This window comes from Rhinolophus hipposideros (genome assembly GCF_964194185.1).
Source record: "Rhinolophus hipposideros genome assembly, chromosome: 16".
NCBI classification, from domain to species: domain Eukaryota; kingdom Metazoa; phylum Chordata; class Mammalia; order Chiroptera; family Rhinolophidae; genus Rhinolophus; species Rhinolophus hipposideros.
The window spans coordinates 15,159,837-15,281,732 of NC_138062.1; the positions used below are offsets into that span (position 1 = coordinate 15,159,837).

At 38.9% G+C, this 121,896-nt stretch overlaps 2 protein-coding genes across 18 annotated transcripts; one reads left to right on the forward strand and one right to left on the reverse strand.

Annotated features, from left to right (window-relative positions):
• Positions 1 to 5,925: 5,925 nt before the first annotated feature.
• NOCT (nocturnin) lies at positions 5,926 to 25,104 on the forward strand. Of its 8 annotated transcripts, none has more exons than XM_081077535.1 (5): positions 5,956 to 6,465; positions 19,144 to 19,181; positions 20,237 to 20,424; positions 21,758 to 22,027; positions 23,143 to 25,104. In XM_081077535.1, the coding sequence occupies exons 4-5, from the start codon at positions 21,766 to 21,768 to the stop codon at positions 23,976 to 23,978; spliced, it is 1,098 nt and encodes a 365-aa protein (XP_080933661.1). In that variant the 5' UTR covers positions 5,956 to 6,465; positions 19,144 to 19,181; positions 20,237 to 20,424; positions 21,758 to 21,765; the 3' UTR covers positions 23,979 to 25,104. The 8 variants fall into 8 exon arrangements, with proteins under 8 accessions (XP_080933660.1, XP_080933661.1, XP_080933666.1 ...); XM_081077540.1 differs by having other exon boundaries at positions 6,141 to 6,465; positions 20,312 to 20,424; XM_081077538.1 differs by having other exon boundaries at positions 6,141 to 6,465; positions 20,375 to 20,424.
• A 3,052-nt stretch (positions 25,105 to 28,156) lies between these two features.
• Positions 28,157 to 121,027, reverse strand: ELF2 (E74 like ETS transcription factor 2). Of its 10 annotated transcripts, none has more exons than XM_081077526.1 (10): positions 120,985 to 121,027; positions 95,293 to 95,377; positions 93,819 to 94,051; positions 79,156 to 79,321; positions 39,026 to 39,139; positions 36,769 to 36,942; positions 34,443 to 34,529; positions 31,518 to 31,710; positions 30,298 to 30,648; positions 28,157 to 29,888 (listed from the first exon to the last, which is right to left on the reverse strand). In XM_081077526.1, the coding sequence occupies exons 3-10, from the start codon at positions 93,888 to 93,890 to the stop codon at positions 29,264 to 29,266; spliced, it is 1,782 nt and encodes a 593-aa protein (XP_080933652.1). In that variant the 5' UTR covers positions 93,891 to 94,051; positions 95,293 to 95,377; positions 120,985 to 121,027; the 3' UTR covers positions 28,157 to 29,263. The 10 variants fall into 10 exon arrangements, with proteins under 10 accessions (XP_080933652.1, XP_080933653.1, XP_080933649.1 ...); XM_081077527.1 differs by lacking the exon at positions 120,985 to 121,027 and adding an exon at positions 120,281 to 120,577 and having other exon boundaries at positions 36,769 to 36,906; XM_081077523.1 differs by lacking the exon at positions 120,985 to 121,027 and adding an exon at positions 120,281 to 120,577.
• Between the last annotated feature and the right edge of the window lie 869 nt (positions 121,028 to 121,896).

Here is a 121,896-nt window from a genome sequence, read left to right on the forward strand (position 1 = left end):
ATATCACTTCAGTTATTAAAAACTGAAGAGTAAAGTGATGGCTAGTCTTCATAACTTTGACTACTTATCAACAGATCTACTTCCAGTCTTTGACAGTGCCATGGATTGAAATGTGTCTCCCCAAAATTCATATACTGAAGTCCTAAACCACAATAAGACTATATTTGGAGATGGGATCTTTAAGAAGGTAATTAATGCTAAATGAGGTTATAAGGTGTTAAAGGAAAAAACACAGGCCCAAAATGGCATCACTCATGCTAAAAGCCCATGATACCAAACTTAGATATACTATCTGATCTAACTGCAGTTTCAAGCTCTCCCAGAAACATAATCGTAATCAACCAGTCTGGAATTTTTTACTCAAGCACCAGTAAGGTAATAGTCACATAGGCCCTCTCCACCACCTCCCCCAATACAAGAAGACTCAATCTGCATGATAAAAACCCTTTCCTTTCTCTTTGCCCCCCCAAAAGTAATCCAGACCCAAAAAAATCCTTTCTTTTCTTTCCCTAGTAGTTCCCTTGCCCTACCTTTTCTCCTATTTAAAAAACAGACAAACAAAAAAAAAAGTTTCAATTTTGTACAACTCCTCAGAATGCCCTTTTAGTTGCTAGATGGGATGCTGCCTGATTCACGAATCGCTTGTGGACGGAAAAAAAAGGGGCCACTTCCTAAACCGATCAAGGGGGAGAGGGAGGCCTGCATGGTAGGCCCTACAGTCTCACAGACGGAAATTAACCACATAAGATGGTCTGCACAATAAAAAATTCCTAACTAAACGCGGGTTGAGGCTGCCAGTAGTCACATCTTTGGCCTGTAGCTTCCTTGACAAAGGTCAATCTTTACCGTGAGTCAGGAGTGTCCAAACTGCAGCCCGCGGGCCAACTGCGGCCCGCAATCCATTTTTAATTGGCCCACAGCAAATTCCAAAAACATATTTAGTTTACTTAAATAAACTAGGTGAGGCAATACGTACTTCACCTCGAGTGAGTGGCCCAGCTGTTTGTGTATTTTACCGCATATGGCCCTTGGTGAAAAACGTTGAAAAAAGTTTGGACACCCCTGCTGTAAGTGAACCTGTCTAATGTCTTTTTTGCATCTAACATAACATACCCTTGGAATGTCAGTAATCCCTTTTTCCAGACCCCTCTGGGCACAACCCCCACACCAGAGCAGGAAACGTCAAAATCCCTTATTGTTGTTGTCCCTTGATTACCATCTCTATGTGCTGTAAAATACTATTAACTATCCTGTACCCACCAATGTAAAAGAAGTACCTGTCTCTCCAATTTACTTTTTATCCAATCCCAGAGATTTCCCCGCTTTGCTTTCTCCCATCCCCTTAATCTACCACTAGTGGATTTCATGTAACCCTCTTCCTTTGATTCTAATGTATAAAATAAATTGCAGAACCGCCATTTTCAAAACACTTTCTCAATCCGTTGAGATTTTGCTTCCTGCCAATTGTCGTCAGTTTGGCTCAAATAAACTCTTATAAGCTTTCTCTTAGGCTGGATGTTTTTTTCGTCAACAGACAAATAAAGCCAATTAAATCTTCAAATGTACTCAGTTGAATTTTGTTTTTTAATAAAGGGTGGGGCCCTAATCCAGTAGTATTGGTAGCCTTATAAGCAGAGGAGGAGAGGAGAGAGATTTCCCTTCCCTCATGCTGCATGTTATCTTTACGTAGCTTCACTGCAGACAGCTGGTTAGATGTTAACAGGCCAAGGAACTAGTGAAACTGCTGGGCAAACAGTAATGCTAAACAGAAAGCCTCAACAGCAGAAAAACTACTTCTCCTATGTTGAGTGGCTCCTTCTCCTCAATTTAGGTATGTTGAGGTTGCGCCAATCATCAGCGGAAAAAGACAATTGCCCTGGTTCTTTATCCCCTTGTTCATTCATAGGTCTCCTGCCTTCCCACCCCATTAACCACTGCAATCTGGTTTCCACCACCACACCAGCCTATCTGCAACTATTCACACTGAGATAAGAGCCTCTTCCAACTGTCAACTCCAAGGGATTCAGCCCCACCTTGATCTCTTGGGAGTATTCATCACTGTTTTAGAAACTTTCTGTCCCCTAGTTTCTAAGACACCAGTCTCTCCTTGTTCTCCTTTGACCAGGTCTCAAGTCTCTTTCCCTTCCACCAATCCTGAAAGGTCTGCGGTACACAGGAATTTCATCCTCAGCACTTTTCTGGCCTCACTTACAAGACTTTTTGTGAGTGCCCTCATTCTCCATGACTTTAGCTACCGAACCCTCAAAAGTTTTTGGCCCTGACTGACCCTGCTACGAACTCCAGGGCCATGGTTTCATTTGTCTACAAAGTGACTCCACCTGGTGTTCCAAGAGCTTAACTCGGTGTACTCCTCTGAGAGGCGTCTCCACCAATTTTCCTTATTTGGCACGATTACCCACCAGTCACCAAGTCTTCCCTAGACTATGCTCCCCTCCCTCACAGCTGAAATTCAATCTCTCCACCCTGTGGTTTCTGTCTCTTTCATCATTCTTAAACCAACCTCTTTTCCACCTTCACTGCCCCCAGTTCATTTGTTCGGGAGGTAGCACTGAGGGAGTGTCGTGCAGGGGACCCTGCTCACTGCGCCATTTGTCGTGCACGGTCTCCGCTCCCGCTCCCCACATAAGAACGCAGGACATGGTGAGGCCAAAAAGGAACACCCACGGAGCCATAAGTAGGGAGTCAAACCAATATATTCTCGCTGGCGGTTGGGCTGGAGACACAGGAAGCAGGATCTACATAATCTGCCTAACAACAGTCCGCGTTTGCCAGCCACCACCTCCTTGCTAGCCCCCACTCTTCTCTCTGCTAGCGTAGCCACAGCCGTTATATTAGTGGCCAATGGCTTACTGGTTACAGCTGACGGCCAACTAGCCACAGCTGCTGGCCATCTGATCACAGTTGATGGCCATTTACTACCCGAGCCAGCACCTTTCTATGTGAGGCCGAGAGCCTGGAAACTGCTTTTTGGGGCTTTGTCCCCGCAGGGAGAAAGAGGAATGTGCATCAGAGCCAGGAGTATGGTTTTCTTTTCAAATGAACACGCATGCCCTGCCCTTCCCCCAGGGATTCGGACCCAGCATGTGGTCTGCCTACGTGTCAGGCTCTCATTCCACCTAGTCTCCAACCCACCTTCCACAATGCTGACAGAATGATCTTTGAAAAATGCAACCCTGATGGTGCAACCCATCTGCTTAGCCATTCAAAGGTGCCCCAGAACCTTCAGGATGAAGTCCAAACTCTTCTGGAAACCCTTCCTGTGTTCCTTCTTGCTCATAGCTTCCACCTCATCTCCTGATGCTCCCATGGGGACACAATGCACTCAAGTCTTTTCAACTGTGGTACCTACTGTTTCTGGAACCGCCCTCCTTTCCTTGCCTTGCTGTTACCTGATACCCTCCCTCACCTTTTCTGCATGTTAGTCACCTTGTTCAAAATGCCTCACCTGACTTCTCCAGGCAAGTAGGTTCCTCTTATGTTTCCACAGTACCTTGTTCATATCATGATTCTATATTTATTAACAGATATTATAAGCATTTGTGTTTATACACTGCCTCACCCACTAAACTGTGAACAGACTTTGTTCAAATCATTTTTGTATGCCCTCATGTAGAGCCTGGCACGCAATAGGTACTCCATTAATCCTTACTAAATAAGTTTTTTTTTAAAGATTTTATTGGGGAAGGGGAACAGGACTTTATTGGGAAACAGTGTGTACTTCCAGGATTTTTTTCCAAGTCAAGTTGTTGTCCTTTCAATCTTAGTTGTGGCGGTGCCATTCAGCTTCAAGTTGTTGTCCTTTCAGTCTTAGTTGCGGAGGGCGCAGCTCAGCTCCAGGTCCAGTTGCCGTCTCTAGTTGCAGGGGGCACAGCCCACCATTCCTTGTGGGAGTCAAACTGGCAACCTTGTGGTTGAGAGCCCACGCTCCAACCAGCTGAGCCATCTGGGAGGCAGCTCAGCTCAAAGTGCCCTGTTCAATCTTAGTTGCAGGGGGCAGAGCCCACCATCCCTTGCGAGACTCAAGGAGTTGAACCGGCAACCTTGTGGTTGAGAGCCCACTGGCCCATGTGGGACTCGAACCGGCAGCCTTCGGAGTTAGGAGCACGGAGCTCCAACCGCCTGAGCCACCAGGCCAGCCCCTAAATAAGTTTTTGAAGTGAAGAAGCATTTATATTTTTCTGATTGCTTAAAGTATACAGTGTTTAATATCTAACAAAAATAAAACTACCAACCCACTTTCAGGATAGCATGCTCTCTGAATCCCTTTTTTATATTTGAGAAGTACTTTTAATTTTTCAAAGCACTATTCCCCAAACACTTTATTATGAATGTTTCCGAACATGTGGGAACGAAAAAGATTTGTAACTGAACATTTATATACCCATCACTTAGATTCTAACCTAACCTTTTGCTATACAGGCATACTTTGGAGATATTGTAGGTTCAGTTTCGAACCATGGCAATAAGGGAAGTCCTAATCTTTTTGCTGGTGGACGGTCCCACGTTCAATTTGTGTAAACAAACAAGCAAACAAAAAGCAACACCTGTGAAGCGCAGTAAAATGAAGTATGCCTGTATTTGCAAAATACTTTTTATGGGCTAATTTAATTAGCAGCTTTTACTTCACTTAATGACTAAGGTATGATTTTACCTGTTTTATAGATACGGAAACTGAGACTAAGAGGGTTTAATGACTTGCTAACGAGCTTGTGTCCCAGGAATTATGATCAACTTGTGCCAGCTGACTCATCCATACCTGCTGGGTGTTAGATATATAACCTAGGTCTGAAAAATATTTTGAGTATCCTTGATAATGAAAAGCTTCCAATTCCACAAGATAGGAGAATCAGCAAAATTATGGGAAAATCCAACAAGAAAACATTTCTAGCTCATATTTCATTCAGGGAGGTTATCCATGCTTGGGTACCCTCCCCTTCACCCCCTTCCATTCACGTTTAGTCATTTCCTGCTGTGTCCGAGATGTTTCTTCCATCCATTCTTTTCCAGTACTAGAAGCAGGTCTAGAATATCTTTCATCTCAGCTGGTCTACTTTCTCCTTCCTTTTCGTGTTCCAGAGATACGTGACCTCCAATTAAACTGGGGGTCCTTGCCCATCTCACAAAAAGGCAGCAGCTTACCATTTCCTACCAAATTAAGTCTAGTGTAATCTGTGCTTTCCCCAATATAAAGTATCCAACCATGTCTTTTTACTCTATAGTTTCCATCCTACATCACGTAGAGTTGTTTTCCCAAATACACCCAAGGCTTTCTGCCTATTTCCCTTCTTCGTATATAAATCACCACCACTCCCCTCCAAAGTTCCTCACGTATAAATTCTAGACCTCCACCTCACGGCCCAACTCAAAAGCCAATTCTTCTCATAAAACTTGTAGACCCCCCGGGCCTGTTACAACCTCTACAGCCAAACTTGTGTTATCGTGTGTCACTGATGTTAATCTACGTTGTAGAGCTTTATGGTCTGATTTCTCTTGCCGCCTTCTGCCCCCTTTGCCCGAGGAACACGTCCTCGAGGACACGGACGCTGTCATGGTCACCATCGCCCTCGCCCACAGTCGGCGCTTTACCTGCTCAGTTTCGTTTAACACATCGTATCGCGGCGAAAGGGTCAGGGGCGGACGCCCTTTGCTGTATTCACACACACACACACACACACACACACACACGCACACACACACACACACACGCTGTCTTCCCCTCGGCCACACACGTGTCCCCAGGGCCACACACACACACACACACACACACACACGCACGCACGCACACGCGCGGACGCTATCTTCCCCTCGGCCACACACGTGTCCCCAGGCCCCCGCCCTGAACCTGCCTCGGGACGCCCCGCCTAGAGGAGCTTCCATTCCAGCCAACGGCAGAGGAGGCGCCTTCCTTCACAACCGCTCCAGCGGAGACTTGTCACCGTAGACGCCCTGCAGCCTCCCATCCGTGATCCCCTTCCGATCGCCGCCCTTTCACGAGGGAATCAGCCCGGTTCTAGGAACCGCAGCCGCGCTGCGCCGGGGCCGGGCCGCACGGACCCCCCCCCCGGGTCCCACTTGGTAGCGCCCGCTTTGTCCGCGCGCCGCGCTCCGCGCTTCTCCCCAGGTCTCGCCCGCGCGCGGCGGACGGTGTCCCGGCGGCCGCCGCTCGCGCCTCCGCCCCGGGCCCGCCTGCCCAGGACGCCCCCCAGCCCGTGGGCAGGGCGAGAAGGACGGAGCCCGAGCGCCTCCGCTTGGACGGCCCGACGGTCTGCGCGACGCGCCCGCCCTGGCCCCGGCCGTGCTCCGCGGTGGTGGCCGCGGCGCCCGGCATGTATCGGAGCCCGCGGCGGCTCTGCTCCGCCCTGCTGCACAGGGACGCGCCCGGCCTGCGCCGCCCGTCGTCCCGGCCGGCAGCGTCGGGTGCGGCGAGGCTGTGCTCGCGGACAGGTCAGTGCGCGGCCGTCCCGGACCCCGCGCGGAATGAATGGGAGCCGGGCGGCGGGCGGCGGGGCCTCCTTCCCCCGCTCCCCTCCGTGCCGGCGTTTGCGCGCGTCTGCTGGAGCGGTGTTGGGATTCCCGTGACAGCCTCGGAGGCCCTGCGTTGCATTTCCCCCTTCCGAGCCCGCAAATGATTTGTGTTGTTTTTGCTTCTTATGGCCCTTATGATGGGAATTTTTAGGCAAAACAAAATCATTTGACCACTTACACTTGTATTTAACCATGGGGTTGGCATGGCCTAGAGGTTCCATGTTTTTCAGTCATGTGAACAGTGCATTTGAACCCACATTGACTTGTGTTACATTTTTTTGGAGCCTTCTAACTCTTAATACGGACGTCACTGTGTGTCCTCTATACCTGAGTTAAGATTTCGTAAAGATTTCGCCAAGAGCCAATTTTATACATTGCATACCTTGGACTTTCCCTTTCTTTGCCACCTCGGTTTCTGCTGGAGGACATACGGATTGCCGTGGCCACCAATTGCATACAAATTAATCACACTTTGAAAGATGAGAAATCAAGTTTCTCTTTCAAACTAGCAATTGCTTCATCACACTAAACCGTGTATTTTGCTTGTGCTTAAGTTAGCTTATTGCTGTTTAACACAATGTATGACCATCCTCGATTATACATAACTACATTTTGCTCTGAAAGTTTTGTACTAATTTAAGGACAGATCGAGCAGTAGAAAGAATACGTTCAATGTGGCTTTCTTTAATTAATGAAAGTGATAATCCAAAATGTGACTGAAGCCAAGATTTTAAACTTATTCAGATTATTGGCGTATGTTAGGCCGAGATACAGTTTTAAAAATTAGGATGTTAAACTGCTAACTGGAGACTCTAAACTCTAGATTGTGCTTTAGAAAGGCTGGACTTGACAGTCGTTCAGATTTTTTTCCCAGTTCTATAGGAATTTGGCACATTGTGAAATAACTGTTAGAATGGGTTCCGCCTTATAACTTAGTGTTTTTTCTTGCTAGAAATTTTCAAGGGGAACATTATGCTTGGGGTGGGAGAAGTAAAAGAAAACCAGTTGCCGTCTCCTTTACCAGCTCATATCTTAAATTACCTCAAAGCCCCTCGGAGGCAGAGTTGGTCCGTAGGTCCATCTTGGGAACACAGATGACGTGTGTAATACAGACACACATAGCTGTGCTGTTAACTGAGGAAAAGATGCTCAGGTCAGATAGAGCATTGGAATGTTAGGCTTTGGGCACGGAAAGCTGTTTAAAGAACTTTTTAAAAAGTCCTCTGAAATCCCCTACTTCTACAGATAAAGAAATTAAAGGACTTTATGGTCCTTAAACTATTGTAGACAGTTACTAAAATCTGGGCAATTTTCCTGTTTCGTGCACTTACAGCTTCAGCTACTTGTTAGAACATTCATTCACTCACTGCTTGATCGCGCATTCATTCCCAAAGTCTACCAAATGTCTCACACACTGTAGGTGCTTTACTATAGGAGGTAAAACAATGTGGGCCTTAGTCTTCCTTTAAGGAGTTCACTGCCCAGTAAGAGATGAGATTTACAAAAAGACTGTTTAATGACATCATCGCTTAAGAGTTAAAGGTTTGCAGATGGCACACCGGAGTGGAAGAAAAGGAAGTCCCTTTTAAAGAAGGTGATCTTTTTAGGCTCAAGAAGTAGGTGGGCCTTGAAGCATGGTTAGGATTGAAAGAGACTAAAACGTTTTGTTTGGGAAAAGGCAGGAGCAAAGAGGGGAAGAAGGCATGAGCCATGGATGCAGCTGGGTGAGAGAAGAGGCACCTTGCAAACTGTTCCCAAAGAGCCTCAGAACCAGCATCCGGTGCTTTTAAAAACAGTATCATGTTTCCCTGAAAATAAGACCTAACTGGAAAATAAGCCCTGGCATGATTTTTCAGGATGACATCCCCTGAACATAAGCCCTAATGCGGTTTTTGGAGCAAAAATTAATAGAAGACCTGGTCTAATTTTCGGGGAAACACGGTAAGTGCTTCTAAAAGCAGGTTTGTGGAGCCTACCGCAGACCTATTATACAGGATTGTTATTGGTGGGTCCAGATTCCACATTGCTTAGCAAAGTAACAATAATAATGAAACTCCAAGTTATCCTTAGATGCCACAAAGTTTAGACATCTGTCAAGAGAAGCCTTCAAGGAGCTTAGAGCTACTCTTCCCTCCAGAGAGTCTTTTTTGGGAAGTGGGGGATAAATAAGTCCCAATACTGGACCTCATTTAATAGTCAGTTTCTTCCTAACTGACGCCCCTTGGCTATGAGAGGTACTGGAAAGTCCCTTTGGAGTCAAATACTAGGTTATTAGAATTTAAAGGGGACCTGGGAGATGAGCTACCTTTTCTCACAAAGGACAGCAGCCCACGTGAAGCAGCAGCAGTCACGCAGCTACTCTCCCAGATGAAATGCAGTCAGGGGTCACTGTAGGTTTGTGAGTGCCATCCTCCAGATTCCTCCTCAGATAATGGACAGTTGGCTGAATTACTGTTCACCGCTGGAGCGTGTTGCTGTTTTTCTTAGTACAATTTTAAAAAGCAAATACCAGTTCATTTGAGGAGATGGCTTTATTTAGTATGTCCCTTAACTGTCAGTAAGCTGCTTAGGAGAGAGAAAAAAATGGTAAGGCTTGTAATTATCAAGCTTCTACAGAAATAAATTGCTTTCCTTGTAGGAGAACTAAGGTATTGTTTTCCCGTAGCATTCAATGGTAAGAGTTTAAATACAGTGACCTCTTGGGGCTTCTGAGTTAATAGCCATGGCTGCAGAGTCACATTCAACACACCCATACATGAATATTTGCAAATCCTGGAACCTTGCCTGCTGTCTCTTCACACTGGACTTTACCTAGGGAAAATAAGATACATTGATTTCAGTTGATCCCCAAGTTTTATTGAACACAGTACTCTTACATGGCCAAGTATTACATTGTGTCTCATGACTAATTGCGGCAAGAATTGAGAAGAAAATGTGGCTGGATTTGGGGAGGGGGGAGAAAACAACTTTACATTGTATAGGTGAAGGGAGGGTGACAGGCAGGGAGAAGAGACCACACAATGCCTGGAAGAAGGTGGCAGGTATGGATAGGAGCAGTAATGAGTGCTGTCAGAAAGAGGTGCTTCCAGAATCATCTGGGACGCTTGTTAAAATGCAGATTTACGCTCCACTCCTTTCCAAGGTACTTATTCCTGGTAAGTTTGAGAAAACTCAGAAAAGATTCTGGAAAAGTGTCTAAGATCTTTGAGCTTGGGGCCTTAGGCAATTCATGAGGCCCCCGAGCAAGAACAGTTAGCTGAACAAAAGCCAACTCTAAGAAAGGGAAAGAATTGGTGCAGTTATGAAAGTTCAGTGAGAAAAAACTTGAGACTGACGTTGTAATGGAAGGGTATCGGTATAGTTGTACAACTTAGTGAGTAGGTGGATAAATAGAAGACCGTGTAGGTTTTTGTGATGTCTACTAAGAGAGTGAGGGAATTACTGTTTCTTGGAAGGAGGAGGAGGGAAACTCAGCATCTGTATTTGAACTTCTGAGACCTTGATAACCACTTGAATAGCTTTCCCACATGAATAAATAGAGGTTCAAAGGATGATATGCATGGTGTTTAGCTCCATAGTAAACCCACTGGTAGTTTCATGGAAAGCAGTGTTTTGGATTCATCTTTATTTTTAGAATACAGGAAAAATCAGCCTTTCCACAAGGAGGAGCAAGCTCAACTATAACAGAAAATCTTAGCTGGCTGTCCTCTTCTATGTGAGCAACACGTGAAACATACTGATGACCATGAATTCAGCAACAGGGATGTGGGCAGCAGTGCCCAGGGGAAAGAGAGCTAAAGCAATTTATTACTATCAGACTTAAATGTTTCTAACAAGTATTTTTTTCTCTTTCCACTATCACTAAGAGGTCTGGGACCCACTCAGATCTTCTGAATTTCAGGATCTGCGAGTGGGGCCTGAGCACCTAGTGACGCTGATGGATAGCCCGGTGGACAGCCAGGGAGGACATTTGTTTAAGTACTTAGAAGCGTGCTAGAAGTTTCTTACTAATGGATTCTTATGTCCCCACAAATTAGGGACTGCTGTTGGCTTATGAGGGATTATGACAGATGGTTCGCCATTTGGATCTATCCTCTGTCTCTTCTCTCATTTTTTAATGTCTTTATCTCTTCTTTATTTTCTGTTTTGCAGTCATTTAAAATTTCTAGACATTTTCTAGTTCTCTGATTGCTCTTTTTTCATAGAAGCCTATTGTTTTGTGTTCATAATATTCTCCTGTAGTTTTACACTGATAAAGTATGTTATGCCTGTTTCTCTGTCTCCTCCTAAAGGGGAGACAGTTTGCAGGCTCGGCTAAGTGGGAAGGTTATGTGGAGGGTGGACAGCGAGGCTTCTAGAACACCCAAGAGGGGGCAGGCTGGAGACCTCCACCTTTGCCAAAGCAAGGAGGGCTTCTTTCTGTGTTCTCCCTCTGTTCAGCTTTCACCCCCGTTTCAGAAATATTCCTGCAGTCCAGAGTTAGCTCCTAATCCGGTCTGCTTCTCTTTCGCGTCCATCCTCCTTGGGGGTCTTTCCAAGGCATGCCGCCCACTCTCTCTCCAGCAGGCGGAAGCCACCCCTGCCAGCTTCTGTCTGTGTGAGACAGGTGGCATGATTCGCACAGCTGTTCCATATGCCATTCTTGAAAGAATTGCCCTAACAACTGCCCCTCCATCTCTCCTGCCCTTTGTTTCTGACTCAGCTTACAGCTTCTTCGAGCTTCCTTGGGGAAGAACCGTACCTAATTTACCTGCGGTAGGCAATCGATCTCTTAAAAAACTACTCACCTCTGCCACTGGACTGTGGAAGTGGCCATAGATAACACATCAACTTTAGTTATGGACACTGAAATTTGAACTTCATGAAATTTTCACACGTCACAAAACATTGTTCTTAGATATTTTTTCAACCATTTAAAAAGGAAAGCTCACAGGCAGCACAAATTACAGACAGGTGCTGGCCAGATGTGGCTCACAGACCATAGTTTACGGACCGTACTGGAGAGGGAAGAACTCTGTACTATCAGCAAAACCCTTGTAGCTTTCACAGTCCTCCTCATACCTGTCAAAACAAACCGTTTCCTTGAGCACCCCCAAAGTGTTCATGATGGGCCCGACGTAGTAACAGACGCGCTGTGTTAGTGGAGCGCAGCTGTCCCACGAGATTCCTGTAGTTTTTGCCTCCCCACATTTCACTTCAGCCTCATGCTAGAAAAGCTCAGCTAGCTGAAATGACTAACCAGCCAACTCACAACTGAGCACCCATTAAACATGTTAACCTCAGCGTTTATTGTGGGGGGCTTTCTTTTTCCTTAGTGATATTCTTTAGATGACTCTGGCAGGACTGAAGGTACAGCTCCGCCTGGTCTGCAGAACACTTTGGCGTTGTCTGTTCTTTGACGGCTGCCTAGCAAAGAAAGGTCAAGTGGATTGTCACCCTGTGTCTAGGTGCGTGTATTTTTAGACACATTAGGTTGACAGTCCTGACCTTCACTTGATATCTCCAGCAGTGCCACACGGGTCATTATCCTGCTTTGTACACTTTGTGCTGTGCCAGTATGTGTGCCGTGATGGCAGTGACGTCGACAGGGGGAGGCAGCATTCGAGCTGTTTATTCCTGTGTGCCCCTGGCAAGGCTCCATCGCACTTACTGACTCCGTGCTGTGGAGAAGCTACGGTGCAGGTAGCCGCTGCAGCGCCAGACCCTTCACTGGTTATGCGATCGTGAGACAACGGTAACCTCTACCCTCAGCAGCCGTGCCTGTCCAACGGCGAATACAGTACCGATTTTGCCCGTTGTTGGAAAGCACGATGCAAATGCATGGAAGTAGTATGGCACATGCTAGGTTCTCGGACGCTAAGAGTCTTCTTAAACCCAGCAAGTGGGCTTCACCGGATGTCACAGACTAGCTCACATTCAGCTGCCCACTTAGGATGTGCCGGCACAGCCAGCTTACCACAGTCCTCACAGGAACACGACGGAGGAGGCTACCCCCATCCCCACATGGGTGAATAAGTTGTTCACAATCCTCTTGGTAAAAGGAAGAGCGGGATTTGAAACCAGGCAGCCTAACTTGAGTGTTTTAAGCCTGTTCACCGCTAAAACCCCCGATCTTACTGAGAAATGTTAACACTGTACTCCACTGCCAAGTGCTCCAGGCATTCAGTCAGTGGTGCTCAGTAACAGACGTTTGAACACTGGCCATGCACTGAAGTATTTGATCCTCACCAGAAAATAGTACCTCCCGAAATCGGCCCTCGGACCCAGCCTCTAGGACCCAGGAATTACTGTCCTGCAGGTCCACACTCAAGAGAGCGCTGCGCTGGGTAAGCAAGGCGACACAGCCTGTCATGGAGCGTACAGTGTAACGAAGGAAGGACAGGGATTGTAGTTCAATATCAAGGGTGACTTACGTAAGAGGAGGCCCGGCGTGAAGGGGAGCGACTGGAGTTTGCTCCTTACAACTGGGCTGGCAGAGGGGCTAAGAGTCTGTATTTATTGATTTCTACAAGTTTTAACTAAATAGATCACCTATCCAATATCCCGGCTGTTTTATGTCAGTGGTTATCTTGTGAATATTTTCACTCGTCTTAAAAGTTGTCACGTTTAATTTGGGGAAGGTATTCTATAATGTTGTAAAGATTTTGTTGGGTATCCGATGGACATGCGTCCTATTTGGGAGACCACCTCAGGGATACTGTGGATACCTGATCATGGCATTGTACATCAGAAGCTAAACATTAATGAATGCCAACTATAATTTTATATATATAATGTGATGGTTCAGTGTGAGGTCGGAGGGATAGTGGATGGGGGGAGGGGGGTTCACAGTATGAGGGATATAAATGATGAACGTCTAAGTATTACCTTGTTTTGTACACCTGAAACTAATAAATTAATTAATTAATTAAAAAAAAAAAAAAAAAAAGTTGTCACGTTTACTTAAGAACCTGCTCTAAGGAGCCTAATGAAAACTAGCTGCTGAATTAGCCGTCTCCACTTGCTGAGGTTCAACACATGGGCAGTAGATGGCAGCATAGGATTGTTCTTTCAATGTCACAGCTTCTTGTGACATCTGTCGTTTAGTTTTTGTGTACTTTACTCAGCCAGGTATCCTTGGGCCGGAGGTTGATCAGCTCCTCAGTTTCCCAGGTGTGTACCCAGTTAATCTTGGCTTTTATTTGGGTTTTGGTGTTTAATGCGTGTTTTTGCCAAGCCACCATTTCAAGAGGCTAAGCTAATACTACTGGTAATTGTGAGAGAAATTATTCACAGACTGGATGGTTTGAGCAAATTCAAGAATAAGCAATTGCTGGGTAACTAGAGAAACATTGTGTGGAGAGATGTCTTTCTCTGTGATTTCTATGTGCTTTTAGCCTCTAAGTGCTTTAGCTCTTGGAATGGTAGGCCCAGTCAGTGTGGGTTTCAACTGTCAGTTCTCATCCAGCATTTTAATTACCGATGTGAAGGGGTTTCATTATCCCTGATCATTTCCCTCTGATTGGGCACTCCGGAGAGCTTGCACTGTCGTCTGCCTCTTGCTAGAAGGGGGCAGTAATTGGTAGTATGAAGAGTAAGCATGTACTCGGTATGTTAGCGAGTAGCCCACCTCTCTTCCGCTTTGTTATTTAGGAAAGTAAAGGGATGACTGAATGGGGGAAGTTTACATATTGCTACTGTACTGCAAGAATCAAAATAATCTGAATTCTCTGGCAAATCTTCAAAAGCTATTGTAAGGGTAAGAGTTTGTTTATTCCTATACAGTAGCAGTAAGATATTAATAATAATGCACAGAATGAAGGTATCCAGTTCTAAATGTATATGGAAATATGCTTATAGAATTAGGAAATGGCAAGGGATGGGAGTGGATTTGCTAAATGAATAGCTAGGCATAAGAAATACAACTATTTTGATCTGCCTATTGCCTATATAAATTACACAATGTGTATCACATTGGGAAAGGTGGCTGATACTTTTTCTCGTGAAATAGCTGGAAAAAAACAAAATTGGGGGAAAACTGAATACAATATGGGGCAAATTGAAAATATTCATATACAAACACACATAAAATTGGGCCTAGAAGCTAGTATAACTGCCAAATAAAGTTCAACAGATGTTTTATCAAGATTTTCTATTTTTCAATATCTTAATTACCACCCAGATGAATTATTTGTTCTATCTCGCCTCACGAAATTGGCTTTCAATGTTGAGTTATTCTGAACCTTTGACAACCTTTTTAAAGCCCTGCATAGCAACCCCCATTAAGGCATAAAACTTCAGCAGACTGGCTTGAAATACTGGAATTGGACTGAATTTATGTGTGAAAAGATTTTTTTTTAATGGTTGAAACTCTGAAAGAAAAACAGTGAGTGCTATTTTTTCAGAAAAAGTGAGAAACTATGAGAATTGTTACTAAGTTATTTCTTCATTGTAAAAAGGGCATAAAAAGAGTAGGTACGTCCTAGGATTGTGATGAGAATTGAAAATACACTCGAAGCAAGAAGAATCTGTGAATGGTGCATATACAAAGCATTCCGTCGTCATTAGCCATAGTGTCAACTGGCATCACACTTAGGATGGGCAGCCTTCCTTTGTTTCCAGTTCAAATACCTAGCCTTACTACATTGCAGTCCTTAAGTGGTCTAAGACTTGGTACTTTAACAAAGTGTAAAAAGTCATATGTGAAGTCTTCATAGTGTTCACTTTTAGTTACTAATTCCCTGGCCTGGGAAATAATTCATTGGTCAAATCTGCATTCCCTCTTGATGCCTCAAGTTCCTGGCTGATATCTCAAATAGGCGTACATTCAAGTTTACTCATTGCTGTGGACACTTCTATGGATTTTGGTGAAGGCTGTAGTCATGTGTCTGCCATCCTAGTACTGCACAGACTGGTGCTGTCAACCTGAAAATTACCCCCGTCAGCCACTGACAACCTCCAGCCTCCCCCTGACAACCACCAATCTGTACAGCTTTGCCTTTTCCAGAAAGTCACGTGAACAGAATCATACAATGTGTGGTTTTTAGGGCCTGGCTTCTTTCACTTACAAAATGCATCTGAGATTCACCCTGTTGCATGGATGAATATTGCAAATCAATAGTTCGTTCCTTGTTATCGCTGGGTTCATTGTATGGATGTTCCACAGCTGTTTATCTATTTGCATGGTGAAGGGCATCTTGTTGGCTTCCAATTTGGGTGATTATTAATCACACTGCTTACAAACATTTCGCATAGAATTGTACAGGAACCGAAGTTTTCAGGTCTCCTTGGTTAAGTACCTAGGGGCTGTATGGTAAGTCTATGTTAGATTATCAAAAATCTTGCCAAACTGTCTTCCAGAGAGCTGTACATGAGAAGCAATAAACAGTCTGTGAAGGATTGGTAGTATTTCTTATTTAAATAGTTGATAAACTCACCAGAGAAGCCATCACAACCTGGACTTTTCTTTCTGGGAAAAATTTACTTAATAATTCAATTTCTTTGCTGCCCAACTTAGTTGAACTACTGCCACAGAGCTGGGGGAGGAGGGAGTAAAGGCATAGAGTAACGTTGTTCTTACCTGAATTTCAGTAGCTTTCATGAGTAAAAGCCTCTTGGTTTGTTGCGTGCTTTTGGTCTGTGTCCAGAGTGCTGAAAGTTGTCTTTGACAGTTCTGTCCAGGCTTAGAGTTGCTTTGGGGGGATAGAGGGTCTGTGTGCTTGTTTCCTCATGCCATCATGCCAGAAGTCTCCTGCTTCCTTGGGTTTCCTCCCTGTATCACCCCAGTTAGCAAACAAACATGGCGTAGCAGCTTCCCTGAATATTCTTAACTCCATCTCCAGCTGCTACTCCATCTATCTCCTCCTTGGGGGCAAAATTTCCTCAAAATACTGAATCTACTCTCTGTCCTAGTTCCTGTTCTCCCCATAACTCCACCAAAACTGAGAAAGTGCTGTTAAAGTCACCCAAGTTTTCCACCTTGCTAAATCCAGATGTTTGCAGCCTTCATTTTCCTTAACTATCGTCAGTAGCATTTGACTCAGGAGGTAACTACCTCACTGATGAAACACTGTCTTTACTTTGTTTGCAGGAAGATCAGACTCTCACTTTTCTCCTACTTCTCTGGCCACGTCACCTTTGCACACTTTTATTACCTTGTCTTCCCCGATTTGCCCCCAAGCTCAATCCTTTGACCTGTGTTCTCTCCAGATTCACTTTAGTCTCTGTCCACTAACATTTCCCAAATGTTTATTTCCAGTTTGTACCTCCCTCCTGAACATCGGTCATACCTAACTGCCAAACTCCTATTTTCTGCAAACCCACCAAATCTTTCTAACGGGCATTGGCAACTTCATCCTTCACGTTTGGCCAGCAGCCCTGGGGGTCTTTTGACTCCTTCTCTCACAAGTCACCCACAGAACTTGTTGGCTCCTATTTTAGATTTATTTCAAGTCCAACCACTGTGACTGCTACCGCTAGTCCAAGCTACCACTGTCTTTTGTCCTTTGATGATTTCCTATGTCTGCCCTTATTTCCCAACAGTACAGTATACTTTTAATACATCAACCAGTGAGATTTTTATGGAAGTCAGATTCTCCTACCTGTTTAGAATTCTCCAGTGGCTTCAAGTCCGGAGGCCCTACTTAACCTGCTCCCAGAACTCACTGACCTCCCCTTTTAGTCATTCTGTAAGTCACTCTCATCCCCTTGCTAAAGGTTCTTCGACCTTGCCAAGCATGTTCCTTCCTCGGGGCTTTTGCATTTGCCATTCCTCTGCCCAGAATGACCTTCCACTGAGTCTCCAGAAGACTTACTGATTTCAAGTCTTGGCTCTAATTCTATCTTTTAGCGAGGCCTCATTGAGCGTCCTGTATAAATTAGCGACTCCGTACTCACTTGCAGTCAGTATCTGCCCTTTCTCCTTTATTTTTCTCCATAGCACATTTTTTTTTAAATCAATCATACTGGAAACTTGTTATTTTTTTCCAAGTCAAGTTGTTGACCCTTCAGTCGTAGTTGTGGAGGGTGCCATTCAGCTTCAAGTTGTTGTCCTTTCAGTCTTAGTTGTGGAGGGTGCAGCTCAGCTCCAGGTCCAGTTGCTGTTGTTAGTTGCAGGGGGCACAGCCGATCGTCCCTTGCGGGAGTCGAACCAGCAACCTTGTGGTTGAGAGGACATGCTCCAACCAACTGAGCCATCCGGGAGCTCAGCGGCAGCTCAGCTCAAGGTGCTGTGTTCAATCTTAGTTGCAGGGGGCGCTGCCCACCATCCCTTGCAGGACTCAAGGAATTGAACCTGCAACTTTGTGGTTGAGAGCCCACTGGCCCATGTGGGAATCAAACTGGCAGCCTTCGGAGTTAGGAGCTCCAACCTCCTGAGCCACCAGGCCGAGCCCTTTCATCTTTTTTGCTGCAGAGCTGTCTTTTGAAGGTAGATTTAATTTTTGAAAACCACCAAAAGTCTTTCAGAGGCCAAGTCACAAATAAGGTGGATGATCAGATTTTATAGTCTGTTGTTGGTCCAAAATGAACTGGCTTCAACAAGAATGTTTTCTTTGAGTATTGTAGCTAATAGCCTAGAAATATATTTCCAAATCTGAAGAAAGGCCAACAGGGAATGATGGAATGAGGACATCCAATTTGCTTCATGTCACATCCACACAACAGTCTCGAATAACAACACTAATACCACTAATCATGATTAATGAAAACAGCTTAAAATTTTTAAATTGAATATGCATCTTATCATTCTGGTCTCTGCTACATGACCACCCCTCCTTTTATTGGTTGTACTAAATGTTCGTCTGCTCATTGTTGGATCACATAGCCATTATACCAGGGGTGCCAAAAAAATGTATACAAGTGGTCACTTTGGTCAGTGTTGCTCAAGCAGTAGTTCATCATAATCAGAAGTGTCTGGACACTGATGGTAACCACTTTGAGCACCTCTTGGTAATTGCAGAAGTCAAACGTGACTTGTGTTCATCTTTTGTTACGCTACATATTATTTCAATCTTAATAGTTTTCCTTTCTTACAATGTGTATCCATTTTTTGGGCACCCTCCGTATATTGTACTCTCTTTTATCCTTATTTAGACTTGGATTTTTAAGTAGCTGTATGTTTAAAGCTCTTATGTCAATGTCTCTGGTCATTTTGGTCTGACGCTTGTTCTCTAGTTCCAGGGGTAGCAAATTTTTTCTGTAAAGGCCTGGATAGTAACACTTAAGATTTTGAGGGCCAAAAATGATCCTGAGGTGTGTGTGTGTGTGTGTGTGTGTGTGTGTGTGTGTGTGTGTGCGTGCACCCTTTCAAAACATTCTTAGCTCAAGAACTGTGCAAAAATACTTCTGGTTGCAGTAGTCTCCTGCTCTAGTAGTTTCCTCAAGAAGGGCTCATGGAGTCAATACCCCAGTTTTGATGCATATAAAATCCTTGGCTCACATATAGATGAGCACATATATAAAGTTTGATTTATATATATTTCAAATATGTAACTTCATTTTCTTCTGGCAGAAAACACTGCAGTTGAAGTCTGGTGATGCTCTAATTTTGTTTTCCTTATAACTACTTGCTGTTTTTGCCTAGATGCCCAAGGGTTTTTTTTTTCTTTTTCTTTACAGTCCAGTTGGTGTTGGTCATTCTGAGTTGATATTCTCAGGTATGTGGTGTTTCTTCAATATGCAGTTTCAAGTATTGTTTTATTCTTAAAGTTTTGTTTTTTTTAAGAGTAACAAAGGCAAAGCTTTTGTATTGATGTTTGAAAATTTTCATGGTACTTTTTTTTCACCATGTATTTTTTTCTTTTAAACCATTTTTCCAGCTTTATTGAGTTATAATTAACAAAAATTGTGTATATTTAAGGTGTACACCACATTTTGATAAACATATACATTGTTAAATGATCACCTCAATCATCCTAATTAACGTCACCCCACATGGTGGGTGTGTGCAGATGTGTGTTTCAAGATAAAATGTTGTCTTCAAGATTTCAGCTATACAGTAGTTATTAACTATAGTCACCATGTTGTATATTAGATCTCTACAATTTAATTCATCCTGCATCATTGAAACTTTGCACTCTTCATTTCCATGCATTGGTTTGCCCACCACAAGAACTCCTATAATCCATATGTTGGATCTTCTTTGCTTAAAACGAGTATATATTTGCCACTCTCTTAAATGCTTCATCTCCTCATTTCTGAGTTTTCTAATTCTTAGGATATTTGTGCTTGTTTCAGCAGCACATATACTAATTCTTAGGACATTCTACCATTTTTCTTAACTTTCAGCTCATTTTACAATAGGATGCAGTTTTGATTTGCTTTCTGGGCGTCTTTCTGGCATGCTTTCATTGTCTGAACAGATGTTATTCTGTTCCATATTCTCTTTATTGGAAGGTTTTTCCAAGTTTTCAGAAGGAAGTATGATTCAGGGTAGTTTTTCTGGCTTCACATAACTCCTCAAACCTTGGGCTCCTATTGGACATTGTTGCCCTCTTTTTCAGTCATTTTGATATGGTACTTGTTTTTTATCACAGTAACCACCCCAAAACTCAGCTTGGCAAAGATCTGACATCATCAAAATGATGCAGAACAATCATGTTGAAATTGAGCAACATCAAGCTAGTAGTTTGTAGAGCCTGACAGATGTCAAATGTTGCTGTGTTTCAAATTTCAAACATCCCATGGTGTCACTGTGACATTTGGTCTACAGTTTGTGTGATGCTGATACTACTGATCTGGAGACCACACTTGGAGACCAGTAGTAACTGCTTTTTTAAAAAACTAGAAGTACAGAAGAGAGATTTTCAAAGTTGTAGTGCCAGCCAAGAAAATTTCTTCCTTTGGACAGGCAAGCAGACTGATAAAGGAATATATTCAAATCAAACAGTTTGGAAACAGGTGTGTATGTGCATCTGAGCATGTGCACGTGTGTGAGAAAAGTCTTGCTTGCTGATGCATGCGCACTTAAATATATGTTGGGAAAATGAGAATGTGTTTAGATTAAGTAAGAAAACTTAAATCTAGTTTTCTTACTGGAGGAATAAAAACTACCTTGAGTTGATAAAAAGGAACAATAGAGCATGCTTGCATGCTTATTGACCTTGATGTTTAAGACATTTGGTGATAAATGTTTGAATTCGTTTTTGTGATCTGCCATAGTGAATTTAATTCACTGCTAGTTTCAGATAGTCAATCACGCTGCCAAATACTGTATTTTACACTAAAAAACTTTGTGTCTTTGAAGAGAAGGCAAGGATAGGGGTGTGGTAGAGAAATCCAGATTCCTCCACACCAAGACTCATCATGTACAGAATCTTGGAGACTGTCCCAAGTAAAACTTGCCCCTAATTTATACCAGAAGGAAAACATGATTCATCTCCAAAAGAGCAATCAACTGCTCACAAGTGAAGTGACACGTACCACTTCCCTCATGCTAATTAGTTGAATACCGTACTCTGTTCTCATGTAATCTATTAGGATAGAAGGCAAAGCACTAGAAAATGCGCTGAAGATGGTGTGCTTCCTGCACCTCTCCTCTCCTCTCCTTCCAGGATCTCAGGAAATGTGGGCAACTGTTTCTTACCCGTCTGCCCCCAGTCCTTCCTTATTTTTTAAAAATCTGACAATTGATATTAGAGTATCAACTGTATTGCTCAGCGAGGTCCACAGAGCTCCACAGAAAGTCAGAGTCCTGATTTACAGTTCACATTGAAAAGAAATGGGATATGGGTTTCATACAGCCGTTTCTTTTCACACAAGAGGGACCTGGACAGGTGACATGGCTGGAGCAGCAGCCTGCTGTGACTTAATCTCTTCTCTAGGATTCACGTGTGCTTTCTAACATCTGGCTCTTTATAAATTGGTCTTATTAAAATATATAGAAAAAAGAATGTGTTTTTGTGTAGCCATGCTTTTCTAAGACTGGGTTTATAAATTATAAAAACAACTCCAGGTTAGAAAGGGCCATAAGGTGAAGGTATTTTTTCCCTTAAAAGAACTACCGTAATCAGAGACCAATTTTTACAGTTCACTTCCCTGTTCTAGTAGAAAGCTAGACCCTGGAAACTCCTTTAGTTCACCTTTGTGGGAATGGCATTATCTATGAACGTGGCAACATTGTCCTAAATTGAGCTCTTGGCTTCTATGGACAGTAAATGCTTTATCTTCTAGGTGAGCTGCGTAAAAACGGCAGGAGCTGAGTGTGTAACTTCTTTCTTTTCCTTTCCTATAGCGTGTTCCATGGGAAACGGTACGAGCAGACTCTATAGTGCTCTGGCCAAGACACTGAACAGCAGCGCTGCCTCCCAGCACCCAGAGTATTTGGTGTCACCTGACCCAGGACATCTGGAGCCCATTGATCCTAAAGAGCTCCTGGAGGAATGCAGGGCCGTCCTGCACACTCGACCTCCCCGATTCCAGAGGGATTTTGTGGATCTGAGGACAGATTGCCCCGGTAGCCACCCACCTATTAGGGTCATGCAGTGGAACATCCTCGCCCAAGGTACGTAGGCCTGATGCTTTCGTGCCCGAGCAGTCAGATGTGCGCTGCTGCCTGTCTGCTTCTGCATTTGCCCGGTGCACTGATGTCCTGTGGAGGGAAGAGGTGTGGGGAGATGGGGTGACAAGAGCAGCATGAGCTCCCACAAGGGGAGGTGGAGAAAGGGAGTCATCTGATTTCCACTAATAAATCCAGCAACTCAAGATTTATTCCTTACCTTCTGTTTGTCAGCTATCCCAGAACAGTGAAAGTCTGCTTCCCAACACATCAAAAATTAAAGGACCCTGTCTTTTATCAGCCTCCAAACTTTGTCTCCAGCTTTCAGTCCAGAGTGCTAAGATAGCATCTGCAAAGGGGAAACGGAATCTACTGAGTGGGGAACATGTAGGACTTTCTGCAGGGAATGGCAGCTGTGTGGGTGCTGGTGAGCCTGGGTATTCCTGTGGCCCGAGGCTCAGCCATACACATCTGTATGTCCTGAAGCCAAAGAGATGTTGCTTCTGTTCTCTCTTCATTCAGATGTGACTTTGTCACGGTAGAAAGGAATTCTTTCCTGGGTTTGCTGAATTAAAAAGCAGATGTGCCAGTCAGCTTTCCACAGCATTGCCTTTCATGTAGCAGGTGAAATTTTAAGAAAAAGGGCCCCTCTTTTTTTCCCCCTAGAAAAGAAGGGCATACTCTCTGACTTTACAATCTTGGGTTCATTTACTTTTTCCCAAGTGTTCATCCACAAGTAGGAAAAGCCGCCCATTCCTTCTGAACGGTGACTGTATCGGTTCCTAGGGCGTATTAGTGTTGAAATCAGTATATAGAGTTGACTATCTTTATGTCATCTGCCAGTTTAGATCCCTGGGATTGCAGAGAACACTGTTTCTTAAGCTAAAACTCAACACTGTGTGTCTGTGAAATAGTTTAATGTGAAAGAAAATCGGCTGCTTGTTTCATCTGGCGGTAAGAGGTGTAGTTTGGTAGGTCAATACAGGTGAGGCAGAGAAGCGCCCAAAGCTTCTGAGGCAGAGGCCGCGTTCCGAGGGGCTTGGATGGTATTGAAGGCACAGACTCGCAGGCACTTAGACGTCATGGCTCTGTCGTAGCTGACAAGCAACTTTTTATTTCAGCTCTTGGAGAAGGCAAAGACAACTTTGTACAATGCCCTGTGGAAGCGCTCAAGTGGGAAGAAAGGAAGTGTCTCATCCTGGAAGAAATCCTGGCCTACCAGCCCGATATCTTGTGCCTCCAGGAGGTGGACCACTATTTTGACACCTTCCAGCCACTCCTCAGTAGACTGGGCTACCAAGGCACGTTTTTCCCCAAACCCTGGTCACCTTGTCTAGATGTGGAACGTAACAATGGGCCCGATGGCTGCGCCTTGTTTTTTCTCCAGAACAGATTCCAGCTCGTCCACAGTGCCAGTATTAGGCTGACGGCCATGACCCTGAAAACCAACCAGGTGGCCATCGCACAGACCGTGGAGTGCAAGGCGTCGGGCCGGCAGCTGTGCATCGCCGTCACCCACCTGAAAGCGCGTGCCGGCTGGGAGCAGTTTCGGTCAGCTCAAGGCTGCGACCTTCTCCGGAACCTGCAGAGCATCACCCAGGGGGCCAAGCTCCCCCTTATCGTCTGTGGGGACTTCAACGCGGAGCCAACGGAGGACGTGTACAAACGCTTCGCCTCCTCCAGCCTCAACCTGGACAGCGCCTACAAGCTGCTGAGTGCAGACGGGCAGTCGGAGCCGCCCTACACCACCTGGAAGATCCGCACCTCAGGGGAGTGCCGCCACACCCTGGACTACATCTGGTATTCCAAACACGCCCTGAGCGTCACGTCCGCTCTGGACTTACTCACCGAAGAACAGATTGGACCCAACCGCCTACCATCTCTGAATTATCCGTCAGACCACCTGTCTCTAGTATGTGACTTCAGCTTTAATGAGGAACCTGATGGGCTTTTATAAACACTTATCTGTGTCTTTTTAATTACAAGAGTCTCAACCAGGGATGTTTTAGGAAACTGAAACAGGATACGTTGCCCAAGGAAGGCTTCCCAGTTTCTCACTTCACTTCCATGTTTCCAGCATGCCCAGGGGAAGGAATCCCCTTAGTTCACAAACCTTTTCCATTAAAACCTATCGTGAAAAAGGTGTTTGCACTCCAGTTTTGGCTTGTATTCTTTCCCTTAGCATTACACATTGATCATTTAAGGGCATTACATTAGGCTTGCTTTTTTGGTTTGATGCTGCTATATAAAAGTAGAATTGAGTCCTCCACAATAAACTATGTAAGTATGCAAGAGCAATTTCTCTAGACAGCATTTCAAGTTATTTATTTGTGAGTTTTCTAAATGTCAGCGAGATATGCATGGCAATATTTATTTTTTGTATCTTCCTGTAAAATTAATATAGTATGAACATTTGAAAACCATGCAAACATTAAGTTTGAGTAATTTATAGTAATTTCCTTCAAGCTTGAAGATGTTTTTATTTTGGGGTCTAACAAAACAGTAGCGTACTATTTAGTAGTGATCTATTTGGCCTGGAGGTGTTTTAAGTGGAAGTACCAGGTCTTCCTGGTATGTTCTTCATAAATAACTCTTGCTGTGCCTCCATCTTCCCCCATTATTGTGTTTTCAGAAGAGATTCCATGGCCCGTCAGTCTTCATTAATCACTGCTGACGCAGTTATAGTTTCCCGTTGGCATGTTCTTGGTAGACACTGGAGGTCACTCAGTGTCATTATCGATACTGGAATATGCTTTTCATATTAGGTTATTTAGGAGCTGTTTTGTGGCAATGGCTAAGAAAGTCAGTGGGACCTTCTTTTCAGAGATGGAAAACTAGAAAACCTATTCATGGGGCTCACACTGAAATTTCCTAAGATAGCCAGGGCTCTGGTTCAGAGCATCTAGAAAGAATGTAAAGAGTCAGACAACCTGGAATTCTCTTCCATCAGGGAAAAAAAAAAGTGGTAAAGGTAACAGGTGAAGCCCCTTCCAAACAAATAACCTGTCGATAATAAATTGATAAATATCTTAATCCAAGAGTTGTATATATTTAAGGCTAATAAATGGTCTTTTAAAACTAGACTTTTAATGTCTTGTCTTTTTAACCCAAAAAGAATCTGGGATAGATTTGATCTTTCAATACTGTTAAATGTGGTGCCCACACTATCCATTTACACAGAGGCCTTCAGTTTTAAAGTGGACTAAGATGGATCTACAGCTGCACATTTAAGGCATCTATGCTATGCTTGCATGGTATCCCTCGGCGCCAAAGTGAGAGTTCCCCAAAATGGTTCACCCGAGTACTCTGCATTGGAACCACTTTTGAAACAAATGAGGTTTTCAGTCCATTGTAGACATACGTACTACCTGGAAGGTACGTCAAGCAGAAAGAACAGCTGTACCGTTTGGTTCAAATCCTAGCATGACTAATGGTAAGCATGTTAAGAAACAATACTGATGAGAATACTTGTAAGTACAGGCATTAAGTATTGTTTACCTACCCCAAAGTACACCAACCTGAAAAGAGATCATCACAACAGCCTTAAGCAAGCATATCTGGATGAGAATGAAATGTTTGGATGTCCGATATTGTCCACCGATAGTCACGCACTGCTTAATGATAGGGACGCATTCTGAGAAATGCAGAAATAGGGGATTTCATCAGGTGACATCACACTTACACAAGCCGAGATGGTATAGCCTACTCACAGCTAGGCGCTACGGTGTATATATAGCCTATTGCTCTGTAGGGGAGGAAGAGTTTTCCCTCTATCCTTTTAGGTTCTTGGTTAAGACATCCCTGTAATAAAAGATTAACAGGAGAAAAACAAAAATTTAACATAACATGCATACTTCCTGTATACATGGGAAAGACACCAGAAAAAGTTCACTTGCCAAAATGGTTGAGGTCACCACCTTAAATACCATCTTCAGCTGAAGACAAGCTGTTGGGGGGAGTGAGTTCTGGGAGGCCACAGGGAAGAGCACAGTAAGTAAGGGGAAGGTGACGGAGGGGAAGGAGTAATGGGTTGATGGTAACATCATTTACTGAGCTAAGAGCTAAGGAACAGGTTTTAGACGGAGGAGAGTTCAGCTGGACAGTCAGGAGGAAGTAGCCAGTCGGCAATTAGATAAACCCATCGAAGACTTCAAGTCTATAACAATATAGTTGGTAGTAAAAACCACATGCATTAGGTGAGATAAACAATTTTGTTGAGGTGAAATCATAATAGTAAACATTTAATAGAGCGCTTGCTATATGCCAGACACTGGTTCTAAACCCTTAACATATTTAAATTAACTCATTTAATTCTTACAACTATTCATTCTATGAGGAAAGGAGCTCCATAGACCGAATCTTGGTAAGTACTAACATTAAATGGGAAAGCAAAGTCACCTAAAAAGAGTTGGTCAGGCAGGAGGTAAACCAGGAGGGGTGTCATGGAAAATCAAAGGAGAATTTTAAGGCTGAGCCACAAGATCATGGCTTGTGATCAGTGTATAGAGCACCTGTTTGATTTGATTATTGGGTTATTGGAGACCTCAATGAGAACTCCAAGCCAGAATTTATACTGCAAGCTACTAAAGAATGATGCGCTATTCTTGGAACAAGGAAACCAAGTAGGTGTGAAAGGGGGAGGAAATGCTGGTACAAGAAGGCGCCACACCTGCCTCCTTCTGGAGACTGGTGGTGAGGATAAATGATGAAATAAGTAGATGGTCTTATAGCAAGGGTTTCAGAAATGAAGGGAGTTTACAGCGCATGAGCTCCATGTTCTCTGTAAAGAGGTATACTGCTCATTTGGTAAACGGGGTGGTGACGGCTGGAATTGTTGCTGGAAGATGACCTAAGGAATAAGTGGACAGTCTGCTGATCATTGTTCAAAAGCCTGGTGAGGCTGGAAAATGGAGTGGCATCAAACCATTGCCGGGTGGTTCTTCTCCAATATGCTGGACACAAAAAGGAAATAAAATTTATGGTTTAGAAGGGTTCAGGTTAAAAGCCATGCCTCTGATAATGTCAATCACCAGAATACTCCCATCAGTATACACTGTCAACATGTACGCTTCCATATCTAGACTATAGGCGTACTTATTCTGAAAGAGATACAGAAAAATGTTGAGGTAGAGTAGTGGAGATAAGCTAGGTAGCCTTGGCTTGGAACCTGATTAGAACCAATTAATACAGCATGAGGTAAGAATTACTTAAAATTCAAGTTTCTTTAGCTATTCTCCATAGAATGTGACTTATGTTCTTAGCAAATGTTACCAAAATCAATACATGTCTGTGTGTCTAATACACTCAGCACTTGGGGAGGGGTGTAGGTAATCTATAATCGCGGCCCGAAAAAAGTACTATGGAAGACGTGACTCAACAAATGAAACTACAGTGCACAAAAGACAATACAATTAAGTGCCAAAGCACACAGTACAATTCTGAAAGCTGAAATATTTAGGAAATGTTTTGGGAGGAAGTAGAATTTGAGATTAACTCTCAAATGGGGTAAGAATCAGGTGAGTTTTTCCTTGAGCTTTTTTATTAAAAAGTCCCATCAGGTATATTTATGGAAAAGAAAAGATTAACAAAGGAAGTTGTTATAAAAATCTGTCGACCTAAGTAGCATCTGATGAAATGCACAATTAAAGGCCACAAAATATTAAGTATCAGTTTATTTAAATTTCTAAAAGATGTAAAAATAGACAACTTTTCTTTGTAGTAAATAGAAAGAGCATTAAGATGTGGAGTCTCAGGACCTAGTTTGGTGCGAAATTAGAAAAGTCATCTAATCCCTCTGGTACCTCCACTTCCTAATTTGTAAAAGGGCGAGAATGTTACTCATTCTTTCTAACCCTCAAAAAGTCTGGCTGTGAAACAAATGGTCTGATTTCAAATAGAAATTCTTTAAATGTGGCCAACATTAAAATAGTAAAATCGTTATGGTAAGTAGTAATTAGAAAGGAAGTGGTAACATGCAGATATTTGCCAAATATTAATATAATGTAACAAAACAAGTCGAATTTCTTATGCAGCAGTTGGGAAGGAGAAATAGGACTTCATTACTTAACTAAAATAATGCCTCTATACTAGCTTTTGAATATTGTCATAAATATCACCAGAGGACAAAACACAAGATAAATTTCATTTCTATATTTCAGAAAACCTACTTGAATACACTTTGAAACAAGAGTACAACAAAATAGAATATACTTCAAATGTTGAATATACAAACTATTATAGTTCAAATCTGAACACTGGTACTTTCCCTCTTAAACTTCAACTAAAAAAAAAGAAAAAGAAAAGAAAAAGAAAGAAAGAAAACTCCAGGTATTAGAGTTACCTGACAAAAATTCATGCTGAACCTTAACTTCCAAGTGACAGTAGAACTGAGACTGACATGTCTGCACAGATGCCAGGGCTAAGTGAGTGACACAGGCGTGTTACAGCAAAAGGCCAGAGCCAACTGTTAATTTGTCCACAATTAAGAAACTGACAGACTTAAACTACCATATAAAATGTTACATGTAAATTCTATAACAATACTGTGCTAGGTACAAGATTTTTAAAATTTTTTCTTTTAATAAAAAAAGCTTTACACAAACAAGCCATTAGCTTATTTCAATAAAGAAAACCAAAAATTAGTCTAAGGCCTTTGTTTTAAATCAGCTTAAGCTATATGATATAAAAAAAAAAAATCGCACTAGATCTTTTTTTGCTCTCCTCTTTCTGAAGCTTTTGGATCCATTCTTCAATTCACATTCTAAAATACCTATGTTAGCAGAGTCTTCACATAGCACCAGTTAAGTGAGTTCTGTGTGAACACAGTAATAATTGCTGGTATGCATATAAAATGCATCAAAAATTGCTATATGTAACAATGAGATCACCCATCCCAACCCCTCCCCACTGAAAACTATAGAACCTCTTACAGAATGTTAGTGTTCCAAGTCTTAGTGTAACTTGATATTGTAGTGAGTTGCTTGGTCCCTTTCAATCCTTTTATGTTATTGACGGGTTCAGTTGTTTTCGACTGTAAGAGGCAGTTTTCTGTCAGCATCTCAATATGTAGTTCATTTCCCACTGAAACATGGGCTAGGTAATTTATTTCCAGTAAATCTGATTGTTTTCTTAGAAGCATTAAAAATGTTTTAAAGTCTTCTTTTGACTTTTCTTGACACCCCTTGCAAATACTCAGGTTAGTACTATCACTAACAGTCTATAGTCCACGGCAGAGCTGCTAGCTTACTTCTCACACGTCACCAGTCCTTCTGTTTTCATAGTCACAGGAAGGGCAATGGCTGAAGGCGCACTGACGACCACTACGTGGGTCACTGTCTTATTTCCATCGGCTGGTTTTTCTTCTTGTACCAGCTGCAAAGTTTTCACATCATGTTCCTGCTTCTTTGCCACTGCTTCTGATTTGACCTCTGGCCCTTTTATGACCGCACTGATAACTCGGGGAGGAGTCTGGCCAGACGCCTGCTGAGTAGGCACCGATAGTCTCATTACAGGGGTACCGTGGGCTATGGAAACAGGGGTAAGTGCTCTCACAGCCAGTGGGGTTCCAACAATGTTAATGCTTCCTGACCCAGTCAGATTTGACTTTGTCTGCAGCTGACACTGTGCAAGCTGTGCAGCTGGGATGGTAATAATTTTGGCAGGCTGCATGGTGATTTTGTCTCCATTTTCAGCAGAGGCTGGCATCACAGTAGGGATTGTCTGAATAACTACCTTTGGAGAGCTTGCTGTCGTTGGACTACTGGTGAGTAACGGTGCACCTGTGTTCACTGACTGGACCGCCACAGTTGAAATTTTCTGACCCAACGATGTCATTACAACAGGTACTTGCATTGCCACACGCACTGTCCTGTAAATTAGAAAAGGAAGTTGACTATATTTAATGCTAAATTAGAAAGTAGGTTTCTTCAGCAAAAAGATTAGCACAAATCCAAAATGTACAAAGTAGTGCTCCCAAATTTTACAGAGGTACAGACAATCTCTGACATTTAAAATACGAAATACCACGAATATCTTTTAGTTTTAAAAAACTAAAGCACATTAAGTTCCATCTATAGAACTACAAAAACCATTAAAAACTATTAAAAGGGACATCACCTACTTTAACAACACAATATATCTAAAATATCAAGTACTTTTCAAAGTCCTAACCAACGGTGGCATCTTAGGATGCTAATATTAATAAAAAGAACACATCAGTTTGCCATGGAGCTTTCTAAAAAGCAAATACATTACAACTGACAGTTTCCCTCACTTACCTTGGAGCTGCTGTTGCTGATACAGACGCAGTCGTCGGAGGAGACCTGGATGGAGCATCACGACCAGGGGAAGTGATATTCACAACTCGAGCTACACCCTTCTCTGCTCTGGAGCAGTTTAGAGGAGATGAGTTTTTCCCACCACGAACAGAGGTTGCTGCTTTCAGGAGACTTTCTGCAGACAGCGACACGCGTTCTAATGATTTTTCATCAGCGGCTGCTGCTAAATCTTCATTACAGGTTTCACTTTTGTCATCATCTATGACCACTATGTTTTTGGGCATATCCTTAAACTGATATACAAGCCTCTGTCCTTCAACCTTTGCGAGAATACCCCTTTGGTAATAATATCTGGAAGGGAAAAAGTACTAAATGAATCACATGTATTACACTTATTTCATGAAAAAAACACACAAAAAAACACTGTGGAATGGACACTAACAGAAACATTCACTTAATGCTGTAAGATAAGAAGGAGCTCTTCCTGCCTGGGCTGTTCAAAAGGCTGAGAATTTGAAGAAGGAATGAAGTTTGAACTTGGTGCCATAGGTCCTCTAACTTTGAGTAGCTAAAAGTTCATTCTTGAAGTAATTTTACCTAATTTTACAGAATATTTTACTGTATTTTACAAACACTGGTAAAAATTCAACTCTGATTTAAACAGGTTATAAAAAATTTGATGTCGTGTGAAAAAATCACCTAAGCTGTGCTTGGTACAGATGAAATCTATGGAATATGTGAATACTGTTGCATAAACTATGTGTTCACTTATAAACACCTTTAATTAGAAGGCTTGTACATTAAAGTATTGTGGGGTTCTCAAATTGACAAAACTTAAGAGAAATTTTCATATCAAGATATACCCATTATGACAAATTTGCAGGAACTGAAGTAAATTAACAATCTGGAAACCGTATTTCATTTGGTTTTCATTATCTTAAAAATCGACAACTTTCTATTAAGAAATGGTCCTAAGTGCAAAAGCACATTTTCTGCAAAAATGGATTTTCCAATGATGCTGAAATTTTTGACATCTAGACCAAACTCCTCTATCCTCATTTTATATCTCCAAATCCAAGAAGCTCCTCTAGAATATCCCCCAAAATTAAGTTATAATAAACAAGGGATTTTTTTTTTAAAGCTTGTATTTAAAACAGCAGATAGTCAATATAAGGACATATGTAAGTTTTGTTTGAAAACTCATTCTTTTGTGCTCTTACCTCAAAGCTCGTCCCATAGTTTCATAGTTCATGTCTGGCTTGTTCTTATGCTTTCCCCAAAGCTTAGAGACAGCCTTTGAATCCACGAGTTTGAAAATGCCTTTTTCTCTTTGAGTCCACTTAATATAACGGGGACAAGTATTTTTATCTTGAAGTAAATCTAAAAGAAACTCCCACAAGTAGGTTGTGTTTCCTTTGAAAACAATGATAGACATTGATTAAAAATTTATTGACGTAATTAAACACATAATTAAAAGCAAATATTGAATTATGCTGGATAACAATTCATTCACTACCGGTGAAACACAAACACACGAGGTGCGTCATTAAGTACTTGACTACAGTGACAATCATTTGCACAGTGTCAAATTGTGTTGTCTAGGAAATAACAAAATATCTTTTATAACAAAAATCATAACTATGTTTGGTTTTTAAAACTAACACTTGATGTATGTTTCCAGTAGTGATACTGACATAATACAGATCCTGGATTTTGTACTATCATGTATCACCTTATCCTTGATTTTGAGTTCAGTGAAGGCAAAAGCATAATGCAAAGCACTAAGTGAACCTAAACAGACTCACAATTCTTCATTAACACGGATTTAAACTCTGAATAAATGTATTTGAACCCTAAATTCCATGATCAAAATTCATCAAAAGGTATTTATTAATTTACTGAAAAGCCAAGCAATATTCAATGAAATCTGCAAAAGCTTTTAGGCATTAGGCTTACGGTCTTTTTGTAAGAAACATGTTTTTCTTTGATTCACTTATAGGCATGAACTCTGAGCTACATGTCTTATAAAGTGCACCCTACCCATGACCTGTTAAAACTTTCTCTTATAATTATTTTTAACAATGAAAACTACTGCCTCTAAAAACAGATATTTTAAAATTGCTATCCCTTGCTACTGATCATACCCAGTACAGTGAAGGTAAGTAATATATTAGGATTTCATTATATATGAACTGTTATTAAAGACATTTGTACTTCAGTCTTAAAATGAGCACCTTAAATAGAAACACTAAAAAGTTATCACGGCAATTACTTAGTCAAGTAGTCATCAAATCTTAACTACGTATTAACATCTAATCATGCTACTAGCAAAATCTGAAAATGAGAAAATATTAAAACATTTCTGCAAAATGAAATACTTATTCATCACATACTATGCTTGTAGTAGAGGATACAGAGAAGCATTTAAAACCTGGTCCCTGACTCAAGGAATTTACAGTTTAGTTAGAAAGGGAAAAAAAAAAAGATGACAAGTTAAGTAACACTACAAGAAGTAAGTAACAGTATGAAGGCACTTCACAAGGCAATACATAATTACATTTCAAATGAATGATAGAAAAGAACGTCTGGGATTTCAGGAATGAAAAGAAAGCGGACTGGAAAGACATCACAAGTCTTGAAGATGGCTAAGATTTGCATAGGAAAAAAGGAGGGAATCTGGGAAAGGTAAAGAACTAAGGAACTTAATCCCCAAAAGGAAAGCACCACTCTTTTTTCCTTTAGAAAGGGGGGGAAAGTAGTGAGCAGTGTTATGAAAAGACCAGGCTTTCGAGGCTGCTGTTCTTCTTTTATTGCCTTTGTAAGTCTCTAGGTGCAGAGATTCTTCAACTGATGAATGACCCGAAAAGAATCCTGACATTAGAACACATATGCCGCCACTGAGTCACCAGGTCACCTCGAGGCTACTACTCACGATCCCTTCACTAACCTCAAAGCCAGATCCAAGGTACAAGCTATGTGAGAAGAACAAGCCACTGCTACTCAATCTAAACGCTCATGTTCTTCCTCTAACACTGCACTTTCATTCGGGATTTCCCCCAAAATTCAACAAATCTATTAACCCATAGTTGAGCCCAGTGTGCATCTCTTGACCTAAAAAGACTAGTCTTCAATTTCACACAGTTACTTCGGTTATCTCTGAAGCCCTATTACATCAGCATCAATACCTAAAAACTCTTACTATAAATCATACATCACTTTCAACTACTATCCATCAAGATGCGTAGCTGGGAAATTTTTATGTTATGACCAGGAGACTATCAGGCCCAATGAGCAAACATAGTAAAAGTGAGCAGAGAACTTATTCTGGAAGAAACTTTATACAACACAGACGATTCGTTATACATAGTAGGGATCTGAATGCTTCCGGGTCCACTGAGTTAAGACTCATCTACATTCCTCAGGTAAGCTTTAAATGCTCCACCCCAGTTCCCACCCCCAAGTAAAATTAACAACCCTATTTCTGGTTTTAAGGAAAACGATTCAGAATGTGAAGCTCTCTTTACCAGACAACGTAGTTCACTAAGCCTATGCAGATATCATCATTTTGCAGAAGAGTAAACACTGACTCAATTGTTTTTTTAATTGATTGGGAAAGAAATTATAATTTTTCTTCTGTTCTTTTTTCTTTTTTAAGGAGGGCACAGCTCACAGTGGCCCATGTGGGGATCAAACCGGCAACCTTGGTGTTATTAGCACCACGCTCCAACCGAGCTAACCGGCCACCCCTGACGATTTTTAATCCAGGTGTGACTATAACTTAATTTTCACATTATAACATCCTGCCTCAATTTTAATAATACAAGACTGAAATTTGAATGTAGATGAACAATGACTCTTAAGAAGGGTGTTCCGCAGGCTGCACTTAGGACCTTTCACAAAACAAACACCTGCCCTCTTCCACTCCCTTGGTATCTCTATGACATAGGATCTCAGTGAAGTAGGGTCTGGGCACAGATAATAGGAAAAGCTCCCCCGTGATACTAACACACCCCCTATTAAAAACTACTACCAAAGACAGTACTCCCACATGTGCGTGTACTACAAATGATTTTCTTACAAATACAAAAATGTCACCTGACTGAAGAAAAAAATCATCAATTCCAAAATGGCCCTCCCCAAATTACCTTTTCCTTCTCTGGGTTTCTTCTTTATACCTAACTCAGGAGACCCATTGGAAATTGGTGATTGCTGGGTCTTTGGTTTACGGCCAACTGAAAAAATAAGATATTGAAACCATACATTGAAAACAGGAAAAATAATAGAAGCATGATTAGCAGACTCTTTGATAACAATTATTCATAAAACTGGACACTAATTTGTGGATTAATATACTCAGTGTATAGAAAAAGTTTCTTTTAAGAAGAGCATGAGAAGTACTACTGCAATTTTAGATTATAGCATTTTAGATATGGCAAATCTAAAGGTACTACTAACCTATTATTTACATGGTGGAAGCCTCAATTTGCTAACCTTTTCCAATTAACATGACAACAGAAACAATTTCTAGCACAAACTTTTTTTCTGGTCTACAGGACTGTTAGATGAAACTTTACCTACCTATGGCAGAGGATCTGACAATTGAGCTCAAATAAGGAAAAGTAAAACATATTAAATGTTCTACTGCTCTGAGCCAATCAATTCATCAGAATTTAAGCCTAAGTGTTTAAAATTCCTCACCTCAAACATGCAGGTACATTATAAGGGTAAGAAAATCTTCCAAGTAATTATTTCTTGTGTCTAATTAAGGTTTGTGCCCTTCCTTTTGTTTCTGCCAGAGGTTCTCTCAGACTCGCATCCACAATGAGTAGAAAAGCAAGACCTATACTTCTTTAAATTGAAGAAGACGTAAGTCTGAAATGCACTGCATTCAATCGTCAGCACTGATGGATGAATACAGGCAGAAAAAGGGAAGGGAAGACTCAACGAAGAGGTTGGGAACATTCAAGTATATTATGCAGCAGTTACCCTTATCCATCAGGGATACATTCCGAGACCGCCACGGAAAGCCTGAAACCGTGGATAGAGAACACTGTATGCTTTTTCTTCTTAGAGATTCACAACACACGTTAGTAATTATTAAGCTTGGGAAATAAAAAAGGAAGAAGGCCCTGCTATTAAAACGTAACTCACCTAACTGTATGTCCCAAATGGACTTAACCATAAATAAATAAATAATGGTGTTATGTTTCTAAATGGTCATTCATTAACACCACCTATTTTCAAATATATATAATTAGTATTAAGTTGGCTAATTATTTCCTGATTTATATCAAACCACACAAGCTAATACCACATATACCTGTTTATCTTGAGGACTTGGTTCCCTAAACGATCCAAGCTTTTCACGGTCTCTTCCATCTTCTTTTAAATCTAAATATTTCTTAAGTATTTTGTGAGAGCTCCCACTGGATACAACCAGCAGTGGACAATGGGTAAATAGGACTTTTAGTATGTATCTTTTTTTTTAAACATTTACAGCAGGAAGTGATTCTTTGTTCTAAAATCTCTCTCAATCTCTCTCAATGTTCATCTCTCTCTCTCAATCTATATATGTATTATCTGAAGGAAGACCTCTTATTCTTCAATTGTATCCCTCACAAAAATGAGCAGACGCATGAACATCAAAGCAACTTAATACGTCTAATGTGTAACAGAAAACACGATTATTTTTAACACGTCTTTTCCCTTATTTTTGCCTTTGATTCTTTTTCTGTTCTAAAACGTGATAAAAGAGGAATTAGATGAATATCCATTTACATAGGATTTCATTTCTTTCAAATTTTACTTTTGATTCAAACAGGAAAAGGATCCACTTGCTGCTCCCATTTTCTCAAGATGTTGGAGATATGCTGAAGCCCTGTGCCCCACCCACTGGGAGCAGGTGAGCAGAAGCCTCAGCAGGAGTCAAACAGGAAGTGGAAATACTCCTTACCCACTGGTGAGTTTATTTCACTTAGAAGTACCTGTTGGCAATTTTGGTATTTAAAAGAAGGTATGCAAAAGAACACTGACTGGGCTTTTATTTTAATACCCACAATAGAACAGGAAGTTTACAAACAATAGAGAAAACAAGAATAAAAGAATCTTTTTTTTTTTAAAGTAACTAAGTACATAAAAGGATCAAAAAGTAGATAAATGTGCAGTGAATCTCTTGATTTCCCTGTTGTGCGTCCAACACTTGTTATAATCTCATTTTCAGGCAACTACTTTTAGGGCTTAAATACGAACTCCTTTAAACAGTATCAAGATGTTACAACATAAAATTAAAATCGCAATTTGTTGATTCTTTGAGAATACCTAGTTAAGATAACATTGATTCTCTGAGAATATCTAGTTAAGATAACATCAATCATAAATTTACAGCGTATTATTTCCTACGTCCTATGATGGTAAAAACAATACCCGAAAAAATTTCACCCTCTTTTCCAGAAATTTATAAATATACTCTACCTTTTTTCTTTTTCATTGGTTCATGGCTATCCGGTGAAGTAGGAATAGGAGAGGTATCCATTGGTTCAGACTCTTCAGTTGACACCTCCACTACAGTTTCTGTAATGACATCTGGCCTCATAGCAGCATGGATAAATTCTGGAGTTGATACACAAGGAGGGACAAACACTTCCACTATAAAAAAAAGTTGAAAAATTATAATTTCCCACCCTTATTAACACTTCTTAATGTGGACAATTCAGTATTTAATAGAGGTGAGTTTATTAAGAATTCATCAAATTAGGATAAGAACTTAATTTGCTGAATATGCAACCTGATCCAAAGTATGAGGTGTGATCGAAAATACGATGAATGCTGCTGCCGAGTGTCATCCACCAGAAAGACAAGGATCTTCAATACGGGAAGCAGCATGCTGAACCTTAGTAACAGTGTTTGTGACAAGTTTCAACTTGTTCAGTACAGTCGGGAGTGAGGTACAGACGTTTGAGTGACGGTGTGTTTTAAAGTGTGCCGTGAATCATCTTCCATCATGACAATGATCCCTGTCACACATCGCTTCTGGTACACGGCAATTTCTGTCAAAAACCTTACGGTGTGTCCTTAATCCACCTTATTCACTGGATCTGGCACCATGTGACTTCTGGCTCTTCCCCAAAGTCAAAACGATTCAGGACATGGAGGCAGCCATGACAGCGCAACTAAAGACACTCACGAAAGAGGGCTTCCAGAACCGCTTCAGAAAGTGGCAAAAACTATGGGATAAGGGTATTCGAAGCGAGGGAGAGTATTTTGAGGGGGATTAATGCAATGTGTCTTACTATAATAAATTTTTTTTAATTTAAACATTCACTGTATTTTTTGATCACACCTTGTATGTAAGGAAATAAAATGCAAAGAAAATCTACTTGAAGGAAATGTTAATCTTCTGGGTAAGAGGGTGATCATGAGTAGCCACCCTCCATTCTTCACTTTTATATATTTTCAAGCTCGTTATAAAAGTATGAATTATTTTGACAATTAGGAAAACATTTGAAAATAAAATAGTGTAATTGTTGTAAATTCTTTAATAATGAATTTCCTTCCACATGCCCATCATTATTCTGTAACTGGGTAATACATACATAAAGTATAAAATTTAAAACATTTAATAAGTGTATTTTCAGTAAAAACTAAGCACTTACAGCTCATTTTAAAATATGAAGAAAAGGAAAATCTACTCATTATAGCCCAATGAGTATCATCTTTCAATATTTAAAATCCTGAATTTGGGGTCACAGAACAGTACGTATAGATTGCTATTTGGTATTCTATTATATACAATAATGTTGTCCCAGCTTCCTTCCAACGTGCATGAATAATCAGAATATGAGATCTTTATTTCAATTAAGAGACAGTTAACATTCATATACACTCATGAATTAACACATTGACCACTATGTCCTAATTTTCTTCTCTTATACACTCATGAATTAACACATTGACCACTATGTCCTAATTTTCTTCTCATATCCGTGAATACTATTTCTATTGTACTTGAAAAGCCTGGTAGCTCTGAGTATTTATTGTAAAACCCTGTAAAAATTAGGGCCAAACTTACTGCATCAAATAAAGTTAACATCTGAATGTTAAAATTACGACAAATTAAAATTAGGATAAAATGACTCTCAAAGGCAGTTCTTAAAGTGAAAAAGGGTCCAAAAGAAAAGGAAAACTCACAGCCTGATGGGAGTGTGCGGAAATGGTGGGAGCTATCTCCTCTCCACCATGGACGGTCCCCTGGAGTCACTGTCCATTAATCACTGAATAAAGGACTGAAAGTGGTCACAGGAGGCAACTGCCCCCATCTGCCATTCGTGTAACAACTACTGTACAAAGGTTTACCAACTTCCCAGAGTTAAGGAAACAAGACATGATAGTATAAACAGCAACTTAATAAACTAAGTTGGTGCAAAAGTAATTGCAGTTTTTACAATTATTTTTAACCTTTTAATCCACAATTACTTTTGCACCAACTTTATTTATTAAGTTGCTTTTATGCTATCATGTCTTGTCTGTCGGTCATTTTCTATATCATTGATTATGAAAATTAAGTATTTAAGATTTGGGAAACTTTGACAAATCAATTATTGCTATCACGGGTACTCATGTGTAATAGATCTTGATAACACCAACAATTCCCTTGTATTAAAAAAAAAATTTGTTCTAGAATCATGAAGTGATGTGACGTGTTTAATATAAAAAAGAACAGTTCACGTACCAGGACTTCTTGAATCCCTCAAGCAGGTAGGAGATTCCATATGAAGCAGGGCTTCGGCAGCTTCGATGGTTTTGTCTGTACAGTGTGCATTACTGCTGTGAACTGACGCTTCCACTGGGGGGAAAATAAGTTCTACTCAATTAAAAATGCACTGAACACATTACTAAATGAAAACACATTAATACAGCAGAAATGAATATAAATTAACTCTCATGTGACTAAGTCATTGATACATATTAGTCTGCATAAACTATTTACAGAAATAATTTAAATATCCAATCTAGTATCCATACTTTGCAAAATGTTGAATATTGAGACTGATTAGAAATTACTGAGAAATCTCTGAATGTTATCCAAAGGAAAACAAAGAAAAATCCTTGAAATTTTAACCCTGTATCAATTTCAAGCCAAAACCAACATGGGGGGGGGGGGGAGTGGGAGGGGAAGGATGACTGCAGATTAACAATCCATTACGTATGTTGATATACTGCTACTAAAATCGGGGGTGATACCTATCAGAACTGGTCAGAAACACCTACGTCTACGTTAATCTAATCAATTAGTTCAATTCCTATAGATCTTCCTGGGTGAGTACATTAGCTTTAGCACCAAAGCACCTGGAATTTTCTTCACAATAACCTTGCTCTCTTCTTCAGGACCTCACTGGACTTTTCTGGGTTTCACCCAGAAAGTATTTTTTTTTTATGTTTCTATGTTTGTTTGTTTGTTTAATAAAGTTTTTCTAATTTTATCACCTTCTGTAACTCTCTCCTAGCATTTACTTTATGCTTTGCTGACTGAATTATTGTGAAACAGTAAGGTGTACAGCAGTGGTTTGAGATTCCACATCCAACGCTTGGGTTCTAGTCTCTGCCACTTAAAAGTAATTTCCGTTACCTTAGGCCAACAACTGGATTTCTTGTAAGGCTCAGTTTCCTCACACAGTTGTGAGAATTAAGTGAGAGGTAATTCCCATAAAAAACATACACATAAACAAGAATTCAATAAATGGCGATAATTTATTATCACTCCTGTAAGATTCTAGCTCTGAGATCGGGGGGCCTATCTTAACCCACCTTTGTATGTTACAGTTCCTACCATAGACTGTTCATGTAGTACGCATGCAAGTATCTCTTTTATATACTTGGAGTTAAGAACAACCCACTGACCTTACAGACAAATTAGCAATTCAAGCACAAACTTACGTATTAATTTCACATTCTGACTTAAAATATTGAATATTTTACTTGGTAAGAGGTTCTCAAACATGAGTATGCTAAGTTTTCTAATTTGACAGATTTTCCTCAAGATGTCCTCTAAAGAAACTAAAAGGAAATATTATACAAATTACATAAAACCGATTACAAACTCACAAGTTCTACACACTAAAGCTACGAATCTTTTAAAACTGTTTCCAAGAAACTTGATTGAAAAAAAAAAAATTCACTTAGTCTCAAAATGCACCAAACGCTAAAGCCAAGGCTTAACCACCAGTCATCGGAGAGCATTTATAAAAAAATCCAGTGACTGTTTTACCACCTGTTGCACATCATCCACACTCTCCACCAAGGTACTGGGTCTCTCCAGTTGCTCTTTCCATTTATGGAAATCTGCTCAAAGCTAAACGGTTCCAGAGAGGCAGCCAAACCTCCAAGTAAATCTATCTTTAGGTGACCCTGCTTACTCTTATCTGCAGCTTCACTGAAGCAAAGGATTCAATCAGTCCTTCCAGCTCCACTTTAAGAAACTTAATGTTAGAGTAAGTATAAAATATATTACCATACTCAAGTATTTTTTTCAAAGTACCTCCCTACAATACTCATATAAACTAAAGAACCCTGGAAAGCAAATTTTCAGGTTTTGAAAATTTATTCTAGGAACTTCATTCTCTTTCAAGTCTGCTTGTGTTGCAATTTAGCTGTTGTCTTAAGTGCTATTAATAAACCATCCTGGGTAAACTCATTCCTTATGTAATTGTATTAAGACATACCCTAAAAACTCTACCATATTAAAATCAGAGCTACAAGTATTTGATAATAATACAGAAATAGAATTTTATCAGATGTTTAAGTTATAAACAAAATGAAATTTGCCTAAGAGTTATATATTACGCTGCCCTGAGTTCTTATGTGGTTTGAGCTACATTTTTAAAACCACGATTTCACGTTAGTTATGTCTGTGGAAATTATCTTCTTGCTCTTATTGCTAACCTCAACAGATTATTATTTCCCAGAAATATTTTATATTTAAAGAGTAAAACAAATACATACAAACTTAAGAAAATTTACTTATTCATCCTTTAATATTCTATGTACAAACCAATGGTTGTTAAGCATTTATCATGTGCCAGACCCTATGCTATTACATAAACCTGAGATACAAGTGTGAATATCTTTGGCTTCATGAAACTTATACTAATAGTTAATAGTGTATAGGGGGATCAAATATACGGTGATGGAAGGAGAACTGACTCTGGGTGGTGAACACACAATGGGATTTATAGATGATGTAATACAGAATTGTACACCTGAAATCTATGTAAATTTACTGACAATTGTCACCCCAATAAATTTAATAAAAAAGAAAAAGACTCAAAAAAAATAGTTAATAGTGTGTCAAAACATAAGCAGAAAAAAAATATTTCAAAACTAAATAAAGGTGCAAAATAACTTAAAGTAACTCTGTAAGCTAACAGCTGATTAGGAGAGCACTGATTTCTTTCTTTTTTTGATGATTACTAATTTTACTTTGTGTAATTTTTATTTACTGACTAAAATAACCCTAAGCACATTAAAGGCGAAAAAATGAACACCTAAGAACTTACACTTAGATCAATTTACAATAATGTCCCCATGATAGTTTCCAAGAATATTTCTGGCATTTGGTAAAAGTGAGCACAACCTCATTTTACTTTTGTTGACATAAGTCAACAGTAGTTTCTGATAACAGAAATTTAAATATTTCTCCTCTTTATGTTTCTGCAATTTTTAAAAAACGCTGTAGTACTATCTTGTTCTGATCAATAATTCAAATACAATTTAAACTAAAAACTTTGCACAATTCCTAAGGATAAACATGAATTTAACATTGTTGTGCAATCAAAGTAAGCAAACTATTAGCCAAGGCCTGAAAATTCCTTTTCTCTTACTTAAAACTTGATTTAGTGGTGTCTTTCTAGACCTGTGTATGAAAAATATGAGAGGAAATAGTAAGCAACTCTTTAAAAATAGAAATAACGAAGCTAAAATAAATCGGACAAATACTTTCTAGTTACGATTAGAAATGCTGCTGGTCAATACTCCTTGAAGAAATAAATGTATCAAATAAATTTCAAAACTATTTTAATCATAATGCCAAAAATTAAATTTGCTTATGCCCTTTCTTTACTATTAGTAAAGAGTCTTCTTGTTCCATTTCTAGCTTTCTAATCAACTGGTGTTTGTATGGTAGACTATTCCAGACTCACTCAACAGCTGTTCCTAAATACCAAACTTGGTAATTAAGTCTGACAAGAGACATACCTCTCAGCTTTGCAGAGGAGAATGCTGGCAATGGATCTAGTTCATAACAATGTTCTCAAAGTCAAAAATAAAAATTAACAGCAATTTAGTTTGAGAGCAATGGAAAAAAATTAGAAAACACTTCATCAGGTGATAGTGGTATTCCCCCACAAACAAGACCACAAACGAATATTATAAGGTCATCATTCAACTACCACACTTGACTTACCACAGCTTATCCTCTAATGCTCCACGGCTATAAACATAACAGGTGAGTGAAGAATTCAAATGAATGCCATGAAAAGGGAGAAAAGATAATGGTCTGGGACGCTCCATCTTTACCTGTTCCCTCTTAACTTTCTAATCAATATAGTTGTGTTACAAAATTTAAAAAAGATAATCAAATTTTCTTAAGTAGAGCGCTGTCCATTAAAAATATGACATGAGCTACATATAATTTTTAAATTTCCAGTAGCCACATTAAAAAAAGTTAAGAAGGTGAAATTAACCTTTTATTGAACCCAGTACATCTAAGATACTGTCATTTTAACATGTGATCGATATAAAGGAGTTTCTTACTATTTCAGTTTTCACATTCAAATTAATTAAAATTTTAAAAAATTAAAACATTAGTTTCTCAGCCACATTTCATGTACTCAATGGCCTTATGTGGCTAAGTGGCCACAGTATTGAAAAGTGTAGACTAAATAAAACTATTTCAGCTATTCTCAAACTTTTTTGGTAAAAGGACCCTTTTACATCCAAATTATTGAGGACCGCTGAGATTTTGCTTGTATAAATAGTCCTATGTACTGATATTTATCCTATTTGAAATTAAATCTAAGAAAACTTTGAAATATTTATTCATTTAAAATAATAAACCCAATACTTGGAAACGTATTTTTATGAAAAATCACCTTTCTAAAGCAAATTTAACGAGTAGCTTTGTTTTGCAAGGTTGTAGTAAATCTTTTTAATACATGGTAGAAAAAGTTGGACTGTCATATTTGCTTCTTCATTCGATGTGTGGCAATGCTAAGTCATGTAGCCTCCAGCAAACTCTGAACACTTGTGAAAGTCAAAAGGTAAATAATGTCTTAATATTATTATGAAAACAATTTTGACTTCACAGACTCCCTGAATCCCAATTAGAATTTTAGTTTTTAAGAACTACTGCTGTAATTTTTTATCAGATGTAATTAATAAACACTCAAATTCTATCCTCGTTTCTGTAAGTTTTAGCTTCTAAATACAAACATCAGTGTGTAGATGAAAAATTGTAATTCTATTTCCATAAGCACAACAGTACTTTGTCCACTTACATATGAAGGATTTTTTTAAAGCTTTTCATAAATATTTCTTTGCATCTTTTTGAACATTTAAGATATAAATAACATAAGGAGTTTAAATAATTATCACAAAACACTCTCCTGCCTGCCCTTCTCCACCAACCACATTTGTTTCCAAAGGAAACTGTTCTATGTTCAATTATCCTGATTGACCACGTACTGATATTAGTCTTTAACTCAGTTTTTATATGAATTTTAGTACTTAACTTATGCTGCAGTGAATTCTGAAGAGTAATTTCTTAAAACACATTTTCAAGCGAATTTTTAAAAAAATTAATGCCATCCTTCCAGTTATACTTCAACACATCTCTTCATAGCCTGCTAAACTTTTTTCAAATTAATGATCTTGTCAAGATTGACACTAGATACTCAAATATGTATTAAATTAGAAGACTTTCAAGTTCAAATTTCATGAACTTTGACAAACCAGATATTTGTTTTGTCAGTAAAAATACTTTGACTAAAGTTTCAGAGAAATATCCCCCTTCCATTTAATAACTACAATAAAATAGAACAAAACTTCCAGTGACCCTATTTCTCCATTCTAAAAAGGAGATAGAAAAAAGTCAAGGAAAGTATACTCGAGATTAAGAAGGCAGAATATTTTAAAAGGAAAATCTTTCAGAAAATCTAGACCATATGTACACAATATTTTTTATAAATATTAAGTAACATTAGTTTTTCCTATAAGCTACACACACACACACACACAAACACAAAATGATCCTAAATTATTAAATAAACTATATCATAGTCATATTCAACATCTAGACATGGCCTCAAGTTTCAATATGGCACAAAGGCTGGCTGAGAAAAATTAACCTCCCATTTTACGTAACAACAATCTTACAGACATATTCACTCACACTGTGTCAAGAAATACAAGAAAAAGAGAAGTCTTCACTTTCCATGAAGAATTTCTGAGCCACTCATAATTTTAGATCTTTGAAAGTTTAGAGGTCACCCAGCCAACCCTGAAGAAGTCTTGAAGAGGTTGAGCCACCAGGACAGAGCTGGTCTGGTGACAGCCACCTGTAGATCCTCAACTGCTGACCTCAGAGGGAAGGCTCTTCCTCAGGCACCATGTTGCCAATGAAAGTTTTTACCACAAAAATGTTTTGTATGCTAAAACAAAAGTGATTTTTAATAAATATGCTTATTTATCTCGTTCTTTACTCAAACTGAGAGCATAAATGGTGATAACTAAAACTAAAGCTGATAGCTAGTCCATTGTTATCAATTTTAAAGGAGGAAAACAAAAGCAAAAACATATCCTCCAGTACCTTAACATGTAACAATAGGAGTGGTAACTGTGCTTTATGCTTGCTTAGAAACAGTTATGCTAACAATAGTCGACTTAAGCTTACCTCCTCTATAAGTTTTCCTAAGTACCAGTCATTCTACACCAATCATCAGCCCATTATAGCAATCGTTGTAGTTACATTAACATTTACATATTTATGTATTACATAGATTTTCACCTGTCTCCTCAATCAGGCCGTAAAATCTCTGAGGAAGAAATTATGTCTAACACTTGATGATTTCCTTCAAGGGAGTAAAAAGGTATCATTCTGTCCGTTACACAAACACAAACATTACAAACTACTCTCCCAACATCACAGCAAATTGCCATCCATGAAAATTTAGATTCATCTGGGCCACGTTTCCCCCCAACTTTTACCTCACTGAATAAATCTTGGGTAAATCAGCAAAACTGTCTCAAGTTTCCCTCTAAAATAGGGCTTGTAAAGGAGCTTCACGTTACATGAACATGACTGAGGAAATAATTTGAAAACATTATGAGTAAAACATATTCTTTAAAGGACATCACAGCCATAAAGTAAACTCTGATTATAAGATTTGTATATACTAAAGAAATGCAGGATTGCAAATTAGCATCTAACTTATAGAAAACAAAAAACAAAACCCTTCACAAAGGGAGATGAAATTTTTGTACTTTAAAACTGTAGGCTGTCTATACTGTTATCTACTCCAAGCAAAATGTCTGCAGGTTACATAGTTTCGCTGATAGTTCCAAAAGCTTATGAAAAAATACCTTCCACCGCCAAAATTAAGCCTTCTACCTTTGCAGTATTTTTCAAAATTCTAACTGCAGGGGTTATTCTAAAGTTCCCTCCGTATGTTCACGACCACTGGAAACATTCCTTGCAATGCACATGTTTACACTGACCCAAACAATGTAAAGCCCAAAAACGCCTTCCTTTATTTCATATTATGTTATTAACGGACTGAACATACACAAAGGAACCAACGTCTCCGTGTACTCTCTCTCTCTTACGCACTAATACTTAAGTTCTTGCTCTGATCAGAAAATAACTGTCCAAACTGTTTTCATCACTACTCAGTAAAATTGTGGTTTTTCTTTAGGACCTTTGAAACGTTTAGCATTACACTTATATGATAAAGGTTGGTCACTCACGTGTTATACAATACATACGACTATAGTAGTCCAGATTTCATTTGAACTTAAAAGAGTTGTTAAATTTAGACCTACACACGTATTCATGATCCCCTCCAATCGAACGCAATCAGTTTCACCAACCAAACTACTGATTTCACGTTCCCTACCTAAAAACAATGGAGGGAAAACAGGGTAAGACCTTTTACAGCATTACTCTCTGGTGAATATTTCCCATCTTCTGATTCCCATCGATGGCGATAAGCAATACGGCCCGGGGAAAGGAATGTGTACGTTTATTATTACACCAAGCAAATAGGATTCAAGCACTGCTACATCGATTCTACGCCCTCCCTGCGCTGTATGCTATTAAGTAAAGCTGCTTTTTCTGTGTAACTTAAGTCCGTGCCCTTCCGCTGCAGCAGTGGCGCTGCACATCCCCCACCCCCGCGGCCACTTCCGTGTTTACACTCGTCTTCCCTCCAATTCCATGCGTACATTGTCAGCTTCACTCCCGCCCAATCTTCATTGGCCCAGCGCGGGGCCGAAGTCCCGCCCCCAGAAATCAACGTTCTCATTTGGAACATCTCAGCGAGCAGATTGGAACCAGAGGCCTGTCAATCCCGTCCGTTCTGTCCTCTCCGAGACGCTTCCGCTATGGTGGGAGGTTTGGGGGGGAGGGGAAAAGGGGGCAATTCCGTGCTGAGACTTCTCCGGGGCCGAGGCTCCCTCCCGCCGCCCCACTCCTTTACCTTCACCCACTGTTTACAAAAATAAACGTTCTTCTCTGACGCCCCAACGCTCCGGGTCAGGGGTACGACAGATATTCCGTGTCCTTCCCATTCTCCCCCTTAAAAAAACAACACACGAGGAAAGGGGCATAAACCTACTTCTTCACGGCCACCCATTAAACGAGGAGAGGGAGGCGGGCCGCCGAGAAAAACAGCCTCGCGGGCCACTCCACATTAAGTGACCCTTTCCAGAACCGTTACTCCTGAGAGCGCACAAGCTGGGGACGTGAGGGAGGCTCCGAGCGTTTTTTGGCGGGTAGCGTTCACCGGACGTGGCCCGGGGCTGCCTCGTCCACGCGGAAGTCGTGGGCGTGCGGCCCGAGTGTGGGCAGGGGTGGAGGCGGGGGCGGTGAGCGGTGGCCGGAGGAGCCCGCCGCCCCCACGGCGGGCAGGAGCGGCCTCGCCGGCCAGACAGCGTGGCAGGCGCAGCCGACAGACAACAGCCTCCCTCACTTCCTGGTTCCTCCACCGCTGGGGTGAAGCGCACGACTCGTGCGCCCCGAGTCCCCAACTTAACTGCGGCCCGGCTCTCAGCAGCCGCCGCCCGCGCTCCGCCCGCCGCCGCCGCCAAACCCGCCCGAAGCGACAGCGCCGGATTCGCGGCAGGTTACTCTCCAAGGTGATCACTTCCTGATTCGTCGCCTCCATTACTTCATTCACTACCCCCCTTCCCCCGGCCGCCCAGCGGCTGAGGTGGACGCTGTGCCCCCGGCACTGACCGCCGCGGGGGAGGCACCCGCTTTCCGTGCACCCCTGTCCTGCAGCCCCGACGCACGGGAGAAAAGTTCCCCTCTCCTTACCGGCCCGGATGAGCAGATCCAGCTGGTTCGTGGGTCCCTCATGCAGAGACGTCGCCATGTTTATCCCGGGGCTGGAGCTGCTGCTTCACATTGACTCACACCGCGGGCCGCGGCGGCAGGGGAGGAGGCGGAACCCGCGGCCGGAGACACGCCGCGCGGCCGACACACTCACGCACTCGCTCCCACCCCGACGCCCAGATCCTTGCGCGTCCTCCCACAGGAAGCCCAGGCCGGCCCGCCTCCCGCCGCCGGACTGAGAAACCCCCCCAGCTAACGGCAGGGGCGGCGGCGGCGGCCGCCTCCGCTGGCAACGCGATCCTTCCGCCCCGCGCCGACAGGAAGTCCCGGACGCCCGCCCGGCAGCGGCCCGGCCCGGCCCGCGGCGACGGACACCTGAGGCTGGAAGCCGCCCGAGCCGCGGCCGGGAGGCGGCCCCTCGGCAGGAAGACGCGCATTTCACGCTCTGCGGAGGAAAGTCTTCGGCTGTCCCCACTCTGGAAGAGAGCCATTAATCAAATTTTCTTCCTGGAAGACATCTAATACCTAGTCCCGCAGCTGTAAAGAAAGGTGACCGTTTCACTTGTTTGGGCCTTTTCAAAGCTTGTGAAACACGTAACCCGCTCCCTCGGAAGAGGTGCACTCGAAAACAGGCATACAACCAAACAAGTCGTTCCCACGAGACTAAACGCTGCGCCGGGAAAGGAGGGCTCCTCAGCTCCTTTCGGAGTCGGACCGCGTCCTCTGGCCGTGAACAGGCGTTCACGAGGGAACGACAGGACGTGCCACCTCTGGGAGACGACATTGTCCTTCACTGACTTGCTGGCCCTGAGATCCACGGGTCTTGTCACTGCTATTTGGTTCAACCGGGAGCAAGCGCACGTCCTCGTTTATACAGCATCATCTACTTTCAGAAATCTTTTAGCTAGAACCTAACCTTCTTACACATGAAGATACAATAGAAGAGGGACATATGCTGCCATTCAGTGACTATAAGTGTATTGACAACACAGGAAATCAAATCAATAAAATGACCCCGATGAGGCTTCATTAAAACAAAAAAATGCTTTCTTGGTTTCAGAATTTCATAATATAAAAAATGTTTGAAACAAAATCTGCCCTAAACTTGTTCCTACACAAAATTTATGTAAAACGGTGCCTCCTACACATGAAGTGCTCAATAACTACCACAAAAACACACAGAAAAATTTGGCAGTTAAAATTTAAAATAACTATAATTTTTATGATCTAAATTGAACAGTGCTGATAATCGAGACAAAAAAAAGTTATTCTCCTGTGGCATTATTAAGGCAATATCATTTTACAAACGTTTGCCCAATATGTCACCGCAACTTCAGAATAAATATACGTAGCCCATGACTATTTCCATTTCTTCTAAATACTCATTTATTCTCTTGGTCCTTCCCGCAAGCCCCTACCACCATGGTCCCCATCCTCCGAATAAAGAACCGATGGCTATTTCCAAAGTACGACTCCCCTTAAATAAGGATCTATTTCTTGCATTAGGTAAACTTGACAAAAGTTTATACCAGCTATATGACTGGTAGCTTTTATTTTTTATTTCTAGTCAGTTTAAAATAAGGATCATCCATTGATCGGCAGAATCTTAAACAGACAGCTTCCAGGTCAGGGATGATAAGGAACACCAAGGGGGCATGGCAGGCTTTGGGCAGGTCATTGAAATTACAACAAATCTGAATTTCCACTCCTATCAGTAAATTTTCATGTATTGTATTTAGAAGAGAGTATTTAGAAGGAAAGAGTAAGTCAAAGATTTCTTTCTGGAGGTGACAGGTAAACTTGGTTCAAGAAGGAGCACTCTCCTCAATGGGAGTCAGTGGAAGCCCGATATATAACTTTTTCCTTACTACCTTTATTTGCTTCTTGAGAGATATCTGAAGAAGTGAATAGTGTGTGTGTGTGTATTTTACTCTCTGTACATCATAATTACATGTATCCATGTCAGCCTTATATTTCACATTCCAAGAGAACAGAAGCTGTATCTATTCCTGTATAATACTTGTTACATATACACATATATAATATATATGCATGTGTATACAGTACCAGAAATTAATGCAGAAAGACTGGAAAATATTCCTATATATTTAAAGGTCTTGTAAAAACATAATTTTCCGGACTTTAATAAAATTCTGCCACACTATTGTAAATGGAATTCTGTCTTGCTACTCTAACTAGGCTTTCAAAAGCCACCTATACTTTTTAGAGACCAATAATACTATACTGGAAATAGCAAGTAAGGATAGGATGCTGCTGGAAACATAAATTGGAACAAACCTTCAGAAAAACAATGTGGCATTATATATCAATAGTGTGAAAGAGGTTCACATAGTCTGACCCAGAAAATTCATTTCCAGGGCCTCGCCTGAAGAAACAATCAACACATCCAATGGATTGTTCTAGTAAAAAAATGTTTGAAGAATTTTTAACAGCATAGTAAAATACTAAAAATGCAAATGTGGCAGGATTTAAATATATATGTGTTTCTCCCATACAATATAACTCAAACTATGAGTTATAATACACATAACATGTATATGTGTGTATATACACATATCATACACATTTGCATTTCTCAAGTCTTCAAGATTAAGCAGGTATTAATAAGCTGATACACCAAATTCATACTCTGCTAATAACATTATAGAAAGACATCCCCTATCAAAGTTATTGCTGTGTCCTAGCAGGGAAAAAAGGTAAATAGTAGCTAACTCTTATTGAAATAAAAACCACTATGCTAAATGCTTTACCTTCACTTTTTTCATTTATTCCTCTGTACCATCCTAAGAAATAGATATTACTATTGTGCTCATTGTATAGATAAGGAATCTAAGGTTTATTGATTGAGGTCAGAGTTAATGGGAAGCAGGGCCAGGATTTGAACCCAAGCACCTCTGATTCTATAGCCCTTACTCTCGAACACTTCCCCAACCACCAAAGTAACAAGGCCTGTTTACCTGCATTTAGTACCTATGGATTTTCTTGTCTGAAAATTCTTTATATTCCTCCCTTCAAGAGGTGAGCCTAATTCCCCTCTCCCTTTGAGTGTGAGCTGGACTTAATGGCTCACTTCCAACAAATAGAATAAAGCTGAAGTGATGGTGTGACTTCAGAAACTCTCTGCTTGATCTCTTCCTTTTGTATCTCTCTCTCAGAGGAAGCCAACTGCCATGTCCTGAATACACTCAAGTAACTGTAGAGAGGCCCATTAGGCAAGGAACAATGACATCCTGCTAAGAGTCACCTAACAGAGTTATCTAAGACAGAACCTCTAACCCTAATCAAGCCTTCAGATGACTGCTGCTTCTTGAAAAACCCTGAGCTAGAATCATGCAGGTAAGCCACTCCCCAATCTTTAACCTCAAAAACTGTACAATAAATATTTGTTGTCTTAACCTGCTAAATTTGGGGTAATTTGTTAATCAGCGAAAGAGAATACAGAAGGAAGGAGCAGTTTAAAATCCTAACTTGTCACATTTCACAGTTTAAATACACAAAGAAAAGGGTCAAGTTTGTGAATAACCTCTTTCAACTACTGCTTCAGAGTCCTGAGCAGTTCTTTCCATTTCTTTATTCTTTAAAGTCTGGGCATCAACTCTTTCATCCTCCAACCTCTCCATTTAAAAAATAAGTCTTCATAATATAATCATTATCATTAAAGTGTAATATAACCTAAACCAATTATATGCCCTTGCTATTTGAATGATTTTATTGTCCTGTATTAACCAAGATGGAAAAAGTTCTTGGAAGATATATAAATATACAATTGTTTCCAATACCATGGCAGTTGGTTTTCTTTTTAACTAGTCCTGGTGATTTTATTCATAGAATCATAAAATGTTATGGTTGGAAAGGAGCCTAGAGATAACCATCACCTAGAGGTGTTCAAATAATAAGGAACCTACACATCATGATCTCTCCTGACTATCATGAATGAAGTACAAGGTGGGATCAAAAAGTACAGCGAATGTTTAAATTTTAAAAAAATTTTTATAGTAAAAGACATTGCCATTAATCCCCTTTGCTTCGAACACACTTATCCCATCGTTTTTGTCACTTTCTGGAGCAGTTCTGAACTCCTCTTTCGTGTCTTCAGTTGCGCTATCGTGGCTGCCTCGATGTCCTGAATCGATTCAAAACATTTTCCTTTCATGGTCATTTCAACTTTGGGAAAGAGCTAGAAGTCACATGGTGCCAGATCCTCTGAATAAGGTGGATGAGGACACACAATAATGTTTTTATTTGACAGAAATTGCCATATACCAGAAGCGATGTGTGACACGGAGTCTTTCTGTTGTAATTACAAAATATGGTGAATGCTGCTGCCACATGCCAGGGATTTTCAATATGGGAAAACAGCATGTTGAACCTTAGTAACAGCGTGACAAGTTTTAGCTTGTTCAATGCAGTCAGTCAGGTGCAAGCTTCGGATGAGAGAAGGTTTGTTTTCAAGTGTGCCCAAATCATCCTTCACCATGACAATGCTCCATATCACATGTCACTTCTGGTATATGGAAATTTCTGTCAAATAAAAACATGGTGTCCTCAAGCACCTTATTTACTGGATCCGGCACCATGTGACTTCTGGCTCTTGCCAAAGTCAAAATGATTCAGGACATCGAGGCAGCCACAACAGCTCAACTAAAAACACTCACGAAAGAGGGCTTCCAGAACTGCTTTAGAAAGTGGCAAGAATGATGGGATAAGTGTGTTCGAAGTGAAGGGGAGTATTTTGAGATGGATAAATGGCAATGTGTCTTTTACTGTAATAAATTTTTTTATATTTAAACATTCACCATATTGTTTGACCATACCTCGTATATTACACTTTAAAAACCAAACAGAATTGTGTGCTCTATCACATACTAGTACAAAGCACAAAATAGGCTTTAAAGTTCTAAAAAAAAAAAATTATAGGTAGGAATCAAAGGCAGGAGAGAGTCTATCCATTAAGTTGGGAGAAGGATGCCAATTTCCTATTTTCGTAACAACAGCTCTTTACCAATGGTAGAGTTATTTCAGAACGCAGATTTAATGCCCTCATTTTACACATCAGGAATTTGAGGACCCAAGAAGTTAAATATATTGGCCGAAGTCACATAGTAATTATTATTTCAAGGTCAAAAATTCTACAAAACAATCTTTATCTATAAAACTTAGAAGTTATAAAACGGATGAAAGTTAAATCCATTTTACTATTATATTTATGAATTATAAATTGCAATGTGTTTGATGTTTTGCTTTTTTAATGTCAAAGCTAAAGCAATGGTTAAGTGTCTTTCTAAAATTTGAGCAGTGAATGGTGGGAGAACAATAAGAGTAGGCCAGATAGTCTAAGCTTTTCTGATACAACAGAACTAACAATGAAATTCAAAGCTGGGGTGTGGTGTGTTGGGCATGTTTAGGCGAAAAAAAGTATCAAGAAAACTAAGCTGTAAGAAAAATGTCCATCAAAGGACAACAAGCTGAAATCAAGTGATTTAGGACCATTAAGTAAAGTCTGGTTCACTAATATTGGAAGGTAGACAATACATATAGGAATGCAGTGTATAGATTTATTTTACAAAAAGAAAAAATGAATTATCTCATGTTTTATATTACTGTTTAATTCTGTATTTGTAGTTTTACACTACTGTTTTATTTAATGGTCAGGTTTTGTAAAATATTATTAAATATTAAAATGAAGATGTTTGAACCCATAGCACATATTCATTCATTTATTCAACAAATAATCATCCAGCACTTATTTTGAGTACATTTCTGTTGTAGGTGCCTATTTCTACACCTGGTAGCACAAGTAATGTGTCAAAAGAAAAAAAATTAAGTGTTTTCAATTCACACAGAACCCCGACTAAGAATGAGATTTTAGAGGCAGTATGATATACAAAACTGCTTATGCACGAAGCCAGAGAATAGTGAGTATATGCCACATTTTGGACTACTACCCAGGAAAGTTAAATTATTTATATGTATAAAAGCCTTTATAAGACATGGATTTTTAATAGGGGTCAGAAAAAGGTAAAATTTTGTTAGTGAAATGTACATTTTTCTGAGAAGGGCTATGACTATTTTAAGATTCTCAAAAGACGTTCATGACTCCCCAAAGTTATTTTATCCTAAGTTATCCTGCCATATGTATTTATGGACCATGAAAATCCTACAATGAGTAAGGATCTAGTATGCACCCTTTTTGAGACTTTTGATTTAGCTTAGGTTCATGTTTTCTGCATTTTATTTAAATTATCCCTGGGCCAGACTCTCCTTGAGTTTACTGCTTCTTCACATAATGGTTTATACTAGGCAGAACACTGCTTCCAATTCTTAGCAGCCACTCCTAGAAGACTGTCTTTCTTCCTAGGCAAGAAATCTGTGTTCTTAGTTTAGGAACTCAGCTCATACAATTTTTGAGAGGGATTTAAAACATACATGAAATTACAAAAAAATAATATAACAAATAGCTACATTCCCACTACACAGAACTGTTGTCATATTGTTATTTATGCTTGAAGGTGTGTATTTGTTGTTGTTTTTACCTAAGAAATAACATATTATAGGTGAACAGAACGTCTTTGACTACTACCTCCAGTCCTTCATTCACCATTCCATCTCCCCAAAGAAACGACTGACATGAGTTTTGTGTATATTCTTCCAGTCTATTTTTTAAACTTTTATGTTTTTGTGTGTGTATATATATTTATGCGTGTGTGCGTGTGTGTGTGCGCATGTGTATGTCCCAGAATGATACATAGCATTACTTTGCATGCTCTGGGTATACAAATGACATATTATATGTACCATTCTAAAATTTACTTTTTTCATTGAAGATTTGCATTCTACCTATGTTGGTATAAGTAAATATAGCGATGTTTTTTGCATGCTACAAAGTATTCCGGTGCATGAATTTACCCCATTTTATTTATCGAATTATCTACTAGTAGGAAAATAAAGTTGCTTCAATTTTTCACTTTTATAAACAATGCTGCTAAAAATTCTTGTCTATGTTTTCTTAAGCATGTATGCTAGAGTCTCTCCACAGTATACACCTACAAATAGAAACTTTAGATCACAGGATAAGTGCATTTTTTGTATGTTACTCTCTCCCAAGTAGCTGTGTTAGTCTAAAATCCTACTAGTGATATGTTCAAGTTCCCATTTTTCTCACATTCTTGTCAATAAAAGATAAAATTAGACTTTTAAAATTTTGCCATCTGTTAGGTGACAAGAAAATTTTCACTGCTGTATTAATTTGCATATATTTAATAATAGTGAGGACAAACATTTTTTCATATACTTATTAGCCATTAACATTTCCCCTATGACTTGTCTATTGATATCCTTTGTGATTTTCCTATGACACCGTTTGTCTTACTGGCCTGTAAAATGTTAACATATTCTAGATAATAATTCAGATATGTGCTGCAAATAATGTCTGCCAGCCTGCTATCTGACTTTTAATTTGGATGGTCTATAGTATCCTCTATCCTACAAAAATTTTAAATTTTGATATAGTCAAATTAATATGAGTTTTTCCCTTACAGTGTATGTTAAATAGTCCTTGAAATAAAAAGGAAGTCATAAATTAAGAAATATTTAGAAATGCATTACAATAAAAACACAACATGTCAAACTGTGTGACACACCTAAAATAGTACTTAGAGGTTAGGAAATGGAAAAGTTTAAAAATAAACAAGCAAAGCACATTAAATTCTTAAAGGTGGAAAAATTAACAGAACAAACACAATGAAACAAGAAGGAAGGAAATAATGAAGAGCAGGACAATTAATTTTAAAAAAATAGAGAAGATTCACAAAACCGAAAGATAATTTTGAAAAGATTAAAAAACAGATGGACCTCAGCAAGCGTTATCAAGAAAAGAAGGTGCAAATGTAACACAGAACAAAAGGAGAGAAATAACTATACATACAACAGATACAGAAATAATAAATCAGTATTATGAACAATTATATGCTAATAAAGTTGAAATCTGGATGAATTGTATAAAGAAAAAAAAGTGAATAGAATAGTAAGTAGTAAAGAAATTAAAATGTAGTCCAAAACCTTCCCTCTGCAAAATAAAATCCAGATTTTAAAATTAATTCTTACAGCAACTGTTGCAGAAAATAGAAGAGAATAATAAATGAAAGCAACCTGGGTTATTTACGAGCCTAGTGTAATCTTCATTCCAAAACCAGAAACAGATAACATAAGAAAATTATAGTTCTATATTACTTATGAAAGGTCCTTAACTTAAAGCAAACCAAAGCAAACCAAAGCAAAATGAGCAATATGTACTCTCAAACACAAGGAGAGTTCAATGTCTGAGAATCTGTCAATTAACTGACCACATTAATAAAGGAGAAAAATCATGACTTATCAAAGAATGCCGAAAAAGCATCTAATACTCCATACTTATACGTATAACTAACACAAAAACCAAGATAAAGGAATAGATGGGAATTCCTTAACTTGGCACATAGTATATACTAAACCCTACGACAAACAGATATACTCCCTTCAAGATGGGGAACAAAACAGGGATGCCAATTAGTATCACATGATATTCCTGTCCAACACCGTAAGAAATGTAAAGGAAATATGATGACCGGAAAGAAGAAAGAAGGAGGGCTGAGTTGTCCCAGCTGAGATCTTCCGAGACCAAGAAGCTCCCAGCTGATCCACAGATGACCAAAGACTTGAGTAAGATCGCCCATCTCAGTAAAACCATATAGCGAACCCATAGGCTGAGGAGAAACAATAACCGGTTCAGGTTTCAAGCCAATAAATTTTAGGGTGGTTTGTTACACAGCAGTAGTTGATACAAGAAAGGAGAGATGAGTATCCATTACTGGGCAAGTAGAAGTGTAAAATGTGGTGTATGTCTATCATGGAATATTGTGCAGCCATTAGAAACAACAGATTAGATATATACAAAGCAACATGTATGGATATTAAGAACTGTACTTACTAAAAATAAGTTCGAAACCAAGTGAGATACATAATACTATGTCTATAAGAGTAAATTTTAAATATATACAACAGAATATACACAACGAATAAAAAAATACCCATTAATCAAACTTGATTTTATGATTATGAGGAAGATAGGATTGTTGTATAAATAAAAAGAATAAAGAGGAATAAATCAATTGAAAAACTAAAACATGAGGGTGTGAAATAGGGATCCAATTCTACTTTTCTCTATATAAAAAGCCAACTATCCTAATACAATTTATTGAACAGTCCATCCTTTCCCACTGATTTATAAATCCATGTCTATTATACACTAGGTATAAATATATGAAGTCTGACAATTAAGTTCGCAAACTTGTTGCAGCGATGTTGCTAACCTTTTTTGGTATCAGAGGGATTACTCATTATGAACTTGTACAAACTGGACAAACAGTTAACCAAGTTTACTATCTGGAAGTGCTGAAAAGGCTACATGAAAAAGTTAGACGAAGATGACCTGAACTTTTGGCTAACAATTTATGGTTCTTGCATCACGACAATGCACCAGCTCACACAGCACTGTCTGTGAGGGAGTTTTTAGCCAGTAAACAAATAACTGTATTGGAACACCCTCCCTACTCACCTGACCTGGCCCCCAATGACTTCTTTCTTTACCTGAAGATAAAGCAGATATTGAAAGGAAGACATTTTGATGACATTCAGAACATCAAGGGTAATAAGATGACAGCTCTGATGGCAATTCCAGAAAGAGAGTTCCAAAATTGCTTTAAAGGGTGGACTAGGCGCTGGCATCCTTAGGTCCATAGCTTCCTAAGGAGAGTACTTCGAAGGTGACCATAGTGATATTCAGCTGTGAGGTATGTAGCACTTCTTCTAGGGTGAGTTCGTGAACTTAATTTTCGTATGTGTTACTGTTTCTGGGCTTTCTATTCTATCCTACTAAACCATCTCTATATGGGCCAATAACACATTTTAAAATTGTCTGTAGCTTTAGAATCATTCTTTATGGATCGGAGGGCAAGTACTCCACACTTTGTTCTTTTGCAATATTATCTAGACTATTTTTGGACCTTTATCTAACAGTTTGTCAAAACTGTTACACCAAAAACAAGTCCTCTTAGGATTTTGACAAGAATTGTACTGAATTTATAGAATTAAAGGCTTTCCCATGTCCAGTTTTCCATTTGTGTTTGTGGGTTAAAGATTAAAAGAACCAAATGGTTTTGGTCTGTTCAGGTTTTCTTTTTCTTAAATAAGCTATATGTCTATTTATATCCCTCAATAAAGTTAAATTCTTATTTTCATAATAGTCTTGCATATTATTGTTAGACCTATTCCTAAATACCTAATTAAGTTTTTTACTATTATAAATGGGATATTTTTTGTTTCGTTTCCTGATTATTGCTCTTGTATACAGCAAACCTGATGAACCTTTGGGTTTTAAAATCTATATACGCTCTTAAATTCTGTTAATTAAACCATCTGCAAACTATTTTCTTCTGATCTTTATGCCTTTTATTTCTTTTTTTTCCCTTGGTCTTATTTGCATTTGCTAGGAACACCAATAATAATGCTAATCACTAAAGATGAAAGCTGGCATTGTTTCCTCATTAATTATATTTGCTACAGATTTTTAATATATACCCCTTATCAAGTCCCAATCCAGATTAAGTATTTATCCCCAGAAGATGGTGAATTTTAACAAATGCTCTTTGGATCTACTGAGATGATTATATTGGTTTTCTCCTTTAATCTATTCATGTGGTGAATTATATTAATAGATTTTCTAATATTTAGTCTTCCTTGCCTTCCTAGTATGGATTTAGTCGTTATGTTTTTGTAAATCGGTGCTTGATTTGATTTGATGTGTTGTGTGTTTTTTTTAACTTTTATGTATGTAAATGTGTTCTTCCAGGACCCATCAGCTCCAAGTCAAGTAGTTGTTTCAATCTAGATGTGGAGGGCGCAGCTCAGCGGCCCATGTGGGGATCGAACCGGCAACTTTGTTGTTAAGAGCACCGGGCTCTAACCAACTGAGCTAACCGGCCACCCCTGATTTGATATTCTTTATTTAGAATATTTGTAGCCATGATCATACATAAATTCAGCAGGAAATTTTCTTTTTTCATACTGCATCAGTTTTAAGGCCAAGGTTATACTAGCATCATAAAATGAGTTGGAAAGCTCTTTTAATATTTTCTATTAGTTTAGTGCAAAAGTAACTGCGGTTTAAAAAGTTAAAAATAACTGCAAAAACCACAATTACTTTTGCACCAACCTAATATGATAGCTTGTATATGACAGGGATTATGCAGCCCTTGAAATTTTAGTACCAGATCTAGGTCTAGATTTTATTTGAATGAGGGGAGGCATATGTGAAGTTAAAGAATTTAAATGGTTATTGATCCGTTTAGGTTTTCTATTTCTTCTTGAGTTAGTTGTAATGTTTATTTATTTACTATTTATTTATTTGTCAAGTCCATAGTTTTTCAAATTCCTTGGAAATATGTTGGTCACAGTATTCTCTTATGGTTTTTAAACTCCATTCTGTTGGTCATGTTTTTGTTTTTCATAGCACTCATTTTTCCTTGATCTGTCTTTACAGAGGGTTATACATTTTTGTTAATTTTATGCTTTTATTAATCATGTATTGTTTTATTTTCTATTTCATTAATATTGACTTATTATCTTTATTATTTCCTTTCTTCTACTTACTCTGGATTTATTCTGTTGGTCCTTTATTAACACCTGGCATTGAACTTATGCTCATTGTATCAATCTTTCTTATTTTTCAAAAAACACATTTAGAGCTATTATATTTCCAGTGAGTTGTGCTCACATCATATCTCAAATCTTTATATGCAATGCTTTCATTGTTTTTAGCTGCAAATATTTTATAACTTGCATTTTTTCCTTCAGCCATTAGTGAGTTCTTACTTACCAATATTATAAAGTATTTTTATTATTTTTTCATTGTTAATTTCTACTTTTACTGCATTATGATGAAATAATGTATTTTGAATGATACTGATGTTTTTGACATTATTGCGATTCCCCTATGGGCTAGAACACACAGTTAAAATCTGACCTACAGATAACTGAGAAAGAATGTGCAGGGTTGTCTTTTACTAGGTTAGATACAATGTTCTATTTATCTCCAGTTTATGAAAGTTGTCAGTCCTGTGGTTCAATTCTTTGATGCCATTTTTAATTTTGTGTGTGCTTGATTTTTCAATTTTGACAGAGATGTGTTAAAGTCCCAATATTTTGTAAATATGTCCACTTTTGCCTGCAATTCTGAAAGTTTTTGCTTTAAATGGTATTTCAAGGCTGTGTTGTTAGATGCATATAAGTTTAGGATGATTATATTTTCTGAATTGTCCTTTAAGCAGTTTGAAGAGTCTATGTTCAAACTGAAGATTTTCACTCTAAATTCGATTTTATTACACCAGCTTCCTTTGGTTAGTATTTTTCTGATGAATATATTTTCCATTTATTTGTTTGTTTTGTTCATCTATTAAAAATAGCCCAGACTTGTGTTAAGATCACAGTAGGTGATTTTAATATAATTTCTGATGTTTTGGACTTATTTCAACTATCTTGGTTTATGATTTGTATTTCCATAGTTTTTTTGGAAAAAAAGAAAACTTTTGTTGCCTTTGTTAAATTAATCAAATTTAGTTTATTCCCTATCCTACCCTACAACTTAGTATTTTGGAAGCTATACCTCCTATTTCTATTATTTTAGTGTGTTCTAGTGGGTTAAAATAAATGTCCTTCTTTTCACTTCTCATCTCCAGATCATGTTTCACACAGTTCCTATTATATTCGAGGGCAACCACAATTTGGTTCCACTCTATCTTTCCTGCCTCTCTCTCTTCAATAAGCCTAATCTCTAGTTAAACGACATTATTTGTCAGTCTCCAAATAAAATACAGAATTTCTGGCCTAATGTTCTGGTTCATGATGTCTTCTTATTCACTCACTCATTCAACAAATACTTTATTGAAAACCTACTTGGTGTTTGGCTCTGAACAATACCAGTGAACACAATGGATATGGTCTTTGGCTTTATGAAGCATGTGTGGAAACATTAAACAAATAAACACAAATGTAAACATGACAGAATAAAAGTTCATGAATACATGAATTCAGGTAAGTTAACTGGTAACTGACACCCATCTTCCACTCTATCCTCAAACAGCAGTCACTGTGGTACACAAATACCACCAGGTGGCACCAAACCACAGCCCAGACCTTACACTGATTTGGATACCTGAGTGTGAACTCTGGAACCCATTCCACACACACACACACACACACACACACACACACACACTTCTTTCACATAGACTTGGGTCGTTTATTAAACTCACAATAATGCCATATTTTATGAGAGTTGAACTTTTTTGGAATTACTACCTTATCATAGGGGTTTAGTGTATCATAAGTTATAGGTGCTAACCAAAAACAAAAAAAAAAGGAAAAGAAAAAGAATGGGGGCAATGACAGAAATAACACAACAGTCCTAACTGAGATTAAAGAGTATCAGCTAAAGCTTGCACCTCTCTCTCTCGGATTAATGGAAAAGGTGGAAAGGTAACAGTGTGAGTATGTTGGGGGAGGATGGTGGCGCAGATCTGATATAATTCATCAGAGTATAATACTTAAGAGCTTGGGCTCTGGAGCCCCACTTACTGTCTGAGTTTAAATCCTTTGCTTCACCACTTAAATAGCCTTGGAAAAATGATTCAGCCTAGGGTTGTTGAGTATTAACTATGTTAATATGTGAAGCTCAAAGAGCTATTCCTGACAATACAGTAAAGAAATTTTAAATGTTAGGATTTTGGTTTTTGTTGCTGTTATTGTTGTTTCTAGATGGATGGGAAGAGCCAAATTATTTAGTGTCTTAAAGGCCATGTTAAAAATCCTGAATATTATCCTAAGTGCAATTAGAACCCACTGAAAGGTTTTAGGGAAGGGAAGTATCATGATTCAATTTACAAATATGTATTTTCAGTCACTTTAGCTACCATGTGAAGAATGGACTGCTTGGTATAGCATGGAGAAGGGGCAAGAGTTAAAACAAGAAGACCCAAGAAAACCAATCAGAAGGCCAAAAGCCAGCACAGTAGCTCATACAACAAATAACTACAGATTAGACTAGGCTAGTAGCCATGAAAATGGAAAGAAATTGGTAGATTCAAGATATATTTTGGAGGCAAAACTGACATGATTTGGTAATGTACTCGGAGGTAAGAGAGAAGGTGTAAATGATGACTTCTCAACCAGAAAAACCTTTGCTATTGACCAAGATTCTTTGCCTGCCAAATTTTAGTCAGGCTCCTGAACCTTCTCCTAAACCCAACTGTATACTTTCTTATAAAATCGTTTTATCAAGCACCTGGCTAAGTCAGTTTACCTGGTCATCAGAATCCTCTATATCTGATCACTCTCCATATCGAATTGGGTCCCTCATCTTCCACCATCTCCCAGGTGATGTCTGATTGCTCTGGCCTGTCTTCAACAAGAATCCTGTTAGGTCAGTTTAGCTAGAACCCTCCTTACTCCTGATGTTTCCTCTTAGTAATTTTCCATCCACAGACCCCCCCACCCTGTTCCTTGACTATAAATCCCCACTTGCCTGTGCTGTATTCAAAGTTGAACTCTCCCTCACTGCAAAATTCCATCACAGTGATCTCTTTACCTATCACAATAGTCCCCCCTTGAATAAAGTCTTGCTTACCATGCTTTAGCAGTGTCACTGAATTTTTTTTCTTTAACACTTTCCAAATGAAATTTTATTTATCCTCCCAGACTCAGATAAAATATGAATATTCCATCACAATAGCTAATAGCTTTCTCCTCCTCACTCTCAACACTGATTTTGTTATATCTTAAGTTAGTAAGAGTTTTGTTTTCTTGGTTTTTTGTTTGTTTGTTTGAATGTATTTCCCCCAACAGAGAGCCAGCTCCTTTACTGTAATGGCCGTATCTAATTTCCTGTTCTAACCCACACAAGAAAAGTGCTGTGCACAAGAGAGGCAGTCTCAGATGACTCCACAAATGGTCTCAGAGCCAGGGCAACTCCTCATGCTTTCCCTCCTTTAGTGAACACAGGGATTCAGCCTGCTCTCTTCTCCTTTCAGCTATTCTATCTTGCGGAATTCTGTTTCCCCTAAGACTAACTGCAGAATTAACTATTAACAGTCTCCCATTAGCCTCCCCATTTCTCATAACTTCCAAAAACAAGTATGTGGGGATTTTGCTACTGATTACTATTGAAAAACAGAAAGCTACAAAATTAAACAGGGTTATATCGTTTTACAGCGGTGGTGTCTAATCTATAGTTCCTGACTCCCTTTGTGAGAATGCACTGGCTTCTGCCCTTCACTTTTATTCTCAAGGGTGCAGTTCATCAAAAGTTCTTCACGTTTTTGTGGAGGCCTGTCTTCTCAAAACATAGGCTGCAGATAAAGCCTAGATATAACAATTGGTGTCTTCCCGTCTCCAGTAGATAACTGGCACTTCTGAGGGCCTTCTAAATCAGTGTGTGATGACAGCAATAGAATTACAAACAAATGTGATTATGCCAACCTTGTTGTTTCCAAACCAAATGGCTAAAGCTTAATGTTGTAAACCTAAATATATGCTGACTGTAGACCAATGTCTCTAGAGAAGAAAAAAAGGATGTTCAAGTTTATTCTAGAAAGTAAATGTCTCAAAAATAAATCAGTACCTTTTGACTTCTTTGTCCTCTAGAACCAAATCCTTGGTTTCCTCTTCAAAACAAATTTTTCATTCCAAGTTATTATTCTAAACTTTTATTTTCTGAAAGTTGCAAAAAAAAAAAAAAAAAAGGTGCTACAGAAAACAGAGTTCAGATTTTCCTAAAAGTCTTGTCAAACACCATAAACAACAACATAAACACCATAAACAAAACAAGAAGTATACTCAGCCCTCCATATCCATGGGCTCTGTATCTGAGGATTCAACCAACCTAAGGTCAAAAAACATTCCCTCCCCCCCCAAAAAATTGTAGGCCTAACTATATTATGTGTATGTACACTGGGGGTGCCAAACAAAATGTACACAAGTGGACACTTTGGTCAATGCTGCTCAAGCAGTAGTTCGCCATCATCAGAAGTGTCTGGACGCTGAAGGTAACCACTTTGAGCACCTCTTGTAACTGCAGAAGTCAAACGTGACTTGTATTCATCTTTCATGATCGGTATATATTATTACAATTTTAATAGTTTTTCCTTTCTTAAAATGTGTATACATTTTTTGGCCCCCTCTGTGTATCATGTTGTTGCTGATGTGTACTATGCGGTTAATCCCACAACGGCTGTGTGTGTAATGAACATGTATAGACATTTTTTTCTTGTCATTATTCCCTAAATATAGTACAACTATTTACATAGCATTTACATTGTATTAGATGCTATAAGCAATCTAAAGATGATTTAAAGTATACGGGAGGCTACGCATAAGTTATATGCAAATACGCCATTTTACATATGGGATTTGAGCATCCTGGGATTTTGGTATCCACGGGGATCCTGGAACCAATTCCTCTGGGTTACTGAGCGACAGCCGTACCCTTTTGCTAACTAGATTAAAGACATTACTCTTTTCTTTTTGATGTAACACTTTCTAGAGTAATCTTTTGTAAGTTCATCTAGTACTGTGTTTCCCCGAAAATAAGACCTAACTGGAAAATAGGCCCTAGCATGATTTTTAGTGTGACATCCCCTGAACATGAGCTCTAATGCGTCTTTTGGGGCACAGCTTAATATAAGACCGGCTTGAGTTCTTCACACTGTCCTCTGATTTTTTGTGAATGGGAAAAAGAAGTCACTCATGTTTTTGATGTTACTGTTTTCACACATTAAAAAAATAAAACTGGTGATATTTAGGAATGCTTAACTCTATTTAGCTTGCTCCTTTGCCACAAAACCCAGAGGCCTTAACTATCAACTATGCCCTATGATGAAATTTAAATATGACCCACCACAGTAGCACTAACGCAATCTGGAACCGTTAGATTATTAGCTACTATACTTGGCAATTCTTTGTCTTTTCTCACCTTTCTCCAGCCCTACCTACTCCATACTATTATTTCCTTGAATGCTTGTTGTTTTCAACTTAGTTGGTAAGCTTCTTTGAGGCCAGGCACTGCATCTTATTCAACTTTGAATCACTTACTCCCTAGGAGCTATGACAGTACTTTGTATATAATAGGTACTTTGTACATTATAAATATTAAGTTTATCAGTATCTCACCTGTACTTAACTGTCATATGGAAGGAGGGAGAATTTATCTGCTGCTACAAATGCTTAAAAAGAAATGACCCGTGAGTTTATTATTTTAGCATAATTGTACATATTAACTCTGAGAACAATTTCAGGAGTTGTTCATTTATGTAATCTGATTTGGGACAAAGCTATTTTACAGTATGGAGAACTTATATGCTTTCTCCACTAGATTCTAAGCACCATGAATGCAGAGGCATTGCCTTTCTTTTCTACCACTCTAGCTCCATCCTTTAAATAGTGCCTGGCATATAGTAGATGCTCAATGAATGTTTCCTGATGAATTAATAGGGGTAATGCATTACATCATCTCATGTAAACCTGAAAGAATTTTAGTATCTTTTCACCCCCAATAACAATCATCGGTTATAGGTATTACATAACATAGTAAGAAACCACAGTACTAACTGAGTTTTCACAATGGCAGAAGCTCTTTTTGTGCTATCATTCCCAAGAGTCTAAGTAATGGTTCTCAAAGTATATGATCCCTGGGCCAACAGCCTCAGCCTCAGCTGGGGACTTGTTAAAAATACCAATTTTTGAGTTCCACCCCAGACGCACTGAATCAGAAACTCTGGAGTTGGGGCCCAGAGATTTGTATTTCAACAAGTTCTCCACATAATTCTGATCTAGGCTCAAGTTTGAGGACCACTGGCCACAGAAATTTTTGTCATGGAAATAGAAGGGATCTCAAACCAACAAAGAGGTCATAAAATATTAAATAAGCCTTTAAAGAAATATACTAAAGGCTCAACATAGAATGTTTCAGAATGAGTTAAATTAAGTCAATTAATTAAGGGACAAGAAAAACTACCACTCCCTATTTGGGAGCCTTTTTTTCCCCGTAGCAGGTGTCCTAAAACTGTATTCAATAAGTGACACATTTAAAATGGCTTTCCGATCCCTACTATGAGTTTGTATTTGAGGAAAAGGAATAGAAGTGAGGCAGAAGATGGAAGAGGAGAAAGGATGAGGAAAAAGATGGATGACAGCTAAGATAATAGGATGAGACTTGGGAGAATTGTTTTTCAGGTTCTAACTGAAATTTAGCACTTTAATTTTAAATAAAAGTCCAAACCACAGTAGGTTTGGCAGTATCAGTGGCTTTTGACCAAAAGAAATAAAATATTTTCATATATTATAGTTTACAGATATCTCAAAATATCATTTATAGTCATCACTACTTTGAAATTACAGCAGTCTATTAGATCTCATTATTTAATAATTAAAGAAGCATATGCCTCAATATATCACAACCAAAAATAGTCCGAGAGCTGAATTTCAATACATCTGGTTCCTTGGTAATCCCAGGTATTTTATATATTTTAAACCAGTGATCTGGGAGGAGGTCCACAGGTTTCATCATATGGTCAAACGGGTCCGTGACACCAAAAGATTTTTTAAAACATACAAAAGTTAACAGTGAACAGTTAACCTGGGTTAAAAGTGTTCATGGGGTAGGGGGGTAGGTAGAAAAGGGAAAAGGGTAAGGACGAATATATTGTGATGGAAGGAGATTTGACTTTGGCTGGTGAACACCCAATGTAACATGTAGATGATGTATTAAGGAATTGTAGACTTGAAACCTATATAACTATTTCTAATCAGTGTCATTCCCAATAAACTTAGTAAAAATGTTTTTGAAAGTGTTCATGACCGCCTCTAAGTGATGAATCTGAGAAAACTTACAGACCCTTTTCCCAGTTTACAAAAGGGCATGGAGGATGCATAAATGACAGTGAATGATCCCTCCTCCTCCTGAAACAGCACAGACCAAAGCACCCAACTTTTAATTCCAAAAAGAAAGGCTAGCTGTGCACCTCCCTCTTCTCTATACCTTTTCGCTTAATATGGGCAGTGAGCATACCTACAGCCCCAATCTGTAGAGGGCGACAATTTAGTGGAAGGTGAATACGAACAGTTAACTAGCTACTCAGGAGCTTTAAATGAGGATCTAAGCAGTTCGGACTTTATTCTAGGTGATACTTTGTCTTATTTTACCTTCCATTTACAGCTGCTATTTTGGAAACAACTAAATTTGTATAAAAAACATACTTTGTTTGAAACTCTTCAAAGGCTTCCCACTACCTTTTAGATAAGGCCCAGCAAACAGATACAAAGCTTTACAAAGTCCTCAGCAGTAAGTTTTCTTTACCCAGTTAGCCTCACTTTGATCTCCTTCCCTTCTCATAATCCATATTCTAGCCACACTTAATTCTTTTCTGCAGCTCAAATAGGCCATGTTCCTTCTCCTTCCTCCAGACTTTTAACCATATTATTCTCAGCTTGACCCATTACTTCAAACCATTCAAATCTGTTTAAATATCACATCCTCAGGGAGGCATTCCCCTGCCGTATACTCTTTTAAACCTTTCGTTCATCTTATCATAACACTCAATCACATTTTGTTATAATAGCATATTTAATTGTTCATCTTCTCCCCAAAGCTGAAAGCCTGGCGAAGGTAAAGTCAGGGTCTTGTTTACTACAAGGCGTAGAGCTCTGAGCCTGACATGCTGCAGGTCCTCAGGAAGAGCTGGTGGGGGATGAATGAATGTATGAATCTGCCTAGAGATGTGTTTTTAAAAGCACTGCTATGTGTACATCTAACAACCTTGAACCATCCCTACGTGGCAACATCTGTAACCTGTGTGCTACTCAAAAGTCTATGTAGTTCGTATTTAGCCCTCTCCTCAGCCTATATTAATAAAATTGTACTACTTAAACATAGTTATATATTTACTAGTTACCTACTGTTTTAAAAAAAAATCTGAGTGCAAAGGAATGAATGCTGTTAGTTTCCAAAACAAACATCCTTTAGTGATCAATTTTCTAAATATACTTATCTTTCCTTTTATATACAATAGGTGTTTCTTTAAAAGTATACACATATTCTTTTTGATTTCTACTTTACTAATTTACTAATTTAAAGGGTATGCCTTTGCTTTTGGCCACTATTTTCTTCTTCATATAGTTAATAATCATAGAACATATATTCAAGTGCACAAAAACTCAGTGGTCATTTTAAAGAGCCTTTGAAGGATCCTGTTTTAAAATTATAGTTTAGAAAGCAGAAGCTTCATTTTATTTATTCATTTTTTTGGATCACAAAATCCAATTAAAAAGTAACATTCAATTATGATAAAACTATTTATTGATTTAAGTAAGTGTTATGTTAAAATACTTTTCAACTTTTATATTCTCCATAATTTAATGCTTTATGGTTATTTTGTGTACTTTTAAACAATACAGTTCAGTGATTTTTTTTTTTTACTTAAATACCGTCTCATAAAAGAGAGTAAAGAATTTAGAGATCCTGGAGCGTGGTGGATCCTGGAGCGTATACATGGTGCCAGAAAGAGACCAGACTGGGTGGTGAGACCACAAATATACAGATGATGTATTATAAAATTATACACCTGAAACTTGTATCAGGTTATTAACCAATGTTATCCCAATAAATTTAATTTAAAAAAAGAACTTAGAGATCTTCATCAGCACATACAGGACTTCCACAACTGCAACTCACCACCATTTTTCATAAACCTGATATTTTAGTGTCTAATTCCCAGTAAATGGGAATTTCAGGAAGATTCGTAATTGCATAATACCGTATTTCATTAATTCTAAGATGTACTTTTTTTTTCACATTTTGACATCTCAGAAATCAGGATGTATCTTACAATTGATGGTCTCCTAAAATTTATAATTGGCAGCATTTTTTTCTTTTAGTTGTCTAAAATAATGTTTCTTACAACTGATGGCACCTTAGGCTAAACGAAATACAGTTATTAAAATATTAAAACTTCTCTCTAATGATGCTTTCTAACTGATCTAAATCACAGAACAATTCTAATTCAAACAATTCTAGAATCAAAACTGAATGAACAGAAGATTCACACGTTTATGTTTTTAGAAAACTAGGTAACTAGGCTAAACTCAAGAAAATAGATAAATGGAAGAAAATACTTCTTTTAAAAAATTTAGGAGAAAGTCTACATTAGAAGCAGAAATACCAGAAATGAAAATTATAAAAGGCTTGAAGATGTTCAGTCAGTAGTAGCTTCCAAGGAGGTGAAGGCATGAAATAGCTCTAGAGCTTTATCTATAAAAAAAAACAAATATTAGGACCATGGGAGGGGATAACTCAGGTAGCAAAGTGTTTAGGAGGAAAAATACTACTGTATCATTTTTCCCTCCTTAAGGAGGAGTCATTGTCACCCTTTAAACAAAAATATGATATAGGTAGTTGAAATCATTGTAATTAAATGTAAACATTCTTAATAAATCAAAAACCAACCTACCAGCATTGTCTTCCTCCTGGCTCAATCTGTTTCCCCTTCAGGTAATCCTAGGATAGGGGCTCCTTTTCAGATCCCCAGTTTTTCATGTCGATCTTCTACCTCCCTGTGGCAACAATATTTTCTAATTAAAAGAGTCCTTTTGTGCCACAGGGAGGATTTCTGATGATATAACAAATACAAAAGTTATCACAGCTCATCATGAAGCCTTAGTCTTGAGATTCTTCAAGAAAGAAATCTGGATCCTTATCTTATTTTTCAAGAGAGAAATTCAGTTTTATTTTTTTAACTGCATTTAAAAAAAAACCCTAAACTTTCACTTATTTTTTTAAAAGCAGTTTTCCTGTTGAATTATGTAAAAATTCTTATCATTCATCTGTCTTTTCAACTACTCTCTAAACACAATGTTGTTGATCACAAAAGAAATTTTCTAAGTTTTCTTGGTAATTACTTTATTTACTAAGTTCAACATTTTATGTTTTAATACCTGGTTAAAAACAAAAGTCCTGATCCCAATGATCAGAAGAGAGAAGTAGGAAACTACTAGACCTCTTTCAGCCAGTATTTGTTAGTAAAGATTAGTAAGTCTACTTATATTACATAACACGATGTTAATTATGCTTAAAATGAACTTTTAAAAAAAACGCCAGCAGGAAATATAGAAAAGCAGTACTGTCTTCTTGCTGGGAAGATTATGAGTGATTTCCACTGTTTGTTTACTCTGCAATACTTCAAAATTTTTCCAATGAGCATGAACTGCTTTCATTGTAAGAAAATAAAATAAAATTTAGGTGTAAGCGAGAATGATTAAAACTTACTGAGATTTTAACATGATATTAATCTAAGTATGACAACATTATGGCTTTGGTATATTATACATGACCATATTTATGTTTTTTGGATGACTACTTTTTTATATTTTAAATAACCCTAAGGTATTCAATATTCATTATATAAACAAAAAAGAAAATATATTTAAGATCTTATATAGATGGTTCTTGATTATACTGCAATATTAAGTCAAAGTCAACTTGTTCCAGTCTGTATTTCCTAACAGCTATGTGTTCAACACTGTGTTATATACTATATTTGACAAACCTTAAAAACATGGGCGCTGCCCTAAAGGGATTTACACACTCACTTTGAAAACTGAAGGCATATACACACAAGAATAGTCTAAGAAAGGAAATGATAAGTGGCTCAATCCAGATGGTTTAACAGAAGATCAGGAGTGTTTATTGTAGGCCACAATTATTGTGGAAAGTTTCACGTAACTGGGCTTTGAAGAATGGCTAATATCCAAACATTCTTGACAGAAACTTATTTGAACAAAAGCTCAGAAACATAAACAGCACAGTCCATGCCAGGGGCAGTAAGAAAAATTACAAAAATACAATGTTTTAGTAGATTAGGAAGGAGCTCCTTGTGGATAATTCCATAGGTCACTGAATTTGGCAGAGGAGTGGCCTTTGAAATCTTACGAACAAAGAGCTTCAAGAGAATGATAAATGTAGCTGCCAAAACACAGTAGTTAGGAGGAAACGATGAGGAAAAAGTACAGCCTGAAGGTATAAAGCATTTGTTTTTTTAAGTGGAAGTGAAAGGATAGAAAAATATACCAGAGAAGAAAACAAATACTGTTTTAATGTATAAAAGACCTTCTCCATATATGAAGGCACAAGGAAAGCTGCTAATGAAGTTAAAAGAACACTTCCGGAGTACTTACTAAGTAATAAGCAGTATGTTTTACATATTTATTTTACGTATTCTTCACAACCTTGAATTCCTACTTTATGACACTGAAACACACTCTGAAAAGGTTAAACACTAACAAGTGATAAAGTGGAAATCTGAAACAAGGACTAAATTAATGTTCTAACCTTTCCTACTAAAGAGAGCTATTTAAAAGGCTAAAAAGGAAAAAAACAAAAACAAAAAAACAACCTCAGCGAGACAACCAAGATGGCGCAGTAGGTAAACGCTATGCTTACCTTCTCTCACAACCACCTAAAAATTACAAGTAAACTACAAAACAACCATTATTGAGAATCGCCTAAAATCAAGTTGAACTGAAGCCTTTCAACTAAGGACACGCAGAAGAAGCCACCTCCAGACTGGTAGGAAGGGCAGAGACATGAAATGGCTGGTCCCACACTCGCGTGTGACCATTAAAGACCGGGAGTGCTATTTCGGCTGTGGGGGTCCCCCCATGCCCTAAAAGAGTGAGAGATCCAGCCCCACCCCAGCCCAGGGTTCCAGTGGGAGAGAGAGAAGTCCCCTAATTTCTGGTTGTGAAAACCAGCAGAGACTGGGACTCACTGAGACTGAGGGCGGCTGCACGCCCAGGCGCTCCTCGTAAAGGGACTGTGCGTGGACTTACCCACCATCGGAATCACTCGCTGAGCTCCAGCTCTAGGGCAACAACTGGAGAGATGGCAGGGACATCCGGGGATAGAACTGAGTTATCTGGCTTGGACAGGGGCTGGACAGGCGGCGTGCTCCCTGACGGGGGGAGCTGCAGGAGGCCATTGCTTCTTTGTTGAACCTCCCCCTTCCCCGCTTGCAGACGCACATGGCCGCCATATCAGAGTCTCTGCTGTTTATTCACCACACCCAACTTGCGGGCATACCCAGGCTGCTTCCAGTGGCTTTTTCGTGTAGACCGCCTGCCTTGGCTCAAGCTACAGACTTTCCGAGGGTCTCTCACAGGCTCATGGAACCCAGACAAACGGCATTTGGCTTTAGCGTGTCCTGCACCTCTGGCTGAGCAGCCCTAAGCAAGGCCTTAGCAGCAGCTGGCCACGTTTCATGGCTTAGTCTCTCAAGGCGCTTCCAAGCACAGCACAGGCGGCAGCCATCAGCAGATTTCGTTGTGGCTCCTGCCCGGTGGCCCCTGGGGCACAGGCTGTGCCTTAAAAGGAGACCTACAGTGGATCCCCTCCAAGGTGGTCCCGGCACTGGCGCCCCCAGTGGCCAGCTTCAAAATGAGCCAGAGCATTACCCAGCAGCCTCCGCTTCCAAGTACGACACACCTAAGGGGCGGACCGGGCAGTCCTGCTGAGGCAGATCCTGCTCTGTAGGGTCAGCCCTGCACAACAACCCTTCCACTGTAGTCAAGGCCAGTCCTCACAACCAGGGAGCCCAAGGGTCAGTCCCTCCCACTGATGTGCAATTATCAACCACGGCTCAACTATAAGAGGAGGGCACACACAACCCACACAAGGGACACACCTAGAGCCCGTGGCTCAGGTGACCAGAAAGACTGCGCCACTGAACCTCACAGCACACCTACTACATAAGGCCACTCTGCTAAGACCAGAACACATAGGAGCCCTACCTAACACATAGAAACAAACACAGGGAGGCAGCCAAAATGGGGAGACAAAGGAACGTGTCCAAATAAAAGAACAGAACAAAGCTCCAGAAAAAGAAGAACTAAGCAAAATGGAGATAAGCAATCTATTAGGTGCAGAGTTCCAAACACTGGCTGAAAGAATGCTCACTGATGTCAGGGAGAACTTCAACAGGGACATAGGAAGCATAAAAATGGAGATAGAAACGATGAAAAAGAACCAGTCAGAAATAAAGGATACAATAATGGAAACGAAGAATATATTATAGGGAATCAACAGCAGATTAGATGAAGCAGAGGATCCAACCAGCTATGTACAAGACAAGGTAACAGAAAACACCCAATCAGAACAACAAAAAGAAAAAAGAATCCAAAAAACTGAGGTGAGTTTAAGGGGGACCTCTGGGACCAACAAATGAAGTGTGCCACCATTTGCATTACAGGGGTACTAGAAGGAGGAGAGAGAGAGAGGAAGGAATTGAAAACCTGTTTGAAGAAATAATGACACAAAACTTCCCTAATCTGGTGAAGGCAATGGACATGTAACCCCAGGAAACGCAGAGAGTCCCAAACAAGATGAACCCCAAGAAGCCAACACCAAGACACATCATAATTAAAATGCCAAAGGTTAAAGACAAAGAGAAAACCTTAAAAGCAGCAAGAGAAAAGCAGTTAGTTACCTACAAGGGAGCCCTCATGAGACTGGCAGCTCGTTTCTCAACAGAAACTTTTCAGGCAAGAAGGGAGTGGCAGGAAATATTCCAAGTGATGAAAAGCAACGACATACAACCAAGATTGCTCTATCCAGCAAAGTTATCATTTAGAATTGAAGGACAGGAACTTCCCAGACAAGAAAAGTTCATCACCACCAAACCAGTATTACAAGGAATCACAGAGGGACTTCTTGAAGATGGGAGGGGGGCTAAAGGTGGGTGAAAGGGGAAGGGATTAAGAAGTACAAATTGGGTGTCACACAGTAGTCATGGGGATGTAGGGTACAGAGTAGGAATATAGTCAATAATATTGGTACTAGATCTATCAGGGTAATAGATAGGAATGGGGATGGGGGCAGAGTGAAAAAGGTGAAGGCATCAAGGAATACAAATTGATAGTTAATACAGTATAATGAATATAATCAACAATGTTGTAAAGATCATGTAAGGTGCCAGATGGGCACTGGAATTATCAGGGGGATCATTTCATAGACTGTGTAGATGCCTGACCAATGTGCTGTACATCTGAAGCTGAAGTACAATAATACTGAATGTCAACTGTAACTAATATATAGGTATATATAGTCACAGGATGTGGAGTACAGCATAAGGAAGATAGTCGATGGTATTGTAACAGCTATTTAAGATGTCAGAGGGGTGGGGTTGTCAAGAGGTAGCTTGGGGGGTGGGTTATCACTTTATGAGGGGTTTAAATGTCTAACTATTACGATGTACACACGAAACTAATTTGAGGAAAAAAAACTAAATAAAAAACAAAAAAAAAGCTCAGGAATAGTCACCCAGAATTTTCTATCATATCTGACTACTCTTTGGCTTCTTCATGTTCCTCGAAATGTAAACATTCCCTAAAGTTAATCCCTTAATTCTGTGCCCTTTGTTCCTGATCACAGAGAGACAAATACAGAATTCAATCTCTTCCCCTTAGAGGAAATTTCTCAAATACCTTTCCCCTTGGAGATTTCCTTTACTTCCATGGCTTCAATGAGCATGATCCCGAAATCAGTCTCTCCTTGACCTTTCTTTATTAAGCTTCAGTTGTACCAGATACATATGTTCTGTTTACCCCTCCAGATCTATTGTCTTAGGTTTCAGGTTGGGTTTGGTCAATGGAGTGCCTTGCAAGGGATTAGAGGAAGGAAGGACAAATAAAATCAGAGTACTTATTCCCTGGCTCCCTCTCTATGGCATTGCCCTCAAGCGAGCTGTGTCCTTTAACCAAAGGTCCCAGGATTCTCCCAAGGTGACCCTCTCTCCAAGACTCTCTGGTAACCCTTCCCTCCCTTTAGCCCAAGAGTCAAAGGACAGAAACAGCTCTGTTACTTCGGCTCTCAAGCACCAGCCTATCTCTTACGGTTACCCTAAGTTTGCCTACATATTTGTAACTAGTCATTTATTAAAACGTTCCTTAAAATATTCTAATTTGAGTATGCCATCTCCTTTGTGATGGGACCCTGACTATACATTTGTGCATCTTTAAATACCTAAATACTTCCCCTTACATGGTCTGCTTCAATCTTAACATCAACACGCCTATTACCAAACTTATCTGCTTCCCAAAATTGCCTTCCTCAGTTCCCTAGATGATCCTATCGCCATCACTTAGTGTCAAAAACCTGAGTAATGTCTTACCTATGACTCTCCTCCAATCTGTCATGTCATTAGACCTTACCTAGCAGTATGGCTTAGAGGAGCTCCTCTGTTCCTCTGTTCCCATCACTTCTACCTTGTTTGACTATTTCTCAAGTCATCCCTTGATTCCTACAATAACAGCTAGTCTTCCTGCCTCATCTTTTACCCTACAATTCATTCTGTCTACTGAGATACTCAATATGTAGTACTCTCTACTCAAAACCTTCCAAGTCTTTCGGCACCTTATATGCCTAACTTCTGCCTCTTGGGTTCATATCACAATCTAGTCACAACTCTTAATGGAACCTCCTGTTAATGTCTTATTTACTCAATATCTTTTAAACATACCTTGAATTTCAATATTCCACCCATTTATTAATGACATTTCCCTTAGTCTAAAGTGCCTTCCACCTGCCTCCTATCTGCCCATCTGTCCGACTGTACTTTCTCTAAAACATTCCTTAATACTGTAAATTGAACTGTCCTCTTCTGAAAATTTCTTTGAATCTGTAAATTGCACTCAATTGATTCTATACTGCTTTATATTTTGATTATAGTGTGTGTGTGTGTTCTAATTTAACCAAATTATTAACTCCCTGTGGGAAAGAAACATGTTGCAAACAGTGCCCTTGCACATAACAAATGTAAAGTATTTATTGATATATTCTCATAAAGTTAAATGGAAGGTTAAGAGGCTAAATATAGTAAGTTAAGGTGTAAGATGAAGAAACAGATGCTAAAAGCTCGATCTTCTCAGACATGTCTTAAAAGATTTCTATTAAGACTTATTTACTATTAATCACATTGGCATAAACTTGTTACTTTTTAAATGGCAATCTGTTATAACCTTTTGAAATTTACTATAAATATATATACATATATATATATAAATTTCTTTTCAGTAAACATAAAAACTACTTTTCAAATCTTAGTAGGGAATGCAGGAGACTCTCTCTACGCACAGCTTACCCTCCAGAGCAGCCCCCAGAGCTGGCGGAGTCCGCAGCGCCCCGCGGTCACCACCGCCCTTCGCCCACACTGCATCGCTACTCCTCAAAGGCTTCTCATGATTATTAATCCTCAGTTATCACCAGAAACCAGTTTATAGGCTTAGATGAATATGCTTACTTTTAAAGTTTCAAAGTATATTTTGTTTTTCCTATAAAATTTAAGAGAGGATTACTACTGCATATAAGGTCTGTGAGGGAAATACAGACTTTTAGAATATAAAAAGGTGGAGCAAAATAGCCTATAATTATACCTAACAAAATGAGAAATCACTTTGTTCACAAGATAATGAAGATGGCTAAGTATAGAGCATTAGAAGATTTCAGTACTCCTGCCTGGTTGACACGAACATTGTTTCTGGTATGGATATATACGTATGGGGATACAGAGAAAAAAAAAAAAATTCAATGCAAACATGCCGACAACTGAAATACAGGTCAGTAAGTATTATGAACATTTTTAGACTAATATAATCTAAGTTATAATGTAGGAGCATTCCAGAAAGTGTTTCCTAGATGTACAAAAAGAAATCTTATTCTGTATGAATCTCATTTCCACCAATCCACCAAATAAAAACTGCTGTAGCCATCCTGTCAATATTCCTTCCCTTTTTTTCCTAGTCAACTTCTTCTCCAAAATTCACACATATCTGGAATTTAAGTTAAAACTGTATCACCACAGAAACGAGCTTGACCTTAATCTACTGCCTAACAGGGAACATGCATTAGGATGAGTCACAACAACCTTTATTCATTTGTCATGTTTTCAACGTCAGAGGAATGAAAATTTATTCAGATTTTAACTGGTCTAAAAATGCATTTGATTCTTTAAATAAAAACAAAATTAAGTTCAGATTAGCTATTCTAAACTAATTCATACATATTAATCATCCTTATAATGTTACATTAAAAATGCCTGAGCGATAGTATTTTAACGTAACTTCGTATATTATACATTCTATGATCTGCATGCCTTATGATGACTAAATGCGAATGTTTTAATCTGTTGTGATTACACATGTGTGAGCCAGCAGTTTTCACTATGAATTTAACATTGCCTTTAAAAGTTATACCTGAAAAATTCTAAGTTGTTACAGTGTTGTCCTGTAAAGACAGACAAGAATTCTATACTATTCTTTATTTTTAGAAGTAAGCATAGATTTCATTAAAAATCCATAAGCCAGTATGGAATTAAAAATGTAAAATGAACTTTTCAGGAACATTTAGACTATTTAGGAATAATGTGAATTACTTATTAACATTTCCTTTTTGTGTTGAAGAAAAACAAATCTAAAAACTATTATCAAGTGTTCAAAAAGTACTTTTAAAATATCACAAAAGTAGCTGTTCTTTTACCCAGATTTTGCATATCCTCTTTTCCAATATCACAATCACTCATATCTCTGTCCTGAAATAAGAGCATTACCCTCAGAGTTCAAGACCAAGCAAATTAAATGCTTTAAATGGATTTTATATTTAATTCCTACTTGGAATTGTTTTTACCTGAGAAATTTAAATTAATGAAGCACTGACCATCACTTGTACAATCAGTAAGATCTGGCTGACCTGCTCTGATATTTTAATGTGATAAATGCCATAATTTTCTACTGATGCAAACGTGGCACTGTAGTTTTCATTTTTTACACATCTATTTTTTTTACATTCAACTTTAGCTATCATACTTTTTTCTTGTGCTATTAGTTTTCTGTTTAGTTATGCTCCTATAATAAAATCAGTTACAACAGCTACTTCAAAATATCACACATAATACTTTTGGTGTTATTCCTATGCTGTTCCTCAAGAAGAAAATTCATCTCTGCCACTAGACTTCCAGGTTCTGACTGAAAACCTCTCCAAACTATCAGAAAAACACATGTATCTTCCTGCCCTTTGCATTATCTATTATAAATCAGGTACCACACCAGACTCTAGTCTCGAAGCCTTTATGAAATGTTTAGCAACCTGTTTCGATAACATGAATTGATTACCAATCACATGGGATTTGCTGAAACTGTTGACACCACTGCTCTGAAGAGCAAGGTAACTTCCAACCTCTCAACTCAACAAAAAATAGAGGTGGAGGAAGAACAGCTTTAAGCTAGTCCTAGGCAGTGCTACTGGGCCTCAACAAGCATACTACATCAAATACTCAACATTTTTAATCATGAGACTTTGCTGCATTTATAGAAATTTATCTAAATACTTAAACATTTTTATTAGGATTGTAAACCAAACATAAGGATTCTGTTCCCCCATTAATAGCTAAAGATAAATTTTAATGTTTATTATAAAATAGCCACTACAATCCTACAGGTAAATTTTCTTAAGGGTCAATAGCAAAAATTAAAAGGTTTCTCCAAGAATTATACATACTAACACCCAATTAAACATACAGTTATCTTGCCACAGACAAACTGAAATACCATAATTTCTGAGATGACAAAAAGAAGACTCTGATAGGCTACTACAAAGATGCTTCTGACCTAAGAAAAATGAATTATACTGCCCCACAAATACTGATTCAAAGAAACTCAATCTGTTATAGAATGAGAATACTATATTTATTTTTTTAAATTCAAAAAGTTTCCCTCATATACTAGCCTATTGACATCTATAAGTAAATAACAACTAGTTGTTATTCGCACTCCCGAGGAAAAAACGATAAAAATAATTTTACCATTGTGGGCCTGTAATTTTGTCCTTAGGGTCCATGGTATGAGATTCTGTTACACCTCCAAAAATTATAATGTACAACTTCTTATATCTCTATAAATTCCCTTACAAGAGATTTCCACGAGTTTCCAGTCTATACTACATAGCATTACAAAGAGGTTCTTTGATATATTATGTATCTGGCAATAGTAATGTTGACACTTACAAAATGAGAACGTTATAAATAATAAGCATTTTATGAAATGTCTACCTGTTTCCACATTCTCGGTCTCAACTTCTTGTTCTTCTGCCACATCTTGCATCAGATAAGTCTCATCATCATAAACCAGAACCTGGGCTGCATAGCCCTGCTCTAATCTGGCACTTGGAACTGGCTCCACAATCACTGCTGGGTATTCAGAAACCTTTTCACTTTCCTACAAGAGCAAAATTTAAAAAACAATCAACCTTTTTATTCACAAATTCTGGATTCAGTTATAAATCCTTGAGTTCACAGAGTCTCAAGGAATCTACACAATGAGCTTCACATATTATAAATATGAACGCAAAAACAAAACAAGAGATGAAAAAGGCTAACGTTAATCTTTTCAAGTCTCAAGAGGTGAGACATAAATTAAACATTTTAAATAATCAGGGCTTTAGATTAAGATGGCAAATTGAAAACATGCATATAGTTTCCCTCTCATGAAAGCCCACTAAAATACCAGTAAGAGACTTTGAGACATAAACACATAAGGAGAAGAGATAAGAGCAACAAAATCTTGGAAGACTGAAAGTGAATGGGTGAATAGTAAGTGGTTTAGAAGACCTAGGAAAGCCAAATCATAGCCTGGCAGCAAAAACAAAGCTGAGTAACAACTTATTTTACACTGGAGAATGCACAGAAGGCAGTACCAATTACTTTCGGAAATGTAGGAGCAGCAGGTGATAAAGAGGGGAGGGTAAAACAAGGAACATTCCCTGAAAGATGTTTGAAAAGCACTTTGATTCCTAGACCTGCTTCCTCTGCCATGATGCTAGGCAACCATCCCTCCCTACCTCAGTAGAAGACTGGAGAGTTACTTTTCTAGAAGGAGAAACAAGAGCATCTTTGAGATATATTAGGCACATATGCTATGTGGTATCAGTACTGGACCAAAACCAGCTTCCAGTCAGCCTTTTAGTCCTCCACTTTTAATTATGAGCAGACAACCAAGGAAAAGCCTCTAACACAGAACATATACATACATCCTTATGTGTGTGCGTGTGTGTGTGTATAACATATATGTAATATACATTCATATTCGTATATATTATACATATTCATATTCCTCAGAAATAAGAGAAGATATTATAACCTTAAAACAAGAAAAGAATACAATTTAATCACATTAAAAAATAAAAACTTCTTAAAAATTAAAAACACAATAACGAAGATGGAAAAACAGAGGCTTGGAAGATAAAATTGAGGCAGTGTTCCAGAAACCAGAGAAAAAAAGATAAGGCAATGGAAAATAGGAGAGAAAAGAGAACATTAGAGGACCAGTTCAGCAGGTCTAATATCTGAACGACAGGAGCTCCAGAAAAAGAAAACAGGGAGTGGGTGGTGGGAAGGTTGCAAAGAAATCAAAGTATTCCAGACATTTTTCTAGAGCTGACAGACATAAGGTACTAATTTGAAAGGACCTACCAAATGTTTAGTATAAAAACGTTACAGGAGACCTACACTGAGGCACATGATTGTGAAATACCACAATACTGGGGACAAAAAAGAAGCTTCTAGAAAGAAAATACAGGTCACATACAAAGAATTAGGCTCAATTCAGTCTTTTCAACCATCAAACTGGAAAGATGTTAACAATAGAGCCATTTCTTCAAAATTACAAAGGAAAATGACTTTCAACCTAGAATTTTCCACCCAGTCAAACCATCTTATGAAAGTAGAATAAAGGTTTTTTCTCAGACATGAAAAGATCTCAAAACATTTACCCTCCATGCATCCTTTCTCAAGAAACAACTGGAGAATACATTCCATCAAAAAAAGAGCCAGTTTTTAATTAAAAAAAAAAAGTCAACTTAAGATACAGAATATAGGAGAGCAGTATGAGAGAGAGAGGTAACAGTAATTTTCAGAATCGTGAAGAGCTTCCAGGATGCCAGCTGTGCACTGGATTTACAGGGCAGCCAGTCCAGACTATAGCAGTGGGACTCTGGGATAGCATGATAAACTGTCAACATCAAGACAACCGCTGACACTGTTCCAAAGGACAGAACGCCCACATAAGCCTATTCTAGATTTTCACTCATATCTGGCTTGTCTTGATGAACCTCTTCCCCTCACATTGCCTTGCTACCTGGATCAGCTGAGAACTCATTTCACCTCCTGGGTGTGTTCTGCTTTGCTCCACTTCTAAGTGCCAGAAGAAGACCACAAAGAGCGAGGAAACCGAAAAAAAAAAAAAAAAGCAGCACTCTTTCCATGTGACCATAAATCTGCAGAACAAACATGCCAGATACCTGACCAAGATGGCCCCATGCTTCCAAGAACTAACTCGTGACACTGCTTATCGACTGCCTGAATGGCAGCTCTTGAAACCCAATGAACCTGATGCCAAACTAGTCAGCCCTTTTCCTGGAACCTTCCTCTAACTATGGTAATGCTGCCCTTTCCTTATTCAGTTAGCTTGGTCACTATTCATTTTTTCAAAGTAAACAATGTGTTGTTTAGGAATATATACACAGACAATAACTAACACTATAAAGAAAAGGAATGACAACACAGAACCAGGCTAATGGCACCTTTGGGGACGAGGATGGAGATATGAGAAAAGGGCACATGTAGTATTCTAAAATACTAGTAATTTCTATTTTTTTAACCTGACTGATGCATAACATGTATTCTTTTTGTTATTCTTAAACTGAAATATGTTTTATACACTCTTCACTTTGTATCAAACATTTCACAAAATAATTTTAAATTAAAAATCAAAGATAAAGTGTTTTTTTAAAGTACATGCTGAATATTAACACTGAATTCCCTACACTGTATAAAGGCAAAAAATGTGACACTAACTTTTTACTGTTAAAAAAATTCATTCTCACGAATTGTATATAATAAAAGTCGAATCGCCATGCCCCTTGCTCAACGCATAGGCAGCACCACCCAGCTATAAAACAGCTGTTAATGAGAAGCATAGGTAGGCAGACTCGTTAGAAACTCAGAAAGCAATATCACAAGTACTGTGTTTCCCTGAAAATAAGACCTAGCCAGACAATCAGCTCTATTGCGTCTTTTGGAGCAAAAATTGATATAAGACCCGGTCTTATTTTAATATAATAATATAATATAACATAATATAATATAATATAATAACGGGTATAAGACCAGGTCTTATATTAATTTTTGCTCCAAAAGATGCATTAGAGCTGGTTGTCCGGCTAGGTCTTATTTTCGGGGAAACACGGTTGCATCTGAAATAGTATTCACCCAAGCAGTGAATATTTTATTTATATATAATCCAAAGGACTTTAAACTTCTTTCATTCCTCTGAAATCTAATTAAATCTATATTTAATAGTAACATTAATCTGAGATTATTTTATATTATGAACTACCCATCCTCTCATCCTACCAGTGGGAAATAAATCGAACTTTCTAAACGGTAAAATACTTGAGGACTAGAATTCTATAAAAGGCCAATTCCTCCATCTATACTCTTTTCCCCACCAATTAGGATTCTGGACCCACTCTTCTCTCTCTTATATCTTAGTTGGGTTTTGTTTTGATATTTCAATGGTCCCTTCCCTGTAACCATAAAAAAACAAAAATCTTTTTTTATTTTAAAAAAATTGTCTCTTCTTTCTTTCAGCTGAACTCCAGATCTTTGCTCTTTATACCTGCATACACTCCTCAAAAAGACAGTAACTCCTTGACTCATTATCTACATATATCTCGTAATCTGGATTCCACCACCTCACTGAAATTCTTCTCTCAATATGTCAATAAAGACCAAATTCTATTTGTTTTCATCCTTGTTTGCCATTCTGCAGACTACACACTGACCATTGCCTCATTTTAAAAATTATTTCTTCCATCAATTTTGTTCTCTTTCTACCACTCTACTTTCAAGCATCTCCTCTGATTCTTCTTCCATCTCCAGTGACTCAAATGTAGCCCACTAAAGTTCTGCCCTCGGCATCTCCTTTCTTTTACTCTATACTGCTATCCCAGGCAAGCTGACCCATGCTTATCATTTCGAATAGCGCCTCTCTGCTGATGATTACTAAATATTTGTTTTCCACTCTGACCCATCTCCTAAACTCCAGACCCAAATTTTAAACTACCCACTTTAAACATCACTACAGGAATATTCAGTCAATACTTCAAATTTCACATGTGCGACTAGAACAAATGATCAACCTCTCTCCCTATTTCCCCACCCTGTATTCCCTAAACTTCAGTTTCTTCATATTTAAGAAAGATTATAATATTCATACTTCACAAAGTCCCTTGAAAATTAAATATGCACAAAGTACTTAGCACAGTGTCTAGCACATAGTAAATATTCAATTAGTGGAAGCTATTATTGCAGTGTACCAATAGTAATACTACTTGTCCTCAACTATGGAGGACACATTACAATCAGAAGTGTTTGTATTCTTTGTACAAAACCCTTGCATGACTCCCTATTTGTCTAAAAGGAAAGTTTAACATACTAAACAATGGTTTGTAACACTCTTTGAAATGTAACCCTCAACCCACCTGTTAAGGGTTGAACTGTGTCCCCCAAAAGATGTGTGTCCTCACTCCCACTACCAGTAGAGTCTCTGCAAATGATCCAGTTAAGATGAGATCATTAGGATAAGCCCTAATCCAATATGATCATGTCCTTATAAAAAGGGCAAATTTGGACACAGAGAGACAGAGGGAGGCCGCCATCGTCAAGTCAAGGAACGCCTGAAGCTACCAAAAGCGAGGAGAGACACATGGAAGAGATAATCCCTCAGAGCCCACACCTTGATTACGAGCTTCCAGCCTCCAGAACTGTGAGAGAACAAATATCTTCTGTTTCAGCCACCCAGTTTATGGTGCTTTGTTACAGCAGCCCAAAGAAACAAATACACCACTTTCCAGCCTTATTTCCTATATTACTTCACATAGCTGTTCGACTACTAGCTTTCCCCCTAATTCCCAAAGGTAAAAGCTGTTCAATGACTTTTGTTTATGTTACTTTACAGCCTGAAATTACCTTCCAGGGCCCAGTTTAGGGGGAGTCTTCTGTAAGCCCCCAATCTGAATCAGTTTGTCCATCTAATTACTTCCAGAATACGTTGTTTGCCAAATATTACCACTGTTCTTTATCCTGAAGTATAATTATGTTTACATATCCAACTCCTGGACGAGACAGTAAGATGTTTGAGATCAAGAATCAACTTTTATATCCTCCCCAACAACATACATTTCGTATAAACTGAAGTGGCATTTAAGTATTTGTAGCTTGCTTCAAAGAATGATAAAGCTCAAAACATTTTAATATTAACAGGTTTTCATAGTTTCAATATTTGCTAATCTACAATGCCAAGTAACGTCACAAGCTTTTTCTCTACCAAATGAGAGGGGACCACAGGCCACTGCATACGGACTGCAGATAATTGTTGCTTTGTACTGTACAGAGGAGTTAGCTATTTTTACTAGGGAATAAGGGTAGAAATGGAAAGAATCAGGAGTCTGTTTTATAAGAATAGCAAAAACTTACACATCCACTAAATTATTTTACTTAGGATCACGATAATCTTGCTCAAGTCACCAAATTACATAATAATTTGAATGAAATCAAGATTCAGCAGGCCTTGGCACAACCTACTTAGTTCCCCATAATCTAAGGTTGTTCGACTTAGCAAATAAAAACACAAAATATCCAGTTAAATTTGAATTTCAGATAATGGATGTTAAGTACAAAAATGTACCATGCGCAGGCTTGAACATGGTTACTAGGCAACTTAATGGTAAAGAAAGCCCGCGACTTTCAAAAAGCCGGCGTTTTCATAAAGCCTGCCATTTCCGCGGTCCTGCTTTGTCCCCAGCTTATGAAAGCAGCCAGAACAGAGCCCAGCCCCCGAGCCAGTTCCGAGGACCTTCCTTTCCTCTGTGCTGTCTCCCTTGTACTTGAGCATAAGCTTAATAAAATCAGCCTGGAAATTTTATAAAAAGTAAAAAGAAAAAAACAGACTGTCCTATGCAATATTTGGGACATACTTACAGAGTTATTTGTTGTTTATCTGAAATTCAAATTTAACTGAAGAATAGCCTATATTTTCTCTGGCAACCAGACTATAAACACTAACAATGATCTCAAAAACTTCATTCAAGGAGAGAGAATCTTAAAGAGGCAGGACCGGTGCAACACAGCAGTGTTCACCTACACAGTGCTTTTGTAAATGCACTCAAGTCATTTCTCTCCAAGTACATCACCAGTTTCCAAACATAAATACCATATAATGGCTGAAGGCAGTATATTGTAATCCTTTCATCACTGTTACAAATACACTGACAGACATGAAATTCAGGAGTGTATTAAAAATATATAACTTATATATTTATATATATATATAAATAAAAATATATAAATTATGTATATTTATGTAAATATATAAAAGAATGTTTCACATTTCTTCTTTTGTGGGAGAGTAAGGCCACCTTCAAAGCCTTATCAAAAATGAAACACACAGTGTGTCAGGCTCTGGGGAACTAATTTCCCCTCAACAGTTTACCACAGGAACCACTCCAAATAAATATGTCACTAAACTAAATGCAGTGTGCTTGCTATGCAAACACAATTTTAAGACAAGTCCCCTAACCGCGATGGTCATGATGCAAAAAAAGAAAAGGAAAAAGAAAGCATACACCCATCAGTAAAGAATTAAATCTTTACCATATATCCACACAATGATGGACTATTCAACATCAATTATAAGGTTAAGGCAGATATCTACATACTTCATGGAAAAACATCCATGATACAAATGGGGGGGAACAGGAAAGTTATATTGTATAATTCTATTTATATATTTATCTTACATATGCATTAAAAGTCTGGAAATATACATCTCAAACTATCACTAACCTTGTTAGAGAGATGTGATCAAAGAGGGATTTTCATTTTCTCAGTATGTCTGAGTTTACTGTGTTTTACAATAATCCTGTATAACTAAGAAAAATCAAAATACTTCCATTTTTTTCATTTAAAAATAACAAATGGAACAACAGTAACAAACAAACAAATCCTTAAAGCCTATAGGGGTAATCTGAAAACTTTAACAAGAAATACCATTTGCATAACACACAATTGTGGAAGAATCTATCTCAACAAATAATTTGTTTTTAATTGACTTTCCCTAGGTATTTTCACAAATGTAGACATCCCTACAACTACCATCACAATCAAGAACTAGAACATTTCCATCACACCAGAAGGCTCACTTGCACCCTCTAAATCAGTCAAAGCCTCATCAGCACCACCTACTCCTCCCACCCCACCTACAGGGGCCTAGGCAACCACCAATCTGATTTCTAGCCCTATAAATTGCCTTTTCTAAAATTTCATATATAAGGAATCAGCAGTTTGTGCTCTTTTGGGTCTGAGTTCTTTGAGTAAACATAATGTTGAGATATATACATGTTGTTGCATGTATCAGCAATTAATTTCTCTTTATTGTTAAGAATTCCGTTGTACGGATACCAATTGTTAATCCATTCACCTATGTTCATATGGCTGCAATGCTCCTATTAACATCCTGCTCTTCCCCTCCCATCCTTTCCATTCCATTCCATAATTACCTATGAGTCAAATTACCAGATCATATAGTAAGTGTACATTTAACTTTTTAAAAACTGTCAAATTACTTTCCAAAGTGGTTATTTTACATTCCCACTGGAAATGTACAAGAATTCCAGCTGCTCTACATCCTTTCCAACACATGGTATTAACTCTTTGTATTTTTCACCACTCTGTGTAAGTATGCAGTAGTATCTCCTTGTGGGTTCAATTTGCATTTTAAATTTCCATTTCTATCATCCATGGGTTTTAAGTGAGCTATTTATTATCCATGTATTTGGAGATTTTAGCAAGCATCTTTTTTGTGCTAATGTCTAATAAAATTCTGCTTTAGTCAGACAACCTTTTCTGTATGATTTCAATCCTTTAAAAATTATGAAACATATAGCCTAGCATATGATCTTAGTTCATTGTCCACATGCACTTGAAATGAATGTGTATTCTGGTGCTGTTAGGTAGTATTCCATAAATGTCCATTAGGTGATGGTGATTGATAATGTTTTCCAAGTCTTCTATATCCTCAATGATTTTCTATTTGTTCTATCAGTTACCGAGAGGAAACCTCCAATTAATACTGTGGATTTACCTATTCCTTTCAGTTCTGTCAGTTTATGCTTTGTGTATTTTGAAGCTCTAATACTGCATACATATTTAGGGTTAAGTCTTCTTGATGAAATGTTTATATTTATCCCTGGTAATAATCTTGTCCTGAAACCACTTCAGCCTTTTTATGATTAAATTTGCATGGTATATCTATTTCTATAGTTTTACTTTTAAGCTGCATTAATACTTAAAATGAATTTCTCAGATGAAACATGAATAGGTTTGCTGGGCAGGCCTGGTGGCTCAGGTGGTTGGAGCGCTGTGCTCCTAACGCCAAAGTCGCCGGTTCGATTCCCACATGGGCCAGTGAGTTGCACCACAGCTAAGATTGTGAACAACAGCTCTCCCTAGAGCTGGGCTGCTCAAGCAGAGGGCAGCCAGCAAGAGCTGCTCTGAGCTGCTGTGAGCGGCTGACTGACAACCGGCGGCCTCAGCCCGGGTAACCCCAAGACTCATAACACCAGCATGGGCCAGGGAGACTTGTCCTACACAACTAGACTGAGCAACAATGGCTTGAACTGAAGTGGGGGTGCGGCAGGAGGGAGGAATAAGAAGGGGGGAAAACTAGGTTTGCCTTTTTTTTTTACCCAATCTGACAATATCTGCATTTTATTGGTACTGTTTAGAATATTTACAATTAACATTATCGATAAAACAGGACTTAAATCTAACGATATTTGTTCGTTATTTGTTTCATTTATTTGTCCTTCTTCCTTTTATTCTGTCTTTTCAAATGAGTGTTTTTTAGCACCCATCTTAATTCAAATACTGGCTTATTATCTATACTTCTTTGCTTCAGTTTTTAGTGGTACTCTAGACTTTGTTTAACTTACCACAGTTTATCTACAATTATTTTATGTGCAATATAAAAAGCTTACACAAGTATTCTTCCAATTCCCTCATCCCATCCTTTGTTCTACCATTATCATGCATTTACTTCACATTATAAACCCTAACACATTGTTCATATTTTTGTTATAAACAATTATTTTTTAAAAATTAAAAACTGATTTTAAACAGTATTTAATATTTACTCATACATTAGCAATTTCTTCAGTGATTTTCATTCTTTTATGTATATGTAAGTTTCCATTTGGTATATCTAAGTCTCATTTACCGTCTGCCTAAAAAACTGCTTTTAATATTTCTTATAACACAAGGTTCCTTGTGATATATTCTTTCAGCTTTTGTCGGTCTGAAAAAGGCTTCATTTTGAAGGACATTTTTACTTTCAGTCTTTCAGCATTTTAAATAAGTCATTATCTAGTGACTTGCATAGTTTCGCACAAGATGTCTGTAGTCATTAACTTTGTTCTGTATGTCGAAATCTTTTTCTCTAGATGCTTTTAAGATTTTCTTTCTGAAACTGGCTTTCAACAATTTTATTATGATGTGCCGCAAGTGTCTATTTGCTCTATGCTTTGTCCTGCTTGAGGTTTAAGACTCTCTCAGATCTTTGGGTTTATATTCTTTATCAAACTTGGAGATTTTTATGGCCATTATTTCTTTGTGGGGTTTTTTTGTTTGTTTTTTCTGTTTTCCTCTCCTCTCATTCTGGGACTCAAATACCTGTATGTTAGACAACTTGATCTTGTCACACAGGTAAACAAATCTAAGGGGTTGTTTGGGTTTTTTGCTTTTTCTGTGCTTCATAATGTAGTTTCTATTGCTCTCTTCAAATTCACCGGTCCTTTCTTCTGCACTACCTAATCTGTTTTTAATCCTAACCAATGAATTTTTCTTTTCAGATAGTATATATTTCATTTCTGGAAGTTTCACTTGGTTCTTTTATACCTCTCATTGGAGGTTCATGTTTTCTTTTAACTTATTCAGTATATTTATGACAGCTAGTCTTATCTGCTAATTTCATCATCTTTATCATCTGTTTCTGTTTTCACCGACAAGTTATAATTTGTTTCCTCCAAGTTATAGGTTATGTTATTCTAGCTTCTTTGCACTTCACACGGTTGGGTGTCAGATATGTAAATTTTACATTGTTGGGGGCTACATTTTGTTGTCTTATTTTAATGTTTACTATGATGGATAGTTAAGTCACTATGGATAAACTTTCAATGCCTATTTTTAAACCTTCTCATGACAAGTTTGAAGTACCCTTTATTCTAGGGCTAGTTTAGCCCTACTATAAGGCATGACTTTTCTGGAGTCTCTACTGAATGTCCTGGGCTCTCTGCTCTACTTTAATTTGGTTGGAATTCTAGTATCTGCCGGCCCTGAGTGAACTCTGTAGATTTTTAAATAATTTATTGAGCTTACACACCTTTCTGGTCATTCTTTGCCGGGCTTCACAGAATTTCATACTACACGTGGGCAGCTCACTTATCTAAAGACTGGGGTAACCTGAGGCAGAGTTCTGGTATTCTTCCTCTGGGGAGCTTCTTCCTCCGATACTCCAGCCCTCTCATTAGTTACATTAGCCTCTCCAAATTCCAAATTTTGTTTCAATTCAGTGAGACTGCCACACTCTGCATGAGTTCTTCCTCTCCACACTGTGGTCCAGAAAGTGGCTCCAACCAATAAGCCAGTACAATCCGACCTTCTCTTTTCTCAGGAAGCATAGTCCTGTGCTGCCTGTTGCCCAATCGTCTCAGTCCTTTCAGGCTGCTATAACAAAATACCACAGACTGGGTGGCTTATAAACAGCAGAAACTTATTGCTCACAGTTATGGAGGCTGGAAGTCCAAGTTCAGGGTGCCATCATGACTGGGTCAGGGCCCTCGTCTGGGTCACACTTACTGCTGTATCCTCACACGGCAGAGGGGTAGGGGACTCTCAGGAGCCTTTAATAAGAGAACTAATCCCATTCTTAAGGGTTCCTCCCTCATGACCTAATCACCTCCCTAAGGCCCACCTCCTAATATCATCATCATTAGGGATCAGAACTCAACATATGAGTTCTGGAAGGACACAAACATTCCCACGATAGCACCAACGTTTCAAAACTGTGGTTTCATGTGTTTTGTTCATTTTCCTAGCTGTTTATAGTAGGGGTATAATCTGGTCGCAGTTATTGCATCACAAAATATGAAGTGGAAAACCGCCCAGTCCTGTCTGTCTGGAAGCAGACACCCTCTAGAACTTATAACACTGTTATTTTTAAATATATATTTAAATCCTTTTTTATTTTTTTTGTGCATTAATTCTCCATTTCTATGAGACCTACCTGCTATACATTCCTTTTTTCAAAAACTGCTCTGGCTATTCCTGCATGTTTACTCTTGCATACAATCATCAGATTTATATAATCCATTTCCCCCAAACTTGCCCTAACATTTGATAGAGACAGAATTCAATATATGGACTAACTGAAGGAAATGGACATCCTCCACAGGATTGACCCTTCCCATCTCTCCTATCTAAGTACAAAAAATATCTTTTTGTTTATTAGTCTTCTCTTATGTACTTCAATATTATGAATTTTCTTCAAACAAGTCCCATATGTCTTTTACATTTATTCTTCAACATTTTACTTTTTTGTTAATTTTCTGAAAGGGATCTTATCCTCCATGATCTCTTCTAATTACAGTCTTTACAAAAGAAAGTTAGGTATTTTTTGTGTTAATTTTGTTTCTGCCAAACTACCAAGCATTCTTATTAGTTCTAATGAGTTTTTATAGATTCCCTCTGGTTTACCCAGGTGCAGGATCATATTATCTGTAAATAATAATTTTGTCTCTTTTGTAATATTTGTATTTTTTCACTATCTTCCCCAATTGCAGAAAAATATTAAATAATAGTAAAGGTAGTGTGTGTACTTATATTCTTTCCAACTTTAAAAAAATACTCCAGTACAGGATTCTGGCTATTGACTTGTAACAGTTATTTTTTTATAGTGTTAAGGAAATATATATATATATATATACATATATATATATATATGTATATATATATATATCTGTATGTGTGTGTGTATATATACACACATTATTAAGTGTTTATCAATAATGGATACTGAATTTCATAAAATCCCATTTTATTAAGTATTTTATTCCTACTAATATATCATGTCATATATTATACTAGTATGGATATTTATTATATTAATAGTTTTCTTAATATTGAATTACTCTTGTGTATCTAAATCCTATTTGGTAATTCAGTTTTTTGACATACGATTGCATTTTATGGGTTTATAACTATTTTATTTATGATTTTTACATCTACACTCATTACTATGACTGTAGTTCACATTTTTGGTATCTTTGTCAGAAACAGCATTATCCTAATTTTATAAAATGTATTACTTTTATAGTAAGAAATAAATTTATAAAAACAAAGCCTGAAAATTATTAATAATTCTTCAAATGCCACCACTTTTTTTTTTTTGCCCACTACTGCCTTTTTAAAATTTATTTTTCAATTATGGTTGACATACAATATTACCTTAGTTTCAGGTGTACAATAGTACCCAACACTTTTTAAGCATTTGTTTTCTTTCTTCCAATTCTGGAGATATGGTTATAAAATCTTGACAGGTTATTTTCTCCCCCTACCCTATATTTCAGAGTATAGATATTATAGGTATATATTACAGATACATTCCTGAAAAGTTGCTTATAAGACAAAAATACATCTTTCAAATACTACTGTCCTCATAATTCCCTTTGTAAAATTAGAAGGTATTTCAGATACTAGCAGCTTTTCTTTTTTCCTGAAATTCTCTTCCCCTACATGTTTCTATTGCCCAATCTCTTACTTTATTTAGGTCTAAACTAAAATACCACCTCTTCAGAGAAGCCTTCCCTGACCACCCTAATTAAAATACCCCCTACCACCTCTCCATCCATCTGTAGCCCTGATTTATATCTTCAGAGATATTGTGGAATACTTTATCCCTAGTGCCTAGAAAAGTACTTGATACAAAATAAGGGGTCAATTAATATTCGTTAAAGAAAAAGTTCCCTAAAATATTTTCCCCCACTCTGGTGCCACACTACCTAAAATGCTTGTTACCACCCTACAAGGCTACCACATAAATCATTAGTCTTGGTAATACATTAATCAGAGTGCATTGGTAAAATGACTCCATTTATCACATTCTTTCTTCCATAATAATCAGTTCTCCAGGTCTTGAATACCTGGGGTTCCATGTGAAGGAAGAAAATATGAGTCTTCCAGAAATAAACTGTTGCACTCTTTTCTCATATTAACAATACCCAATCAGCACAAGGTCAATATATTATTCTGCCTATTGTTCTTGGCAGCTCCCCTCATAGGATTAAATACCAACAGAATAACACTATAGCACAAAGAGAAAGCACTTAAAGAAGAACCAATAATTGGTCTGGGTGATGTATGGACGGGAAGTCCCCCAAGTCCCTATTCTCTTTGGTGAATCATACCTGGAAGTTATCGTACAGAAAGTAAATCTTCAAGGAAAAAGTAGATATTGATTATGAGAATAAGTGTGTTCTGTAGCTGTGGCTTCTCTTCATGGACTTTGACCAGTTTTAGGTTCAAATATGATAGGAACATTTGAGTTACCAGAGCCACGGAGAACAAAAGAAAAGTAGTAACTTCACTTCATCCCCTTCCCACTGAACTTGCCCATAGCTATTCTGGAAGACTGAACAAACACTAACCAAGCAAGAAAAAGAATCCAGAGTCCAGAACACACAGCCTGATATCCTAACTTGTTGCTTAGTCACTGTGCTGGTACTCAGTACCAGTAACAGCAGTATCTTTCACAGACTATAGAGAGAACAGATTTTTTTTAATACAGTACACTCTCCATTTTCCCACCTCATCTCTAACCAAGTATTTGTCCATTAGCGTGACAGCATTATTTTAATTTAGATCATTCCCAATATATAGTCTTTACTAAACAATAGGAAAAGAAGCCAGGCCCCGGAAGCCCATGTATTTCTGCTACTGTTATTTCTCTACTCCCATTCCTTCTTCTTTAATGTTATCAATAACAATAACCAAAAATGCTAATGGTGAAAAAATCTTACATGTGTAAAATGTCAAAACCTGAGTTTATTTTCTGATTTATAAATTATCTAAATTCTTAAGTATATGTATTAGATTAAAATATGATGGATCCTCAAACTGAATTACATGTAACAGAATACCCACAAAACAAAGATGACAACTAAGGAAGATACATAAATCTAATTTAAGATGAATTTAATTTAGGTATTTAAGTACAGTGTATACCTACACACTCTAGAGTCCAAAACAATAAATTTTATCGGGAATTTAAATCTCTCAACTAATACTTGTGTTTTTTCTTTCAATCTTTTCCTCCCAGTTCATTCCAATATATGCACGTTCCAACAATTCAGGTGAGTCTGGCAGTACCTTCCCTCAATCTTCTATTACCTAAATTATAATGAGGAAACACAGCATGGACATGTTCAATTTCATATACTGTACATTTCTATTCTCAAGTACCTGTTTCCCATTAATTGCAAAACTAGTTCATGCATTGAAGTCTATGGAAGAAAAACAGAAATGAAATATATTGGATGCCTAACCTCTTGATTTTCTACTCCATTGCTGGAAAGCTCCAAAATAGAACCTCCACTGTCAACCACTGCTGAAGTCATTGCGTATTCCCTGAGGAAGCTTGAAATGCTATTATTCAATGTAATTAAAGGTTCATGGATGATTGCCCGAGTTATAGGTTTGCACTGTCATGTCTTAAAAGTCAACAGAGGAGTGTAGATATCCAGAAATCCAGTCTTCTAAAGATGATTAACAAGAGTGCCTAAAAAGAGGAAGAATTTGAAAAGTTATTAAAAATATATAGGAAGGATATAAAGCACAACCTATTCTAATTTTTAACATTTTTATAAGCTAAGAAAAAGGAAACAGGCTTTAAACAGCCCTGTGTCAAAAGAGGGCAGTAATGAGCATTCTACTTCTAAGCATCAAGTTCATGAACATACTAAAATTAAGTTCGTATCAAACTACTTACTGCACATAGGTGACATTATGATATTTACATTCTAAGAGGTGAAATGTTATAACTTTCTCCTTTATGAAGATGTACTTTTATTCCTGAAATATTTTTGTAGAAATTTTTAAATCTCTTATGCATTAAAAACATAAAACGTGCTGGACCAAGACTTCTATTTGCCTACTTAACAAGTTAAAAGATTTATTGGTTTGTAAATATTTCATTCTTCTTTGACTTATTTAGTTTATTTATTTGAATAATATAATTAGAATTGTCTTTTGCTATGGTAGCAATCTCATTTTGGTGTTCATATTTTGAATAGTCCACAAGAAGTATAAAACAGATTAATTTGAGTTGCTTACATTTTCAAATAGAAAAGTTTGAAAATTAAGTAGTGAAACATTTGGAATGCTTTTACTATTACTTTATCACTCTTTCCTCAATAATTTTTTTTTGCTATTGGTTCAAAATGCAATACAGCAAGTGGTTTCAAGTAAACATATTTCAAGATTTTTTCCCCAGTAGAGATAAATATCCACATGTACTAGATTTATGCATCAGATTATTCCTAAAAGTGATACATTTTATTTGATTTTGTAAATGTTAAATTTTTCATAGAGAAATTAGAGATTTATTTCTAACAGCATTTTTTATATAAAAATTGAAGAATGCAGAAAAATTAAGTATACTTAAAAAGAAAATACATTTCTAATAAATCATTCCATTAATTTTATGCCCTCTATTAAATTTGACTACTGGCACCATACAAATATGGAAATAAAGAATTTCTGCAAACTTCTACAATAAAAACAAAATACCTGAAAAAAAAACAGAAATTTCACCTCACGACCTAAAACCATTCAGTACTATTAGTCGCCTTTTTGATCTCATCAACAGAAAATGGAAGTATTTGTATCTTAAGTATAAAATTTAAGAAAAATCCACAGTCCCACACATACAGCTCACCATTATCATGCAAAGTAATGACTATCTTCAATTTCTGTTTTCTAAACATACAGATAATAGTAGCAGAAATAACTTTTACTCACAATTTGAATGTTAAGCAGTCTAAGCATCCTTCACTATTTTCACAGCTTGGCAAGAGCTAAAATATAAACCACCAGTTCTTTGGAACTAGCAGAAGGGGAGGAGGGGGAAAGACAGTATTAATATAATTCTATTAAAAAAATATTTTGCCCAAAATAGGTGTGATTCAGGCAGTATGTGTGTACTTCTTACAAACCATCTCCAAAGCCTGATGACTCACAGTATATAATAAATGTAATAATAAATGATCTCTAGGCTATTGAGCAATCAGAAGTTTTTATGAAACTTAAAATATTAAGTTACCACTCAGTAACAATTACTGAGTAAGGGCAGATTCAACATCCGTAGCCTGTGCCCCATATTACAGGGTACATTTCCAGTGGCTGATAGTACAATCCCAGATCCCCAGGAGTATAAAATCAACTTTTTAAAAACTAACCCCAAAAATTACTTTACAAAACACTGTTAATGATATTGCCGATTAAGTCCCTTTCCAGCACTCTCTCCAGATGTACGCACTCCACACACATCGCAACACGCCACGCCTCCTCAAACAGCCCTCCTCTGTTCAAAGGCTAATCCGCTGACCTACACACTGGAACGTAGGCCTTGCTTCATCAATTATTCCCTCTTTGTCCTTAACCTTCTCTTATTTAACATCGGGTCCTTTCCTGCACGTCCAAACGTTTACCAGACTCTCTCCCTTTAAACATGGCAAAGCCCTCCTCCATGACCCTGCACAACCCTCCAGCTACTGCTCTAGTTCCTTCCTTTCTCAGACAAGGTTCTAACAGGAAAATCCTCTACACTCTGTCTCCACTTCCTAATTTCTCAGGTACTCCTCCTCCTACGGAACTGGCATCCGTCACCACCAACTGAAATATTTACTAAATTCTGGTCATCAAATCCAATGGATACATTTCTGTCTCCACAGGACCTCGGAGCTCTGAAGCACTGACACTGCTGATCATTCCCTCCTTGAAACTCTACCCTAAATTTATCTTCTCCCTCTCCAGCTACTCCTTTTCAATTCCTAATTTTGGAGGGGCTTGAAGCAAAAATACAAATGGAAGTCCGTATACCTCATGTATAAATATTTTAAAGTTATAAATCAAGCTAACAAGCTGTTAAATTGCATGTAATCAATAAATACGGTGAATGCTGCTGCCGAGTGCCATCCAACGGAAAGGCAGGGATCTTCAATATGGGAAGTGGCATGTCAAACCTTAGTAACTGTGTGTGACAAGTTTCAACTTGTTTGGTGCAGTCAGTTGAACGTGAGCGACAGTTGAGAGAAGCTGTGTTTTAAAGTGTGCCGTAAATCATGACTCACAAACAACGCATTAACATGAAGTTTTCTTTAAAACTGCAAAAAAGTGTTAAAGAAACACACAAAATGTTAACATTACTTTATGGTGATGCTGCAGTGACCAGGAAGATGGTTTACAAATGGTTCGAACGATTTCACATTTGTGAATCGATTGAAGACAAGAAGAGATTGGAAGTCCTTCAACATCAAAAACCCAAGAGAATGTTCAAAGAGAAAGTGAACTGATGCTATCAAACAGGTGATTGACTATTAGGAAAATTTGTGAGGATCTGAACATCTCTTATGGTTCCGTTCAAAGCACTTTAACAACAGATGTGAACATAAAGCGAGTGAGTGCGAAATGTGTTCCATGCGTTTTGACTGTGGACCAAAAGCAACAGCATTTGTCAATTTCGTTGGCGTTGTGCAATCGTGCTGCTTCAGATTCCAGCTTTTTAAGGCATGTCATCACAGGAGATGAAACTTGATCTATGGTTATGACCCTGAGAACAAGGTTCAGAGAATTCAGTAAGAATCACCCAGTTGTCCATGTGTGAAAAAAGCAAGTCAATCAAGATCTGTTGAGGTCATCAAGGTGATAATTGTGCTTTATGACCTGAATGGCATTGTGCGAGCTGAGTTTGTACCCAGGAACACTACAGTGAACCCTGAATATTACAAGGGCTTAATAGAGCATTTAAGAAACAATTTGCATAGAAAACAGCCTGAGAAATGGGCAAATGGTTTCATCCTCCATCATGACAACGCTCGCTCTTCTCCAAAGTCAAAACGACCATGAAAGGTAAATGTTTTGAATCTATTCAGGACCTCGGGCAGCCATAACAGCGCAACTAAAAACACTCACAAAAGAGAACTTTCAGAACTATTTCAGAAAGTGGCAAAAACAACAGGATAAAGTGTGTTTGAAGCAAGGGGAAGTACTTTAAGGGGGATTGATAGAAACATGTCTTTTGCTATAATAATTTTTTAAAATTTAAACATTCACCATATTGTTTGATCACACTGCTATCCTCCTATACATATACCCTTTTATAACAACCTAAGAAGCTAAGTTCTGATTTGGAATTCTCAGGCTCCCTCAAGTTCTATGAGGGCACGGGAGAACCATACCCCACTCTGGCCTGCAGCCTATCCCTTTTTCTCTTCCCAACTTTGGCTCCACTCCATACTACAAGGAGCCTCATTCACATACATGTGGACATCCCAGCCCACATGTCCACATTCTGCCCAAATACCTGCAAACAACGGCCCTGTGACATCCCTTAGGCCTAGAGAAGTCTGCACATATGGTATAGTCAAGAGAGGAGAGTCAGAAGAGAGACCTGCGAAGAGCCACATGAGCAGGGAATTCTAGGGTTCAAACACTCAGAATTTGATCTAGAAATGGGTACCAGATGAACCAGTTCCCTTGTCCCCCCCAAAATCCTCATCTTACCAGGAGGAGTGTAGCTGGAGGGAGGCCAAATGAGTACCTGAAAGCATAACGCCCAGGGCAGGGTCCCCACTCAGCTGTACCTAAGGACAGTGCTACTCTCTGGCCGACCCTTCCACGTAAGTGCTTCCAGGGCCCCCTCCCTAGTCCTCCTCGGACGCTACGCCCTCCCTAAGCTATCTCATGTACTGCTGCCATGGTTTCACTCAACTCTCTCTTCCAGTCTAAACCATTTTATGGGTTCTAGATTGCCTACTAGACACTTTCTTGCCTCTACTTCTTTGTGAAATTAAAGAGGATATGAATAAATCATAAGCATCTATTCCAGGATATCGCAGGTAGGCACGCCATTAATTACTTCAGTCCTTCAACAAATATTAACTGAGCACCTACCGTATGCTGGCACAGGTTTTGGTGCTAGAGATACAGCAGTAAATGAAGAAAGAGTCCTTATCCTTATAGATCTTAAACTCCAGTGAGGAGAGACGAGAATAAGCAAAATACCTACAGCACACACATAGATGTGATAAAGGCTAAGGAAACAAATGAACCAAAGGGACAGAACATCTGGCAGGGAAGAGGGTTACAACTTCAAACTGGGTAGTCAGTGAAGGATTCATTAACAAAATGACATATGAGTAAAGCCCCAAAAGTAGGAGTCAGCTATGCCAGTAAGTAGTCAAAGAGGAAATTCAAGATTTGCAACAAGGAGCAGACGTGACTAGTTCAAAGGTCATCAAGGAGGAGAATATGGCTGCAGTGAGGTGAGCAAAAGGAAGAAAGAACACATGATGACGACAGAGAGATAAGGACCACGTAGGCCCTCTGCGAGGACTCGGACTTTTACTCCAGGGAGAAAGAGGGGTTTAGATGCAGAAAGGTGACCTGATTATTATAAGCATCATTCAGATGCTGGGTTGAGAACACTCCGAAGATATGGGCAGAGAAGCAGGGAGGTCATTTAGAAGCTACTATAATAATTAGGTGAGAAAGGATAATGGCCGGAACCAGAATGATAGGTTCTAGAGAGAGTGAAAAGTGGTCAGTTTGGGAAGTATTTTGAAGGTAAAATGGGAAGATTTGCTAGCAAATTGGATGTGGGGAGCAAGGGAAAGAGAAGAGTCAAGAATGAATCCAAAGATATGTCAGAGCACCAGGAAAAGTCATTAAATGGAATGGGGAAAGATGAGGAAGGAAAAGTCCAATATGTCTCCAACTAAACTCATTTTTTTCTGTTACCTTCCTGAATGTATAACCTCTCCGACTGCACTCAGCTTACTCAGCTTCCCCAACATCCACACAAGTTGCCTAAAAATCAGAGATCCGTGACTCCTTTCTCCATCGACACCATCATACCTCTCACTCTTGACCCCTTCTCTATAATCTCAGATCCTCTGCCCTAGTGTAGGTCCTTACTATCACTTCTCTATATTGTTGTAATAGCCTCAGAATTTGTCCCTTTGCCTCTAATCTTCCCTCCCTTCCAGTCCACCTGCTACAAACCAGGGTTATCCAAGATGGAATAACATCAGGCCTCTTCCAAGTCTTCAATAGTTCCTCATTGCCTGAAAGATGAAATCTCAACCTCTTTCAAGCATCCTGATTAAGCAGGAACAAGCAAGAGGTCTACGTCTATTTTTAGAAGTTATGAAATGTTCATTCTCTATCTGAAGGTATGAAATATTCATTCTCCAGCTGAACCGAAGCTCTACAACTAAGGACATACAGAAGATGCCACCTCAAGACTAGCAGGAGGGGCAGAGACACAGAATGAGCTGGTCCCAAACCTGCGTGTGACCACAAAAAATCAGGAGAGATATCTTGGCTACAGAGGTCTCCCAAAAAAGAGCAAAGGGTCTCAGCCCCACACCAGGCTCCCCAGCCCAGGGTTTCAGTGCCAGGGAGAGAAGTCCCCACAACTTCTGGTTGAAAACACCAGCAGAGATTGTGGATGAGTGAGAAAGAGGAAGGCTGAAGCCCCAGGCCACCCTCTTAAAGGGCCTATGCACAGACTTACTCACTGATGATCGCTCTGAGCTCCAGCTTTGGGGCAGCAGTTCAAAAGGCACCAGGGACATATGGTGAGGAACCAAGTTGTCTGGCTGCAAGGCAAGGGCTGGAGGGGCAGCTTTCTCCCAGACAAACGAGCTGGTGGAAGCCATTGTTTCTTTGTTAAGCCCTCCCACCTCCCTGCATGCAGACACAGGCAGTTGCCATATCTGAGTCTCTATCAACCTGGCTAATGTTCCTTTACCCTGCCCTGCTGATTCTTAGACCCCACCCCACCCAACTGTCAGGTACAGCCAAGCCACTTCTAGTGGCTATACCTACGACCGTGTTTCCCCGAAAATAAGTATATTAATTAATTAAGTATATTAATTTGTATATTAATTAATAAGTAGATTAAAATTAATATAAGACCCGGTCTTATTTTAAAATAAGACCAAGTCGATATGATATGATATGATATGATATGATATGATATGATACCAGGTCTTATATTAATTTTTCCTCCAAAAGACGCATTAGAGCTGATGGGCTGGCTAGGTCATATTTTCGGAGAAACACGGTACATAAGGTCTTTCTACTAAGACCAGGAGATATAGGAGCCCTACCTAAACACACAGAAACAAACACAAGGAGGCAGCCAAAATGGGGAGACAAAGAAACATTTCCCAAATAAAAGAACAGAACAAAGCTCCAGAAAAAGAATTATACAAAATGGAGTCAAGCAATCTACCAGACACAGAGTTCAAAGCACTGGTTGTAAGAATGCTTGCTGATCTCAGGGAGAACTTCAACAAAAAGAGATAGGAAACATAAAAATGGAGATAGAAAATCATAAAAAAGAACCAATCAGAAATAAGGAATACAATAACTGAAACAAACAATATATTACAGGGAATCAACAGATTAGATGAAGCAGGAAATCAAATCAGCGATTAGAAGATAACATAGAAGAAAATTTCCAATTGAAACAGCAAAAAGAAGAGGACAGCTTAAGAGGCCTCTGGGACAACATCAAATGAACCAACATTCGCATCACTGGGGGTACCAGAAGGAGAAGAGAGACAGCAAGGAACTGAAAACCTATTTGAAGAACTAATGACAGTCAACTTCCTTAATCTGGTGAAGGAAATGCATATTCAAGCCCAGGAAGTGCAGAGTCACAAACAAAATGAACCCTATGAAGCCCACACCAAGACACATCATGATTAAAATGCCAAAAGTTAAAGACAAAGAAAGAATCTTAAAAGCAGCAAGAGAAAAGCAGTTAGTTACCTACAAGGGAGCTGATTTCTCAGCAAAACTTTGCAGGCAAGAAGGGATTGGCAGAAAATATTCAAAGTGATGAAAAGCTAGGACCCACAACCAAGATTACTCTACCTAGCAAAGCTATCATTTAGAATTGAAGGACAGACAAGGAGCTTCCCAGACAAGAAAAAGCTGAAGGAGTTCATCACCACCAAACCATTATTACATGGAATGTTACAGGGACTTTTTTAAGACAAGAAGGAGGAAGAGGAAGGCGGTGGCAATAACTACATAACTATCAATAATTAGTTTAAAAGCAAATGGATTAAATGCTCCAATCAAAAGATAGGAGGGCTGAATGGATAAGAAAACAAGATCCTTACATATGCTGCCTACAAAAGACTCACTTCAGATCAAAAGACGCAATGAGACTGAAGATAAAGGGACGGAAGAAGATAATTCATGAAAATGGAAACCAAAAAAAACTGGAGTAGCAATACTTATACAAGACAATAGACTTTAAAACAAAGGCTACAACAACAGACAAAGAAGAACCTATTAATCTCAATTCTGGGCATTTATCCAAACAAATCCAAAATGCTACTTTGAGGGGATGTGCTCATCCATATGTTCATTGCAGCATTATTTACAATAGCCAAAATGTGGAGGTAGCCTGAGTGTCCCTCAATGGATGAATGGATAAAGAGGAAGTGATACATATATAGAATGGAATATTACTCAGCCATAAAAAATGAATGAAATCTTGCCATCTGCAACAACATGGATGGACCTAGAGGGTACTGTGTTGAATGTAATAAGTCAGACAGTGAAAGACAAATGTCATATGATTTCACTTGCAAGTGTAATCTAAAAAACAAAATAAACAAATGAAACAGAAACAAACTCATAGATACAGAAAACATTTTGATGGTTGCCAGGAAATATTCCAGGGTGGGTAAGGAAGGGGAAGGGATTGAGAAGTACCAATTAGTTGTTACACAGTAATCATGGGGATGTAGGGTATAGCATAAGGAAAATAGTCAATAATACTGCAATAACTATGTATGGTGTTAGATGGGTACTAATCAGAGTGACGGATGAAAGAGGCGTCGGGGGACAGGGTGAAAAAGGTAAAGGGATTAAAAAATACAAATTGGTAGTTACAAAACAGTCAGGGAAATGTAAAGCAAAGCAGAGAGATGATATGGTAATAACTACAACTATGCACAGTGCCAGGAGCGTACTAGACTAGTAAGGGGGATCACTACTTAAATTATACAAATGTCTAAACACTATGCTGTACACTTGAAATTAATATAAAATAATATTGAATGTCAACTGTAATTGCAAAGTTAAAAAAGGCAGGGAAAAGGTGAAGGACCTGTCCTTAAGAGGCTCAAATTTTCAGGTATAAAAGAAGTCATAGGAATGTAATGTACAGCATGGGGAATATAGTCAATAATATTGTGACAGCGTGGTTGCTGTCACAATATTTGTTTGCTGAACTTATCATGGTGATCACTTCTTTAGGTCTATAAATGTTGGACAACTATAGTATACCCCTGAAACTCATATAATATTGTATCATATATTAGCTATATTTTAACAAAAATCTTTTAAAAAAATTCTAATTCCTACCTTCCACCCCTTGTATCATTAATCATTCCTGTACTTGTTTTCACTTACACATAGCTGCCTAAAGTACAGGCCATTCTCATCACAAAGTTTATGTGTACGACCTTATTTATACAAAGTACATACAAGGAAAACTCTGATATATGATATTAAAATACGATACTATATCACAAAGAGCTATTATTATTCATATATAAAGAATACTTAAAATAAAGGAATCAAGAACCAAAAACCCAAGAGAAAACCAAGAATAAATACACAATTCACAAAAACATATAAAAGTGGCCCTTAAGAGGGGAACCAAGATGGCGCAATACTAAACACTGTTTACTTTCTCCCACAACCACGTCAAAACTACAAGTAAACTACAAAACAACCATTATTGAGAATCGCCTAAAATCAAGTTGAACTGAAGCCTTTCAACTAAGGACACGCAGAAGAAGCCACCTCCAGACTGGTAGGAAGGGCAGAGACATGAAATGGCTGGTCCCACACTCGCGTGTGACCATTAAAGACCGGGAGTGCTATTTCGGCTGTGGGGGTCCCCCCATGCCCTAAAAGAGTGAGAGATCCAGCCCCACCCCAGCCCAGGGTTCCAGTGGGAGGGAGAGAAGTCCCCTAATTTCTGGTTGTGAAAACCAGCAGAGACTGGGACTCACTGAGACTGAGGGCGGCTGCACGCCCAGGCGCTCCTCGTAAAGGGACTGTGCGTGGACTTACCCACCATCGGAATCACTCGCTGAGCTCCAGCTCTAGGGCAACAACTGGAGAGATGGCAGGGACATCCGGGGATAGAACTGAGTTGTCTGGCTTGGACAGGGGCTGGACAGGTGGCGTGCTCCCTGACGGGGGGAGCTGCAGGAGGCCATTGTTTCTTTGTTGAACCTCCCCCTTCCCCGCTTGCAGACGCACATGGCCGCCATATCAGAGTCTCTGCTGTTCATTCACCACACCCAACTTGCGGGCATACCCAGGCTGCTTCCAGTGGCTTTTTCGTGTAGACCGCCTGCCTTGGCTCAAGCTACAGACTTTCCGAGGGTCTCTCACAGGCTCATGGAACCCAGACAAACGGCATCTGGCTTTAGCGTGTCCTGCACCTCTGGCTGAGCAGCCCTAAGCAAGGCCTTAGCAGCAGCTGGCCACGTTTCATGGCTTAGTCTCTCAAGGCGCTTCCAAGCACAGCACAGGCGGCAGCCATCAGCAGATTTCGTTGTGGCTCCTGCCCGGTGGCCCCTGGGGCACAGGCTGTGCCTTAAAAGGAGACCTACAGTGGATCCCCTCCAAGGTGGTCCCGGCGCTGGCGCCCCCAGTGGCCAGCTTCAAAATGAGCCAGAGCATTACCCAGCAGCCTCCGCTTCCAAGTACGACACACCTAAGGGGCGGACTGGGCAGTCCTGCTGAGGCAGATCCTGCTCTGTAGGGTCAGCCCTGCACAACAACCCTTCCACTGTAGTCAAGGCCAGTCCTCACAACCAGGGAGCCCAAGGGTCAGTCCCTCCCACTGATGTGCAATTATCAACCACGGCTCAACTATAAGAGGAGGGCACACACAACCCACACAAGGGACACACCTAGAGCCCGTGGCTCAGGTGACCAGAAAGACTGCGCCACTGAACCTCACAGCACACCTACTACATAAGGCCGCTCTGCTAAGACCAGAACACATAGGAGCCCTACCTAACACATAGAAACAAACACAGGGAGGCAGCCAAAATGGGGAGACAAAGGAACATGTCCAAATAAAAGAACAGAACAAAGCTCCAGAAAAAGAAGAACTAAGCAAAATGGAGATAAGCAATCTATTAGGTGCAGAGTTCCAAACACTGGCTGAAAGAATGCTCACTGATGTCAGGGAGAACTTCAACAGGGACATAGGAAGCATAAAAATGGAGATAGAAACGATGAAAAAGAACCAGTCAGAAATAAAGGATACAATAATGGAAACGAAGAATATATTACAGGGAATCAACAGCAGATTAGATGAAGCAGAGGACCCAACCAGCTATGTACAAGACAAGGTAACAGAAAACACCCAATCAGAACAACAAAAAGAAAAAAGAATCCAAAAAACTGAGGTGAGTTTAAGGGGGACCTCTGGGACCAACAAATGAAGTGTGCCACCATTTGCATTACAGGGGTACTAGAAGGAGGAGAGAGAGAGAGGAAAGAATTGAAAACCTGTTTGAAGAAATAATGACACAAAACTTCCCTAATCTGGTGAAGGCAATGGACATATAAGGCCAGGAAGCGCAGAGAGTCCCAAACAACATGAACCCCAAGAAGCCCACACCAAGACACATCATAATTAAAATGCCAAAGGTTAAAGACAAAGAGAGAACCTTAAAAGCAGCAAGAGAAAAGCAGTTAGTTACCTACAAGGGAGCCCTCATGAGACTGGCAGCTCGTTTCTCAACAGAAACTTTTCAGGCAAGAAGGGAGTGGCAGGAAATATTCCAAGTGATGAAAAGCAACGACATACAACCAAGATTGCTCTATCCAGCAAAGTTATCATTTAGAATTGAAGGACAGGAACTTCCCAGACAAGAAAAAGCTAAAGGAGTTCATCACCACCAAACCAGTATTACAAGGAATCACAGAGGGACTTCTTGAAGATGGGAGGGGGGCTAAAGGTGGGTGAAAGGGGAAGGGATTAAGAAGTACAAATTGATTGTTACACAGTAGTCATGGGGATGTAGGGTATAGCATAAGGAACAAAGCCAACAATATTGTAATAACTAGGTATGGTGCCAGATAGGTACTAGATCTATCAGGGTGATAGATAAGAATGGGGTTGGGGACAGAGTGAAAAAGGTGAAGGTATTAAGAAATACAAACTGGTAGTTAATGCAGTATGGGGATTAGAATCAACAATGTTGTAAAAATCATGTAAACTGCCAGATGGACACAGGACTTTCAAGGGGATCATTTCATAGACTGTGTAGATGCCTGACCAATGTGCTGTACATCTGAAGCTGAAGTACAATAATACTGAATGTCAACTGTAACTAAATATATAGGTATATATAGTCACAGGATGTGGAGTACAGCATAAGGAAGACAGTCAATGGTATTGTAACAGCTATATACGATGTCAGAGGGGTAGTAGCTTGGGGTGTGGGTTATCACTTTGTGAGGGGTTTAAGTGTCTAACTATTACATTGCTTTGCATACCTGAAACCAATAAAAAAAATTAAAAAAAATAAATAAACGTGGTCCCTAAACATATGAAAAGATGTTCAAATGCACTCAAAGGAAATTGCAAATTTTTAAATAATGAGATTCCATTTTCTCATAAGATTGGTGAAAATTAAAATATATGGCATCATATTCTGTTGGTAAAATTGTGCATGCTTATACAATTGCTAGTGGGAACACCATACAACACTTTGAGAGGGGAATTTGGCAATATCTAACAAAACTACAAATGCGCTTACCTTTTTTTAAAGAGCTTCACTGAGATACCACTAGCATAAGTTCACCCACTTTAAGTGTATAATTCAACTGTTTTTAGCATATTCACAAAGTTGTATGATCATCACCACAATCTCATTTTAGAATATTTTCAGACTCCCCAGTGCCATGTCCATCAGCAGTCACTGCCCATCCTTCTGCAATCCCTAGTCTCTGACAACCACTCATCTACTTTCTGTCTCTAGACATTTGCTTATTCTGGCCATTTCACATAAATATAAAATAGATGGACTTTTGTAACTGGCTTCTTTCACTTAATGTAATGTTTTCAATATTCATTTTGTGTAGTATGTATTAGTATTTCATTTCTTTTTATTGTTTAGAAAAAAATGTTGGCCTGAATTCTGTATTAGCAAGAAACAAAGATTCTCAGACACAGGCCTTATATCCTAATTCAAATTTTCCCTTATTTTCAAATCAAAGAACTATCTGGAACCAAAATATAAACTTTTTCATAATGCTAAATAAAAAGGCTCCCTACAGAAGCAACCAAAGTCAAAGTGCACCTAGACTTCCATTAAACTATTTACAAAATTATCTCCCTTTACCCAATTTAAGCCAATTTACAGCTTCCTCCATCGGGCCTGGAACACGGGCACTTCTGGGCCTGTAGGACATATAATGGATGGATGAATGAATAAATGCATGCTTATTTATATTTGAAGGACAAAATATCATCTTCTGCATTGTACGTGGGACTCTAATCACCAGGCAAAGAAAAATAAAGTTCTTCCACAGAGGTTAAAACACAATCTTCAGCCTTAACAGGGCATAATCACTTTAGTCTTGAAGATATGTCAGGGGTCTCACAGAACTCAGCATATCATTGTAGTCGTGGCTAGAGGAAGGCTATTCAGCAGGTCATAAAAGAAAGAGCCACAGGTGGAATCTGGAGGAATCCATCTGCAGCTTCCTGATGCTCTCCTTCCAATGAGAGGAGTCAGGCAGAGCCTACTACTCCTCCAGCAACAAAAATGCACCAACATGCGTGCAATGCTTCTGTCCAGGCAAGGCCATCAGAGACTTAGCAATCAAGGTTTTTCTGGGGGCTGGTAACATGGGCACCGTCTGCTTCATGTGTACCAAAATTTCAGCCCCTCAGAAAGAAAGCAGGTGTTCAACATAAACCATACTGTTTGCACAAACAGGCTAGGCACAGTGAGTCACCCTTATCAGTTCCTGGGAACACCCTGAGAGGCAAGTTCCCAGATGCCAGTCGAGGGCCAACCTTGCACGCAGGCCTTTCTAAGGATAGCAGTTTCAGACCTGCTATGTTAGCTCTTCTCTGCAGAGCAAGTTTTTTAACTTCCCAAAATCTCAGACTCATCTGTAAAAAGGACAGTAATAGAAACTACTTCACAGCTAGCACAATTATTACAGTGTAAGTAATTCTCAAGCTTTGTTATCCAGCATGATGGCAAGACTTCATAAAGATCAGTTGACAATAATGAGGAAGAGTACAGAAAGTTACAGATAATGTAAAACTTCAACTTCAAACTTTAACTTCAACCCAGCATCAACTTTTAGAGGATAAAAAACGTAATGATCTGGAATGAAGAGGACATAGACACGGTCTTTCCTCAACATGCTTTGTCATTATGGAGTGATATCATGACTGAGTTTAAATGCTTAGATATGACATAACAAGAACAGCATCTCCATTTTCAAAATTTATGTAAAAATTCATAAAGGCAAGACTTCCTGGAATGTTCTCAACTCATTGAGATTATGAAATAAAACAAAAAATGAACGTACTCTGAAAGTTTATTTAAGCACATTATTAGAAAACAAAAATGAAATGAAATGAAACATTCACTGATCCTTTTTAAAATAAATACTTTCTAGTTCTTGCTAATTATAATCTAGAATTAAGATAATCATAAAATTTAGAGTTTAAATGGTACATATTTAATATACAATTGCTTTTTATAAGGAAAACGTTTTTATTCATGTATCTAAATGGTACTCACTGTAAGGTTACAAATTACTTCAAATTTGGACAGTTTACTCCTGAAAACATTGGGACTTTGGCCTTCAAGTACAGATAAGAACCCAAAAGATTCAAGTTTTAATACCAATTCTGCAATCACTATATTATTTATTTGATCTCCAGTTCATGAATGTGACTTTTTTCATACATCATTTATAAAGCTTAGCCCTATAATCAATCTACCACAATGGCCCTCTAAATTTCCTCATTTTCATTGATTAAGGCTGAGTGGAAGCCCATAGATCATATAAAGGATCAGATTAGAGAAGTTTTTCGGTTTTGTTCTTTGGCCACATTTATAATCCAAGAATGCATATTAATGTATGCTAATTTAGGAACCAAAACAGATTAGCTTTACCCCGTTTTAAATGAGTCATATCAATATTAAAGATAACAGGTAAGGGGCAGCCAGATGGCCCAGCTGGTTAGAGTGTGAGCGCTGAACAAGAGGGTCGCCGGTTTGATTCCCACATGGGCCAGTGAGCCTAGAATGAAGGACAACAACTTAGAGCTGATGGGCACTGGAGAAACCCACTGTTCCCCAATATTACCAATAAAAATGTATATATATATATAAAAGATACCAGGCAACACACAGAATGTTTTTTAACTTTCTAGATTTTATCAGCTTTTTTTGTCATTCCACTGTAATGAAGTGCGAAGTGAGGTTTCTATTTACAGTAATCCCCCTTATCTGTGGAGAAATACATTCCAAGACCCCCAGTGGATGCCTGAAACCTATATATACTATTTTTTTTCCTATACATACAGAGCTTTGATAAAGTTTATTTTCTAGGTCAGGAACAGTAAGAGATTAACAATAACTTAAAAAAAATAGAACAATAATAACATACTGTAATAAAACTTACGTAAATGTGGCATTAAGTGAAATAAGTGTTATTTGAACACAAGCACTGTGATACCTCAACAGTGGATGTGGTAGCCAAAGGGCTACTCAGTGACTGAGGGGCAGGGAGCACAGCACGGAGATGCTGGATGGACAAAAGCATGATTCATGTCCTGGGCTGAAGGGAGCAGGAAGGCTCAAGATTGCATCACAATACTGAGAACATCGCATAATTTAAAACATAAATTTTTTCTTTGTATAATTTTCTATTTAATATTTTTGAACCACAGTGAACTGTGGGTAGCTGAAACCGTGGAAAGCAAAACTGTGGATAAGGAGGGACTACTGCATGTGCTCACTGCAAATCTTTCTATCTTTCTACCCACCTCACCAACACAAACTAGAATATAAGCTCCATTAGAACCGGCCCACAGCTATGAATCGCCATTGCATATACACCTCTCAAAACAGTGTCTGGCACATAATAGATAATAATTTAACCCCTGGCTCAATTTATTCTTGTTCCTGGTTTCCTTCTTCTATTTTATTATCTCTAATATAGGCATACCTCAGAGATATTCCAGACTTGGTTCCAGACCACTGCAATAAAGCAAGTATCACAATAAAGAGAGTCCTAATCTTTTAGCTGGTGGCGAGTCTCGCCATCAATTCGTGAAAAAAAAAAAAAAAAAAAAGTAACATCTGTGGAGTGCAATAAAACAAAGTGCCAAAAAAAAAGAGGTATGCCTTTATAAGTCCTTTGTTAAGCTACTTTGATTTGCTTTGGGGAAAAAGTAAGCACCTTTTAACAACAATAAACACAATACTGAATATAATCGGGATTAATGTCTAGTGAATAAAGGGGCAAGAAATATATTCAGACACACATTATAAATCAATATTAACACAGAATTAGAGTAATTTAAAAATACCTTCCAAATTATGGAATACAGTTGACCCTTGAACAATGCAGGTGTTAGGAGTTTTCAACTCAGATTCTCAGTTGAAAATCTGAGAATAACTTTTGACTCCCCAAAACTTAACTACTCATAACCTACTGATGACTGGAAGCCATACCAATAACATAAACAGTTAACGAACACATATTTTGTATGTTATGTGTATTATATACTGTATTCTTACAATAAAGCTAGAAAAAAGTTATTAAGAAAATCCCAAGGAAAAGAAAATATATTTACAGTACTGTACATATTTATTGAAGAAAATCCACGTATACGTGGACCTGCACAGTTCAAACCCGTGTTTTCAAGGGTCACCAATACCTGCGTTGATTTAATATGCCTGGTTTAACTGAAACATATTAGGTTTCCCTACAGAAAAGTACATTTTAAATATTAAAAATATATGTGACCTTATAAAAGGAAACATTAGCATTTACTGTTGTTGTCACTTTATAAAAACCACAGTGGTAGTTTGAAAATGTAGTTTATCCTCAAAAATTTTATTCACATAAAGTTTTGAAAGACGATATTCCACACTGTCTAATATGAATAATTTAAAGTTATAATTTTATGTTAGTATTAGTTGCCAAAAATAACTGACAGTTTTTACTTGTGAAATAGTGAAAGAAAAAATATTTACATACCAAACTATTTAGTCAGTCATTATACAACTACATGAAGTTTTCTGTATATGTTAGCCCATAATTATAATTGAAAGTATAATTTCATAATACTAATATAACTTGGTTAAAGTTGTTACCACAAGAATCTTTGTTATCGCTATAATTGTACTACAAAATTTTATAGATATTGGTATTTTATTCTTAGAGAGTTATATTTCAAGGAAGAAATATCAGGAAAAAGTTATCTTCCCTGCTATTCTTTATAAAGCTAAGATCATTTATTAGAAAATCCTACATATATTTACTCACATTCAGAAACTGTTAGGAAGAAAATTAAATACTGAGCTGTAAATAAACTCTTTAGTCAAGAATCAAAGTCACTGCAGTATTTTTTCAGTGGGTTCCCACCACACTTAGAAAAAAAAATCTAAACTCTTTAATATGGTCTATATTAAGATGAAGCCAGGGCTAGCCCACCCAGCTTCTCTGACCTCATTCATCCCTCATTGCTCCTTCACTGGCTTGCTGAGCGCCAGCCACACTGGCCCTATTCCTACAACACACCAAGCTTATTCTGCACCTCCTGTTCTCTAGGCTACAAGGCTTTTCCAGATCAGCATCGGACAGAATCCTCCTCACCCATCACACAGATCTCACCTCAAATACCACCCCTTCAGAGAGACACTTCCCGCATGGCTCCCCTTCCCCAAAATATATTCCATTTCCACGTAGCTCCCCCATCATTCTCTATTTGAAATCACATTACCCTATTTTATTTCTTCATTATACTTATCACTCTCCAAAATCACCTTATTTGTATGTATGTTTAATGTCTGTCTCCTCTACCAGAATGTAAGCTCTACAAGAACAGGTACTGCATCTATCTTTACTGCAGTCTTTCAAGGACCTAAAATGAATGAATATTATACTTTTAAATGCACAGGCTGAAATGAAGATTTTAATATTTTGTAACCATTCTAACACATTATATTGCTCTCTTAGGCTCCTTTTATTTTTTGCCTACCCATTAGTATCTACCATGAGAGAAGTGATTAACAGTAGGAAACATGGACAAACACATTTTATACTGTATAATCAGTTTAGAGACTGACCTAAGGTTTCAGAATTAATGGCATGTCTTTCAAATTGTACACTGATTTTACTTACCAATAGACATTAGTAATTATAAATAAATCATTAATTATCTTTAAATAAAAACTATCAGACAAAATTTAGCGTTTAAGAGTAATAGAGTTTCACATATATCATGAAATAGAGATGAAAAATACTGAATATAATTTGGAAATAAAACAAACATCATTTTAGGATTTAATGCATAAATTAGACATCTTCCATCTAAATTTAATCTTATCTCCAAATAAAAAAACACACCCATGTTTAAAGAAGTAAAGGAGCGTATGACAACTGTAACTCATAAAACAGGCAATTGCAATAAAGATACAGACATTATTAAAAAAAAAAAGAATAAAATGGAATTTCTGGACTTGAAAGCTACAGTAATTCTAGAGTTGAAAAATATAACAACCACAATTAAAAATTCACTAGCAGAGCTCAACAGCATATTTGAGATGATAGAAAAGAAAGAGCTGATGAACTTGAAGATATGTCAATAGAAATTACCAATTCTGAAAAACAGAAAAAAACATAATTTTTGAAAATGAACAGAGCCTCAGAGACTTATGTGATACGATCAAACATACCAACATACATGTAATGAGATTCCCAGAAGGAAAGGAAAGGGAGAAAAGGTCAGAAAAAATATTTGAAGAAACTGTGGTCACAACTTACCAAAGTATTGAAAAATACTAATTTATAGATTTCAAATTAATGATTCCAAAATCAGATAAACACAAAGAGATCTATATCTAGACGCTTCATAGTGAAACTGTTGAAAAACCAAAGAGAAAATCTTGAAAGCACAAAGAGAAAAACAACTCATCAGAAACAATGGAGGCCAGAAAGCAGGAGAGGACATATTCACGGTGCTGAGAGAAAAAAACTCTGTAACAAAGAATTCTACAGCCAGCAAAACTACTCTTCAAAAATAAAGGCAAAATAAATAAAAAACAATCCCTAAAACAAAGATTCAGATAATTCATTGACAACAGACTTTCCTTACTAGAAATCCCAAAGGACATCTATCAGACTAAAGAAAATAACCAGATCATAAATCAAATACACAAAAAGAAAGAAAGAGCACCATAAAAGGTAAATATATGAGTAAATATAAAAGACTTTAAATATTTCTTTTTCTTTTCTTAACTGTTTTAAAAGATATACAACTTCAGGGTGGCCGGTCAGCTCAGTGGGTTAGAGTCTGGTGCTGGTAGCACCAAGGTTGCTGGTTCCTTCCCCGCATGGGCCACTGTGAGCTGCGCCCTCCTTAAAAAAAAAAGAAAAGATACACAACTGCAAAAAGAATTACAAAACTGTATTGTTGGGTTTCTAACACATAAAAATTAAATATATATGACAATACTAACAGACAGGAGAGGAGGAAAAATGAAACAAAGTTTCTATATTTTACCATAATTAAATCAGTCAATCTGAAGTCAATTGTGATAAACTAAGATATTTATTGTAATTCCTAGAACAAAGTAAGAAAATAACTAAAAAAAAAACTTAAAAACTAATAAAGGAATGCAAAACCCTGGAAAATATTAACTCTAGAAGAGACAGCATAGGATGAACAAAGAAATTATTTAAAAAATGAGACCAATGGAAAATAACTACAAAACTGCAGACATAAATCTATCAATGATTACATTAAATGTGAACAGATCAAGCCCTCCAATCAAAAGGCAGATATGGTCAGACATTTTTTTAAAAAGCATTTTAACTACATGCTATCTATAAGACACACTTTAAATTGAAAAAAGAAATAGGTTGAAAGTAAAAAGATGGAAAAAGATATGCAATGCAAACAGTAGGCATAAGAGAGCTTATGAGCACTAGCATGGCTACACTTATATCAGATAAAATATTACTGGAGACAAATAGGGATCTTTCATAATGATGAAAAAGTCAATTTATTGGTAAAACAATTACATATGTATACCATACCTAATACTAGTACCTCAAAAACATGAGGCAAAAATTGACAGAACTAAAAGAAAAAATAGATACTTTAATAATAACAGAGGTTTCTTTTTTTTTTTAAAGATTTTATTGGGGAAGGGAAACAGGACTTTATTGGGGAGCAGTGTGTACTTCCAGGACTTTTTTCCTAGTCAAGTTGTTGTCCTTTCAGTCTTAGTTGTGGAGGGCGCAGATCAGCTCCATGTCCAGTTGCCGCCCTTGCGGGGACATGAACCGGCAACCTTGTGGTTGAGAGCCCACTGGCCCATGTGGGAACCGAACCAGCAGCCTTCAGAGTTAGGAGCATGGAGCTCTAACCTCCTGAGCCACCGGGCCAGCCCAATAACAGAGATTTTAATATCACACTCTCAATAATTGATAGAACAGCTACACAGACATATAAGAGTTGAAAACTATCAATCAACTTGACCTTATACCTACAGAACATTCCATTCAATAAAAGCAAATACATATTCTTTTCTAACACACATGGAACATTCTTCAAAACAGATTCCAAACTAAGTCATTAAAATGCCTCAATAAATTTAAAATGATAAAAATCATACAAAGTATATTCTCCTACTATAGGGGAATTAAATTAAAAATCAACAACAATGAAATTTGGGGAATCAATAAATAATTGGAAATTAAATGATACATTTCTAAATAACCCATGAGTCAAAGAAAAAAAATCATAAAGGAAATTAGAAAATATTTAGAACTGAATAAAAAAATGCTATAAAGCAGAACATATAAAAATGTATGGGGTGCAACTAACACGATGTTTGAAAGGAAATTTATAGCTTTAAATGCCTATATAACAAAAGAAGATCTCAAATCAATAACCTAAGCTTCTACCTTAAGAAAATAAAAAAATAAAAAGCAAACTAAACCCAAATTAGGCAGAAGAAAGGATATTACAAAAATTAAAATAGAAATCACTGAAATAGAAAATTGGAAAAAATTAAATCGATAAAACCAAAACTTGTTTCTTTGAAAAGAGCAATAAAATTGACAAACCTTTGGAATGACCAAGTGAAAAAGAGAAAAGACACATACTACCAAAATCACCACTTATACTAGCAAAATTAAAAACATATATAGGAATATTATGAACGGTATGTCAAAAACAGTAAATAGCTTAGATGAAATGGACAAATCCATAGAAACAAAATTACTGAAACTAACTAAAAAATTAACAGAAAATCTGAATAGACCTATAACAAGAAATGAATTAGTAGTTTAAAATTTTCCCAAAGAGAAAAAAACCAGGCCCAGATGCTTTCCCTGGTGAATTCTATCAAATATATTCAAGGATATAATAACACCAATACTTCTCAAACGCTTACAGAAAATAGTAGAGAGAACACGTCTCAATTCATTCTATGTGGCTAATATTACAATATTACAAAATCCAAAGACATCACACAAAAAGAAAATTACAGACCAGTAGTTCTCATAAATTATAGCCACAAAAATGTTCAACTAAACATTAGCAAACCAAACCAAGCAACATATAATAAGATTATATACCACAACCACGTGAGATTTATCCCAGGAATATAAGGCTGGTTTAATATTTGAAAATTAATTAATACATCATTTTACTGTAATAAAAGACAGAAACATAATCATCTCAGACACTAGGGTGACCAACCACACTGGTTTGTCCAGGACTGAAGGGTTTCCCAAGATGCAGGAACTTTCAGTGCTAAATACAGGACAGTCCTGGGCAAACTGTGACAGTTGGTCATGCTAACAGATGCAGATAAGGCATTTGACAAAATTCAATGCCTATTCATGATAAAAACTCTGAACAAACTAGAATTAAAAAGGAACCCTCTGCCAAATAGAGAGATACGCTATACAGCATTTTGCCTATACTTAAAAATACTGTGTTGTACACCTAAAAAGTTATGAGGGTAGATCTCATGTTAAATGTTCTTACCACAATAAAGTAATTTTTTAAGTATAAGATTTGTGCCCTGAAAATTATAAAATATCACGGAGAAAATTTAACATCAATAAATGTAAAGAATTTCTTAGGATACCCAGAAGTGGAAATGATGGGTCATAAAGGAGTTCTATTTTTAATTTTTTGAGGAACCTCCATACTATTTGCCACAGTGGTTGCACCAATTTGCAATCCCACCAACAGTACACAAGGGTTCCCTTTTCTCCACATTCCCGCCAATAGTTATTGTTTGTTGATTTATTGATGATAGCATACTCAACAATATTGTAATAATTATATATAGTGCCAGGTGGCTACTAATCGAAGAGGTCACTATATAAATTATATTAATGTCTAACCATTACACCTGAAACTAATATGAAATAATACTGAATGTCAACTGTAATGAAAAATAAATTAAATAATAGCATAAATAAATGGAAGGAAATGTTCATGTATTAGAACACTCAATATTGTAAGGGGCAATTCTCCCCAAACTTATCTACAGATTCAATGCATTCCCCATCAAAATTCCAAGACGTTTTTTTAGACACTGACAAGCCAATCCTAAAATTTTTACACAGGACCCAGAATAGCCACAATTTTTAAAAACAAGAACAAAATTGGAGGGCTAACACAATCTGGTTTCGTTAAGTTACCACAAAGCACATTAATCAAGACAGGGTGGTTTTGGCATAAGGATAGATATATAGATAATGGAAAAGAACTGAGAGTGCAGAAATAAATCTTTTCATTTACAATCAATGGAGAAATGATAGTCTTTTCAACAAATGGTGCTAAGACAATCCATATGTACCATACTTAAAAATTAACTCAAAACAGATCATAAATCTAAATATAAGAGCAAACACTATAAAATATCTAGGAGAAAACAAAGGAGAAAATTTTCAAGACCTTGAATTAGAGTTCTTATGACAACAAAAGTTTAATCTATTTTTAAAAATTGAGAAATTAAACTCCACCAAAATTAAAACTTTTGCCAAAAAAATACCAAAATACTTTTGTTCTTCAAAAGATTCCAATAAAAAACTGAAAGGACAAGCCACAGACTGTGAGAAAATGTTTCTAAATCATGCATCTAATAAAGGATCTGCATCCAGAACATACAAAGAACTGCTACAACTCAATATTAAGACGAAGAAAAAAAATGGGCAAAAGATTTGAATAGCTATTTCACCAAAAAAGGATATATATGTACATATCTAATATATGGCTAATTTTCATATTAAAAAATGCTCAACACCTTGAATCTTTAGGAAAATTAAAACCACCACAATGAGTTAACCACTTCATACCCACTAGAATGGCTGTAATAAAAAAGACAGCAACAAATGTTGGCAAGAATGTGAAGAGGCTGGCATTCTCTTGTACACTGCTGTTAGGAATGTAAAATGTACGACCACTTTAGAAAACAGGTTGGCAGTTTCTTAAAAAGTTAAACAGATGACCCAGCAATTCTATTCCTAGGTATCTACCCAAGAGAATGAAACCATATGTCCACATAAAGACTTGTACTCAAATGTTCAAGCTGCATTATTTGCAATGGTCAAAAAATGGAAACAATTCCAATACCCATCAATTGGTCCATAATAAACAAAATGTGGTCTGTCCATACAAGAGAATACTATTTGTCAATAAAAAAGAATAAAACATTGATACATGCTACAATATGGATAAATCCCAAAAATATTAATCTAAATGAAAGAAGCCAGATGCAAAAGATTGCATATGGTATGATTCCATTTATATAAAATATTCAGAAAAGGCAAATCTATAAAGACAAAACACAAATCAGTGGCTGCCTGGGTCTGGGGATGAGAATGAGGGTTAACCACAAACACACTACAAGGAATTTCTGGAGGTGATAGAAATGTTCTAAAACTGTCTTGTGGCAATAGTTTAACAATTGTATGTATTTACTAAAAATCACTGAACTTTGCATCAAATGGATTAATTTTGGCATTAAGTAACTCAAAAAGCTGATTTTTTTAAAGTGTACATACCCAAAAGAAATGAAAACACATTCACAGAAAAACTTGTACACAATTGCCCATAGCAGCATTATCCATAACTAAAAAGTGGAAACTCAAACGTTCATCAACTAATTAATGAATAAATAAAATGTGGTATGTCCAATACAATGGAATACTATTCAGCAATAAAAAGGAACAAAATAGTGATACATGATCCAATACAGGTAAATCCCAAAAATATGCTAAGTGAAAGAAACCAGTCATGAAAGATCCATATCATATGACTCTGAAACCAGTCACAAAAGGTCCATATCATATGACTCCATTTACATAAAATGTCCAGAATAAGCAAATCAGTAGACAGAGAGAAAGTAGACCAGTGATGCCTAGGCTTGAGGGTGCTGGGGAAAAATGTGACTGCTAACGGGTATGGGATTCCTTTTCTGAATGATAAAAATGTTCTAAAATTGATTATGGTGATAGTTGCACAACTCTGTGAATATATTAAAAACCACTGAACTGTATACTTTAAATCAATGAATTGAATGGTATGTGAATTATATCTCAATAAAGTTGTTATCAAAAAAAAAAAACCTTAGTGTACAATTTATGAGCAGGTAAAGCCATCAGCACTGGTGGGCCCTACCACAGCCACAGTTACCAATCTACTTAGGATAGGAAAATCTCAAAGTTACACATTCTTTCCAACCAAACTCTGATTATTTTGTAAATATATATGTCTGAAAAGGGAAACAAGGAGTAATGAATTAGTTAAGTCACTAAGCTTAAAAACAGGTTGACACTAAGTATTCAAATTTCAGATGTCCAAGATATTTCAATTTTCTATTTCATGTGTACACTAGGAGATATCTCAGTAACATTCACATGAACTCACTGTGTAAACTGCACTTCGTTATTATAAACTTTAATTATTCCTAAATCCCTTTAGATGTAATTCAACAATTTCCAGTCTTACATAGTCATTCTACCTTTTGAAGAAAGAAAGAAACTCTGAAACGCAAATACCCAAACCTATCTTAGTAAAAGCGTGTGATTCAGGCACTATTCTGTGATTATGGCACTAGAGATAAAGTGCATAATTTACCCTTAGATAGACTCACAGATAAAAAGGAAAGCAAATCTGATTACCAAACACACGATTACTGTTCTCTCATCACCAGATTAAAATTTAAACCACACAGCTCAAGTAAATGTCATGCACACAAGAAAGAAGAGAAAAGTCAACAGTTTTAAAAGGAAGTGTCCCCCTCTTATTCATTTAATGAAATACTACGAACTTAAAGGCTATTCTGCAACGAATCTAGCCTAGAAAAACACAGCCGAGGATGCTGGCACAGGAGAAACAGAAACTGTGTGATCTGGATTACTCTGGACGTTTTGAATGTTTTCTCTGTCCTTTATTGACATGGAATAAAAATGCCCAACGGGAGCAAGAGGGGGGCTCGGCTGTCCTGCTCGCAAGGCTGCTGGGGCAGTCAGTCCCAGGCCCAGCAGAGCCCTCCCTGTCCTCCTCCCGCACCCCCCCTCCCCAAAGCAGCCAGTAGCACTGTCCCTGAGGGCCAGTTTGCGAAGAGCGGATCCAGAAGGCGGTCACTGGACGCGCGTGTTACAGAGCTCGTTTTTGTTTTGTTTAAAAAACAGATTCCTAACAGAGCCAAGCCTCCCTACCCCCGGGGAATAAGGGAAGTGGCAGCAGGGGGCCGGCGTGAAGAGCGAGAATAAAAGAATGACCGGGTACAACCTGCCGTGCCAGCTAGCAGCGGAGGGAAGGAAAGGTAGGAGGCGGCGGTCAGGCCCGCGGGGAAGGAAACTGCTCGCCAGCCCTCCACGCCACCCCGAGCGGCTGGAGCCTCCCAGGTCCCGCCCCGGGCTGGCCGCCCTGCCCCGGCGCCGGCCGCAGCCTCCCGCCCTACCGGACCCTCCCAGGACGCGCTTCCTCCGGAGCCGGACCCCCGCCTCGGCCTCCCCGCGGGAGAAGGCGGGTCAGTGCAGTCCGCTTCTCGGCAGAGGTGACTCGCGCGGAGATGTAAACACAGCGAGCCCAGCTGCGCGCGGCCCATCCCCCCCGCCGGGGTCCGTAACCTCTTCCCCCAGCCCGGCCCCGCGCCCCGCGCTCCCCGCGGGCCGGCGCACAGCGCGCCTTCCCCTTTCTCCGAGTCCCGCTCCCCGACCGTTGCCCGAGGGCACCTGCCCCCTTCCCTGGCTTCACGCCGTTGTCACCGCCACAGCCTCGGGAAAACCCCTCTGCAAACCCCGGAGCCAACAACACAGACGCGGGGCGGGGGCGCGGAGGGAGGCGGCGGCACTCGGGACAGCGAGGCTTTCTCGCCGCGCCCTCCGCGCTGCCTCCTACCGCCTCGGCCGCCCGCGCTCTTACCTGCTCTCCGCGGCGCCTGGGAAGACCGCGGCGTCGCTTTCCCTCCCGGCAGGGCCGCGGACTAGCCGCCGCCGCCTCCGCCGGCCGGGAGTCCGGAGGGAGCCCGGGCCTCCCCGGCAGCCCGAGCCGCTCCACAGGGAAAGGAGGAGACAAAACAGCGCGCGCCGCTCCGCGCAGCGCCCCCCGCCCGCGCCGCCTCACCGACCCCCAACCGCCGAGGCGACGGCGGCGACACAGAGCCCGGCGCGGGGAGCAATGGTGGCCCCCGCCCTCGCCCCGCTCCCGGCTCCCTCCCTCCACCCCCCGCTCGGCTCCTCCCCCTCGGCCTCCTGCCGCCGCCACCAGGACACTTGAGTCCGCCTCCCCCACCCCGCCCGCTGCTAGCGCTCCTCCCCTCCCCACGCGGCGAGGGGGGGGCGGCACCGCCAGTCACCGCCTAGACTGTCAAAGCGGGGCCAGCTATTTATACCCCGCGGAGCCGGCTGCCCTCGGCCCCCCCAGCCCGCCCAACATGCCTCCGTGGCTCTCTCGGATCTCGCCGCCCCCGATTCCCCCGAACTTCTTCCAAACCCGCCTTCTCAGGTAATGACTCTCTCCACCTGTCCCGCGCCCGACTCGGGAGTCTCCCATCCCGCTTCCCCAACTGGCGCGGGGGCTCCGACGCGCGGGGCGGGCGCGTGGGGGCGACGGGGCCGCGCCTGCACCTGCAGCGCCCGCCAGTCCGCTTCTGCCAGCTGGCCCGGTCCGCACGCACACACCCTCGCCACTCGCTCTGAGCGCCCCCGCAGGCCCGGGCCGGCACCCCATCCCCGACTTTGGACTCCCGCCCCTCTTCTCCAGGACTGCCCCGCACTCGGGCAGTGGGACTGTTACAGGGGCCGAGGTTTGGAAGAACTCCTAGCCCAGGTCCTCCCCGTCTCCACTCCTCGGCCGGGCTAAGTGAAAGGCGGGGACGCGAGCGCACAGCAGCGCGCAGCCCGCCCGGCCCCGGCTCCGCCCCGGCCGCTGACGCTCGTGGCGCACCGCCCAGCCCGCAGCGCGCCCCTCGGCGCCGCCCGCTCCTCCTCCCGGCTCGCGGACGCCGGGCCTCGCACACCCGCGGACCCCGCCCCGTTCCCAGAAATTACCACCCGCCCAACGGCCGGGCCGCGCGGCGGTTGGTGCCCGCGTTTGCTGACTGTCGGGCGGCGGGGCTCAGCGCGCAGCTGCGGAGCGCGGCGGGCGGCCCCTTGGCGTGGCTCCCGGAGCTGCGGGTGCCCGCACCGAGCCATTGTCGCTCTTCGCATGGTCAGCGACGGAGAAGTAACTCAAGTCCGAGTATTGTTGGTGTGTTAATACGGGAGTGTATTGGAGCGGGAGTATTTTCGTTCAAGCGCTTCCGATTCGAAAATGAAAACCCTACAGTAGCTGCACGGTTTGGGTTTCCCCACTTTCACACAAAGGGGAACCTCTGAGCGAGGCACTCTCATGCGTCTTCAAGTGCACAAAGCCAATGACACGGTGCCCTGGGCTGTCCTGCGTTTAGAGCCCCTCATTAATGATCTTTCTTATGCACAGTTATGCATACAAACGTCCCACACTTCGCTGCCGCCGCATTTTCTGCTACAGTATTTGTT

Bases quoted from the DNA above. Each gene is read 5' to 3' on its own strand.
- NOCT (XM_081077534.1), top strand. From the start codon at position 6,348: ATGTATCGGAGCCCGCGGCGGCTCTGCTCCGCCCTGCTGCACAGGGAC. The intron at 6,466-21,757 runs GTCAGTGCGCGG...CCTTTCCTATAG, and splicing joins GAGGCTGTGCTCGCGGACAG to CGTGTTCCATGGGAAACGGT. The intron at 22,028-23,142 runs GTACGTAGGCCT...TTTTTATTTCAG, and splicing joins GTGGAACATCCTCGCCCAAG to CTCTTGGAGAAGGCAAAGAC.
- ELF2 (XM_081077526.1), bottom strand. From the start codon at position 93,890: ATGACTTCAGCAGTGGTTGACAGTGGAGGTTCTATTTTGGAGCTTTCC. The intron at 34,530-36,768 runs GTAGAGTATATT...TTATTTTTTCAG, and splicing joins ACCAATGAAAAAGAAAAAAG to TTGGCCGTAAACCAAAGACC. The intron at 29,889-30,297 runs GTAAGTGAGGGA...TCTAATTTACAG, and splicing joins TCAGCAACAGCAGCTCCAAG to GACAGTGCGTGTGGCAATGC.